This window comes from Ammospiza nelsoni, chromosome 18 (assembly GCF_027579445.1).
Source record: "Ammospiza nelsoni isolate bAmmNel1 chromosome 18, bAmmNel1.pri, whole genome shotgun sequence".
Lineage (NCBI taxonomy): Eukaryota > Metazoa > Chordata > Aves > Passeriformes > Passerellidae > Ammospiza > Ammospiza nelsoni.
Window position 1 is genome coordinate 11,897,485 of NC_080650.1, and position 106,654 is coordinate 12,004,138.

General features: G+C 51.3%; 8 protein-coding genes across 11 annotated transcripts; 4 read left to right on the top strand and 4 right to left on the bottom strand.

Moving 5' to 3' along the window:
- The first annotated feature begins 8,560 nt into the window (after positions 1 to 8,560).
- LOC132081348 (derlin-2-like) lies at positions 8,561 to 13,549 on the top strand. Of its 2 annotated transcripts, none has more exons than XM_059485001.1 (7): positions 8,561 to 8,688; positions 8,789 to 8,854; positions 9,474 to 9,568; positions 9,959 to 10,052; positions 11,688 to 11,883; positions 12,308 to 12,398; positions 12,946 to 13,549. In XM_059485001.1, the coding sequence occupies exons 1-7, from the start codon at positions 8,596 to 8,598 to the stop codon at positions 13,058 to 13,060; spliced, it is 750 nt and encodes a 249-aa protein (XP_059340984.1). In that variant the 5' UTR covers positions 8,561 to 8,595; the 3' UTR covers positions 13,061 to 13,549. The 2 variants fall into 2 exon arrangements, with proteins under 2 accessions (XP_059340984.1, XP_059340985.1); XM_059485002.1 differs by having other exon boundaries at positions 9,474 to 9,547.
- A 2,387-nt stretch (positions 13,550 to 15,936) lies between these two features.
- On the bottom strand, positions 15,937 to 26,927 carry SMARCB1 (SWI/SNF related, matrix associated, actin dependent regulator of chromatin, subfamily b, member 1). The gene is made up of 10 exons (XM_059485061.1): positions 26,746 to 26,927; positions 25,077 to 25,188; positions 24,428 to 24,457; positions 23,809 to 23,938; positions 23,112 to 23,249; positions 22,309 to 22,436; positions 21,658 to 21,824; positions 21,041 to 21,231; positions 17,216 to 17,347; positions 15,937 to 16,304 (listed from the first exon to the last, which is right to left on the bottom strand). Exons 1-10 carry the CDS (start codon positions 26,836 to 26,838, stop codon positions 16,265 to 16,267), a joined length of 1,161 nt encoding a protein of 386 aa, XP_059341044.1. The 5' UTR covers positions 26,839 to 26,927; the 3' UTR covers positions 15,937 to 16,264.
- A 351-nt stretch (positions 26,928 to 27,278) lies between these two features.
- Positions 27,279 to 46,385, bottom strand: MMP11 (matrix metallopeptidase 11). The gene is made up of 8 exons (XM_059485269.1): positions 46,155 to 46,385; positions 37,461 to 37,708; positions 35,593 to 35,736; positions 34,487 to 34,620; positions 31,576 to 31,823; positions 30,824 to 31,037; positions 29,258 to 29,515; positions 27,279 to 28,010 (listed from the first exon to the last, which is right to left on the bottom strand). Exons 1-8 carry the CDS (start codon positions 46,272 to 46,274, stop codon positions 27,877 to 27,879), a joined length of 1,500 nt encoding a protein of 499 aa, XP_059341252.1. The 5' UTR covers positions 46,275 to 46,385; the 3' UTR covers positions 27,279 to 27,876.
- A 13,869-nt stretch (positions 46,386 to 60,254) lies between these two features.
- On the top strand, positions 60,255 to 61,568 carry CHCHD10 (coiled-coil-helix-coiled-coil-helix domain containing 10). Its single transcript, XM_059485110.1, has 4 exons — positions 60,255 to 60,336; positions 60,420 to 60,603; positions 60,783 to 60,927; positions 61,309 to 61,568. Exons 1-4 carry the CDS (start codon positions 60,272 to 60,274, stop codon positions 61,326 to 61,328), a joined length of 414 nt encoding a protein of 137 aa, XP_059341093.1. The 5' UTR covers positions 60,255 to 60,271; the 3' UTR covers positions 61,329 to 61,568.
- A 1,292-nt stretch (positions 61,569 to 62,860) lies between these two features.
- C18H22orf15 (chromosome 18 C22orf15 homolog) lies at positions 62,861 to 67,496 on the bottom strand. Its single transcript, XM_059485446.1, has 8 exons — positions 67,370 to 67,496; positions 66,964 to 67,112; positions 66,016 to 66,194; positions 64,771 to 64,883; positions 64,541 to 64,627; positions 64,163 to 64,288; positions 63,832 to 63,906; positions 62,861 to 63,402 (listed from the first exon to the last, which is right to left on the bottom strand). Exons 1-8 carry the CDS (start codon positions 67,494 to 67,496, stop codon positions 63,248 to 63,250), a joined length of 1,011 nt encoding a protein of 336 aa, XP_059341429.1. The 3' UTR covers positions 62,861 to 63,247.
- A 379-nt stretch (positions 67,497 to 67,875) lies between these two features.
- On the top strand, positions 67,876 to 69,426 carry VPREB3 (V-set pre-B cell surrogate light chain 3). Its single transcript, XM_059485277.1, has 2 exons — positions 67,876 to 67,989; positions 68,460 to 69,426. The coding sequence occupies exons 1-2, from the start codon at positions 67,941 to 67,943 to the stop codon at positions 68,786 to 68,788; spliced, it is 378 nt and encodes a 125-aa protein (XP_059341260.1). The 5' UTR covers positions 67,876 to 67,940; the 3' UTR covers positions 68,789 to 69,426.
- Positions 69,427 to 70,203: 777 nt separating this feature from the next.
- SPRING1 (SREBF pathway regulator in golgi 1) lies at positions 70,204 to 76,283 on the bottom strand. Of its 2 annotated transcripts, XM_059485412.1 has the most exons (6): positions 76,078 to 76,170; positions 75,447 to 75,557; positions 75,145 to 75,301; positions 73,230 to 73,381; positions 72,598 to 72,711; positions 70,204 to 71,645 (listed from the first exon to the last, which is right to left on the bottom strand). In XM_059485412.1, the coding sequence occupies exons 3-6, from the start codon at positions 75,290 to 75,292 to the stop codon at positions 71,562 to 71,564; spliced, it is 498 nt and encodes a 165-aa protein (XP_059341395.1). In that variant the 5' UTR covers positions 75,293 to 75,301; positions 75,447 to 75,557; positions 76,078 to 76,170; the 3' UTR covers positions 70,204 to 71,561. The 2 variants fall into 2 exon arrangements, with proteins under 2 accessions (XP_059341395.1, XP_059341394.1); XM_059485411.1 differs by lacking the exon at positions 75,447 to 75,557 and having other exon boundaries at positions 76,078 to 76,283.
- Positions 76,284 to 78,805: 2,522 nt separating this feature from the next.
- On the top strand, positions 78,806 to 106,432 carry RNFT2 (ring finger protein, transmembrane 2). 2 transcript variants are annotated; one of them, XM_059485409.1, is made up of 10 exons: positions 78,806 to 78,888; positions 82,992 to 83,470; positions 84,436 to 84,512; positions 86,522 to 86,622; positions 88,584 to 88,737; positions 98,460 to 98,609; positions 100,884 to 100,949; positions 102,172 to 102,273; positions 103,455 to 103,458; positions 103,996 to 106,432. In XM_059485409.1, the coding sequence occupies exons 1-10, from the start codon at positions 78,806 to 78,808 to the stop codon at positions 104,127 to 104,129; spliced, it is 1,350 nt and encodes a 449-aa protein (XP_059341392.1). In that variant the 3' UTR covers positions 104,130 to 106,432. The 2 variants fall into 2 exon arrangements, with proteins under 2 accessions (XP_059341392.1, XP_059341393.1); XM_059485410.1 differs by lacking the exon at positions 103,455 to 103,458 and having other exon boundaries at positions 103,951 to 106,432.
- The last annotated feature ends 222 nt before the right edge of the window (positions 106,433 to 106,654 follow it).

Genomic DNA, 106,654 nt, shown 5'->3' on the forward strand with positions numbered 1-106,654 from the left:
CCAAGGCCTTTCCTGGTGCTCCTGGCTGTGTCCTGGTGGCAGATAGGCAGTGCAGGTGCTGCTGGAAAAGCTGTGCACAGAGGCACAGAAGGCCGTGCTCCTGCTCCTTCTCCTGTGCTCATTCTGTGTCCTGGTGGCAGAGAGGCAATGCAGGTGCTGCTGGAAAAGCTGTGCATGAAGGCACAGAAGGCTGTGCTCCTGCTCATGCTCCTGCTGCCTCCCCACAGCCTGGCACAGAGCAGACAGCCACGCCTGGAGCTCCTGTCAGCTACAGCAGACAGCAGTGAGAGCCTTGCTTCTTTCTATGGAACAGAAAGGCCCTCCCTGGCAGTGGGATGTGGCATTCACATTCTCTCAACATTATTCTGTCTCACAGGATTTTTCCTGGAGAAGCACAGAGAGAAGAAGAGAAAACAATTCTTATCTCTACTTGCTTCTCCTGTTGTTTTTGCACGTGTAGAATGTGTTAGGAAGATTGCTTATCTGATTTGTCAGTTGGATTCTGCTGAGGATTGTTTTGTTTCCTTGGCCAATCACTCAAAGCTGTGTCATGGCTGAGCCGAGACAGTCACAGGTTTTCTTTAGTGTTCCTTGTAGTATAGTATCTCTTTAATATTGTATAGTATAATGTAATATAGTATAGTTTAATAAAGCAATTGTTCAGCCTTCTGAATCAATAGAATCAGATACCAATCATTCCCAGACCTTGGGGGTGCTCTGCATTCAATAGTGGGAAATGGTGAATCCTTCTGAATCCTAGAGATGGAGATGGAGGCACATTGCACTGCCAGCAGTAACATTAAAGCTGCTGCTTCACAAAATATCTGGTCTTCAGGAGCAATCATCCTTCTAACATCATTTCATCCTGCAAAGTGAGATTTGTGAGGGCCCTGACAGGTTTCAGAGAGTTTGAAATCATTGAAATGTTTTTAAATTCCTCTTTGTCCCTATTCAGGTTTTACTGCACCTGAAAAGAAATATGAGCCTGTTCCACATCACAGAGTAGTCTCTGATGAATTTGTAGCCAGGGATGTGGTGCTGCATCAGCTGCAGCCACTAAGTGGCAGGAGAAGTACAAAATTTGCTGTGTTAGGCTCTGAATGCGGCATGCCAGCACTGTGCTGCCTGTGGTATGTAGCAGGGGTTGGATGGATGCTTCCAGCAGCTTCCCAAACAAAAACTGGGAAACAAACATGACTGCACCACTCAGCAGGCACTGATGGAGAGTTTAGGCAGCCTATATCAAGAACAATAATTCATTCAGAAAGGAAAGCTCTCATTCCCTCCTGATATCTGCTCTGAGCTTGTGCCAGCTGCCAGAGGTGAGGGAAGTGCTGTGGGTGGGCTGTGGGTGCTGGGGATGGTGGCACAGGCTGTCCCTCCCTGTTCCAGGGGGCATAAACTGGATGTTGCTGTGATAAGACCCATGTGCAGCTCCAGGAAGTTGTCCTCTATCTTTTCTAGCAACAGCTGCCTCGATGAGGAGTGAAGGAATAGATTTTTCTCATCTGCACAGCATCTGTATGACTCGTGCTTTGGTGCTGAGGGATGTTCACACTGCTTGTGTTTCTAACTGGCTTTTTGCTGCACTTTAAAACCCCCAGCTTTCCCAATGTTCCATCCTTGTTGTCAGAGCTTCAGAGTCACAGTTGTAGATGAGGAATCTCTGGGGTCAGGGTCTGTCACCAGGGTACAGCCACTGCTCTGCAGTTACTCAAACTCCTGGAAGCCTTCACATAAACGCGGCAGCTTTCCAGCAGTACTGGGGGACCCACCACCCTCTTCCTTCAAATCCTCTCTCACTGAACTCAAACCTGTCATAACCAGGGTGAAATATGATGCCATGTGCATGGGAGAGGAGCTGTGTGGAGGATGTGATGGCAGGGTCTGCCTGCAGTTATCTGGCTGCAGCAGTAAGTGCTAATCCTGCCATTAGGAAGGGCCATCAACACGTGCTCTTTGATCTGTCACGAACTGAGGGGTTCCAATGTTTTCGTGTGTTTTTACACCAGAATCATCTGGACCAACTTCAAGGGGAGAAAAGGGGCCTCATTTCCATCTGTGAGGCTTGGATCTACAGGATGAATTCTCCCTACAAATGCTACCCTGTAAATTGCAGAAGAGATCTGGAGTGGCTCCCTGGCTGGTGGCTGACTTTCCCAAGCTCTAGCCTGGCTATTTCTGCAATCCCTTCTCACTTTCCTGTAAGGACCATCACTGTAAGATACAAAATGCCTCTGTTTGCTTGTCCTGACTCTTGCAGAACTCACTCAGAATACAAAGACAAGTAATAAGATCTGCAAACAAGCAGCTTTCTCAAGAAACATGCAAAAAGTTTGCTGATTTCATGGTGTAAGCAATGTTTGTGTTTATTTAGTTGTTGAAATGGATTTTTCTTAGGAAATGAGTGCCCTGCTGTGACACCACTATTCTCAGTTCCAGCAGTTCACTAATGTTTTTTATAAAACCCCCACAATTTATGTAAGTTCAAGGCACTGTATAAGAACTTCAGGAAATGAGCTTCATCACAGACGTTTCTCAGGGCAGGGACTCAGTGCTGCCAGAGCTTCTGCTACCACACAGAGTCACTGGGACCCTTTCCAGAGCAGTGGGGATCCATGGGAGCTGAGTCCTTTGAGGACACGAGGGCTGAGGCAGCCAAGGGAACGTGCTGCTTTCTTTGCTAGCTGGGATTTTCAGATGTCAGAACAGCTGTATGTTCTGTGTGTTGGATCAGCAGTCTGCCTGTTCCTCCACCTGATAAGCACTAGGTCTTCTCTGGGAAAACTGAGAAAACACAAAATACTAGAAATAATGGAAATACCTTTTTTCTCCAGTCCATTGTGAGCTGTAGGTCATGCTGTGCCTGAACTATTTATTTTCCTTCCATCTCTGTATCAGACACTGATACAGGCAGGCAGTTGAAATTGAGCAACCTCAAGGCCAGAAGGAACAAAGTCCTTGCCTGAACAAAACCTCTGTTCCTGTGAGTCAGAGAAGAGCATTCAGACTCTACCAAAAGGCCCTCAAATGCTGCTGAATGTTCCCATCAGAAGAGAGGAAAATGTGTGCAGCAGTGTCACAGTGCCAGACTCATCCTGCTCTCTTATTTAACTGTCCCTTCAGACAGAGCTTTTCATCAGAGCTGTGCCCTGCCTCATTGAGACTGGGACACAGTCCTGCCTCTGGTGAAAACCCAAGCACAAATACCTTTTCTGACTCCTTGCACGGGTCTCCAGCAGCTGACAGCACACTCAGTTGTGCTGCTATTGTGAGCTGAGCACAGACCTCTTTTTATAAGACACAAGCATTATTTTTTTGATTTGTTGATTTGGCCACAGTGCTTATGCAATGATATTACAAAATAAAGGCCCCCGAAGGATATTCCCTACTGACAGCTGTGGGAGGTGACCTGTGGTGTAGGGGACAGATCACAAGGCAGAAGAATTTAACAAGAATTATTAAACACTGGAGAAAAATAACTGTGAAAAGAGACAGACATTTTCTTGTTTGAGGTCTTCAACTCATGATCAGAAGCTGTTTTGGAAGAGGTGCTTTATTTGGATATGTGATGAGGCTCTGCTCAAGGGGATTTAAACGAGATCTTTCTCATGCCAGACACAAAGCTGTATTTTTGAACTAAAAACCATAGGAAATAAAAATAATATTAACTGTGATTTACAGCAAACCCTGTGCAAACCACATGTCCTTGGAGGGCTGAACTATAAGTGCTATCTTTAGTTTCTTTCTAACAAACAAACAAACAAACTTAAAAATCCATCCAATTCTCTGTGATTCACTTTCTCCTGACTTTAGCCATCACACTCCAGAGTTAGCTGATTTGGAACAAGAAATCCTTTAATGAAGGAGGAAAAAATGATATATGGCTATTACACATGGAAAAGTAAACATTTCAAGTGCCTCAATAGTTTTGATTATACAGCTTATCTATGCACAGCGGGTTCATGGAGCTCTTGGCCCCTCTTGTCCCTGCCACCAAGGACTGAGTTTGGGGGCTGGAATTACCTCCCAGAAAGGTCCTGGCTGGTGTGCCCCACTTGTTCCTGGTGCCAGGGCATCAGGCATGTAGAGATCTCTACACCAAGACTACCAGGGGTCTCACGTCCTGCGGGCATCATGGGTGAGACCTTGAACACAACAGGTCTGAGACACTGACAGTGTTCACAGGGGTCTCAGGTTGAGGGAAGAGATGAGGATCTGACTCCATGTTTCAGAAGGCTTGATTTATTATTTTATGATATATATTACATTAAAACTATACTAAAAGAATAGAAGAAAGGGTTTCATTAGAAGGCTGGCTAAGAATAGAAAGGAAAAGAATGATAACAAAGGTTTGCGTCTCGGACTCTCTCTCCAAGCCAGCTGTGCTGTGATCGGCCATTAATTACAAACAAGAACACAAGACTAATCACAGATCTACCTGTTGCATTCCACAGCAGCAGATAATCATTGTTTACATTTTGTTCCTGAGGCCTCCCAGCTTCTCAGGCGGAAAAAATCTTAAGGAAAGGATGTTTCAGAAAAGATGTCTGCGACAACACACCATGGTCTCTTACCCTGGTAGGGAGAGTCTCTCACAGTGGGTGTGGGGGTGTCTCTATTCACATGAAGGAAAGATTTGGGACTGTGAGCAGGGGATGGGGCACTACCCAAGCAAGGGCTCGGGGTTATGTGGCCAGGGAGTGAATGCTGTCCCTGAGCACCCCACAGCCCAGCTGGAGGAGATGCCTGAGCGTCACCAGGCCATGACTCGTCACAGCAGGACACATTACAAAACACCATCAGATGAAGTTACAAACAAAATGCCAATGCCGTGGAAGAGCAGAGGGCACGGGCAGGGCTGCACACTCACAAGTGCGTGCCTGGGGCTGTTTTCCTGCCCCATCAGCTGCGGGCGGGGTGAGCGCCCTGCCAGGGGCGCCAGTGCTCGTTAGGGCCTGTGCTGACACGGCACAGCTCCTTTCATCCTGCTGACACGGCACAGCTCCTTTCATCCTGCGGGCCCGGCACTGCTGCGCTGGGCAAAATGGGAGCTGCTGCCTTTAAACAAAGCAGCTGTTTATCCTTGAAACAATTAGAGACGGCAGTCAGATCTTGAACTCGTTACTGAGCCCAAAACAATTATGATAAAAACAGGTTCCAGATGGGCTCAAAAGGAGTTGTTTTTGTCTTTACTGAATTAGAATGGATTCCATGTCTTCAAGTTTCTCTGGTATTTATGGACAGGAAACATGAATTACACACAATAATTTACTACAAACAAAAGAGATGACCGCTGCAACAGCCCATTTATCTTTGCTCATGTGCCTTCTTGAGGTTTATGTGCTGTTTAACTCATGGGGAGAGTTAATAGCATTTCTCTCTGTTTTCAAACTCTGCAGAAACTGAGATGGGAAGCTGTTGAATTTATGCTGCAGGTTACTGTCACTGGGCCTGCAGATGCACAATGGGTAAATATTGTCTGGCAAGGAGATACCATCATGTTCAGTTCCTCCTTTGAAGGACTTGTGCAAAGGTTTCAGCTGGGAGTCCTTCCTTAGGTTCTCTGGCTGCTCCAAGAGCATGCAGACAAAAACCCGTTTCAAAGCGTGTCCAAAATGGACTGAAGTCTGGGCATCACACATATTTGTGTGGAAACTTTGAATTTCTGGCATCTTGGGTTTTGAAGCTGATGCTGCACATTGACAGCAATATTGAGCTGATCCCAGAAGGAAGGGGAGCCCAGCAGATGGCAGGAAGCAATGGCACATCACTGTGCTACATCTGCTTGGAGTCCCCAGGCAGGGCAGGACAAGGCAGGAGGAAATCAGTGAAAAATCTCCTGAGCAGTGTTTTTCTGCCAGTCCCTCTTCCTTCTTGCAGCTGAGACAAAGACTTTGGCTTTGGGTTTTTTTTTTTTCAGTTTTTAGTTCGATTTCATGATTTTATAAAAGGCCATAAGTCAGCATCACTGTGAAGGGGGAGGTGTGTGTGAACCCAAATATGTGCCTGTGCTGATGGGAACTTGTGGAAGGCCATAACTCCAAAAACCCATAAAATGTGACACAGATTGTAATAAAGACTAAAGCTGCCCTGGGTGTACTGTAGTGCATGAAGTCAGCTTGGCTGAGCTCCCCAGGGACTGAGATCATGGGCAGAAAGCAGCCTGGGAACTCAGGGTGACACTGAGATTTGTTTGGCCTCTCCCAGTGGGAGCTGCTGAGCTTCCCCATGCATTTCATTTCCCTTCCCCCATAAACCTTAGAAAACAGGCCTTAAGTAGAAGCCTGGACAAGTGGAGTTCTCCAGTTTTGGCTAGAAAAGAAGGGAGGAGAAAAAAATTGAGAAACTGATTATTACTTTTTATTTAGATTTTATGCAATGTCTAATTTGCACATAGTCTTTCACAGAGAGTAAGTGGGATTGATTATTTGGATTCCCATCTCTGTGGAGCTAGTGAGGGCTCCTTGCAGCAGAGAGGCTCCCAGTATCCATCTCCCAGCCTTGGTTCAAATAAGGAAGGGGCAGGAATCATGGTGCTTGAATTCAGCTTCTGTCTGGTGTGCACAAGCAGCAAGAGCAGATAGGAAACCTCTAATTCTCCACCCAAAGGAACAGGATACTTATTCATTTATTTCATTTATTATCCATTTATTGACTCTCAGTTCTTCAACTCAGTTGCCCTTTCTGCTGGGTTGGGAGCTCTGTGGCATGCTGGAGGGCTGAGCTGCAGCAGTGCAGCATTTGGGCTGAAACAGCCCCATGAATAAGGGCAGCCCTTTGCAGAGCTCCTGGCCCAGTGAATTTCCCTGCAAGCTCAGCTCTTCTCAACAGCCAGAGCTCTCACATCCATCCCAGCTCCCACCAAAACCTGTGCCCACACAGCCAAAATTATTGACATTGCTGCAGTTTGGGGTGCAAGTTCCTCACTCAGCTCCATTCCCAGCAGCTCCTCCTTCTCCCCCAGCCCCATCAGAAGTGCTCTCAGCACTGCAGCACTCCAGGGCATTGAGGAGCCCATTCTCTGTTCTGACAGACCCCCCCTGTCTCTTGTCTTCTCTCCCCTCTCTCCCCCATTATGTTGCTTTAACCTCATGTCACATCATCTTCCATCTGGGTTTTGTATTTCATCAAAGGGCACTCAGGAAGGAGGTGGTGGAGGACACAAAGACTCCCTTCCCCCTCGGTAATTTCATTTCCCGTTAATGGAAGGTTTAAAGGGAAATCTCAGGGCTCAATAAGGCTCTGATGAGAGCTTAACCCTCTGCAGCACAAACCCAACACCAGGCCCGTTCCTCATCTGAATCCAGGGTTGCTGTAACATTAGACCTGAGTGCTGCACAGGGCAGACAGGTCTGGGAAGCACAATCAGAGGGAGAGTGAAGGATGCCGCGTTCCTGGAGATGTGTATCAGCTCTGGCTCTCAGGAGCGCTGTCTGTGTGGGACAGCGGGCAGAGACAGGATCTGCTTTCTCCTGAGGGCTGAGAACAGACTCTGCTCCTCCTGAGGGCCCAGCACAGGCTCTGCTCCCTCCTGAGGAGGGCCCAGCACAGACTCTGCTCCTCCTGAGGGCCCAGGCTCTGCTCCCTCCTGAGGAGGGCCCAGCACAGGCTCTGCTCCCTCCTGAGAGTCCAGCACAGGCTCTGCTCCCTCCTGAGAGTCCAGCACAGGCTCTGCTCCCTCCTGAGGAGGGCCCAGCACAGGCTCTGCTCCCTCCTGAGGGCCCAGGCTCTGCTCCCTCCTGAGGAGGGCCCAGCACAGGCTCTGCTCCTCCTGAGGGCCCAGGCTCTGCTCCCTCCTGAGGAGGGCCCAGCACAGGCTCTGCTCCCTCCTGAGGGCTGTGTGCAGCGCTGCTGCCGTTCCCCGGGTCCCCTCAGCATGCAGTGGCACCACACATCCACACATCCCTTGGTTTCTTCCAGCGGCCTTGACAGCCCGGTGGGAAGTGCCTCACTGCTCCATCAGGAGCATGCTCTTACTGCAGGAGAGGTTCCAGCAGGAATTACTGAAAACCCCAAGCCTTTCGTGCCTTAGTGAATACAAGACCCTTCTGATCAGCCAAGCAAGCGGCAACACAGCCGGGCTGAGGCAGCGGCACCGCCGCCCTTCTCCCAGCGGGGGAACACCGCGCTGAGAGCGCCCGGCTCTCGGGGACACTGCGGGGCCGCCGCTGAGCGCGCCGCGGCAGGAACCGCGTGGACCCTTCCCCAGCCGGGCAGGTCAGTGTCAGTGTCACTGTCCCAGGACCCGCGCACAGCCCCGCGCCCAGCGCGCAGCCTAAACCCGGATGCCCCGCCCCTCAGCCGCCCGCGCCCCGCCCGTGCCCCGCCCGCGCCCCGCCCGCGCCCCGCCCGTGCCCCGCCCGTGCCCCGCCCGCGCCCCGCCCGCGCCCCGCCCGCGCCCCGCCCGTGCCCCTCCTGCTCCCGGCGCTGCGGCGGCCGCGGGCCGGGGCCATGAGGCGCGCTCCCATTGGCTGACGCGCGCCGCCTGTCGCGCGTGGATTGGCCGGGCGCTCCCCGCGGGGGCGGGGCGTGCGGCGGCGCGGTGGGGGGGGCGTTAAAGGCGCCGCGTCGGGCGGGCGGAGCGGCGCGGCCATGGCGTACCAGGGCTTCGCGCAGGAGTACCTGGGCATGCCGGCCGTGACCCGCGCCTACACCACCGCCTGCGTGCTCACCACCGCCGCCGTGGTGAGCGGGGGCCGCGCCGGGGGGCGGGGGGCCGCGGGGCGGGGGCCGGGGCTGGCCGAGGGCAGCGGGTGATGGCAGCTGCTCTGCCTGTCTCCCACAGCAGCTGGAGTTCATCACCCCCTTCCAGCTGTACTTCAACCCCGACCTCATCTTCAGGAAATTCCAGGTGAGGCCTCGCTCGGGCTCCGGGGCCCGCTGTGGCTGTGGCTGTGCCCGCGGGGCCCGGGTGTCCCGCTCGCAGGGGGGCCGGGCGCTGCTGTGTCATCCCCGGGGGCTCCTGTCCCACTGCCCCAGCCTCCTCTGAGCGCTGCGGGCCGGGCCAGCCACACAGCGTCCCCTCCTGTCACGGGCACCTGCGTGGGGACAGCTCCTTCCAGCCCTTGCCTGCCACACAGCACCTTGGCTTTCCCTTGGCTCAAACCCCATCTCTTCCCCCTCTGTTACAGCGTGTGCTGTTGGGCTGGTTGGAGAGGGCTTTATTGTAGAGAGGCGTGAAAAGTGATTGATTTGGCTCTGGGTGCTGAATTGTGGTTGTTTGACCTCTCTAGAAAAGTAAAGAAATCTTCTTTTCCATGCCTGGAAAGGTGAGACACTGATGTACCAGGGTACCATGTGAGGAGGTCCCACTGGAGGGTGGAGCAGCTGTCTGGTGTCCTGGGGTAGTTCTGAGGGACAGGTGCATGTCTGAGCATTCATTCCCTATGGACAGTGTGATGGGCTGCTCTGTGTGGTGAGGAGAGACCTCTGTCCACCTCCTTTTCTCTCTCCTCTCTCTTCTCTTTCAGATATGGAGGCTGATCACCAACTTCCTCTTTTTTGGGCCCCTGGGATTCAGTTTCTTTTTCAACATGATATTTCTGTATCCTTTGGTCTCAGTGAAGTTCTCTGCTCCCATTTTGGCTTAGACGCAGCTCCCCCCATCCATCTTCCTCCCCAGCATGGCTTGCCTTGGCAGCACTCTGGGGCTGTGGGTTCTTCCCTTGGCTCTTTTGAATTGAAGCCCCTCCTGCCCCTCCATCTGTGCTTGCTGCAGGGCAAAGGGAAGCTGGCAGTGCTGCTGCTGTGGCTCTTGCTGGAGAGCAGTGCCCATTCCTGGGGTGAGCTCTGGCTGAAGCACAGCAGGTGCCTCTCTCTGTCAGTGGGGTGCAGTTTGCACTGTTCTGCTCTGGGCTGAGCTTGCAGCAGTTCCTGGGCAGTCCTGCCATGGGCACAGGGTGGCCAGCTGTTTTAATTTCCTATACTGCAACCCTCCCTTCTCTCCTGCCCTCAGGTACAGGTACTGCCGCATGCTGGAAGAAGGCTCCTTCCGAGGAAGGACGGCTGACTTTGTCTTCATGTTCCTCTTTGGAGGGTTTCTCATGACAGTATCCTTTTGGGCTGGATGAGGCTCCTTGGTGTCTCTGACATGCTGTGGATAGTGTAGGGCTTGTCTGCTGCCTCTGTGTCAGGTGTGCTGTGGTCTTGGTGCTTAATTAATTGTTTTACCAATGTAAGGTCCATCCCAATAGAGTAGGTGACAGTCTGTGACACATTGTGTAATTTGTTTTAATCAACTGGTGGGATGTCACTGGGGCCCAGTATGAAAAATCACACTTGATAATCATAACAAAATTACAAATACAAAAATTAGAATGATTTCTGCTAGATGAAATAACATCATTGCTATCAATTTTTACAGCAGCACAAGCAGTTCTCAGGCACACACAACCTTTACCAGTACATACGAGCAGAGTTTTCTGATCAGTGACTGGATGAATTTTGAAGTAGCAAATACTCTGTTCTGTGTGCAGACACACATCTTAGGCATTAATAGTATTGCTTTCACAAATACCTGCTGAGCAGCACAGCTGCTTCATGAATGCTCTTGGTGTCCCAGGGCAGAGGGCCTTATGCTCTGAGAGCTGGGAGAGCTCTGCTGAGCAGGTGCTGCAGGGGCACTTCTGGCTCTATGGCACAGCCTGTGCTCTCCATCTTTGCCACCCTTGGCTTGCCAGAGCCTCACCCAGTGTGCCTGGAGGAGAGGAAGCTGCCTGAGGTTGTGCTGGAGCCCCTGGCAGGGGCTGGGCTGCCTCATCCCTGAGGGACACGTGGCAGAGCTCAGCCTGAAAGGAGGCCACGTGTTCTGCTGCAAGGACTGTCCAGCTGTGCCAGGGCCACTGACTGAGCTCTGCTGAGTGCAGCATGGCTGGGACTGCATGAGGCTGGCTCAGGACAGGGGCAGGAATGTGGAGCCATGAGGACAAGGAGTGGGGTCCCACATACTCAGCACGTGTGAGCCCAGAGCTTGCAGCCTGCCAGTAAATGGAGGTACCATCACACAGTTCTTAAGTTCTTTTCACAACACAGTAATCTGATGGTGAAATTTATTTCCCTCCCAAGCATAAACCTTCTCTGAATATCTTCTGCTGTCTTATGCAGATGGCTCAGAGCACTGCTGTGCCCAGGGAGCTCTGCATGAAGCTCTGTGAGAATCCAGGTGGCTGCAGCAGCCACACGCTTGGCCAGATGTGGAGTCCAACTACAAGGGCAGAGAAAATTTTTGCCTGTCTCTGTGCTCTGAAGAAAAGGAATGTGAATTCCAAGAACAATCTCACTGCTGAACTACTTCTGTAGAAGGCACATACTGGATGTGAGCTAGCTGTTAAGATATGCCACTGTCCCAAGTGCTGTAGGAATGTGAAAGCCCTTCTTTGAATGTCATTTTGATGTTCATTTTGCAAAGGGGACTATAGAGCTCTCTGGTCTCTGGTGGTTGTAGACGTCAGCTTAAGGGGTGAGCAGTCTGCATGTGAGCTTGTTCTGGGGTGGCATTGAGGGAGATGTGTGTGGGGCAGTGGTGGTGAGTAAATCTCAGCCAGGAAAGGCTCGGTGACATGGGCAGTGTCTGGGAATGCTGGGATCAGCTGTCTCTGGTTTGGGTTTCCTGCCCCAAAGCGCACTGTGCTGCCTGGAGGTGTGCACAGGGTGGGGAGGTTTTTCCTTGACTCGGTAGTTCCCAGCTGTTTGGACTCTTTGCCAGCCTGTTTTTCCTGGGCCAGGCTTTCACCATCATGCTGGTGTACGTGTGGAGCCGCAGGAACCCCTACATCCGCATGAACTTCTTTGGCCTTCTGAACTTCCAAGCCCCCTTCCTGCCCTGGGTCCTGATGGGGTTCTCTCTGCTCCTGGGCAACTCCATCATCATTGATCTGCTGGGTGAGTCAGAGCTGGTGGGGGATGCCAACAAGGACACCTTGCAGCCTCAGTGGTCAGTCCTCGTTGGTGCTACTGGCACCTTCTCTTGGTTCCAGCTGAGCTGAGATGTTGGGTTTCCTAACTGAGCTGCCTGGGTTTCTGGAGGGCTGGGCTTTTGCTTGTGACCTGCTTTTTGCTGTGTGTGTCTGTGGTGGTAGAAGCTGGGTATGGTGAGCTCTGACACTGCTGTGTGTGGTCTCCTGGGTGTGCAATGCTGCCCTCAGGCTCATGGGCTCCCTGCCTGCTGATCACAGCAGCCTGCAGCATCCCTGGCTCTGGAGAGAGCTGGGTTTGGGCACAGCTGGGGGATTCTTAGCCCAGCAGCTCTGGTTTAGCTGGCAAAGGAGTTGCTGTTTTGCCTGACCTTGGTGGCATCTCTCCCCAGGCATTGCAGTGGGTCATATCTATTATTTCTTGGAAGATGTTTTCCCCAATCAGCCTGGAGGAAAGAAGCTGCTGTTAACCCCGAGCTTTCTGTAAGTAAAGTTGATTCTTTCTGGCCTTTACTGTGGGCTTTCCCAACCTGATCACTTCCAGAGCAAACTGTGACCCTAAGAGGCAACTGCCTGCTGCCAGCACCTCAGCTCCACAGGTATTGGAGTTAAATACCATCACACTGCAACACACAGGTCATGGATTGCTGCATTATTTGCACATTATATACACCTGTACAGGGCCTATGCTGCAGCAGCAGCTGCTACCTTCAGCTTGCTAGTAGAACTAGTCTGCTTACTGCTTGTGGAAATGCTGGATGCAGGCAGGACTTTTTCTGCTGTGTTTTCATAGTTTAAGAAAGCAGAATTTGTTCTGCTTTGTGCACTGACAATCAGCTCTGACCTGGTGATCAGGAAGGAGGCACTGCCATCACTGCGTGTTGAGCTGAGCAAAAGAATGGGTGGTGATGGTGGCTGTGGCTGACAGCCAAGCCCCACAGAGGGCCAGGGTGTTCCTAGGAGGGCTGGGGGTTTGGCAGCCTCAGCTGAGTCTCCTAACCTGCCTGCTGGATGGCATGTCCCTTGCCAGGAAGATGGTTTTTGACACACCTGAAGAGGATCCCAATTACAACCCTCTCCCTGAGGATCGCCCAGAACACCAGCCTAGAGACCAAGACCAGCACGAGCAGCAGCATCCACAGTAGCATGGGGGACTTCTTCATGTGGCCAGACTCCTCCCTGCTGGCTGGACTTTGGCTGTGGCCCAGAGATCCTTCTGGAAAAACAGAGTTGCCATTCCGATGTGTAGTGTGTTTGTGTGGGTAACCCATCCTCCCCTTGTACAAAGTGGAGCTTTGCACACAAGAACTCCTGAATGCTTACAGAGGTGTTCTAGGGCCAGGGCTGAAGCTGTGCTGGCTCCTCAGTTCCCTGGTGTGGAATAACTATCAAATGGGGTGTTAAACCAGTTCTTCCTTCTGCTCTCAATGACTTGCTGTGTGCCAGGTCACTCTTGCCCTCTGTACAAAGGTGCACCTGGCCCTCACTGCTGTGAGACCTCTTTGTGGGCTTTCAATGAAGTAGTTCTGCACCATGGTAGAATGCAGCTCAGCCTCTTTCTTTCCTTTATGTCCCCCACTCCTTTTCTGGTGGTTGTTTCCAAAGAGTCTTTACATTAAAGTCTTTATTTTTCAGTTGTGTGTCCATTTCTGCCAGGGGCAGAGGCAGCAATTCATCAGGAATTTGCTCATAACTGCCAGGTTTGGGATTTTCTTTTCTGGTGGCCAAGGCTGGAAGATGTCCTTTCCCTCTTCTCTCAGCAGGGCTGCAGAGCATGAGGAGTGTGGGGGATGTCTAATTGGATAAAGGGGTGCCTGGGAAAGGACAAAGGGACTGAGCTGGACACTTGATCCAGGCAGTGGCTGGAAGCAGCACTTGAACTGGCAATAAAAACTCTCTGCACCTGCAGTATAATTCCACTGTTGTTGAATTTTTTAGCTCTGAAACTTAAACATCTGAGTTTCAGGGGAAAATGAAAAAAGCTCATCCCTACCCTGACACCTGTATGAAATGGATCTGATCACTCTTGCTAGCACAGTACCCACTGTGCTTGTACCCAACCTCAAAGGAGTCTGCACACATGGTATCTCACAGCAGCTCACTCCTAACAGTGCTGCTGCTCAGAGCTGCAAACCAGCACCAAACCATGAAATGGGAGTAACCAGCATCTGATTGAGCACACTCACAAACCCCCATGCACACCAACTCCCCCTGCCCTGTAGTCTTCCAGTAAAACACTTTATCAAAAATCAGACCTGATTTGAACATGCTCTTGCTGCACTTATCCTTCCCTCTCTAAGAGGCTGAGAGGCCTGTACAGGTGGTGATTTGTTCTAAAGATACAGGGGCATTAAGGGTGATGATAACAGAGCTGGGGTTCCAGTTCTTAGAGGAGTTTGTCTTTGAAGTCTTCAGAGGTTCTGGTTTAAATTGCCTGAGATGGGGCTTTGAAATGTAACAGTTGGGCTATTCCTTTAGGTGGGGTACCAGACTAACCCAAGGAATTGTGATTGCAGAGCAAGAAAGCTGCTCCTGGCTGTTCCCCTGTAGTCCTAGTGCTACACAAAGAAAGCTGGCTGAAGTTCCCATCTTGCTGGCCTTGGTCCCTTGACTGTCCTGCTGTGTCCCTGCTGCTTCAAGGAACAATCTGTACAAACTCTCTGGCCTTGAGAAGCAGAGAGGTGCTGCAGTCCTTGTGTGCCTGCACCTCATTGTGAACTTGGGGATTAGTAATCACAAACTTCACAGCAATTAAAAAACTGCAGCACAGATTTGAACTGCTAATTTACAGCAGTTTCACACGTATTTTAGTCCAATTCCCTGAAGAGGCTGCTGGCAGAAGTCCCCAGTCATGTAACAAAGGAAGGCTCAAGTGTTCTCAAGAAGGCTCTGAGTTTTTATGTCCATGAGCCAAAACATGTTTTACATGGGAGGCTAAGAGCAGCAGCAATCCCAGCCAGGGTTTGTCTTCCTTGCTCAAATAACCTTTCAACCTCTCTAATATCAAGTCATGCATGGAGTACCACTCTGGCACAGGAGCCTAGGATAAGACTGAATTATATGATTACTAAATTGCAAGTTTTCAGTTTCTGCAGACTAACATCTGGAAAAAGTTCCCTCCCACCCAGGAATCAGAACTGTCTCTGCTATTACTCAAGTCTAAACATGATAAATTAAGACCAGAAAGTGTTTTTTGACTGTGCTAGCAGGGTGGGTGGATCAGCAAGGATCATAAAACCTGTGGCTTTATCATAAAGGCCTGAACATGACTGTCAGGCTGCCAGCAAAATCTGCCTTGCTTGCAAGACTCATCAGTTCTGGCAGTGAATGGTAGGAACTCTATCAAAGAGATGGGGTACCTCAACAGAAGATAGATTCTAATTAGTTTGTAAGCAAGCTTGGATTTTTCTTTAAATCTCACTTCAATGGATTTTGGTTTTAAACTCCCTAGAGAAAGACAGCTTGTTTCTTGGGTTGCAAAGTCCTGACACTGCAGTGCTAAGGGCATTCATGACACCCACTTTGCTTTGAGTGCTCTGTGCAGTGCAGCTGGCAATGTTTGTGCTGCAGAGGAGCTTCAGTCCCAGTGACTGGAGGCTTTACCTGCTGTACCTGTGCAGAGCCTGGGCTGTTTCCAGTCTTCCTTCACAAAAAACAGTGCTGACCACACATCAGGCTGACATCTGACAGAAATGACTCTCAAGTCTGTGATTTCAGTTAAACTATTTTACCTTGTTGAGTAAACCAGCTGCACACCTCCCCGAGGTCATTACAGACTGTGCCAAGTCTGGGAGCAGACCAATCCTTAGAGAATTGTTTGCTGCTGCTATTTCTAAATCTCCTCCTCACTTTCCCCTGCACCAAAAGGTTTTGGCTGTTGTACCTGTTGAAGTAAAGCACCCAGGAAAAATGAATGCATGTGAGTGTTCAGAATTAACACTAGGCCCTGTCACCCTCAGTTACCAGAACAGCACAAAACATGGTGACATTCACTGTCCATGCAAACTGACTGAACTCAGCCTACATTGTATGCATTCCTTTTATTTAAAAAGTTGTCCTAGGAGTGCACATTGCACCTATACAAAAGAATCTTTCCACTGTCCACACACAGGTATAGAAGGGCTCCAACACCAGCCACAGGTCCCAGCTGGGTCGCGCTGCTCGCTCAGCGCTCTGGGGACGTGGCACTGGGGTGGAGGGGGGCAGAAGTCAGCAGTACTGGGAACTCGTGGCAAGTGGAATGTGTGTCCCCTTCAGAGACAGAAAGACCCCTGCCAATTCTAGATCCATCTGGGGAGAGGAATAGGGCTAAAGTCTGTAGGAAGAGCACCAGTGTCACAACAGGAGGGTTACCAGGCTGGAGCAGTATTGGCCAAACGTCTCATGCGCCTGAGGGAGAGAGAGAGGTACAGTGAGTGCATGTTACAGACATGGCAGTCTGACCAAAACCAGTGCTTCTGGGGAGGCTGCACAGCTTTGTAGACAGGTTTATTCCCAGACAGAACTCCCCAGTCACCTGAGAGTGCCCCAGTGATAAGGCAAGGACACTATTTTCACTAACAGCTGCTAGGGCACTTTTCTCATTAACTTGGATTGAACCGACTGCTACTGTAAACTCTTCAGTCAGCCACAGCTGATACACAAAATGACTGTGCTACTGTTAATCAGCAGTTAAAAAAACATCCTGGGAAAGAGCTGAGCCAGTATATTTACTGTTTCCACAATGTATCTCTTGGAGAGATACAAGCCATTCCTTCATATCTGCCAGGAAGAATTTCATCAAGTAGGTGCAAGCTGTCAACTGCTTGTCAAACATCACTTTGCAGGTGGGCAGAGCTTCTCCTGGATTCACACGGTGCTCCCTGTGCTGGCAAACAGGTTGGCATCACTCAGGCTAGAGCTGGGAGCTTGCCCATTGCTACATCAAATTGAACTTTATGCTACATAAAAGGAAGCTTTGTGGCAGGATTCTCAGGAGCATGACAGTGCATGACATTCCAAGTATGTTTGACTCATGCCTTCCTATACAAACAACTTCCCTGGACAAGCAAAGAGCCCAAGGAAAAGAAAAAATGGGTTAAAAAAAAAGGAAACTTCCTGCAAGCAGGAGATGGTAGAGCAGACATTTCGGTGTTTGTGGAGGAAGGTGATGATGGCTGAATACCCTGAAGCTAAAGCTTCTGTTGTGAGCAAGGCTGACGTCCTGCCAGTTAGCTCTCAGTAGGGAAAGACAAACATCCCAGCTTGGAGCTTCTGTCCAAGGGACAGGCCAAGAGAAGTGTCCAAAGCAGTGGCAGTACCTTGTGTTCCTGTCCTGGTCTCTGATCTTCTTCTCCATCTCAGCGTCTGTGAGGGTTTCCAGGAGAGGGCACCACTGGTCAGCGTCCCCCGTGTTGCGAATCGCGATCTCCACGGTGGGCAGAGGGTTCTCACTGCAGGGCACAGGGCAGCAAAACAACACCCATCAGTGGGCACAGAGCCCAGGGACAAGCACAGGGACAACACAGCATCATTCAGCATTCCTTCTTTGCTCTGCTTAGTACAGTCTGGGTCCCTGAAGTTCACCACAGGCTCCTGGTTCCACCCTTGTGGAGCCTGGAGTTCCTGGGAAAGCAGCTACACCCATCTCCAGCCACTACTGCAGAGGGATTTGTGCTGGACCTGCAATTCTTTCCCACACTGGCTGGCAGGGATGTGACAACCCCAAGAGGCACAGCTCCTCCCAGTCCCTCAGTCCTGGGAGTGCTTCTCCCAGCACAGCCCAGGAGCTGGGACTGTTCCCAGGGCTCCCTGTCCAGCCTGGCTGTGCTGCAGCTCTCACTTCCTAGCTGTAATTTGCCTAGCACACCCCTGACAGCTGTTCCCTGGCAAAAATCTGCCTTTCCTGGGAGCCTGACTCTGGAAAGAGCAGTCTTTTAGGACCTGCTGTAGCTAACAAGCAAAACACCAGGCTGTGCCCCAAATCACAAGATCTGTTCCTCAGAGACTCCTCTGCCCTGACCAGCTGTATTATCACATGCACAAAATATTTACTGCCTCACTAGCTGCTTTTCAGTAAAAGTCAACAGGAATTGACCAAGAGTAGCTTCCCAAATATTGACAGTGGAGCCGGAAGCCCAACATAAATATAGAGGAGCCTTGGAATGTAAATGTTTGCTTTGAATTCTCCAAAGTGCCTCAGCCTGAGCTGCACAAGTGTGTTTGTGTGTGTGTGTGTGAGAGGAGCCCTGGGACAGGTGTGCACACACATCCTGCCCCCTCCCCAGGGACGTGCACCCCTACACAGGATTTCAGCCCTCTCACTCCCTCAGGAAAGAACTCAAATGCTAATCATCATGGGAACACACAACATCTGCATCAAAGCTAATAATCTAAAATAACAAGTCTTCAAAGTAATTCTACCATGAAAAAATAATCCAGGCCTTTTGCTATCTGATCCAGGGAGGAAGCTTTAATCAAATCTACTTCCAGTACTGCTGCCATCCACTAAACAACACTTAAACCCAGGAATTTCATCTTAGTCCTAGATTGCCACACATTCCAGGCAAAATTAGATATTAACTAGGGGTTTGTTAGTGATAGCATGATTTCTGCCTGACACTGAGCATTCACTGAATTCAACAGGGGATGGAAAGCTGGACTCATGCATAACCTAACTGCAAGGCAACTCAGATACCACATTTCTTTAGCAAAGAATCAGCGAGAAACTGAAAAATCCTTCCTCATCTCCCAGTCTCTACACTAAGACAGCTCCTCCTCCATTGTTTTCCCTGATGAGGAAGAAAATGCTGCTGCCAGGAATGGCTGAAAGGCACTGTCAGCTGCAGGGGTCCCAAAAGAGCAGGGAACTGCCTCTGCTCAGGCTCCTGGCCTCAGGCAGTGTCAGGGGCACACCAACAAAGCAGGGAGATGTCACTTTTGGAAAGGGGACTCCTCAGGCACAAGGGTTGGTGAGTGGGAGAACCTGTGCCATCACTCAGGTCCCAAAGGCAAACCTGGCTGTGAGGTGCTGTGTGCTGCCACCAGAAACACTCAGCACACAGGAGGGAACATCCCAGCCCACACTGGCCCTGAAAACCCCACAGGCAGCAGCAGCCACCTGTGTGCCTCCAGTCCTGCCCTGCCACTGCTCTGCAGGCTCTCCTTGTTTTGCACAGAGCAGCCCAGCTGAAAAAAGTGCCCTGGCTTTCATCAACTAAAAGACAGTTTCACCTCTCCCTCAGATGATTAAGAGACACATGACTTCTCAAAATCCCCAATCCCTTGAGATATTAAAGTTCTTTTGATACATCTAAAGCAGACCCTTTCCTTACATCAATGGAATGATTTTGGAGCAACCACCACTCCTGTGGTTTGGAAATTCAGGAACTAACCAACCACAGAACCCAAATATTATTAATCACTGTAAGGTTTCAAAAGTACTCCTTTGCTAGAAGAAAAAAGGGAAGAGGAGGACATGTTTGTACTATGACAAAAATAAACGAGGTTTCAATTAGGTGGTTTTTGCTCTCTGAATAGCTCATGTCTATGTACTTTGTTCTGGTGGGGTTCCTTTTTTAGCTTTTTGTTCTCCCTCTTGCAATACTGCCACAGTGTGAAAAAGGCCTGAAATCTGCCTGTTTGAGGAAGCACCCTTTGGTACCATGGCCCAACATATGTTTTTGGAGACAATAGTGAAGCTGGCATTAACATGGGCCTGGGCAGCACTAAAACATCCTTGCTGCAACTTCCAGTGACTGAGCAGAAGCAAAGGGAGAAATGAACCCCAATCCCAAGAGCCAACAATACACAGATGACTTTCTTGGATATCTGCAGTATATGGAGAAGCAGAGGCAGGAGGGACAGACACTTCACAATGCAGACAGTGCTGCAGCACAACATGTGTCAGGTTCTCATCTACCACCCTGCAAGGTCCCATCACTTCTCAGCATTGCCCACCCCACTGCTCTGTTGCTGGATGTAGTCCCAAGCCAAAACTGCAAGAACCAGTCCAAGGTTGTGGAGGGAAAGGTAGAAGGCACCTCCCACCTTCCAAGGGACATCAGCAGGATGGACACACATTGTAACAACTTAATTCAGAGTTTAATTCACATGTGCTAAAGGGTCCCTTTCTATTTTCTAATATGAATCACTCTGGGGATCACTTTAGAACCAGGCAGTTGCTGTGAAAGACTGGCGGGATAAAAACTGTACCCAGAGACCAGTGCAAGAACAACTAGGCCAGAGCAGATCAGGGTCTATTTGTCAATGAAGGCTGAGCAGACAGGAACCCTTTGGATGGAGCAGGAAGGAGCAGAGCTCATGGCAGCAGCCAGCTTCCCCACAGTCTCCAGCTCCTCTTTGCTTACTCCCACTCCAGCTACTCCCTGTCCTCTGCCTGAGGTAGGGCAGGGCTGGGCACGTTTCCCTGGGCTGCTTCTTCCTTGAATTGACCCCTACAAAACTGGTGTCAACAGCACCATTCCCTCCTCTGCAAACACAGCATCTGCTGAACTCTTAAACTTCCCTGACTGTCACCATGACCCGAGGTCACCAGACCTCAGAGTGTACATTAAAGGACTGTTAGAGCTGCAGACTCAGCACTGTGCTGTGGATAACATCAGTGCAGGAACTCACAGAACACTGCACAGCACAACTGGAAGCCATTTAGGAGAAAAATTAATGGCTGACTAATGAAACCTGACAATGCTGCATTCCAGCTGTGAGAAGGGCCTGTGATCAACCCACCTCTGACATCAGTCTGGGGAGAGAGGTACAGTTTTCATCAGCCCAAGTTCAAACAACCAAAGCTTGAAACAGTGGATGGCCCAGGTTAGGCAAAGCCAACAAAACAAAAAATGTGTCTGGGGTTCATCATGACCTTACCTTAGAAGAGGGACCATCCCTGTTAATTAATTCTGTCAACAGAAGCTGACATTTCATCAGTATTTAGTCCTGAAATGTATTAGACCCATCAGGAAAAGATACTTAGGCACAAGCACAAAAAATTGTTAAGACAGACAGAATGGGTGCAAGCCACAAGGACTAATTTCAAACAAAACCTTCCTAATCAGGTCAGCATTGATGCAGATGCCCATGAAGTACAAAGACCCCCAGAGCCAGACAAGGAGGTGGCAGCTCAGTACCTGAAGGCATAGGTCTTCTGGTGCCAGCTCAGCTGTCCCCGGATGCTGTAGGCAATGGTTGTGACAAACTCCCCACCCAGGCCGAGCTCTGAGCACAGCTTCAAGGCAAACTTCTCTGGTGAGTTCTCCTTCTCTGACATGTCCCACTCAAACTGGTCTACAAGGGAGATGTTTCCTACATGGATGTTCAGCTAGAGAGAAGGGAAGACACAGGTTATTTGTTTCCACTTTCACAAAGGTTTGTCCAAGGTGATTGAACTGACGAGGCAGAGGCTGAGAGAACAGAGCAGTAACTCCTAGTTCATCTGCAGAGTTCCTTAACTGAATTCTTAATTTCAGTAGCATGAAGACAACTCAGCATTGCTCACCAAGGTTCAGCTCTTCCAAAGGAAGATGGCAATGCTTTAACTAAACTATTTCACCACCTCAGAGGCTGGGCACACAGATGTTTAATCATCTATCACCTTTAGTTCTGTTCCCAATACAAAGGAAAAGGGGAATCTGGTTGGAGGACTGGAATTAAGAGCTCCTTTGTTCTTTTGTACTCTTAGTCCCCTGTTACATAACTGGAGAAACCCAAATGGTTCAGCTCTCATTCTGCTGCCTTCCTGTGTTACCTTAATAATGACTCGTTGGTCTGACTGGTCCTCCAGGATGCTGTCAGTGGGGTAGGACTCGATCTGCTGTCGGATGGCAGATGCAATAGCAGGGACAAAGGTCAGAGGATTCAAATCCAGGTCATCACAAAGAATCTCCGAGAACATTTCTGGGGTCATCAGCTTTTCTGTTACAGAACAAGAATGAACACTGTAAAGTTCCTTAAAAATTAATGTCTGCCACTTACAGAACACACAAAATCCCACAGGGCAAGGTGACAAAGGGAATCCCAAATGCATTACCTTTTGCTTTTAAAAGGGTGTTTTGTACCAGGCCTGTAAGGGCAGACACTGATACAGGGACTTCCAGCCTTCTTTACCTGCTCCATGGTAGTGGAGCCAAAGAAGCCACAGCCATTAACCTCAGCTAACTGAGCACTCTCAGACCACTGAGCTGCTGAACTGGCTCAGGAGAATCTGCCAGTTAAATTCTACGTGTGTCCAGGAATGGCTGCAACCCATGGAAGTGGCAAAGCATTTGCTAAGAGATGCAAGCACTGAATACAGTCCAGAGTGGGAGAGCTTTAAAGCTTTGTCTGTGTGGGGCAAGGGCATTTGGTGATGGACACAGCTTTACCTGTCCAGCCTCAGGAAGCTCTCCCTGCTACGTACCATTCATGTTCCACGTAAATGCATCTCGGAGTTTCTGCCCATCAATTTCCATATCCAGCCTGATTGGAACCAGAACCTCTGGCTGGGATGCATTCTCATGGATCACTGCTGGGTCATGGTCATCAAAGCTGAAGTGGAGAGCAGCAACACAGTATATGCAATGAGCACATGACACATCTGGCATCCATAGAGGGAAGGCAACATTTGTTGGAAGCAATCCCCACACTCCAACTCCCTGATCTGTACTCCTCAATGCAAGCTTACAGGGCTGTGGCAACTAATACTAGCTTATCACCTTTTATTACATCTATCATAACACACTCCTGCAAATAAAACAAGTTTTCTAGGATTAGTTTCATCTTGGTTGCCTTAAGTTTTATAATGGAAAAACCATTAGTCATGAGCTTCAGCAGCATTTTCCACTCAACAAACTAGATCAAAGTTACTGGTACATGTCAGTGAGAAGCAGCCTGTCCTTCACAAAGAGGGGCTGCAGGCTTCTCAAATGACAACTGCTCAGCAAATCAGCAGGAAGTAGAAGGAACTCATCAGGAAAAGAACTCATCAGGAACTCATCAGGAAAAGAACCATTTTCCTGACAAAAGGAAAGCCTCCACTCTGAGCCATGGATGGCTACTGTAACACAGAGCCTCAGGACACACAATTTAACTAAGATTAATGACCTGTAGGTCTTTTGTCAGCTGGGGATGAATCACAACATTACATGAACTCATCAGTACTACCCTGGCAGCATGTCATTTCGGTAGCTATTGCCACTTTCCAGAAGCAGGGAGCTGTCTTACCACAGAGGGAATGTTCTCTTCTTATCCCTGCCCATGCGGTTCCTGTTGATGGTTGTGGAGCACGGCACGGCGTCCAGGTGATGAGAGCTGTTGGGCAGGGTTGGCACCCACTGGTTGTTCCTCTTTGCCTTCTGTTCTCTGAAGGAGACTGGATGTTAACCTGCAGCCCCTCAGCACCACTGTCATTTTAAACTTTCAGTGCTATTACAAGTTCCTGCTATTTTTTTTTATTCTGGGACTATCAACATTACTGTTCCACCAGGAATGTTCCTCTTGGAAGGCCATCCTCCAGCTCACAAATATCCATCAGATATGAATCCAGGTGCACCTTTATAAATACTAGATTCATATTTGGATTTTCTGTCTATACTTTACAGAAGGACTGCTGAGAAATGCAAGGTCTCCAAAAGGCAGTATGTGCAGAGAGCATTCTGTAAAACATCTGTTACAGATGGAATGCAGTAATTGCAAAAGAAGTTGTATCAACAAACACTTAGATTTTTCTTCCTGTTTTATGTGGGCAGTAACCCAATCCTTACACTCTGGAGATCCCCATTTGCCCAGCACTGCAAATACTGAATGCAGAGTGCCAAACAAGCCCTGCACAACAGCCTGGGCTTATGGAACTCCTCATGCTGCCTGCCCCAGAGCTTCCAGGCAGCTCCATTCTGAGCCTGGCCTCACCAACACTGCTCACCTGAGGTAGGTAGGAGGTTCTGTGCTGATAGACACTGCCTTGTACTTCTCATCATTCCCATCCAAGATCTCTTCCACTTCAGAGGCCTTCAGCAGCGTCACGCTGGTGGCTAATGTTGTGTAGCCATGATCTATTACCAGGAAACATGGCAATAATTAACAGGGAAAGGGCTACAGAGCACTGTAGTACTGAAAGGCTACATAGTGACAAAGCCTCCCTGTCACTGCAGGAGGGACTAGCACAGAGATACAAGTGTCCTTTGGGCTTCATCTTCCTGTAGATATTTACAAGGTCCAGAAAAAAATCAAAACAATCAACTATTTCTGACTTAAAGGTCAGAAATAGTGATGCAAGGATTGATAGAAAAGCTGTTAAAGATTTTGGGAAGGGGGAGAGAGCTCAGGACAGCTCTTGCTGAATGACAGAGACCATCTGCACTGGAGAGTCCTGCTAATGTTCTGAGAGAGTTAGCCATGGGATTGGGAGGCACAATTAGGGCGACCACAGACAGAGATCAGAGGAAGAAGATTAGACATTAATATTACTGCAATAGCACCAAAGGTCACAGTGGACATCCTCCCTCTAGCACAGCTAAGAATAACACACAGATGAGACTTACATCTTCGGGGACTGTGAGACCGCTGGTTTTCTGTTGGGGGAAAAATGAAAGCAAGAGGTCAGCAGGATACTTGGAGGAAAGAGACATAAGCCCAGAGTAAACCATTATTTTTATTATGCTTTAGTCTACAGAACATACAAGAAGTCATATGGCTAAGAAATTTAACTGCTTGCTATTAGTCCCTCAACAAAAACAATGCCAATATTCTCCCCGTAGCAGTCACATCAGTAGCACCACACCACAAGTTCAGGCAGGCACAAACATCCAGTCCCTGCCAGAAGCAAAGTTAAGCAAAGATGCACATCTTCAATGGAGCATCCTTACAACACTCCTGCCTATTTGATGAGAGAGACAAAGACACCTCTCTTAGTCTACAAAAAATCTCTTCCAAAATATGGTAGTGATTTGGAGATATGGCTTTTGCTCTGTGATGAATGTAGCCAGGATGGATGTTTCCATTTCAGAACGTTTTTGATCAGGTGCTATTTATTGCCAGGCTGAGCCACCATTACAGGGTGCTCCATCACCGGGGCAATCTCAAGTGATTCACAGAGCCCTCAAGGTGCACAAGCCTCTGAATCACCAGAACAGTTTTTCAAGGCAAAAATTGTCAATAAACATTACTGGGAATGTCTTCTCATCTTCTCACCATGTGAAGAGGCCACAATTTTCTTCCTTTCCTCCACGGTGGCCAGGCGCCTCCAGAGCGAGGGGTACCTCTTGTACAGGGAGCCCCGGAACATGCGCAAGTAGTTCCCCACCTGCCAGGAGAGAAGTGCACATGTGGCCTTTATTCCATTTTGGAGAGTTTCAGCAGAAGCTGGAAGAAATTCAGCTCTTTTTAGTGATAAAAAGGACCTCTCAATTGGGTGTTTTTGTGCTGTGTTTGGCACCAAATAGCATTGCCGCGATTTTTCTGGCAATGCAGAAAACAAAATTTTTATCAGCACTTATTTCACTGGTGCTATCTCACTTCACTAGATCCAAAAAAACTCCTACCCACTGATAATAGGAAATTTAATAGGAAAACACTCCATTCATTTGTATGTATTTTTGAACAACCCACCTCTTCTTTACTTCAGTTTCCACATCAATGTGCAAGGCTCAGTTGGAATTAAACTAAACCAGATACCCAGCTCTCAAACACATTATTTTTATTTTGAACCTCCCCGCCATCTAGACATTATTTGACTACAGCAAATGCCCAGAGACTTGTATTTTGTTTTAAACCCTTTGAACATCAAAAACGTGATTGCTGCCAATAGTCCTCTTTCAGATTTACTTACCATCTGTAAAGCAGTTCTGTTCCTCCTGCCATAAGATCCTCACCTGTGCTGAAAGCTACAGCAGGCCTTGCTGACCAACACAACCATTTCTAGACTCTGAAATCAAATTTTTAGACTGCCAGGACACTGGAAGACTGCCACACAACAAGGTTTTTATTCCTTGTTTGAGAAGAGTTTTTTTGATCTTAGATTTAGCTATGTCTTTCACTCTACAATGCTCATCAACAGACAGAAATTAATGGTAGATAAAAAAGACAACTCTTTTCCTTCTCCATGTACCTGGTATGGCAATCTCACAGCTCACCTGACTGCAGGTACAGTTGGCTTTCAAACTCTACATTTCACATGAGAGAGCGAGGGATGTTCAGTCCCTGCTCAACCTACAGAGCTGGCAGTCAAACTTAGCCAATAATCCCTTTTGTGCATCAAGTTGGGGGCTAGAACATTTTTTCCCGTTTTCAGCTGTTTCCCTGGTGCTACAGGGCCAGTGTTTCTTGCTTGAATGAGGCTCTTTGTCAGGGAGGCTCAACCCCTCCCAGCACGGGCCAGCACAGTGCCAGCACAGACTCTGGGCTGCTCAGACTCTGCCCGGCGGTGTTTGCTGACCACACTGTGCACAAGGCAGAAGGAGCTGCCCTGCCTGCTTTGGGTGCTGTTCCTGAGCCCTAAGGCTCCCAAAGGTGTGCGATTCGTTGCCTCGCCGCGTGTGAAATACCCCGAACCCCTCAACAACTGTGCCCAGAAATTCTCCTCGCTGATGGGGACCGGGGCCTCAGGCTGCGATCGGGGAGGATCCGAGCGGGTCCCGGGGCCGCCCTCATGGCAGCACTGATCCCTCCCGTCCCCCAGCACGGCTGAGGCCCTCGGGCAGCGCCCACCGGGGCACAGGGGAGCCGCGGGACTGGAAGGCCGCTCCCTCCCGCCGGGGTTCTCCTCCGCCCCTCGCCCGCCCCTCGCGCGGCTCCCGCACCCCTCGGCCCGGCCCAGCCCCCGCATTCCCCGGCGCGGGCCCGGCTCCCGCCCGGGCCGCACCTCGGAGCCGATCATGTAGAACTCGCCGTCCTCCTCCAGCTGGAACTTGACGGGCTTCTGCCCGAACGTCTTGCTCAGCGCCATCATCATCATCGCGGCGGCGGGCGGGGGACGGCGGCGGCGCCCGGAGAGCGGAGCGCGGCCCGGCGGCAGCGGCGGCGGGCGGAGCGCGGCCTAGTGCGGGCCCGCTGCGCGCATGCGGCGGGCGGGGCGAAGGAGGCACGGCCGGCACGGCAGGATGTAGAAAAAAGGCGGATTTTATTGTGGCGGGGCGGAACATAAATACACACGGGACACGGCACATCCCAGCGCCGTGCCGCCAGCCGGGCTGGGCTGGGAGGTGGGAGGGGAGGGGACTGTTCGCAGCCCGGGGTGTTTGCCTGAGGCTGGGCGGGCACGGCGGGTGTGCGGTGCCGGGCCGGGCCGGGCCGGGAACGGCGGTTCGGGAGCGGTCAGTGCATCTGAGCATCCCGGGATGAGCGCGGGGCAGTGTCCAGCACTGGCACCCAGCACCGAGAAGGGAGCGAGGGAGGGGGCCCCTTGTCTATATACAGATCGGTACAAAATCCTAAGGCATGCTGGGGATACAACGGCAAGCCGGGCTAGGGCTGCGGCAGGGCCCTGGCAGCCAGCACGGCTGCCCCGCGGAGTGGCTCTGGCAGCAGCCGCACGTCGCTGTCCTCCTCCTCCTCTGCAGGGAGGGTCCGTGTCCTTCAAAGCCCCGGGCTCGGGGTCATTCCTCCTTGGCCAGCGTCTGCAGCAGCGAAGGGCTGCCGTAGTGAGTTGTGTAAACATAGGAAATGTCATGGATCAGTTCTACGGGGTGGGTTCAGATTAATTATGAGAGTGTGATCCCATTCCAGGCTGGCCTGGTGGCTTTTGGGATGCTATTGCTAGATGAGAGTGGCCTCCCTTGCCTGTAAAGAACATGGCAGCTGCTTTTACATTGATAGCAACTGAAGCTGGGGCTGCTGGAACTGGAGAGGAGCAAACTCTGTCACTTGTGACAGACACCTGTTGTGTCAGATGCTGAGCCTGGAAGGAAGCCAGGAATGGCAGAGGGAACCCTCTGTGTGGCTGCTGGAGGTAAAGGGAGATGACAGGGGAGCGTGGAGGACACAGGCATCCCCCTCATCTGAAGGAGTTGGAGGAGGGTGTGCAGCTGAAGAAGTCCTGGCTGATCTGGCGTGGGTAGCCCTCCAGCACTTTCACCTGGACCGGGTCAAACTTCCAATAGTCTCGGCCTCTCAGGAAATAGGCAAAACCTGTGGGTGAGAGAGGAAGGTTTAGAAGAGGCATCATTCACATGGCTCAGAGCTCTTTGCCAGCATTTTGTTCAGCTGACACTGCAACACATGCAGTACTGAAAGAGAGCTGGAAGAGGCAGGAGGTTTTACTTGAACCCAGGCTTGTGGCATTCACTTTTCTTTTACACTGTTTAGTTTAGACAAAAACTCTAGTTTTACTTTTTGGACAGTACACAGGATGGATTTTATTTTATTTTCCTGGTGGGTTTAAATATGCTGTATGCTTGTAGTGACCCAGCCCTGTGAGGGCAGGGGATTTTTAGGACAGGGAGGGACAGGCAACTTGTGAGGACCTGCTCAGAACATGTGTTCTGTGGGCAAGCTGCCCTGGAATTTAGGTTCTGGAAGCAGTGGGGAGTTGTTTCACTTCATCCTTAGAGAGGAAAGAGGCACTCACCACACTGTCATCCCAAGCACCCTGGCTGTCCCCAGTGTTTCTGTGACACTGCCCTGCTGCTTTCAGCATGGGGCACACTGGGGAGGACTGGTCTGTCACAGACATCTTTTATGAAAAATCCTTTCCTTAGGATTTTTCCTCCTGAGAAGCTGAGAAGCCTCAGGAACAAAATGTAAACAATGATTATCTGCTGCTGTGGAATGCAACAGGTGCATCTGTGTTGGTTCATGTGGTTGTTTCTAATTAATGGCCAATCACAGCCCAGCTTGCTCGGATAGAGTGTCCGAGCCACAAGCCTTTGTTATCATTCTTTCCTATTCTATTCTTAGCCAGCCTTCTGAGGAAATCCTTTCCTCTATTCTTTTAGTACAGTTTTAATGTAATATATATCATAAAATAATAATCAGCTTTCTGAACCATGGAGTCAGATCCTCATCTCTTCCCTCAACCTGAGACCCCTCTGAACATGGTCACACTGGGCAATACCAAAAGCAGCCTGTTCTTTGTTCAGCTCCCCTGTAGAAGTGTGGGCAGTGTTTCTGTTGTCTTCTCATCACTTCCCTTGCCAGGAGCAGTGAGAGGTGGGCAGGACTCAGTGACTCTTTCTTGCTCAGATATTTGACTTCTCTCTATCACACTTAAATATCAATTGCTGTAATTAATGGCAGTGAAACAACTTCTCAATTCTCTCCCCACTGAAGAGAACCGCCCCTCTACACTGTATGGGATGTGTTATGGCTGGGCAGTACCCACTACAGCCGCATGTGTGGCTCTGCAGAGCTGTGAGCAGAGCAGGCTGAGCACTGACCCAGCTCGTCCTGGAAGGCGGCGTCGATCTCGGCGGGCACGCCGCGCCAGTCGGCCATGGCCCGCGGGTAGACGTTGTCCACCTGGCGCCTCTGGGGGTTGAAGCGCCAGTAGTTGCCTCCACTGAAGATGTAGATCTTGTTCTTCTCAGCCCCCCACACCAGAGCTGCCTGCACTGGGGATGCAGGGAGGCCCAGCTCCACGATGGGGGTGGGACCAGATACCCGTCTCTCGCCATCGTAAATCCAGTATTGAGAATCTATTGAGGAGACAGAAAAGGGAAACAAGGGGTCAAAAACTGATAATTTGGCAGTGAACTGTGCAACTGGAGCTGGAGCCTTGGCACAGCTCCCACGGGAAGCTGTGCCTGAGAGGCAAAAACACCACCAGGTGTAATGGATGCTGCCACTGTTGTGTGTCCAAAATGCTGTCAATGCATTGGCATCCCACCTCAGTCCAGCCTGGTGGGTGTTGGTGGGGAACAGGAAGGTCCCTTTCAGCTGCATTTTTCTCTGTTTTCTCTATTTCTCTCTCATTTTCTCTATTTGTGGAAATTATAAAGGGCTTGGCTGGAGGGACCAGCCTCTGCCCTGCAATCTCAGCACCTGGAAATCATGTGGGCATGCACAGGCACAGAGAAGGCATGTGGCTGGAAAGCAGTGAGCTGCAGAAACCAGGAAGAATTTGCCAGGTTGATATAGAGACTGGAAGCAGAGTTCCAGATTAGATTAAAATGGGAATCTCTGTAATTAGCCTACGGCATGTAATACTTTCCCCTTATCTCATTTTAACTCACTGTAGGAGCCTGCCAATTTCAGCACTGCAAGCCCTTGTGTGCAGGTCAGGTGCTCAGAAATGTGAATGCAGGAGCTCTGCCTGCAGAGCCACTGGTGTGATTTTGGTACTCAGTCTCATGGAGTGCAGATGAGGTGTGCACACCCACAATGAGTTCCCAGGTCATTCTGCATCCCTACTATTGAACCTCCACTTGGGAAGAGCATTAAAGAAAATAGTAGCACTGAAACAGGGTTTGTTGCTGGCCTTGAACCCCAGAGGTGGCCAGGAGGTGGTTTCATTCCTAATTTCTGGCTGCTGGAGGTTGCCTGGTTCTGCACCCAGGCTCCCTGTAGGCTCATAAAGCCATGGGGTACTAGGGAAGTTCCACATGCAGGTCTCTGAGGAGCACAGAAAATGCTGTCCCCAGCCTGAGCAGGGCCCTGGGGACACAGGCACAACCAGGGCACTGCTGGGGCTCACTTCTGGCACAGTGCTTCCCATGACAGCTGGAGAGATGGAACAAATGTTTCCTTCCTTCTCCACTGCCAGGGCAGAGGCTCATTACAGATGTTTGTGTTCCAGGGAAGGAGAATAGGATATTGTGGCTGTGTTTAAAACAAAAGTGAACTCTTGTTCTCTCATAAAAAGTTTAAATAGTTAAGGAAAGAAATAACAAGGATTACTGAACTTCTGAGGATTTCCAGATTTATTGTCCCAGGAACCTGCTGAGTCCCGACTACCCCTAAGTAACTGAGATTCCTGAGCCATCTGATCACAGTCCAGCTCTTACCTTGGAAGAACCAGATGTTGCCCAGCGGGTCCTCGAAGGTGGCATCGACAGAGCTGGGGATGCCCTGCCAGTGGCGAGAGGCCAGGGCTGGGTACCCGTCCTGCAGCCTCCCCGCGCGGAGCCGCCACACGAAGCGCGAGCTGAAGAAGAACAGCTCCCCCCGGATGGTGGCTGCAGCGTCGAAGGTTGTGAGGCAGGCGTCGGGCTGCAGGGCCTGCCGAGGCACAGAGGGTCAGGGCTGCCCCCCAGAGCCCCCAGGTGTCCAGGCAGCCCCGTTTGGGTTGGGCACAGGCTGCCTGGAGATGCCCTCCCTACACATCCCAGTGCCAGCTGTAGGGCTGGGCTGGGCTCAGCAGTGCTGGTGTGTAGGGGGATAGAACATAAGTAAACAAAGGTAGTATAGAATGTTATCATACCCCCTAAAGAGTTGCAACTGGGCTAATTATTAAGGATTAGGAGCAGGCCTGATTTTAACAGTAGCCAATTTAACTGTAGCCAATAAGAAGAGTGTCATAAAAGAGTGGATTGGTTGACTGAGGGGAACTGGAGTCAGTTGGCTACTGTGAGGATGAGGAAGAGTCAGAGCCTAGAGGAGCTGCCTAAAAACAACATCAAGGAGGTATGAAACTCTAGCAATGTGGAACTCTTGCAGTGTAATGACAATAGGACTCTTGCACTGGTGGAAGAGGCAGACACCAACTCGAGCTGCTGCCAGGGTGCCAGGGAAGGGCACAGAGCTGCCCTGCACTCACCTCCACGTTGGTGATCTCGTTTGTTTCGAGGTCTGGCTGGGGCAGCTCTGCTGGCTGGGTTGGGGTTGGGTCAGGGTGCACTGAGGGTTTCCCATACAGGTACTGGATCCCTTGCTTGTCATCCTCGCTCAGGCTCAGCGGGTAGCGGAAGATGTAGAAAGGGGACATCAGGGACTTGGAGACAGCCGTGTGCTGCAGGCCCAGCACGTGGCCAAACTCATGGGCAGCCACTTGCAGGAGGTCAGTGCCTACAAAGGGAAAAGATGGAATACACTTTTGTCTACTTACATGCTTCGACCTCCTGGGCTTGTTCCTACCAGTTACCAGACACTGACATTCATTGTAGGAGTCCAAAAAGAGGAAAGAGAAATCTACCTCCGCCTGTGTTGTTCCCAGATATCTCCTGTGTAGCTCAAAAATATATTTGTGGGTTTTTCTTAAGGGGCATAATAAAGGAGTTCACTGGTTCAGAAGCACTGTGACTCAATTAATACACCTGGGTATTAACCTGGACATGTTGGTAATCTGCAATTCTGTTGTCAGAGGCTCTTGCCACCTCCTCAGCTACCAGGAAGATAAGGATTTTCCATGCACTTTTGGAAAGGAGAAATTTGCACAGAGAAGGAAGTCTACACCAGATGTGTAGGAGGTGATTTGTTCAGGTTGGTGTTTGTCCACCCAGCCTTGAGGCAGTTGTTGGCTAGAGCTGAAGTTCAGCAAGTCCCAGTTCGATCACACCCACTGTGGGAGATGCTGGTGTTGGTGAGAGAACTCTGGGATTAACTCTTGCCAAAGGCCTTTGTCACAGACAGCAGAGGGAGCTCATTTATTGCTGGTCTGGGGAATGTGTCAAGAAGGTGTCACTTAGAAATAAATCCACAAAATATTACCTAATGTCAAGGCCTGAGACTTAAACAGATTTATGGGAGACTGTGTTTTAGGAATACATGACCTTGGAGCATCTACAAAAGGAGAGGGGGGAAAGGGGATTTCAGTACACAAACTTGTATTGTTTGGCAGGTTTTGTTGAGCTTCCAAAGGGTCCTTTCTGAAGCTGGTAAACTTCACTATGTCCCAGCATATTCATCCACTTCCCTTCAGCCAGAAATCCTCTGAGCTGCAGCCCAGGTGATGAGAGCAGCAGGGATGTGGCTCAGCCAGCCTTGGTGCTCCAAGCAGGATTTCCAGATAAGATTAAAGCAGGATTTCCCTGCTGGCTCCAGGGGAGAATTCCCTGGTCACTTCTCAGCACCAGGAGCAGGGAGAACACAGTGGGGAGGAACCCCTGGGAAGGGTGGAAGGGAAGGTGAGCCCTGCCTTCCTCCACTGGCCAGCTTTACCTGGAAGCCATGAATCTGCACAGCGCTGACCTGATTAAATCAACATATCTAGGTCAGCTGAGAGAGTGGGATTTCCATGCCAGTGATTTATTACAAACTTTCAGACACTTCTGTTTAGCTTGGCAGGCTCCTCACTTGCTGCTTTCCAGTGTTGCCAGAGGAGCTGTGCTGTCAGATTCTGCAGGGGAGGTGCACAGCAGCACAGCTGAAGGAGCTCTGTCCATCCCTGTGTCCCTCATGGATGGTTCTCCACGTAGGGTTTGCTTCCTGCACAGCCCTGGAGTGACCCCAGAGCACACTCCTGCTCTCCCATCAGCAAAATGAGGCCAAGAATTTCCCTGTCTCACTGAGAGCTGAGTCAAGGGTTTATCCATGTTTATATCCTAAAGCTCTTTTCAGCATATGAAATGGCAATTAGCTCCAAAGAGCTTTTACAACAGTTGTTTATGGATGATATGGGAGGGGGGGAGAAGGGGGAATGTCATGGAATAGAGCAGGATTCTGATGGGATCTGGTGTCCACTTTTGGTTCCTGGTTTGCCCCCAACACTGTTTTATGGGAGAATGCAGGAAATTCTTCAACAACAGAGGGTGAGAACCAACAGAGCCCACCCCTGCCCCAGGAGCAGAAACCCCTCTGCAAAGAGCTCCTGTGCTTGTGATTCTTGTTTTGGGCCAGCAGGCACAGCAGTGCTGTGCCCCAGGCAATCAAACTGGCACTGACAGGGTAGTGGTACCCCATGGGCTTTGGGGGTGCCCACTGACATGGCCAGCATTTTGGGAATCCCCAGAGAGGCCTGGGGTTAACTTGGGCCTTGTGATTATTTCTTTGTCCATGTAGATGAGCTGGGAAGGAGGAGGAGGAGCTGACCTGGGTTAATTCTGGTGAGTCTTCCAGAAACTAATGCTCTGGGCACTGCTCCAGATGGTCCCAGGCAGTGCTGCAGTATCTCATGAGATACTGTGACACCAACCCTGAGTGCCCAAGCAGAGAGCTACCAGCTTGGATCTATTATTAGCAAAAAAATTTTTTAAAAAGAGTCTTGACTGGATGTGTTGTTGTTTATGGTCAGAGCATTCCCAGGCCACAGGGACAGAGCTGGAGCCTGGGTGGTTTCCCTTTATGGACTTGTTTGAGGGCAGATGGTGAACAATGCATGCAGGGCCTGGGACTGGGCTGTTCTTTGGAAGACAACAGTGTCACACAGAGCCTGAGCCTCAGTTTTCCTTCATCCTTTGATAGTTTCATTTCTAATGACTCCTGCCAATGCTGGGGGCAATTCCCCAGTGGCAGAGCACATGGCTGGGCAGAAGAGCCATCCCTTGCTGCCCCATACAAGAGGAATCCATGGGGAGCCAGGGTCCTGCTGCTGGACACCAGCTCTGCTGTGGCTGAAGGATAAAAAGCCCTGAATGCTAACAGCCATCTTCTAACTGCTGGGAGATGACAATGCTCACCACAAAAATACTTATTCCCTGTCAGTTTTACAGGGAATAGCACAGGGAATCATTCCCAAGTTCTCTGACAAGCATCCTGGAGCAGCCACAGCTCCCCCTGAAGCAGAGCCATACCCAGGTTGTTCCCAATGGTCCAGGTCTCGTCATAGTCAAAGTGCACGTCCCCTTCCCTGTGAGTTTTGGGGAAGAATGCGTGTGCCAGGATCCCTCCAGGCCCATCAAAAGGCAGGTTGTCTCCGTGCCAGTACCTGCAGGGAAGACACATTGCACCTCAGACAAAGGATATGGAGCTCCAGCAGCACACAGCCAAAGGTGGGAGGCACAGAGAGGGGAGAGCAGTTCTCATTCTCATCCTCAGTTCATCCCACTGGTCTAGATCAACTGCTCAGAGCCATTCCAATTGCCACAAGCCAAATTCTGCTTCAGAGCCCTGAGGAAGCAGCTTGATCACACCAAGCACTGAGGAAGCAGATCTCAGTCACACCAAGCTCTGGGGAGTTTGTATGTTTTCTCAGGGATGTTTCTCCCCCTCCCCTCTCCAGCTTCCAGCCCAGAACTGACTGTGAAGCCTAAAGAATGAGGGTGACTGCCTAAGCCAAGACTGAGTTGATATTTCTGGGTGGTGGGGGCTGCAGAGGGGCAGCTGGCAGCAAAACTGACAGCAAAACCCAGCCAAACTCTCAGGTCCTCACTCAGGCCAAGCCACTGATGAATAATGAAGGAAACCCATGAGAGATGTGGCCACTTGAGAGAGCTGAGGGAGACAAATACACAGCATGGAAATCACATCACTGCTTGGACAGTCTCCACTGCCCTCATTAGCTCTGTGCAAACATGCAGCTCAGGGAAGTCTTTGCCCCAGTGAGTTTTTTGCCAAAAGGGAATTTCAGGCCAGGAGCCAAGATTCCCTTAACCAAGAAACTATATTTGTCTTTGGGCAGACAGTTACATCCTTCAGTCAAGGGACAGGATGGAGGACCTGAAGATGGAAAATCAAAACAAATGCTTAAGAAAACAGCCTGTGGGCAGAGAAACATAAATGTACCAGGAAAATGAATGAGTGATCAGTAACGGTGCTGTGTGCAACAGCTGCACTCACACCGAGCAGCCCATGACACTAAAACAATCCCAGTGTCTGAAAGCAGAACCTCCATGTGAGTGCCTGAGCTGTGTGCTGGCAGGTCTCTGCCCTGGCAGGGTGTGCTGCCCTCTGTGCCCACCTCGTGAAGTCGATGACGATGTCAGCCCGTCCCTCCTGCACCTCGGTGAAGGTCAGCGGGGTCACATCACTCCACACTTTCAAAGCTTCCTCTATGGTCCTTCTCACCTTAGCTTTTACAAGTTGCCATGGGAACCTGATAATTCTGGAAGGAACAGACACTGGATGAGGAGAGCATCAGCTGCTGTCCCATGGACAGGGCTGTCACAAAGGCACAATTCTGCAATCAGCATCACCAGGGCCACCATGCCCAGCACCAGAACATCTCCAATCCATATATGCACTGCTCCAGCATCCTCTACCAAGCAACATGTGCAGCAGATAAATCCCATCAGTGTTGGAACCCTCCGGCTGGTGTGTCAGAAGTGAGCTCCCTGGAGAGTTTTGCAGATTGTGTCGTTCAGAAGTGCCACAGCACTCCCCAGGTCTATCCCCTGTAAGGCCACCACCACAAAGATTCCTGAGATTGGTGTGATGTGATTTCTTCTCCTTAACCTCTGCATTTTTTGCCACTGGAAACTTGGGTTCACTGAGGAGTTGCTCCCGCTTCCTCCAATAACAAGAGCAGACTGAAAGCTCTGCCACAGAGGGAAGTTTCCCTTCCATGAACAGTGTTGCTGTATGTAAATCTCTGCTGTGCTTCTTTCTTTAACACTACTGACCAAAAAGAAAAAAAAAGGAATGTTATCTGCAGCCTCCTGATGGTGTGAGGAGCTGTGTCCTGTATTGGATTCAGCGCAAGATGATTTACATGCTGTCAAGGTCCATATGACTGTGCTCACTTCTCCACTCACAGCCCTGAGGGCAGCTGCAGAGGCAGCACAACCCTCCCTGCAGTCTGCTGGGCAGATTCACAACTGAGAATGTGTGGGGTGATTTGGGCAAAACTTTACTCTGAAGTGGTGTTTATGGGACCATCAGAAACAGCTGAATAAAAAGATCTCTTTAAAATAAACTGTGAGGTGAGCCCCCTGTGGGGTGGCTGTGGGGGCAGAGGCACCGCAGGAGAGCGCTGGTGGTGGGGGCTAGGCTCAGAATAAGTGAGGGCAGTGACAGAGTGAGGGCAGTGACAGAGTGAGGGCAGTGACAGTGTGATGACAGTGACCCTGTGTGCCATGGGGTGCTGGTGTGGCACTGCCCGGGGCTGAGGCAATGGCTGTGTACAACAGGAGGGCAGCTGTGTTTGGGAGTGTGCTCAGGAGGGGATGAGGAGGTGTTGGGGACAAGCCTGAGTGGTTCAGAGTGGCTCTGCTGGCCCCTGTGCCTCTCATGGTCACATCACAGCTCTGGGGATACCAGACCGAGCATTTGGGCAGGGAGAAGTGAAGCAGCCTGGGGGCCACACCGGCCTGGGTGCCTTACCATCATGAGTGCCACACCAGCCTGAGTGCCACACCAGCCTGTCACAGACATCCTTTTATGAAAATACTTTCTTTGAGATTCTTTTCTTCCTGAGAAGCTGAGAAGCCTCAGGAACAAAATGTAAACAATGGTTATCTGCTGCTGTGAAATGCAACAGGTGCCTCTGTGATTGACCCATGTTGGTTGTTTCTAATTAATGGCCAATCACAGTCAGCTGGCTCGGACAGAGAGTCTGGGACACAAACCTTTGTTATTCATTCCTTCTTATTCTATTCTTAGATAGCCTTGTGATGAAATCCTTTCTTCTATTCTTTTAGTATAGTTTTAATGTAATATATATCATAAAATAATAAATCAAGCCTTTTCAAACATGGAGTCAGATCCTCGTCTCTTCCCTCATCCAAAGACCTCTGTGAACACCGTCACACCAGCCTGAGTGCCACACCAGCCTGAGTGCCACACCAGCCTTACTGTCACACCATCCTGGCGGCCACGGCAGCCCCTTACCGGTAGGTGAGGTTGGTTTTGTCCCAGCGGCCCCCGGAGAGCACGAAGCGCTTCTGGCGGTTGCGGGCGCGCTGGGCTGCGGGCGGCTCGGGGTCGGGCACGCCGCAGCGGGGCGGGTTCCAGCCGGCCCAGGGCCCCGCCACGGCCCCGGGGGAGCCCTTGGCAGGCACGCCCGTGCCCACGGCGTTCACCAGGGCGGCCAGCCAAGGAGCCTGCTCCTTCCAGGTGGGATGCTTTCGAGACACGTCCTGAAAGGCAAAAGCAAAAGCACGACTTCAGTGTCCGTGAAGATGCTTCCTCTTGCAGAGGGGTGGGCAGCTGCCCACAGCAGTCCTGAGCAGTGGGTTCCACTTCTGTTTCCCCACTGGCAGGGCACAGCCCTGCTCCCCACAAACGTGCCCTGCTCCCTGCTCTGAGGCTGCCTCACACCTGGAGGGCACTGTGCTGTGCCATGGCACCCATGAGCACTCAGCTATTTTTGGTCCATGTTTCCTTGGCAGCTGGCCTGCAGGAAATACTTTTGCAGGCTGTGGATGAGAACCAGACTCTTCAAGTATAAAACAAATCACCGGGGAATAAATTCTCCCCCTTTGCCCTACATCCTTTATTCCCTCCTGGCCCGGGGTGGAGGTGACATTAATGGGAGGAAGTCTCCAGTCCCCAGCACGCAGCTGTGCTCCTTGTTGTCACTTCCGTGGTGTCCCCTTGCTGCCCTGGCACCGTGGGCAGGTCTCAGCATGGCAGAGCAGGACACAGGGGTGTGGGTGACAGCACAGAGAGCAGCAGGGACTGTCCCTGCAGCCCCACCACTGCCTGAGGGAAGGACTGCACCGTATCCCCTCACCTCCCTGTGCCTGTGATTCTGCTTGGGATAGCATCTCCTGGGCTCTCCCACACTCAGTTGGAAAAGCAAGGTTTCTCTTGAAAACATTAATTAATGCTAATTAGCTGACTTCCACCAGTTTCCCATGTTGCCACCATGAAACACAACCCAGGTGTCACCTCCAAGATGCTGTAAGGCTTGTGGGGTGAGAGGGGCTTGGTCCACATCACTGTGCTGCAGAGGGCCAAACACAGATTTATTTTTTTTTTTGCCTGATTTTATGCAGCAAATGAAAGGATGAAAGGTGTTAGAGAAGGCAGGAGCTGAGATGCAGCAGTGCTGAACAGGCAGGCTCTGTCCCACAGGGCTCCAAGGGAGGACCTGGGCTTTGGGCAGCTCTTTCTTGCCCTGCAAAGAGCTGCCTCCTTCCAGGCCAGCTTTCCTGGCTGCCCTGCCAGCGACACGGGGGTCAGGATGGCACGGTGCCAGCGCTGCCACGATGCCTGTAATCCACATGCTGCCACCTCTGCTGCCACAATGGGCCCATTCATGCAGGCTGGAATGAAGTGTGAAGGCCTTGGCATGAATTCACCACTGAGCCAGGCACGGATGGACAGGGGAGCCAGGCAGGGCACTCTGGGTGTCCACACATCACTTTAGGCTTTTGGTGTGTCTGTCACAGCCTGCTGGCTGATCCTCCCCAGACAGACAGACAGACAGACAGACACCCTTGGTGGCTGAGCCATTGATACAACCCTGGTGTCCCAGTGCACTCTCACACCCCACAGGAACGGCACTAGCAAAGAGAGAAACCATCCTGAACAGCAGGATTGTCACACTCTGGACAGCAGGATTGTCACACTCTGGACAGCAGGATTGTCACACCCTGAATAGCAAGATTGTCACACCCTGGACAGCAGGATTGTTACACTCTGGACAGCAGGATTGTCACACCCTGGACAGCAGGATTTTCACACTCTGGACAGCAGGATTGTCACACTCTGGACAGCAGAATTGTCACACTCTGGACAGCAGGATTTTCACACCCTGGACAGCAGGATTGTCACACCCTGGACAGCAGGATTGTCACACCCTGGACAGCAAGAGCTGCCCAGGCCACCAGGCACACACTGAGCATCCATTCAGGGCCTGGGGAGGAGGAGCACGGGCTGGGCTGTCCCCAGGCTGCTCCTGCTGGACTGGAGCCCTGCCAGGCTGAGGTACCTGTCCTCTGAGAGGAGCTCTCTGAGAGCCCCTGGCACCCTGCCTGGGCTGGCAGCTCCTGCTGCAAGGGACAGCTGGCAGCAAGAGCTGACAAAGTTCATGTTCTGGCCAACATTTGCTGTCAGCCCCGATGACACCGAGGCACACAATGGCTCTGTGTCACCAGAGCTCAGCCTGCAGGGCTGCAGAGCCCCTTGCTCCTGGCTGCACCCACGGCCAGTTCCTGGCAGCTGAGGATTGGGTGAGGAATCCATCTGGCTTTCCAAGTGCAGGGCCTGGGAGCCCAGGGGAACCCCCAAGGAGTGCTCAGGTGGGTGGGTGGGCTGAGCTGACCCAGATGCCCCTTAACCCTGGTTTTTTGCCCTGGTGATGTTCTGCACATTTCTGCAGGAATCCTTTTCCCCCCCGGTAAGGCTAATTTCCTTACAGGCTGGGGCCACTGCCATGAGCTGGAGGTTTTCTCTCTCCTCTGGCCAGGAGAAGCTGCCTGTTTCCTTCTTGCCCTGAGCAATCCCATGTTCAGAGGCAGATTTTCTCTCCTCTTTGTTACCTCAAGGCACTGCTATGAATCCCAGCTTTCCAAACCCCACCTTGCAACAGCAGGACCCTCCCTGCTCCTCCTGCCCTTTGCAGGTCCTGGAAGGGGCACAATGGGCTCCTGTGGGTGGGACAGGAGGCAGGACCTGCCCTGGTGCCCTGAGTGTGCCCCTGGACAAACAGTGACTCTGTCCCTGTCGTCACTGCACCGACATTAGCACCATGGCAGGAAAGGGCTGGAAAATGCCACTGCAGGCAAGGGGAAATGTGACAGGCACAAACCACTTGCCAAACAATGCTCAGGGGACACCCAGGCTGGAGATCTTGGCCTCCTTGGCTGGACACACCTTGCTGCAGGCACTTCCCAGGGATTAGATACCGTGTCCAGCTTGCTTAAGGTTACATCCTTCCCAGGCAGCGCTGAGCCCTCCCTCTGGTGGGGAGATCTGCTTTGTCCCCTGAGCTGTGCTACCCCACCCTGGCTGATGGCTCAGGGCTCCCTCAGGTCCCTGCTGCTGCCCCGGCTGCTGCAGAGCTGGGAGGGCAAGGGGAGGAGGGCACTGGGTACCCATCAGGGCATCCCACCAGCAGAAGGGAGAGGATTCCTGAACACAAAAGCAAAGGGAAATCCCAGGGTTTGTCCCAGCAGAGCGCAAAACAGATCTGAGCCTCTGGCTGAGTGTGTGCAGCCCCTGGCAGTGCCCACCCTGCATAACCCACAGCTGGGCATGGGAGCAGCTGCTTTGCAGTCAAGGGAGAGGCCAGGGCTTTGCAATAGAGGCTGCTCAGTAAATGTGAACACAGCACAAGCACAGAGAGCGTTCCAGGCCTGAAACCAAAGGTTGAGGGCAGTGGGGACAGCAGAGGAGCAAAGCTGTACCAAAGAGGGCTGTGCTGCAGGCTGGGCACAGCTCCTCACCAAGAAAGTGCCTCTTCCTGCAGCCTGAAAGGCTGGGGGGGAGCAGCGGGGAAAGGACAGATCCCAGGGGACAGCAAAACCACAGGGGAGGTCCAGGCTGCCCACTCAGCTCCTCACAGCTTTATCAGCCTTCAAGTGCTGTGATACAGCAGCCATCACCTCTGGGTCTGCTGCAGCCAGATGAACAGCAGCCAAGCTTCCCAGGAAGTGTTCCAGCCATCCCAGGGAGCCAGGAGCATCTTTAACCTCCTGGTGCTGGGCAGCACTGACCCTGCAGAGCCCTGGGAGCAGCAGCAGCTGCAGCAGCACAGGGGCAGGGCAGCATCAGCCCAAACGAGCACAGGGCTGGGGCTGGTGCCTGGTGCTGACCAGCCCACGGCTCTCCTGAGCCTGGCTCCATCTCCCCTGCCTGCCTGAACTCAAACTTGTGTCCTCTTTGTGTACCTGGTCACCCAGGCTCCTGGCTGCTGCTGTGGCTTGGACATGAAAGGAGACCCCTCTGCCTGTCAGACAGGAGGGATTGGACAAGTTACAGCCTGAATCCTTCAGTCTTGGGTGCTTCCCCTCTCACTGCTTCCCCTTCACCTGGGGAATGAGCTCAAGGACTTTGTCTCCATTTCCCTGTCCCTTCTGCTCCTGCTTTTCCATTGCTTCTGTTTCTGCTTCCTCCTTTTGTCACTCAGAGCATTTCCAAGGCCCTGGTGTTTGCAGCATTATTCCCTCCTCCCTAGGACCCTGCACCTTGGAGCACTCCTGCTCTCATTTCAGCAGAAATGCTTCCTCTTGCAGTTCTCTCACCCCATTTTTGCCCACTGTGGGGTGGCCATGCCCCCCAAGGGCTCTGCACCCCTGAACAGCAATGTTCCAGCCTGAAATCTGCTTTGTTCTCCTGATGCAGAGACAGCTTTTTGTGCAGCCTGCCTCTCAGCCCAGCATGGATTTGCAGGGGTTGGATTTGAAAGTGCAGCTACAGCTGATGGTAAAACTGGAACCAGCTTCATTCTGGTCAGGTTGTGTTCCAGGAGCAGCCTGGGCTGGGAAGGGGCTGATGCTGCAGGTGGAATTTCACGGCAGAAATGTGATTGTGGTGTGGTCCAACCCTGAGCTAAATGCACTGTTAGTGGAAACAATGCCCAGGCAAAGCCACCAGATTTATTGATCCTGTCTGCCCAGCACAAGGTCTCCCAACCCCTCCATGAATTCTTTGCTCACACAAAATTCTTCACCCCAGGCCTGCTCCATGCTGGCTGCAGCCTGGTCCCACTGCAGACAGGCACAGCACAAAGGCTGGGCCCAAACAGGAGCTGCTGCAGTGCCTGGCTGTGCACACACTGCTGGATTTTCCTCTCCCCTCACTTCCACACCCTGGCACCATCCAGCACTGCCTCCCAGGGCCTGACACTTTGTTTCCGGATTACATGGTGGTAGTTGTTGTTGGCAATGAAAAAAGGAAAATGTTTATTTTCCCTAAGCAACGTGGAACATGAAACATTATGGACTGCAAATGTTTACGGCCACAGAGAGAATGAGAAGAAGCAGGCTTTGGTGTAACAAGAGAAAGCAAATGAATAAACACTGCAGGACTATTTTTATTATCAGGCATTTTAATTATGTGACAGTTTGTGAGACTATTCCATCAACAACACCACAACCAAGCTGCTGGTGTCACCCAAGCAACAGCTTGCCAGAAACAGGAGTACTTACAGAGCAAACAAGCCCCAGGATGCTGACAGAGCAAAAGGTTTCAAGAGCCCCTAATCTGATGACCTAGAATTCCCCTTGAAACGAAGAAACTGCTCTAGGATGTGGCACACTCCTGGCAGGGGAGGAAGGGGGCTGAGATGTTTTGTTCATTGTGCACTTACACCCAAGCTAAGAGGAGCCATGAGCTGCCAGCGCCTCTCTCCTGCCCAAATCCACCAAAGGGAGGAAGTCTGGTCACTGCCTGTCCTTGCTGGGACTCCTCTGTCTGCACCAGGATCTCAGTGAACATCTGAAAACATGTCTGTGGCCTTAGTGAACCCCTGAAGTGCTCTGCTTTTCATTTTGCTGGGCAGCTATGTGCAGACTCAGCTCTGCTCCCATTTGGCTGAGCCATCCCCAGTGCAGAAACACCCACAAACCCTTTATTTGCCTATCCATATATTTGAGATTAGTAGGAAAGAGCTACAAAAGTGGGGGAAAAGTGGGGGGAAAAGTGGGGGGAAAAGTGGGGGGAAAAGTGGGATGTCCAGCATCTCTGCAGGATAACTTTCCACTAAAAATCCTTTTCAAACAACTCCTATACAATGCATCCCTTCTTCTGCAGAGCCCCACAGGTCATGGTGCCAGGGCAGGATAAGTGTGGGGCAAGGAAATGCAACAAAACCTGGAGAGGGGGATCCTCCCCAGACTGCTCTTCTCCTTCCTCTTTCTCCTTCTCCCTCTCCCCTCCCAGCTGCATCCCAAGCCCTGCCACCCTGCAGGGTGTGTGTGTGTGTGTGTCTGTGTGTGCTGCCTGTGAAGCACAAACAAACAAACCCTCTGCAGAATAACCACTTACATGTGTCTCGAGCCTCTCCCAGAGCACAAGATAAACATGCCTAAAATTACCCCAGCCCCGGCTGCAGTTTTTAAATAGCCTAAACCAAGGAGTGCAAATCCAACCCTCCCTGCGGGAGCCGCCTGAGCCTGAGCGAGGCAGGCAGGGGCTGCGGGGCAGGCACTGAGGGGAACCTGCCGTGCTCAGGGGGCAGCTGCAGCACCCCCGAGGGGTTGTGTTGGTAGCTGGGAGGGTGCCCAGCACTTCTCCACAGAGAGAGACCTTCCCAGCGAAGGCAGGGCTTTGATTTCCCCGGGGAGCCGCCGGCAGGGCAGGAATTCGGTGTCTGCGCGTGCACGGCCCGGGGACTGCGGATCTTTTGTTCTCAAGTTTTACAGTGGACACCAGACCCAGCCTTTATTCTGCTCTCAGTTTTCTCTTGCTTGCTTCAGGCATTAATATGAAAGTGAAGGAGCTCTACAGGGTTTGCCTCAAAAGAACACAAGTCCTTCAGCAACTTGCCCTATAGCCGGGCTTTAAAGTGAATCTCAGCCCTGATTCCCTCCCCTCCCAGCTGCTGCTGTTGTGACTCGCTGTTGGAGCGCAAACAGCCACAAACAGCTGCGTGCAGCACAAACTCCTGCTGTCCTTGCCCACCCCCGTACTGGCACAGCCCGAGGAGCTCCTGTGCTCTGCCTCACTGGAGTGTGAATCTCTTTTCCCGGCTCAGCCCCTTGGCTCCTTTCTCATTCGTCACCTGACAGCAAAAGGTGCCCAGACAGGAAATGAGCGGCTGTCAGACATGAGGGAAACATCCCTTTGTGCAGCAGGCTGGAGCAGTCAGAGCAGGGAGCACGGGATGGGGTGGCACAGCTCCCTGTGAGAGAGGGCACAGGGTGGCCAGGCCTCTGTCAGCCTGGCAGTGCCACCTCAGCTGTCCTGCACACACGTGTTCCCCTGCTGCCACCTCCAGTGTGGAAAACTGGCTGCACCTCAGAGGCAGCAGAATAACCTTCAGAAGCTTTGACAGCAGATGAGGAACCCAAAAGAGCAGCTGTGTGGGGTGACAGAGCTGCAGTTTGAAAGGATGGGGGATCACCTGTCCATCTCCAACCCAAGCAATGCAGCCACCATCTCTGCAAAGGCTGGGTCAAACACATCAGTCTGAAAGTCAAGCTTCACGTGGCTGGTCCAACACACAGCACAAGGCATTCCTGAACAAAACAGACCTGCAGGAGCATCACCTGGAGCTACTCCAGCCAGGAGGGAAGGATTAGCACTCACAGAGCACAGCATGAGCTGAGGATGAGGAAGAAATCACCTCTCTGCTGGCACACTGCCACCTGCGGGGACCTTGTGGAGCGTGGCAGTGGATTTGATGAGCAGGAGCCTGAGCAGCCCTGGAGCCTGCACTAACTCCGTGCTCTTCAGCAGTTTGGGGCACAAACCAGCTCGAGGGGCACTGGCCAAGTCAGCTGAGCCCCTGCAGCAGCTGTGGGTGCTGGCACAAGGACATGAACATGGGCAGCTGGGCTGGGCTCCAGCTCAGAGAGTGAAACCCAGGCTGGCTCTCCCTTCCCCAGGACCTCACACAGGCCCTTGCTGGCAGCCAGACCAGGACCAGGGGCTGTGCAGGCTCCTCCAGGAGCAGCAGTTTCAGAGCTCACACAGGGCAGAGCTCAAGGCACCTGCCAGCCCACGGGAACCAGCAGCCTCCAGCTTTGTGCGAGTGGAGCTCTGCCCACCCAGCCCAGCCCAGCCCCTGCTGCTCTCGGACGGGCCTGAAGCCCTCAGAGCAGCGGCATTCCTGGAGTGCAGGGTGCCACCAGGGTGCCACCAGGAGCGCTCGGCCTCACCTTCCCCAGAGGCAGAGCGCGGTGACATTTCGTTCGGAGGAATGCGAGCACTTTGGGGGCCAAGGCTGCCCCGTGCCAAGTCCCAGCCCACAGCAGATTTAGCAGCCAAGTTAGAAAGCGCTCAGATGACAGAGCTGATAATAAAACCATCGACAGAACCTGAACTAATCCCCTTGGGCTGCTACCGGGCATTTGCTCTGTTATTATTTCATGGCACAGCAGCGAAGCGCATGTCTACAATAACGCGATTACACACGCACACATTCCCAGCACAAGGAGCTCTCTGTCCTCTCCCGTCCCCAAACCCCCCGCACGCCGCTGCTCCTCTCCGGTCCCAGGTGCAGGGATCGGGCAGGATCTGCAGGAAGAAGGAGCCCTGCTGCTCCTCTCCTGCCTGCCTTTCATTCATCCCTTCACTCTCGTCTCCCCGTAACTTGGGGAGCTGCCAGCGCAGCGCGCAGGGGGTGTCGGAGCAGCAGCGGGGGCTCTGCTGCCTCTGAAGCACAGGGGATGGATGCCGCGTCCTCTCCTAAGCTCTCCTTGTCCCGGTCCCCGTTTTCCCTCGGGAACACGGCTGTGGAAGCTCCCCAAGAAGGCAGGAGGAGCCTGGGAGGCACGGCCGGGGCAGGGGCAGCGTCCCGCGGCCGGTGATTCCCGTGCCGGCATCCCGAGCGCGGCTCGGGGATGGATGGATGGATGGAGCGGCGGGGGGAGGACGCAGCTCATCCCTTTCGGCGGAGGATCTGCCGGGGAGATCCCGCCCTGGGACAGCACCGGGGGACGCGGAGGGAGGCACCGGGCGGCCCCGACTCACCGGCTTGTGTCGGCGGGCGGGCGCGGCGGGCGCGCAGTGCAGCAGAGCGGCGGCCAGCAAGGCGGCGGCGGCGGGCAGCGGCGGGCGGGCCATGCCGGGCGGCGGAGCGGGCTCGGACATGGGGCACACGAGGCGGGAGGGGGGGTCCCGCTGAGCCTTTTATCCCCCCACCGTGGCCGCCTGCCCTCCTCCTCCTCGCGCCTCCTCCCGCTCCTGCCTTTTGTTCTCCCCGAGCCGCGGCTGCTCGGGCCGGGGGGACACGGCCCGGCCGCATCGCGGGAGGGGGGTCCGGTCCCGCCCGGGCCCGGCCGCTCCGCCCCGCCACCCCCCGGGGGCGGAACGGGGCGGGACCCCCTCCCACGCCTGCCCGGCACCGGCCCCCGGCTCCTGCCTGACTCGGGGTGCCTTCAAACGGGCCCCTCTAAAGGTGTCTCACTGTCCTGCCCGCCCTGGGGTGCCTTCAAACGGGCCCCTCTAAAGGTGTATCTCACCCTCCTGCCTGCCTTTGGGTGCCTTTAAACGGGCCCCTCTAAAGGTGTCTCACTGTCCTGCCCGCCTCGGTGTGCCTTCAAACGGGCCCCTCTAAAGGTGTCTCACTGTCCTGCCCGCCCTGGGGTGCCTTTACACGGGCCCCTCTAAAGGTGTATCTCACCCTCCTGCCCGCCTTTGGGTGCCTTTACACGGGCCCCTCTAAAGGTGTCTTTCACCTCTCCCGCCTAAGGGCACCAAGGACTAAACCCCATCCTCATAGTGCCCATCGAGAGCACTCCAATCCCCATGGGGAGTAGCTCACAGCCGTGTTTTAATGAGTTTGAACTCCTGCTTTGCCTGTGCAAAGTTCTGTTTTGCTCCTTTGCTCACTTTTTCACTCACCCTGTGCAAGAAGGCTTTCCCTAGCAGGGATGCTGAGGGAGGGGAAGGAAGGGAGCAGCTCCTCATTTTGAAGATCCCAAAGCTTTCTCCATCTGCTCAGCCACCTGGAGATGAAGGCAGCAAGGCACAGCTCTGGTTTCTTGGTTCTTGTTTCTATGGGAGAAGCCCTGGATTGTGTCAGCATCCTCTCAGCAGACTGAGTTTAGCTGAAAATTGTTTCAAGAAATGTATTGCAAATAAGAGAACTTTGATCTCCAGCTGCCTGGGCTGGTGTGCAGGGAGTGAGTAAGGCTTCCTGACATCCCAGGCTCTATTACTGCTTTATTTGTCTGTGATCAGTTGTTCATGTTTAGTTTTATGGGAACCGTACTGACGATGTAAATCCTGGGTACGGTGAGCAGATGTGAGAAGAAAGAGCCTGGCCTTGGCTGGCTGTGGAAGGTGCTGCAGTGTTCAACTCACAGGCTGTTAGCAAGATGTCCCTGCACTGCAGCACCGTGCTCAGAGCATCCCCTAGGCCTTGTTTGTGAAGGGGACAGGGGAGCAGGGAAAACCACGTTGCACTGTGGAATTTACCCTTCTGCTCTTAGTCTGGCTGTGCCCCAGGAATGCAGAGCAGACCCTTGTTTCTTGCCTTTCTCTGAGCCAGACAGCTGGGTCCCAGTGAAAAAAGCTTTCCTGCCTTTGTCTCCCTTTTCTTTAGTGTCTTTTCTTTTAGTGCTGGTGTCTCTGGGAGCTCAGAGCTTTCCAGGCCGTGGCAGTGGAGCCCTGGGGAAGCAGGGAGAGGCATGGGAGCAGCCTGTGAGGCAGCAACAGGCAGCTTGGCTCCTCTTAATGAAGGGAGGTTTTAAAGGGAGCGTTCTGAGAAACTTGGTCCTTGCAGAGATGGAACTGTGTGTGAGAACTGCTGCCTCCTGCCAAGGCACTCAGCACAAAAGAGAGTGCATGTTGTGTTTGGGATCACAGATATTTCCCAGCCAAGCCAGTAGAAGTTTAGCAGCAGGAAAACGGCTGCTGGGTGTCCTGGGGACTGCCACGCCCTGTGTGCAGCGTGCAGAATTCCTTCTTGTTGTGATCCTGAGCTGGGAGCTCTCTCAGCCACTGTCTGTCCTGGCCATGCAGCCCCATGGATGCACAGGGATGAGCACAGGGCTCCCACCCCAGCCCCAGAGCACAGACAGTCTGACATCCCTCAGTTTGACACCCCTCAGTCTGAAATCTCCACTTTGACATCTCCCACCCTGACATCTCACTCTCTGCTTGCTTTCCTGCAGCTCCTGCCAGGCTGGAGCCAAACTCGGGTGTGACCGTGCTCACAGGGATCTCAGGTTGAGGGAAGAGATGAGGATCTGACTCCATGTTTCAGAAGGCTGATTTATTATTTTATTATATATATTACATTAAAACTATACTAAAAGAATAGAAGAAAGGATTTCATCACAAGGCTGGCTAAGAATAGAATAGGAAAGAATGATAACAAAGGTTTGTGGCTCGGGCTCTGTGTCCAAGCCAGCTGACTGTGATTGGCCATTAATTAGAAACAACCAACATGGACCAATCCCAGCTGCACCTGTTGCATTCCACAGCAGCAGATAATCATTGTTTACATTTTGTTCCTGAGGCGTCTCAGCTTCTCAGGAGGAAAAATCCTAAGGAAAGGGTTTTCCATAAAAGATGTCTGCGACACTTGGGCTCCTTGGGGTGGCTGCAGGAGCTCAGTGGAATCTCTCATGGCTGAGAGGTCCCAATGGTCACTGATGTTGCTGGTTTAGCATCCCCACATGGAGCTCTTCTTGCTCAACATCGGTTCAGGGCTCTCCAGCCCCAGCAAGTGGCAGAGCAGGCAGGAGATTTCCAAGTCCTTCTGACCACAAGCATCAGCTCTGCTCCCACTCCTCTAAGGCTTCACAACAAGGAGAGCCTTGTGAGCACCTGGGCAGGCAAAGCAGCACGGTAATGTGAGTGTCAGCAGGAACCAGCAGCTGGGGATAACCTCACTCTGCGCCCAGCAGGTGTTGGGGAAAGGGGCTGTGCCAGGGGAAGAGAACAGCAGGTTTGATTCTTTGTGAGCAGCAGAGAGGTGGAATAACTCCCTCAGCCCTCTTGGGTGTGATACTGCTGTAAGGCACTTGGGACTGAGGGGAGGTGGGGAAGAGCTTCTGATGAGAGCCAAGGGGAAAGGGGAGGGAACTGAGAAACTGAATTTAAATGGATTAAGCCTGTCTGTCCAAAGTCCTTTGTTTCCTGTCACCTCCCTGGTGTGACTTTCACAGCTGCATTCTGTGTGCCTGGGGACCTGGCTTGAGGTCCCCTGCAAAGCCAGCATGGAGCTTTACACCCCCTGGGCATTGCCCTGAGCAGCTGGAAGAGGCTCCAGGAGCCAAAACCCTTTGATTTCTCTGATGTCTTTCCTGCTCTCTCTGCAGGAGATAACCTCATGAACTGATGTCTCCAGCATCACTGCTCAGTGGGCGACAAATGAGGACATGTCTCTGTTCAGGCAAGTCTCTGTTCTCCCCTCTTGCTTTTGGGATTCCCCTTTTCTCTGGCCCTGGCACCTTGTTTTTCTCCTGGGTGTTTGGACAGGTGGCTGTGGGCGCAAACAGGGCTGGGGGTCAGTGTAGTGAATGCCCATGTAAACGTGATTGATCAGGAGTGCTTTTTGAATTACCCAGTTCTCCTCTGCTGGCAGCCTGAGACATGGGCATGGGGAGTGGGCAAGAAAAGGTTGTGTAGTGGGAACTTGGCCTTTGGGCCTGGACTCACAAGTGGAAAGGTAAAGTAATATGTAAAATAAAATGTATGTTAGTCAGCAAAGTGCTTTGCTTCAAACCACTTTTGGGTTTCTTAAAAATCTTTCAAATGGAAATGCTGGAATTGTGCAGGCTGTCCTGGGTCCAAACAGTGAACCTTGAAAGCACCAAAGTTTTCCAGACTTCATCTTGACTAGGTCAGCCTCACTATGCATTTCCAGAAAGTCTTGCTTGATTCCCTACTAATTTTACATCTATTTTCTTTTGCCTTCCCCTTTCTTTGACCTTAATTCTGGGTTGAACCCAGCAGTGCAGAGCCAGAAGAGTTTGGGATCAGCTTGATGCAGTGCACTTATGAAACCAAGGGGCACATGTGGGGCAGGGCCATGACTTCACTGCTGCCCCCTGAGCTCAGAACAAGGGACACGGTGGCAGGAGCGTGCTGCTCCTCACCTTGAAGAGATGATGCACTGCACTCCTCAGGGCCCTAGGCCGGGAAAGGGTCCCTGGGGGAGCACTGAGACAGCCACAGCCTGTCCCCAGGGCAGCTCTCAGTGCAGGGACAGCTCACACTGCAGGGCAGCTCGCAGTGCAGCCCTGGACCCGGCCCTGGACCCAGCGCCAGCCCTGGGCTCATCCCCTGGACCCAGCCCAGCCCAGCCCAGCCCTGGTTTGGCCCCAGGAGCGGCTCGGTCGGTGCCTCAGTGCGGGCAGGGCCGGGCCGGGCCGGGCTCGGGAGCCGCTCAGCGCCCGCAGCGTTTGTGTCTGCTCATCCTGCCCCGTGCCAGGAGCCGAGCGCACACAAACACAGCCGGGCTCGCCTGGGAAGCGCTGCCTGCGAGATAAGCAGGGCGAGGAAAACACATCCATCTTCGTGTCTCTTGGCCTGAGACTCAGTTTCATCTGCTGGCATTTTCCTGGCGCGGGCTCAGGGCACACCGCAATTCACCTGGGGAGCCAGACGCCGGGGAGCCAGCAGCTCCCGTTCCTGGCGGCGGGAACCGCTGCTGCTCCGGCTGCTGCAGGGCCGTGGTGGCGAGGGGCTGGCACCGGGGTGGTGCGAGGGCACGGGGCTGGCCCGGGGCTGAGCCCCTGTGGGGCACACCAACAGCATGCCCAGTGTGGCTGCGGGTCACCAACAGCGAGCTCAGTGAGCCACGGGGCCACAGTGCCCGCCCAGAGCCCCCCGTGCCCGCCCGGGCACTGGCACCCGGCAGAGCCCGGCCAGGAGCTGGACACAGCACCAGAGGCTGGGACACAGAGCAGGGGACACAGCACGAGTGGCTGGGACACAGAGCCCCGGGCACAGCAAGGGTGGCTGGGCACAAAGCACTGGGCACAGCACAGGTGGCTGGGACACAGAGCACCACACAAAGCACGAGTGATGGGACACAGAGCAGGGCACACAGCATGGGTGATGGGACACAGAAGCAGGAGACACAGCACAAGTGGATGGGACAGAGCACCTGGCACAGCACAGGTGGCTGGGACACAGAGCAGGGGACACAGCATGGGTGATAGGACACACAGCACAGGGCACAGCACCAGTGGCTGGGACACAGGGCCAGGCAGAGCACAAATGGCTGGGCACAGGCACCGGGCATAGCACGGGTGATGGGACACAGAGCACAGGACACAGCACGAGTGGCTGGGACACAGAGCGCCACACAAAACACCGGTGGCTGGGCACACAGCCCCGGGCACAGCACCGGGCACAGCACCGGGCACAGCACCAGTGACTGGGCACACAGCCCCGGGCACAGCACCGGGCACAGCACCAGTGACTGGGCACACAGCACCGGGCACAGCACCGGGCACAGCACCAGTGACTGGGCGCACAGCACCGGGCACAGCACCGGGCACAGCACCAGTGACTGGGCACACAGCCCCGGGCACAGCACCGGGCACAGCACCAGTGACTGGGCACACAGCCCCGGGCACAGCACCGGGCACAGCACCAGTGACTGGGCACACAGCACCGGGCACAGCACCGGGCACAGCACCAGTGGCTGGGCACACAGCACCGGGCACACAGCACCGGGCACAGCACCGGGCACACAGCACCGGGCACACAGCACCGGGCACAGCACCAGTGGCTGGGCACACAGCACCGGGCACAGCACCGGGCACACAGCACCGGGCAGGGCCCGGCCGCAGCCCGCATCTCTCGGGCTCCCATCGGGAGCTGCCGGTGCCGTCGTGCAGCGCTCCCGAGCTGCGGCTCCCCGCGAATGGAAGGGCCCCGGTGGAACGCCCCCCCAGCCTTGGCTCCCTCTGATCCCCTCCGAAGCTGATCTGAGACTGGAATGTCTCCTGGGACGTGATTCCCTCTAGCCCGAGGGGAGCTGCGTTAATAAAACCCAGCGTGAGCCGCGGAGGCGATGGGGGAGGAGGCAGGCAGGCCTGGGGAGATGAGGCTCTCATGAACAAGTCGCAGGGCTGCCGGAATTGTCCCGTCCTGTCCTCTCTCCCTCTCCCTGTCCCTGGAGTCGAGCTGTGGAATTCAGGGTTGGGTCGAGGCTTTTCTTCGCGCACGTTCCTGCTCAGAGCAGCCAAACCCCTCGGCTCCCTCTCCCCCCTCCTCAGCTGCTGAACTCCCTTCCCTGGGGCAGCCCAGCTCCTCTCTCACAGCGCTGGGACCCTCCTGCTCCTCCTCATTGCTCTGGCACCGTGTCCTGGGCAGGCTCTGGGGGAGAGGGGTCTGTCCCAGGACGGGCAGGCTGGATTGGCAAGGCAGGGCAGCAGCAGCAGGGAGAGAGGGCTTCCCACACCTTGGCAGGGTGGAGGCTGCACTCATGGGATCCTTAGTGCTGGGTGAGCAAAATCAGCCAGACACAGAGTTCTGAATAAATAAACCCATGTGAAGGCAGTGGGGATGTGAGCCAGGGGGAATAAAAGACAGGAGAGCAAGAAAATTCGGCCCAGAGGAGATATCCATGAAGAGAGACCACAGAAATGTGGATCTGGGTGGTGTGAGTGCACTCCTGGCTCCTCTGGGATGCAGAGTGCCTCTCCAGCAGTAACTGCACAGCAATGATGCCATGTCCTGCCATTCCACCCTGCCCTGGATGCTCTGTGGGACACCACTGCTCTGCCACTGGCAAATGTCACTGGGATAAATTGTTCCCTAAGTTCCCAAAGTGTTTCCCTGCTTTCTCTCAGGCTGCAGTTGCTGAACTCTGAGACTGCGTTGTCACAAACTCCCTGTGGCAGCCTCAGATGCAGGGGAGCACCCAGAAACCCCTCTGGAGATCCATCTGGAAAGGGCACCAGAGAGCTTGCTCAAGGCTGGGAATGAACTCAGCACAGCACCCACAGTGCCCAGCCTTCCCAGAGAGCTCAGGGGATTGCTCAGATCACTGGTTTTTCAAAAGGTCAGGGGATGTTTGCAGTGATCCTGTGAAGGAGCCCATGGGTGGCTCTGGCAGAGATGCCAGCTGAAAGGAAAGCATTTTAGCATAAATCATGAGAAATCAGAGTGCACAACCAGGCTGCCCTGTGCACTTACAGGGTTATTGACTGTCCATGTGAAAAGGAGATACCACTGGCTTCTTTTACAGGAAGGAAAAGATGGGACCTGATATTTAGTTTTGAGACGTCTCTGTTGGAAGCTGATGGCTAGGGACCCTCAGTAGGACAGGGAGAGCAATGTGGTGACTAAACCTCATGAAACATTTTGGAGAGCTGGGACAAAAGGCCCCAAATCTGTGTCTGTGCAGTGTTGTGTAGAGGCTGCAGAACCCACAAGATCTCTTGGGGTGCCGTATGAGCTGCGCCTTTGCTTGAAGGGGCAGAGGTGGGGAGGCTCTCACTGCAGTGCTCTAGCTCAGAGCAGAAGCTGCTCAAGGGTTGGTGCTAAGAACTTCTGAAGGTTATGGGCATCCCTTCCTCACACACAGACCCATCCTTGAGCTTGTAGCTGATCCTGTGTTGTTTCACTACAGGGAAACTCCATCAGTACCACTGGGGCAGCTCCTGGAGATGTTTGCTGTCTGTCTGTCTGTCTGTCTGCAGAGAGAGGGGGAGCCAGGCTGGCCAGGGAGCAGCAGGAGCAGCAGGGAATGGCCTCTGGGCAGACATTTGGGTTTGGAGGAAACGCTGAGCCCTGGGCCTGGACACTGAAGGTGAGGCAGGGCAGAGAAAGCCTGAGCAGGTGTGAGACCCTCCAGGCTCACCCAGCACTGACATCTCTGTGAGCTCTCTGCTGCTTTGGGCTCCTGACGGACCCCAGCCACAGGAGAGGCAGCAAAGGCCACAGCCCCACTGCTCAGACATGCACCAAAATCCTGTGCTGGCTTCTCACCTCAGGACTCAGCCTTGCTGTCCTGCCCTCTGTACAGCAGGTGAATTCCTCCTCCTGATCTGAGGATACACCTGATGTGTTCTGGAATTTCTTGACTTCTCTGACTGAAGAATTCAGGAACACAAAGCCCCTCCTGCAGTCACAATGAATGGCATCAGCCTTCAGCTGGGATGAGAACACGACTCCAGGGGCACGAGCCCCGCTTCTGGATGAGAGAGCACAAAGGAAATGGAACTCCCAAGATGCAGTTGCCACAAGGAGATTTGGAATATTGTCTTTCTGCCATGTCTCTTTTCCCCACCAGGAGCTGAGGGCATCCACATTGGGTGCCTTCCTCACCAGGGTGGGTTCAAGTGGCTCGGGTGAAGGCAGGGGGGTTCCTGCACCTCCCAGGAGCCGAGGGCAGGGCTGAGAGAAACCTCTTGTGATGGGGAAAACCTCAGTGCAGCTCAGCTGTGCCTGGGGCTCAAACAGCAAACACTCCTGGCCTGAATGGATTCGGGTCCAGAAGATCCTTCAGCCCAAAAGTGGGCTAGCACGAACGAGTTAAAATCCTTCCCTCTGCCTGGTGAAACTTATTGAAAACTACATCGTTCATCTGTTGAAACTTCACAGCTGTTGAGATTGCCCTGGGGGCAAACCACATCCAAGAAATGGCATGTAGAGATCCCGGAGCACGGGGCCTGAAAGCTGAACCGGGCTCTGGGCGCTGCCTCCCTCCCCTCGCAGCCCCATCTGCAGCTCCTCAGTCACTCACCGCGGGCTGCTCCTCCTCCCATCGCTCCTCTCCCTCCTGCACCACCGGCACTTGGTGTCAGGGGTTGCATTTTGGCTAAAGAGCAGCGGAGCAAGGATGCAGACAGCAGGCTGGGGCGTGGGGAGTGGCACACAGCCCTGTGTGCCACCAGGGAACATCACCTGCCTGTGACACTGCTCCTTGTTATCCCTGGGGGAGCAGTGGAAATGAGCCATTTGCTCTTGAAAAATCTGTGAATTCTGTTTAATGGTAGCAACTTGCCTGGTTTTTTGGGGGGTTTATTTTGGTTTTGTTTTGGTTTTTTGGTTTTTTGTTTGTTTGGGGGTTTTTTGTTTGTTTGTTTTAAAATTCTTATTTGTTGGCTGCAACTCTACTTGCTAAAAACTGTATAGGATACAAAGTTCGTTCTTGCATATTTCCACCTGAGAATATTTCCACCTGAGTGCTCTGCTGTGTGAACTTGGGGACTGAAATCAGCCCCTTGGCACAAGCACATTAAGATGAGCTGGAGCTCACAGTGCTAAATAAAAGGAGGGCATGAGAAACCACTGCCTGCATACACCCAGTCACAAATGATTCACGGAGTAATTTTGAGTAGCAAACAACACATTGGTAAGAACTGGAGGGTTCTCTTCTGTCTTTTTTTGGGGGGGGGGGGGGTTGTCCACAAACAAAAATATTGGCGAACCCATCAGACGCTTTGTGCTGCTTTGAATAGCTTGCCCGGCTCCCCGAGCGATCACGCCGCGCAATTTGCTGTAACCCAAATAACTGCAGAGCCCAGCAGTGCCCAGATGTGCCCAGATGTGCCCCTGCACGCTCTCACGGGGCTCTCCAAGCGCTTCCCTGCAGCTCCAGAGGCTCCGGGGCAGCGCCAGGGACCGGCCGGGCTGTGCCCAGCGGGACCGGGGGACACCGGGGGTGACACCGGGGGGACACCGTGCCCCGAGCAGAGCCTGGGCACTGCCAGCCGGGGCAGACAGACGGGAGACGCCGCATTCCTCACCTGAGAAACAAGCCCGGGAGAGCCAAAGGCCCGGGGAATTCCTGGATCCCTTTGTACCACATTTCAGCTGTGACACAGCGAGGGTTTGAGCGAGGCAGACTCCAAACGGGGAGGTTGTTAAGTTCATTTTAGAGCAATGGAGAGAAAGCAGTTGAGAAAACACAGACTTGACTGTCAACCTGGTTTTTTAAGATTTTCTAAGCATTCTGATGTTGACATTCTTGTAGCGAACTTTCTCACACGCTTTCTGTAAATAACTCATTGCTTTGCATTCCTTTATGGAGGAGGAGAAAGCTGATGGACTGTTGGTTTGACCAGTGTCATTGCAGAGGTGGCACTGTCACCCTCCAATCCAGTCACTCTTGGAAAACTATAAATGTTAGAGTCAGAAAATAAACTTCCCTTTTCTTCACCTTGAGAGCAGCGGTGTGAGCTTGAGTTGTTTCATGTCCTATAGCAACACGTGCCTTTTACAAACCTTGCCTCACCTGCTCCTGCTGCTAAAAGGAAGGTGAACTGGGAGCCAGGGCACCAAGTTACTCAGAAATTACTGATTTTTGAGTAAATCCTTCCAGAAGTATTCAAGAATTAGTTATCATCTTTCAGATTTATATGTCCCTTAATCCAGAGGCAAAACCTTCAAGTGTAGGCAAGCCCCAACAGCTGAACTGTGCAAGGAGAGATCTAGGGCAGGGAAAAAGAAAAAGACAAAATGAAGTTGCTACATTGAATCAAAGGGCAAAATTAGGGCGAAAAATAGCGGAATTAGGAAGTTGGGCCGGTCAAACTGAAAATTGTTGAGAGGGTATTTGGATTTAAATGAGGCCCTCCTGCAGTGGGAGGACGGTCCCTTGAGAACTGGGGCAAAAACATGGGAAAATGGGGAAAATGGTGAAAAAACTGGAAAAATGGGAAAAAACAGTGAAAAAATGGGGAATAAATGGGGCAAATATGGGGGGAAATGGGGAAAATGGGGAAAAATGGGGGGAAAATGGGAAAAAATGGGGAAAACAATGGGGAAAAAATGGGGAAAAATGGGGGAAAAATCAGCAACTCGTTCTCCTTGAGAACTGCAAAAATGGGGCAAAAACGTGAAAAACTGTGGAAAATGGGGGAAAAATGATGAAAAATGGGGAAAAAAACAGTGAGGAAATGGGGAAAAAATGGGGGGAAATGTCCTGGAACAGGCGCTGGGCCACAGAGCAGGGCCAGCCCCCAATGATCCTTGACTCGTCCTCCTCAGGAACTGGGGCAAAAAACAGGGAAAATGGGGAAAATAACGGGAAAAAACGGGGGAAAATGGGAAAAAAGGAGAAAAATGGGAAAATATGGGGGGGAAATGGGGGGAAAGATCGGGAAATGATCGGTGACTTGTCCTCCTTGGGAACTGGGGCAAAAAACAGAGAAAATGGGGAAAATGGTGAAAAAATGGGGGAAAAATGAGGAAAAAATGGGGGAAGATTGGGAAATTATCAGGGACTCATCCTCCTTGAGAGCTGCAAAAATGGGGCAAAAACATGGAAAATGGGGAAAGGCAGGGAGACCTGACACCGCAACTGCTCCTGCAGGGCCTCTCCCGGTGGGGTGTGCGGGGCGGAGCTGTGTACACACCCAATTATCCCATTAGTAAAGCCGGAGTAGCTGCTCTCCTCAGCGCAGAGCCGGCCTCCCACCGCACAGAACAACTTTGTGTCTAATTAAGCAAATCCAAGCGTCCCAAGGAGGGGCGCGCTCAGCTGGGAGCCCGGGATCCTTCAGCAAGTTCTTGTGGGCGTGCTGAAATAATGAATGGTGATTTCTTACAGCTGGGGCCCTGGCACTCCCTGTGCCCCCGAGAGTCCGTGTTCTCCTCCCTCCAGCCCATGCTCCTCACAGCCAGGCCCTCCCTGAGCTCACCCATCCTCATCTCCCCTTCCTCTGTCCTGTCTCTCCCTCCTCTCTGCTCTCATGGCTCCTCAGGACAGGGACACGCTCTTCCCCTCAAGGAAAGGAGCCACACATGCCCAGGAGCTGGGAAAAGGGGAAAGTGCAGGTGCTGCTGAGGTGGGAACTCTCCAGCCCCATTCCAGCATTCCCAGCTGCTCGGCCCCTCTGTCGGTGGGAGAGTTGAGGCAGGGAAAGAAATGCCGGGTGTGAAATGCCGAGAGCAGCACTGCACAGCCCCCCGGGCACTGCAGGGGAAGGATTCGGGGGTGTTCCCCTCGCAGTGGGGTTTGTTTGGGAACCATCCTTGAGCCTTTCCTTCCCCCCGGAGCTGCAGCTCCCCCTGCCCGCCCGGCTCCCGCACCGAGGGGCGGCTTGCTTTTCCAAACGCTTTTCTCTTTCTCCTCGTGCTGGAAATTTGACTCTACACAAACACTTCCACGGCAGCTAATTGCCAGCCCTGCAGCGGCTGAGCTCTCTAATTCCTGCCAGTCAATGAACCAGCCCAAAGAGCTGCTTTTCACAACTTGCTGAGTACACGAACACAGCCCGAGAGACACGACACAGCTGGGATATTTCTTTTTCCTGGACAGCTTCTGGATCCTTCTCAATTTTGGGAATTTCTTTCTCTCCATTGGGCAAAGGAACGCCCAAAGATAGAGGTGGCAACCAGGCCCGTTCCAGGGAGACACTGAGGGGCCCTGCAGACAAGTGGGGGTGCCAGGGAAGAGATAATTGTCAGGAAATTGGTCTGGAGGTAAAGCTGGCGTCGTCCAGCCTGTCTCTTCGTGATTTGAGGTCTCATCATCATCTTTTCATGGATTCCTCCTGCCCAACAATGTCCACGCCTTGCACAGCGCTCCTTGATCTCCTGGTTTGTATCCAGAGGGCTGCTGCAAAAATTGTTCTGCTGGTCACTGGTTCAGACCACATCATTCCTGCCTTCCCTCCTCGCCGGCAGCTCCTTGCCCTGCCCCAATTGCGGAGCGCTCGCATTCCCTCACTCCGCCTCTCCTGCCGCCTTCATTGCCCGGTACGGGCCCCTTCACGCTCTCCGGGCCTGCCCCACAGCCGGCAGAGCAGCTCCGAGCTCCGCAAAGCCCTGCCCGGGGAGCGGTGCCGTGTCCCGCCCTGCAGCGCCGAACCGGGGCCCTGTCCCGGGGCCCTGTCCCGGGGCCGCTGGCCCTGCGCTCCCGGGGATCGTTCTGTTCCCGCAGGGGGCACAAGAGGGAACGGCCTCAAGCCGTGCCCTGGGAATGTTCGCCTTGGACAGCAGGGACAGATTTGTGCACTGAAGGGGGTGCCCAGCCCCGCACGGGGTCACCGGCTGGGGCTGCTCGGAAGCCGCGCGGTGCGGCACCGGGGACAGCGGGCACCGGGGACAGCGGGCACCGGGGACAGCGGGCACCGGGGACAGCGGGCAGCGGGGACAGCGGGCACCGGGGACAGCGGGCACCGGGGACAGCGGGCACTGGGGACAGCGGGCACCGGGGACAGCGGGCACTGGCGGCCTTGGCTGAGAGCCTGCACTCGGTGGTTGTTTCGGTGTTCGGGTGTCTCGGTGTTTCGGTGGTCGGTCCTGTGATTGATCCTGTATCAATTCCATTATTATCCTGTGGTCGGTTCCATTACTGATCCCGTGACCAGTTCCATGATTGATCCTGTGATTGATCCCGTTATCAGTTCTGTGATTGATGCCGTGATCGGTTCTATGATCGATCCCATGATTGATGTTGTGACCAGACCAGATCCGTTATTGAGTCCATGATCGATCCCGTGCCCGGTTCCATGATCAATCCCATGATCGGTTCCATTATTGACCCCGTGATCGATCCCGTGACCGGTTACAAGAGTGATCCTGTGACCGGTTCTATTATTGATCCTGTGATCAATGCCGTGACTGGTTCCATTACTGATCCCATGACCGATCCCGTCACCTGTTCCATTATTAATCCCGTGATCGATCTCGTGACCAGTTCTGTTACTGATCCCGTGATTGGTTCCATGATCAATCCCGTGATTGATCCCGTCACGGGTTCTATTATCGATACCATGATCGATCCCGTGATTTGTTCCATGATCGATCCCATGATCGATCCCGTCACCGGTTCTATTACTGATCCCGTGTCCGATTCCATGATCGAATCCCTGTTCGATCCCGTCACTGGTTCCATGATCAATCCCGTGCCCTGTTCCATTATCGATCCCGTGACCGGTTCTATTATTGACCCCATGATCGATCCCGTGATTGGTTCCATTACCGATCCCGTGTTCGATCCCGTTCCCGGTTCCCGGTCCCGCGCGGTTCTCGCGCGCCCTCTGCCGGGGGCGGGCGGGCGGTGCGCAGGCTCCCCAGCGCTTACTGCGCATGCGCCCTGCAGGCGCAGCGCCATCCCCAGCGGGGCGTGGCCTGGCTCCTGCCGCCGTGTGCGCGTGCGCGCTACGTCACGTGTGGGCGCGTGCCGTTTAAAGGCGGGCGCGGGGCGGGGCGCGCTCACAGCCATGGCCCGCGGCAGCAGGAGCGTGTCCCGGCCCGCCAAGGCCCCCGCGCACCCCGCGCCCGCCAGGTACCGCGGCACGGCCGGGCTCAGGCGGGCGCACCGCCGCTCGCCGCCCCGCGCCGCCGCTCATGACTCCCTTCTCTCCGCAGCCCGGCCCCAGCGGCCCCGATGCCCGCGGCGCAGCCGGCGCAGCCCGGGCTGATGGCGCAGATGGCGAGCACGGCGGCCGGCGTGGCCGTGGGTTCCGCCGTGGGACACGTCGTGGGCAGCGCCATCACCGGCGCCTTCAGCGGCGGCTCCTCCGAGCCCGCCAAGGCGGCGGCGCCCGCCCAGGTGCGAGCGGGGCCGGGCCGTGCCCTTGGGCCGCCCTTGGATGGGAGGGCGGCGGGAGAGGGGAGCGGGGCTGGGCGGGAGGGACGGACGGACCGGCAGCCGCCCCCGCTGGAGGGGACGGGAGCGCGCTGGAACCGGCGCCGCTGCCCCCGCCGGCCTGACCGGGCCCGTGGGCGCAGGAGCCGCCGGCCGTGCTGCAGCAGTCGCCGTACGGACCGTGCCACTATGAGATGAAGCAGTTCCTGGAGTGCGCCACCAACCAGCGGGACCTGACCCTGTGCGAGGGCTTCAACGAGGCGCTGAAGCAGTGCAAGTACAGCAACGGTGAGCGAGCCTGGGTCTGAGGGAGGGAGCTGTGACAGCACGGCGCCGCAGAGGGCGTGAGGGTGGCAGAAACCACCTGCTGGGGATATGGCGCCCTTTAGGGCTTTAGTAAGACGCACTTGTGTCTTTAGTCAGGAAGGCAGCTGGAAAGGGAAGGATAAACGATTTTCACCATGTCTCTCTGAGGGCTGGGAGGCTGTAGGTACCTTCTTAAAAGATCCACTCCTGCTGCCCTCCCTGGCTGACTTTCTAATTCCTGCCGTATTTGGTACAAGCTGCTGTCCTTAGTGAGGTTGTGGTCTGGTTACACTGGGTGAGAGAGCTTTAAATCCAGCTGGTGGAACATGTTCCTAATGCTGACCCTCTGCTTCCTCCCTGCAGGTGTTTCTTCTCTCCTGTGAAGAATTTGCCCCCTCGTAGGGAAGAGGATTGTGGTGTAGAGCCCTGCTTTCCCCAGGGAGTGCCAGGACAGACAGACAGGGAGTGAGCTGGAGGGAGCAGAGTGACCAGCCAGGAGTATTCTAGTGGTAATTCACTTCTGAACTAGTAGGGAAGGAAGAGAATGATTGGACCCAAGGGTCTTCAGTGTTCAGATAGCACTGTATTTATTACAGAGAAATAAAAGAATTTATTTGGACCTATCACCTGTGCATGTTCTTTATTTAATTCTCAAGCTAAAATCAACCTACCAAAGCATGAACATTGTCAGCCAAAGGACAAGGCACAAGTGTGAATTCCTGGAAACGGGGGGTGCAGCCTAGCAGGGACTGGGCCTGCATGACTTGGCACAAGGGGATCCAGACACTGGCTGCCCTCCAGGCCAAGGAGAGGCTGAATGAGCTATGCCAACACGTGTCCCATGGGATTTTCAGTGACAAATCACTTTCCTACAGATATCCTCTTCCTGAGTACCTGTCCTGCCCTCAGAGCTGAGAGTGTGACCTGTCTGGCTGTGGCACTGGGGTACAGTTGGCTGATGTGACTCTGAGGCTTTAGCAGGTTATGCAATGTTCTCAAGGTCGCTGGCAGCAGGTGAAGTTTGGAACTGTTTTGCTCTTGCAGTCACCTTGGCAGCACAGCCTCGTGATTGCTGCCCTGACTGGCTTCCAGCAGGACATCCTGTTCCTCATGTTGGTCTGACAGGGGATTCTGAGGTTTCAGCTGGAGTTTTAGTGGCACAGCGGTGAAGCCAGGACACTTTCAGGTGCTTAACTGATGCATTTTTCATGCCAGAATGAGTCTTTTAACCTTTGATCTGACTGTTGAATAAAGGGCAAGTTCTCAGCCCCTTGCTGGGGATGTGTGAGGAAATCTAAATCTGGGTGGTAAATGCTGTTAGCAGGTACTGGGGGCTGGTGTTGAAAATCCTGCCCCTTCTAAATATGAGAGTCTTAAATTCTTGGCAGAGACATCCTGAGCTGTGCCTGGCCTTAGCAGGGGTGTCTGGTGTTCTGCTTAGAGACAGCCAAGGGAAAAAGTAGATGGCAGAGATTAAAAGCAAGTGCTGCATGTGCTACACTGTCCTGTGAGAGGGAGGAACCACTCCAAAGCTGTTAAACTCCCTTTAAGAAATAAGTGTATTAGGCTGTTGGTGTCTTGCTCTGGGTGGAAAAGCAGCAGCAGCACCTGCAGCAGGGGTGTTCTGCCTTTCCCCATCTTGGCAAAGAGCTGCTCCTGCAGCTGTGCTGTCTCTGGAGCAGCTTTCCCTGGACACTGCAGGGCCACTCCAGGGTGCTGAGTGGGAAACAGCCCCAGCAGTGCTGGGAGTGCAGCTGGGTGGGGAGGAGGTGCAGGTTCTTGTCCCTGGGGCTGCAGGCCATGCCAGGGGGCAGGAGGGTGGAGCCTGTGCCTGGCTGTGATGCTGGGTGTGTCAGGGTGCAGCCTTGTCACTATAGGACACAAAAGAACTCAAGCTCACACCGCTGTTCTCAAGGTGAAGGAAAAGGGAAGTTTATTTTCTGACTCTAACATTTATAGTTTTCCAAGAGTGACTGGATTGGACGGTGACAGTGCCACCTCTCCAATCACACTGGACAAACCAACAGTCTTATCAACTCTCTCCTCCTCCATAAAGGAATACAAAGCAATGAGTTATTTACAGAAAATGTGAGAAAGTTTGCTACAAGAATGTCAACATCAGAAGGCTTAGAAAATCTTAAAAACCCAGGTTGACACAGCTTGGGGTGTGTGAATCTCTGGGGGGACAGGGGATCCCAGGGAGAGGGGCTCTGTACAGGTGACTCTGCTGTGCTGGAATAAGATCCTGGGCAGGGCTTGGGGCCCTGGTGGAGGCTGTGCTGACCAGTGATGGGTCTGTCCCTCATTTAGGGGTGCTCTTGTGCTCCAGGCTCCTCTTGCTCTGTGAGGTGCTCCTGTTCCTGGCTCGGGTGCTGGTGTGAGGCTGAGCCCTCTGCAAGGAGCCCTTCTTCCTCTGCTCTGTCCTCTGGGTCTTTGCTGAGAGCTGCTGCAGCCGATCTGTGGGGTGACCAAGCCCCTCCAGAGCTGTTTTCCTGCTGTGTTGGTCAGTTGCCCATTACGTGTTGAGCAAGGCCCTGCCAACCTGTCAGACTACATCCTGGAGAAACATTTGAGGGTTTCCCCATTTCTCCTGATGTCCTCCCCTCCCTGGTTATTCCAAGGAGGTGAGTCTCATTGTCAGGGGGACAAGCTGGGCAGGGCTCTGCCTGCTGTGGGGTGTCACTCCTAACTGGGAGGGGACCTGCACAGCAGCCCTGCTTGTCCCTCCCTTGGTGCCTGAATGCCCTCACTGCCCCCAGGAGCCCTGAGGGAACACAGGGATCAGAGGAGAGTCCCACAGGTGCTGTGTGAGGGCTGAGAGGGAACAGGAGTGATGCCTGCACCCCTAACTCCTCTGTGGAGGTGAGGTGGGTGCCTGGCTCTTACCTGGGAGCTCAGGATAGTGTTTCCCCAGGTCCTCAAGCAAGGATTCGTAGCAGATGGCTTCAGAGTTTTCTTCTCCTGGCAGCAGAGTGGGAGAAATGGATTAGTCTCTCTCCTAGCTGTAAACTGAAGGCATGTAACTGGGGCAGCTGGTTCTGCCCAGGAAAAGTTCCTTTTCCCCTGGAGCAGCCCTTGGACAAACAAAAGCTCAGCCCTAGCTGTTCATCTGAGCTGGCTTCTGCTTCCTCAGAGCTCCTGGGCCGTGTCCCAGTGGCTGCAGAGCAGAGCCCTCCCCAGAGCTGCCCCAGAGCAGGGCTGGCTGCACAGGACTCACGGACAGCTCTGACCAGGATGTAGCGCTGCCGTCCCTGCAGGTGTTTGCTGGCGTATTCAGATGCAGGATCCTCCACCTTGCTCAGGTTCATCAGGGTGCCCTTTTCATCCATCAGATCAATGCAGTCTGGAGAGAGAGATGGTGAAGGGAGCCCAGGCTGCCCCTGTGGGGCCAACGTGAGCCTGAGGGGTTTAGAGGCATTTTCCTTGGCAAGTTACACATAGAACAGAATCTGCTGAGATCTGGGGAGTGGGAGGTTTGCTGTCCCTTCCCCTGTGTTTTGGGATGTTCTGTGACTCCCATGTGACCCATTTGTTACCCTGTGCTGTTCCCCTATGGGCAAGTGGCAGTCTCTTGGTAACCACAGAGCACTCCTACCTTCAGGCCTGCACTGGCACTTCCACTTCAGGTGGCCTGTGAGGGTCTGGACACAGCAGAGCAGGTTCACCATCTCTTGGCAGTTGGCTGCAAACAGAGAATGAGACCTGAGATAGGAGCATGGTCACCCCAAACCCAGGGACCACATGGGCATGGCAGGTGGCTCCGAGGTGCCCACTGTGGCCAGCAGAGGCAGGACCCCCAGGTGGCACCAGCAGGGCTTTGGGCACCTGCATTACAGCCATTGGTGCTGTAGGGGGTGCTGAGAGTGCCCCAGGGCAAGGGGAGAAGATGAGCACTTTCATTTGGGGAGAATGGTTCTGATTGATGAAGTGTCTCTGTCCTTCAATTTGTTTCATCAAGCATGAGTCCGTGCCAGTGCCCTCCTACGAGCTGGTCCCAGTCACACGGGGAAGGAGCTGCAGATTGTGGCTGAGTCACCCAGGATATTTTGGCCACGAACTCTGACCGAGTTTGTCACAATTGAGAAATCCCCCAGGGCTGACACACGTCAGCACTCAGGGCTGGGGATCCAATTCAAATAGCAGAGGGAGCAAAGGCTTGAGACTGTGCGTGTGTGATGGCTCAGCCACGAGTGTCTGGGGCAAGGCCAAGGCTTTCAGCCAGCTGGGTAAGGTCAGCAGAGGGGCTGCTCGTTCCTTCCCACAAATGCCTGCTCTGTGACACTGAGAGCCAGGATTGCAGCCAGGGAACCCTTCCCACACAGCCCAGAACACAGGAGCTCTGCTGGCAGCTGCCACTGGTGCCCCTCGGCTCTTCTGGTTGTGTCTCGATAAGCAGGGCCCCCTCTGGTGCGTTCCCGGAACTGCCAGGCTGGGAACTCCTCCTGAGCTATCACAGACATCTTTTATGAAAAATCCTTTCCTTGGGATTTTTTCCTCCTGAGAAGCTGGGAGGCCTCAGGAACAAAATGTAAACAATGGTTATCTGCTGCTGTGAATGCAACAGGTGCATCTGGGATTGGTCTCACGTGGTTGTTTTTAATTAATGGCCAACCACAGTCAGCTGGCTTGGACAGACAGTCCAAGCCACAAGCTTTTGTTATCATTCTTTCTTTTTCTATTCTTAGCCAGCCTTCTGATGAGATCCTTTCTTCTATTCTTTTTAGTATAGTTTTAATATAATATATATCATAAAATAATAAATCAAGTCTTCTGAAACATGGAGTCAGATCCTCATCTCTTCCCTCATCCTCAGACCCCTGTGAACACTGTCACACTCACCCCCAGCCTCCCTCCCTGTGCTTAGCTCAGCTCTGCTGGCGTGCTTTCCCTCCATGATTTGGAGTAGGGGTAGTAGATAAATGAAAGCAGTGATGTGCAGGATGCTGCCGTGCCTGGCAGAGCTCTCCTGCCCGTCCCCTCAGCCCTGGGCACTGCTGAGCGCCGGGCGCTGTGTCCCTGCCCCTGGCGGGGGTGACAGGGTGGCCCAGGTGCCCGGCTGCCCCCACGTACCTCCGAATCTCACCGTGGCGAACATGGTGGAGCTGCCGGGTCCCTCCCTGCAGGCAGCGCTGGGAGCTGCGGCAGAGCCCAGGACAGACGGACTCCATCCCCGTGGATCCTGTTGTGGTTTCAGTAGCCAGATTGCCCAGCAACAGGGAATGAATGGCCCCTGCAGATTGCCGAGCCTCCTGCGGGGGGAGAGGGGAGGCAGAGCTAAACAGCAGCCTGTGGGAAGGCTGCCTGCTCCATGTGGTCCCAGGTGCTCGGAATTTCAGATTTTCTGTAGTCTCGTGGTGTTTCCTGTCCCCCCATTTGTCCTGCAGCTCATCTGGGCTGTGGTGGTGCCACATCTGCTCACCCTGCTCCTAGCTGAGGCCAGCACTGCTGCAAGGCCAGCCTGGCCTGCTGTGTGACATGGCTGATGCCACTGGAGAAATCCCCCTGAGGACCCTGCTCAAAACCTGCTCGGTGGCATGGGGTTTTGCAGCCCCGTGGTGGACATGGTCATGTGCTGCCTGCATCTTCTGTTTGGTGCCCAAATGTTGCTGTGCAAGTGTTCCTGCAGCCAGGGCCCTGTAGCATCATCCCCTTTTCCTCTGGAAAACATGGATGGAATCATGTCCCTGGGCTGCTCAGCAGATGGGGAGGCAGGAATGGAGGGAACCAGTAACAACACTGACGTGCTGCATTATCCAGTGCTCACTGCTCTGAGGACAAATTCCCTTTCTCTGGAATGCCCCTCTTTGCATGAGGAGGGGATTTCCCTCTGTCTTGCCAGGTTTCATTTCACAGTCAATCCAATCCATGGACTTGACCTGCTCAGAGCTTGGGACAAGGTGTGTGTGTGACACTGCTCCCCTAGGACCTGTGCAGGGAGACTTGTGTTCATCTTGGCACCACTTGGCAGAATGTGGGGAGTGCTGGTGGGCAGCAGCTGCACCTGCCGGGTGCTGATACCTGCCAGAGCTCATCAAACACAAACTGCTGATAAAATGCAGGGGCAAACTTGCAGATGTCTTTGTCTGGGGCCTCTGTGGGTGCTGCAGAGGGAGGGAGTGGCTGTCCCTGGGTGGCGATGAGGTGGCACAGGCAGGGGCTGAGCCCGCCTGGGGAGGGCACATGAGAGGTGCCCGCTGCCCTCACGGCTGCAGCCAGCCCGGGCTGGTGGCCATGTGACACAGTGGCCCCGTGGCAGGTGTCACAGGCGGGAGTGGCTTCACGCCCGCTGAGCTGGTGGCCGTTGCTGTGACAGTCTGCTGTCCTTCCGCAGCAGCTGTGCTGCAGCCACCCCTCCCTGGGGACACCAGCTCTCCCTGGGGACACCGCGCCTCCTGCCCGCTGGCCTCAGCAGCCACCCACCCACCCAGCAGGGCTGCCCACGCTGCTGCTCCTGAGGGGCCCTGGCCAAGAGGCAGCACCCCCAGCTTGCCCTGCTGCAAGTTCTGCTGAGACCCTGCCCTGTCATTCCTGCCACAGTGATGGAGCTGCATGAAGGCAGCAGCAGCTTTCCTCCTGTTGTTTCTGTGATGGGACAGCTCCCTTCTCCCTGGTGGCCCCCAGGCTGCTGCCCCACCAGGGCATCCCTGGCACAGTGTGGCTCCTGGCCTCCTGCATGCCTGGCAGCAGAGTGTGTGGGGCTGCAGGGAAACCTCTCTGCTCCTCCCATCAGCAAAGAGAGATGGTCAGCGATGCCCAGGCCATGGGGTGAGCTGCAGGTGTGCTGTGCAGCTGAAGGAAATGGCTTGAGGTGAAGGTGGGTGGCTCTCACCCCTCCCTGAAGCCCAGCTGCAGCAGAGCGAGCAGCCCCGGGGAGCAGAGTCCCTGAGCCCCCCGTGTCATTTACATACACCCCACCAGTGGCCACGGCACAGCACCCGGGCTTGTGCAGCACCCAGAGCTGCTCTGAAACAGCCTCCCTGCCTCTGCCTCCTGCCATGGCCCTGGGAGTCACAGCCCTGCTCCTGCTGGGGACGCTGGGCACAGGTAAGGGGGGGAGGCAGCTCTGCCTGGGGGCACTGCAGCATGGAGGGCAGGCTGGGCTCTCCAAGGGGGTTGGTTTGAGTAGGGGGCTTGTGATGCAGGGTGGTGGCTGGGGAATGTTTTGTGGAGCTAGTGATGGGCTGGTAGTGTCCCCCATCACATTTGGGGGCTGAGGGTGATGGGGGACACGGCTCAGCCCATCACTAACTGCCTCCCTGGTGTGTGCAGCTGCCAGGGCTCAGCCCGTGCTGAGCCAGCCCCACTCGGTGTTCATGGCTGGGCACAGGTGAGGGTGTGAGGCAGCTCTGCCTGGGGGCACTGCAGGTGGAGGGCAGGCTGGGCTCTCCAAGGAGGGTTGGTTTGAGTAGGGTGTTTGTGATGTGATGAGCAGGGTGGTGGCTGGGGAATGTTTTGTGGGCTGTGATGGAGGACACGGCTCAGCCCATCACTAACTGCCTCCCTGGTGTGTGCAGCTGCCAGGGCTCAGCCCGTGCTGAGCCAGCCCCACTCGGTGTTCGTGCAGCCCGGGCAGAGCGCTCGGCTCTCGTGCACGCTGAGCCCGCAGTACAACATCAGCCACTTCGGCATCTCCTGGTACCAGCAGCGCCCGGGGCACTCCCTCACGTACCTGCTCTACTACAACTCCGAGAGAGACAAGCACAAGCCTGCCAGGACTCCCGAGCGCTTCTCGGCCACCAAGGACCTGGCGAGCAACGCCTGCATCCTCACCATCGCTGCTGCCTGCCAGGACGACAGTGGCACCTACTACTGTGCCCTGTCACCCGCCCTCAGGTGGCTCTAGAGAGCGGCAGCCCTGGGAGGGATGGTTAAAATCCACCTCTGCATTGAGACATAAACTTGAAAGAATTTCGGGATTTTAGAGGAGCTGAGGTTTTAGTTAAAGTTAAGCCTTTAATATTAGAGTTTATCAAAGTAAATAGGTAGGCCTTGATGAAGTTAAGAGTTAGTAGTTTAATAATTGATTGCTTGTCAATATAATGTTTGGGTAGCTGGGTTTATAATGAAGAATATAGAAATTGATAAATAGCTTTTAAGAATATAAGACAATTGTGGCCTCATCTGTTCTGAAACCAATTGAAGACTGGAATGGGAGTTTTACCAATGGGTTCATTTGTCATATTTGCATTGAAAAGGTAGAAAGGTCAGAACGAGGAAGACTTCATTTACTTCCTCATTTTGGGACCTCTCCCCATGAAAGGGACCACCGACCCATTTCAAGGAACAAACTGTGCATGCTTAAAAGCTTTGTAACTAATTACCTTACAAAGCGGGGACTGGGATGTAACAAAGTTATGAATATGCCATTTGTATTTTGGGTATTCAATACTTGTACAGATAAAAGCACTCTGTAATCACCTGTAAATTGTGATGTGTATTTGGGAACTATCCCACAATAAACATATACTTTCTAACTTTAAACTGTTAGAGAGTCTTTGTCCGCCACAGTTGGATATTGGTACTAGATCGATATCCATATTTTTAATAAATCAGCATGCTTGAGCAGGCCCGGCAGTGCTGCAAGCTCCTCTGTCCCCAAGTGTCCCTCACGGGGCATCAGCCGGGCACGGCCGCAGAGCGGGAGGATGAGGGCTCGGCCTCGGCCTGGCTGTCCTGGGCTCTTCCAGCGCCTGGCACAAGACGGCCTCCACCTGCCTGGGGCTTCCGCAGAGTTTAATGAAGTTAATGAAGTTAATAAAGGCTAATCCTGAGCCGCGGCTCGTGTGGTGTGTGCCTGAGCCGTAAGGGGCTGCGGGCCTGGCGGGGTGTGTGGGTCGGGAGAAGCCCTCACCCACCCCTGGAGCAGCCCCTGGTGCCCCAGCACAGCTCCCGAGGGGACAGGGACACGCGTGGCCCCGCGGGGACGCTGTGGGGACGTTTTCTCGCAGAGGGATGAAGGATTTTCCCACAAAATTCCCACAAAATTCGCACATAATTGGGGAAAATGCCGGGATGGCCGCACTGCGCATGCTCAGCTCGGCGCGCCCCCGGCGGCGGGAGTTACGACCCAAGGGCGGTGTGGATGTCACGTGAGGGGCAGCCGGCGCTACTATTGGCTCAAGGGAAGGCAAATGCGGCGCGTCACTTCCGGGTTACCTCAGTGTGCATCAGGGCCCCGCGGCGGTCGGGTCGGGCCGGGCCGCTGCCCTGCGCTCAGCATGTGCGAAAAGCCGCGCTATGAAAAGTCCACAAAGGAGATAGAGGAGTCCTGCAACTTTATTCGAATAAAGGGAGACAGTCTACTACGCCATACCCCCGTGGGGTCTCTGTCGAGATTTCGGAGCACGCAGCCTCCTTTTATCCTAAACTCCCGGGCGCAGGTTGCTGTCTTCCTTTCCTCATTGCCTGAGGTACAGCGGCAGGAGCTGGGCACTGGGTTGTGTAAAGCAAGCAGGGGATAATGAATTCTTGTCTTCTTAACTGAGTCCTATTTATTATGTCTGTCAAAGATGAAGATCAGCTCGAATTTGGTGCAAGAGGTTCCAAGGGCTAAAAGGAAGCTGCTGTTTGCTGCCTGAGATGCGGATGTCAAACATTTCAGGATCTGGAGCAGGCTGGAAAGGCACAGGCAGCTCTGGGAAAGGTCCTGGGGAGAGCTCAGCTCCACCCTTTGGCCTCCTGCACAACCAGGAGTGAATTTGAAATACTGAAGCCTGAACAAGTTCAAGCAAACAAATCTTCCCAGCTCCCTGTCAGCAAGTGGGCAGCAGAGAGCTGCTCACAAAACTGGACTCCTCTTTGAGGAAACTGCTGCAGAGTAACAAGGAAAGTGTTTAGAGACAATAAACATCCCATCCTGGGCAGATCCCTGCTCTTCTCTTGTGCTATGGGACTGTGGCAGAACAACTCCATTGGAGTTCTGAATGGTTAAACTCACTAAGAGGAACATAAGGACTATAGTGACAAATCCCAATAAAATTCCTTTAGACTAAGGAGGAAAAAAGCCCCTACCAACTTTAGTCAGGATCTAAAATATCCCTTCTAGCTGACACAGCAGAGCAGGGACTGAAAGGCATCCACAACTAGCTATGCAAAGCATCCGTACTTTCAGCCAGTGACCCATATAAAATGAATAAATAATTCATAATTACATATGTAGTGTACACCATGCATGCCAAGAAGGGCTCCAGAGAGAGAAGCACAGTGGGCATACTTTGCCCTCTGAAAGGAAAAGTCCTCCAGTTACTTTTGTCACCCTGGAAAGTCTCTGAGACCCAACTAAACCTCCATTTACAGCTGCAAAGCCACATTAGATATTTTCCCCATGATGTTCTATAGCCTAGATTGACTCCATGATTCCTGAAATTCAGAGGAATTACTCAAAGAATGCACTGGCACAGCAGCACAGTGCCAGCACTCCAAAGCAGGTGCACAATAATTTGAAGAAAGCAGGATTCAGTCCCAAAAGTTCATTACTTCCTCTCTTCACCTCTGGGTTTGCCCCCACACACAAGGCAAGTTTTTTACACGGAGGCTTTGGTAAAGCAACAGCTGCTGTCTGGTCCTTCTGGATTCAAGGCTGCAGTTCCTTCCTCTGCTGCTCAGATGTGCAGCTCTCAGACAGGCAGCAGCTCTGGGGGATACTCCCCATAGCAGTGTTTGGCAATTGGGTCTCTGTAGGTGTTTTCATGCTGCACACTCTGCCAGGAAAGGAGGAGAAGCTTTAACAAAATACACACAGTGAAACAAGGCATCCCTTCACCGAGGGACAAATTGCACAGAGGTTATGCACAGGCAAAAAAAAATCCCAAATTATTCTAGACATCAGAGTGCCTTTGGATCAAAGAATTCTGCACTGCCAGCACACAAGAGCCAGCTGCTGCATTACAGCACTGCAATGTTGAACCAGAACCTCCTTTTCAAGAGAGTACCCAAGTAGGTGGGAAAAGATTTCATAAAAAAAACAACAACTTAGATCTGTTTAGGCAGTATCACCAAATGCTGTAAGCAAGCAAAGCCCAATAAAGTTGCACCTTGAAATGTCTGCATTTTTCTAGACAAAAGGTAGAGTTCAGATTTTATGATTTTATGTTTAAAAAATCCCAGTAACTTTGCAGACATTTGGAACTCTATCCTTTGTTTGCAGTCCATCCCTATTGCTACCTGAAATACTGAAGCTGCAGGACATACCCAACAGCACTTTCTGAAAGGGCCACTGCTTGCTTAGAGCAAAACTTCTAATAAAATCACATGGGTAACAGAGGTTCACCTTAATAATTAGCAGAGAAATTACAGCACAGTTTTGGAGTTACCATGCGGGTGATTGTCAGCACAGGGTGAGTCTCCAGCTGTACCATAAAATAAAGAGCATTCTGAGGCTACTGGGAACAGCTCTCATTGTCTTCATCCTCATGAGATCTTCCCCAGAACTCATCTGAGATCTCCACTGGTCACTGAACTCAGTCTCTTTTTGGTTAAGCTCTTATTTTCTACAGAGAATGTGCAACTCATCCTGCTCTATATAAAGTGCTTTCCCTTCAGGCTGTGACAGAGCTTCAGCTTTTATGAAAACACAAACACAACACACCTGTTCAATTCACAGCACTGAGCCCATTTCCCAAGGGCATTTCTGGACATGTGCTGGTGCCTCACCTGTGATGAAGTCCTGCACTTGGCCAGACACAGCTCAAAGTGATCCTCCACAGCCATGAAGAGGTTCTGGAACGCCATCGCCGCCCGGTTCAAGAACCGCTCCAGGAGGTGTTGCTGAAGTGGTCAGCAAAGAGAAGGCAAAAATCAGAAACACACTGCTCCAGCAAGGAGCAATCAAAGCCCACCCCAGCCTGCAAAGCTCAGGTATCAGAGGAACAGTAAGGAACTCCACTTAGGATTTCTAGCAAGCACTGAGAGCTAATGCCTCAGAACCACAGCAGCAGGACTAGAATCTAAGAGAAGCTCATAGAAAAAGGGGAAATTACAATTAAAAAACTAATACTGGCTGCAGTAACTCTTCTGCAATAATTTCTCTTCAGCAAATGCAATTCTCCTGAAGCTGAAACACTTTTCAATTCTTCCCAAAAGTGTTTCAATTCTTCCCAAAAGTGGGAAGGATGAATTTTGTTACAGCTTTATTTATAGCTTGCCATACACTCCTTGGAGGCTTTCCTCATCATTCCAAGAAAAGGATCTGTCTCTCTAATAAAGCTCCTCACAAAGAAGCTCCTTTAGCCACAGAGGGACCCCAGCAGCTGAGAACCCCTGGAAAGCAGGAGGGAATCCATCACCTTGCTGGGCTGCAGGCAGCAGGACACGCAGAACTCGTAGATGCTGCAGCAGCCGTTGGGCAGGCAGCTGTCACAGCTGTACAGCTTGGTGCTGGGCACGTGCACATTGCAGCAGCCATTCACCAGCAGGTCCTTCCTCTCACAGATGTAGCCTGGAAAACAGCAACAGGAGTGACAACTGGCAAGGCACACCCCTCTGTATGTCCTGTGGAAATCTGCAGTAAGGATCACATTCCCAAAGAGCAGGTTTGTTTGTTATTTAGTGGGTTGTGATCCCCCTCAGTCCTGTGCAGCCACTCTTTGAAATGGAGAGCAGTGGTTCAGACAGCCTGGTGTTATCTGCACAGCCATCACATCCTACTCTAATGTATGCTCTATATACACCAAGAGAATTTAAATGCACATTATTTAACTTCTGACTTTTTTTTGGGCACAGGTCCTTATTGTGAAAGGGGAAATGGGATTGGCATTGATTATATTGGAAAAAAAACATGATAAACGTTTTTGCGACAGGCCTGTGTCTGGATAATTGTCTTACAGTTCAGTAAGAAGAGACTTAGATTTAGCCATGCGGGACAGTGTAATATTCATTGCTGAGTGGAATCCTTAACAGTATAGAAATATGGTGTATATTACAGAATATACACCATATTAAATATATATAGAAATGGTACTAACACAGTGTTAAGACAGTGAGAGAGCTGTAATTTTTAGAGCTCTTATGAACTGGCACTAAGCCTAAGTCAGGCAGTGCCAAATGTAACATTGATGCAAATCACAAAAGATGTGGTGGGTTCTCTATAGCCTGATTTGTGGCCAAGAAAGAGCCAGGTCTAAGCAAGAATCACAATCCTTAAGAACAAGTTTGTTTGTTATTTAGTAGATTACAGCCTGGTTATATCTGCACAGCTATCACATCCTACTCTAATATGTGCTCTACATACACCACGAGTATTTAAATGCAGATTATTTCAGTTTTGACTTTTTTGGGGCACAGTTCCTTGTTGTGAAAGGGGAAATGGGATTGGCATTGATTATATTGGAAAAAAACCATGATAAACGTTTTTGCAACAGGTCTGTGTCTGGATAATTGTCTTACAGTTCAGTATGAAAAGACTTAGATTTAGCCATGCGGGACAGTGTAATATTCATTGCTGAGTGGAATCCTTAACAGTATAGAAATATGGTGTATATTACAGAATATACCATATTAAATATATATAGAAAACGGTGCTACCACAGTGTTAGACAGTGAGAGAGCTGTAATTTTTAGAGCTCTTATGAACTGTCACTAAGCCTAAGTCAGGCAGTGCCAAATTTAACACTGATGCAAATCACAAAAGATGTGGTGGGTTCTCTGCAGCCTTGGTTTGTGGCCAAGAAAGAGCCAGGTCTAAGCAACAAGCACAGTGTCTTTAACTTCTACTGCTTGGAACAAGTGGTTAATAACCTTGGGTTTACAAGGGTCAGACAAGCTCGTTAACTGTGACTGAGCACTAATTACACCACCAGCCCTGAGCTGCCTCCATGCAAGGCCAGGGTTTCCTCAGTTGCTCTCCCTAACCCCCCTGACAGCAGCAGAGGGAGACACAGAGAGCTCTGCAAGCAGCCACAGCAAACTGAGCAGCACTCAATGTCTGGGTTCTGTGCAAAGGTAACTGTAATTCTTTGAATTTTAGGTGGTCACAGTCACACTTACACAGCCCTGAGCCTGAGTGTGGTGGGCACACAACCACAGCAGCAGCACCTGCAGCCACAGTGAAATTCAGGCAGCCAGGAGAACAGGCCAAGGGCTGAGTGAAAATGCCTTAATAAAGAGCAGCTGTTCCATCAAAGTGTCATCAGTAGTCACAGAGGCAAAGCAGCATTCAGCACTGCCATATGCAGAATAAATTCAACTAAATATCAACTGTACCCAGTTCATCTGTAATGAGGAGCTTCCCCTGCACAGAGTTCCTGCACTGGTTGCTCAGCTGACTGCTGTTCCCCGAGCTGAACTTCACCTTCCACATGATGGGCTGCTCATGCTCCTGCACTTGGAGGAGAGTCCGATCTCTCACCATCCTCTCTTCCTGCAAGGAAAAACAGGAATGCAACCAAACATGCCAGCTCCTCCTGCCACTTCAATCCACGTGCCTCTCCCAGCATTAAAGATACCTAGTACTTGTAAACTCCCCAGCACAGGAAATTCCACCATCAATATTGCAAACAACTTACTACTTGTAGTATTTTACTTCATAGTTCAACAGGAAGATACACATTCCAGTAAAGTCAGGGTATTCCAGTTCACCATGGATCAGCTAACACAGCTGAACTTGGTCACTACAACTACAAAAGTAGTATATTTTATATTAAATATAATAGCTGAACATATTTTATATGTATATTTTATAGTAAAGTACATGTTATATTAAATATATTTTATACATATTTTGTATATATTAAATAATATGTACTATATTGATATAATATTAATATACGATAATATAATATGTATTAATACTTCATATATAAATATATTAAGTATATTTTATATTAAATATAATAGCTGAACAAATTTCTCTTTCATGAGCCCTTTGCCAGTGGAACCACCACTCCCAAGAGACTCAACAACACCCATCAAACCCAGTGGAGACTTTCCTTTCCCAGTTTCGGTTCAAACCGCTGTTGCTGCCAAACACAGAATCAGGCATTCCAATTTTAAACTCTTGCATCCATGAAATATTTATAACGCCATTCTTAGGGCAGCATCACCCAGGGTGCGGTGACAGCACCTGGAGAACGAGAGGCCCGTGCCATACGGGCAGTTCTAACCCAGCCGCGGCTGCGGGGCCCGGCCGGCACTGACCTGCTTGAAGGTGCTGCTGATGAAGTAGACGAGCGAGAGCCCGAACACGACGCCGAGCACCCAGCGCTTCCGGAGCAGCCTCCGCCAGAGCACGGCCCCGCAGGGCACCATGGCCGGGCTCGGGGCAGCGCGGGCCCGGGGCCGGCATCACCGGCGGGCGCAGCGAGCCCCGGGCGGCCCCAGCGCGGCCCCAGCGCGGCCCGAGCGCTTCCGCCGGCGGGCGGGGCGGCCGGGCGGAAACCGCGGCCGGGCGTGCGCGGGGCGGCACCGGCAGCACCGCCGGTACCACCAACCGGCACCGGCACCACCGCCACCGCCGGTACCACCACCGGCATTACCACCGGCACCAGCACCGGCACCGGCACCACCGCCTGTACCACCACCGGCATTACCACCCGCACCGGCAGCACCGCCGGTACCACCACCGGCATTACCACCCGCACCGGCAGCACCGCCGGTACCACCACCGGCATTACCACCCGCACCGGCAGCACCGCCGGTACCACCACCGGCATTACCACCCGCACCGGCACCGGGCCGGCCGAGCCTCGCCTCTGGGTACGCGGCACCGCGCCACAGATTCCAGCGGGAACCTCCTAACCGGAAAAAAGGCCTGGCTTATGTCTGTATGTGTGTGTACGTATAGAGTCGTATGGTTTTAATTTATATACATATATATATGTATCTCTGTGTGTATATATGTATATATCTATAGATGTATACCATGTATATATGTATGCACATATATAGATGTAGGTATAGGTATATAACCGTATTAATAGATATTTCTCCATATATACGTACATGTATACTGTTTATATATATAGATGTATATACGTATGTGTGTGTATAGAATCATATTAATAGATATGTCTGTATATAGATATATATACATGTATGCATACCTATATATGTATAGGGTGTGTATATAGAGATGTGTATTTGTATGTATATATATAGAACCGTATTAATAGGTATTTCTGTATATATATGTATGTATATCTATATATGTATACTATATGTAGATATGTATATATAGATGTATATATATGTATATGTATAGAACTGTATTAATAGATATGTCTGTATATATCTGTATATGCAGGTATGTATACCTATACATTTATGTTTATATATCTATATATGAATAGTATATTTATGTATATTTATATATCTTATCTAGATACTATATATATGTGTATCTATATGTATACAAACCTATATGTATATATATTTTTGTGTATGTATATGTATGTATATCTACATATGTATACTATGTATATGTGTGTATATATATAGAACTGTATTAAAAGATATGTCTGTATATATATGTATATATACACATATATGTATGTATAGGATTGTTAATAGATGGCTATGTAGGTATACATTAACTACATAGATCTATACGTATACATCTATGTAAATATGTATATATAGATGTGTATACACATACGTATATATGTATATACGCATGCATTTGTACATATGTGTATGAATAGATGGATATATAAAGTATATATTGTGATATGTGTGTGTTACATGTTCTGCAATACAAGTGCATGTATATATAAATACATTGATGTCTGTTTTTATTTCAGACACACACACACACACACACACACACACACACACACAGAGGTGTGTGTATGGACACACTGAAGGCAGAGCACAGCTCTGGGAGCACTCCCAGGGAGTGCCTGTGTGGGCAGCAGGGCTGCAGGTGCCAGTCCCCGAGGAAAACAGCTTTGCTGGGCCATGCATGAGGGCAGGGCTTCCAGCACTGAGAGTTCCTGCACCTCTCTGCCTTTCCCAGGGACATGTGGAGGTAAAACTCTTTGTGCTGTGCTGAAAATTGCTCTCTGTGTGTGCTTCCTTCAGGTGTCCCTGCGTGAGCACCGGCGCCAGGTGCTGACAGTCACTGGCTGGGAGGACCTGGGATGAGTTTGGAATCTGGACTGTCCTGAAGCACTCCATCTGTGAATGTCTGCACACTCCTGGGCTTCCATCTCTGCCAGTGGCACCTTTCACCTCTGCATAAAGCTGTTCTTCAGGTACTGTGCTTGGAGACAGCTGGCAAACCTTCCCAGAGCCACTGTGCCTTTACACATGGGCTGCACATCTATGTATATATTGACATGTGTTATGAATAATATTATAAGTTTTTATATTCAAGAGTATTTACATCTTAGTCTGTACATTTTATTAAGTAGCTATTTTACTCTGGGCCTATTGTCCAGACTTTGCAAATGGTATTTCTGTAGATTAAAATGAATGAGTTGCTTATTGTCATGAGCTAATAGTATTTTTTTTTCATTAGAAGTGTTTACACATTTTCTTTTTCTTCTTCCCTCTCAGTTTTGCTTTGCAGAGCAAGTTCCTGCACATAAACAAGACTGGATCTGGTTTCCCCAGAGGCTGTTGAGTCACGTGTCACCTCAAAAGCCACTGTTAGGTGTCCCCATGTTCCTTGCCAGGACATGCCATCCCTCCTGGTGACTGCTACTTTCTGAGCGACTCCTGCCCAGCCTGGACACCTGTGTGCCCCCCTTTGCCATCCAAAGCTGTCCCTTCAAGCGTGCTGAGAAACAAATGGGAGCTGGAGGTGCTCTGTCACAGAAACCAATGCTTGCTGCCAGCCATGTGCCCAGCTGAGCGGGTCCCAGTGCCCTCTGCCTCCAGGGCCTGTGCCAGTAGCCACTCTGGGATTTGCTGAGCCGCAGGGTTCATGTTGAGCGTGCTGTGTTTTAGGGTTTTGAGGAAAATGCAGAGGCGGCACAGCAGCAACACGGACAGCGTGCCTCCTGAAAGGTAAATGCTTCCCCTTCTTCTTCCCTCCAGGCTCCTCCCCAAGAGGAGGGTTCTGGTTTAACAGTAGGGCTGTCAGATTAAGCCTTTTTCTGACCCAGACACATTCTCCACATTTTTCCTCTGGCAAAAGCTGATAGGCCAAGAAACACAGTGTATTGTAATTAGGAAATAATTGGCTTCTGATTGTGATGGTGTGAATTATAGCACCTGTATTGTCCCACCCTTCTCATGAGACCGAGAAAATGGAATAAAAGTTTTTAAAACTCCTCTCAGTTGCCCCATCTCTGGGTCAGGAAAAGGCTTAATCCAACATAGGGGGTGTTTTAGAAGATGAAAACTCAAAATTGAGAAAGTCAAATTCCTGTGTGTGTGGTGTGGCCAAGCTCTCTGCTTGAGTCTGGGGATTCTAGAGACAAGTTTACTTTTTTCCTTGCTGTCACTCACTGATTGCTGCCAGCCACAGTGTTTCAGGGTGACCCAGGATGGCACAGCTGGCAGACAGCTGGCTGAGCATGGCCAGGATTGTGGAGCTCTGGAGGAAGGGATGGATTCATGGCACCTGAGCACTGTCAGTGTGCAAGGATGGACCTGTGTGAACAGGAGCCATTCACACTTCTCTTACTGAGGTGTTTAAAAAAAAATCTGCTGATCTGAAGCTCTCAACTACTCTGACTTAGTGTTTTATGAAGAATTTGGGTGACCCTTTGCATCTTCCCAGAGTCTGTATCTATCTACATGTATGTGAGTATTTAGAATACCCCTAATTTGTTTCTGTAATTATACCATCAGCAAGGGAGCCTTGCCACAGTTGTTGTTCTGATACTAAATATTCCCTGGTGCTTTCCCAGAGTTAGAGTAGGACTTTTTTATTTTTATTCCTAGAGAAGAAACTAATCTAATTACCGCAAGACAAAGATGGAACTAATATATTTAATTGCTCTGTTCGAGCTGAGATTAAAAGTGAAAGATCATTAGTAAATATTTTATTTTCTATAGTGGTTTTGCAATTAGAGTTGAAGCTTTATGTCATGGCCATTGCTAGCATGGTACCATTTCTAATTTCAGGGAGAAAGAAAGCCATCTTCAGGTTTTTTCTGCATGATGCTTCCGATGGTAGATACATAGTCAGGAACAGAGGCTGAAATTTTTCTAACTGTAGAAGGAAATGCTGTTGCCACTGGTCTTTGCTCCTGTTAACTTCAGCAGCCTCACAATTTCAACAAACAACCCTTGTTTGTTTATAAATATGTCACAGATGAATTCCTTCCTGCTGAAAGCACACTCCAATATTATTCCAAAGGATAGTTGTGTATTTGTAGCCCTGGGTTCCTCCCAGGCCGTTTGTTACATTCCCAGCCCCAAGCTGTGTGTACATCCCTGAGTTGCAATGTTAGGTGTGAATTTAAAGGCCTGGCTGATGAATATTTTGGACCAGAACAAGGTGTGCAATGTCTTGTTGACTTGATTCCCTGCAGGAGCCTGTGGAGATGCAGTGGGAATGGGGTGCAGCTATAAAAAAAGCCTTATTAGGAGTTTGCTTAGTGGGAAGGTTTGGCCGGAGAGGTTTGAGGGTGTCCCCAGAGGGAGGTGGAAGGCAGAGCTCTGTGCCCTAGGGAGGCTTTGGAACCCATGGGGGAGAGAGGGTTGAGGGCCCTGGGTGTGCTGTCTCAACTTGTAACCACTGTTCCTAAAGTTAGAGATCTCCCAGGGTTCAAACCAGGAGGGAGCAAAGCTCTGCACCATGCCCTGCTTATGAGCTTTGCCTCTTGCTGGGGTTTGTTTGTCGTTTACTCTGCTTTTGCAGGTTAGAGAAGTGTTTGTTGTCAGGTATTTACTGCCTGGTGATCATTCTATTTGTTACCTGCATTGTTCCCTCTCAACTCAACTTTCTTTGTATTGATTTCTAGTGAAGGAAAAAAAGCCTGTTGTCTTTTGATGTCAGGATAAAGGTATTTAGACTTTCTTTTTGGAATCTGGCTGTATTCCAACATGCTTAGGAAAGAATCAATACCAGAACTAGTTCTGCACAGTAATTTGGGCACATCCATGCCCAATTCACCAAAAATATAAAAATAAAGAATTTATCTGGATTCATGAGCACATCCTTCATTTTTGTGTCAGGTCAGGGACACACAAAGCAGCTCTCCACACTTCTTTTCCCCTGGTGACTGTGTCTCTTCTGGTGCTGTTAATCAGTGGGCAGGTAGTGATTGTCCCAAAATACAGAGGATTTAAGGATAGGTCATTGCTTTGAGTTAGCCTGGTTAGTTTGTTTGTTTATAGTATGACTGGACTTGGTGGTGCTGTGTCAGTTTCCATGAAGTTTTGTATGTTTTTCTTTAAGTACCCAAACCATTATAGAAGATGCTGGATTTGGTACTGGATGTATTATTTCTTTGTTTTTCCAAAAGCAAGCAGGGTGTTTGGGAGCTTCATTCCTTGGTGAGGGAGCTGATGTGTTCTGGTCAGGTCTGGAGAGGCTCTCTGATCTGGTTACTGACCTCCAGTTTTGCAGCTGTGACTTCTCTACATAAAATACAGGGAAAAGCATCTGGATGCCTTGGTGTTCTGAGTGGGAATCCTTAAAATCAGAGAGTTTGGGGAAAGCTGCAAAAGGCAGGCCTCAGAGACAGCAGAACAGTGATTAGAGCTAAGCAGTAGCCATAAGGCTTGTCAGCAGAAAAGTTATACGAGATGAAGAAAGTAAGGACAAATAGAGCAATGATCTGTGTATTAATGCTTGGCTAGAATAACTCCCTAAGCTTCAGAAAAAGTATATCTAGTGAGATATTAGGAAGTTCTAAGCTTAATAATGGAGCTCTGTGCATTGTGTTTTAAGGCTTACAAGCAGGTATTGTATTTGAAATAAGCAAGCATTGTTTAACCAAAGGTACCTGTGCTTATAGTGGTTGGGTAGAACTACTGTCAATGTGCTTTTGCTTTGTGTGATTGGTCAAAACACTTTTAAAGTGAGTTGTAACATTGAGTTCTTTGGCTACTGCCAAGAACATGAGCTGCTGGCATCTTCCCATTGTTATCACCTTGTAATGAGACTGATGCTGGAGAATAAACAATTCAAGACATTCCCCAGCAGTCCCATCCCATTCAGGATTTTGTGCATAAACCCCCAACCAACAATAGAGGGTGTGAGAAATCACTGCACTGAGGGCTGGCCTAAACCAGCACCCAGTTCTGTACCCCATTTTGGCTGAATCCTGGGGTCTGTACCCCTGTTTTGACAGAATCCCTGGGGTATGCACCCCATTTTGGGTGAATCCCTGGGGTCTATGCCCTTGTTTTGTCTGAATCCTGGAGTCTGCGCCCCGTTTTGGCTGAATCTCCAGGGTGTGTGCCCCCGTTTTGTCTGTGCCCCTGTTTTGGATCAATGCTTGGGGACTGTGCCCCTGTTTTGGATCAATCCTTGGGGACTGTGCCCCCGTTTTGACTGAATCCCTGGGGTCTGTACCCCATTTTGGCTCAATCCCTGGGGACTGTACCCTGTTTTGACTGAATCCCTGGGGTATGCACCCCATTCTGGGTGAATCCCTGGGGTCTATGCCCTTGTTTTGTCTGAATCCTGGAGTCTGCACCCCATTTTGGCTGAATCTCCAGGGTGTGTGCGCCCGTTTTGTCTGTGCCCCTGTTTTGACTGAGTCCCTGAGGTCTGTACCCCATGTTGGCTGAATCCCTGGGGCCTGTACCCCATTTTGGGTGAATCCCTGGGGCCTGTACCCCATTTTGGGTTAATCCTTGGGTCTGTGTCCCCATTGTGGCTGTGCCCCCATTTTGACTGAATCCCTGGGTCTGTGCCCCCGTTTTGTCTGTGCCCCTGTTTTGACCGAGTCCCTGAGGTCTGTACCCCATGTTGGCTGAATCCCTGGGTCTGTACCCATGTTTTCACTGAATCCCTGGGGTCCGTACCCCATTTTGACTGAATCCCTGGTGTCTCTACCCCCTGTTTTGTCTGAATCCTGGGGTCTGTGCCCCCGTTTTGTCTGTCCTCCTGTTTTGGCTGAATCCCTGGTGTCTGTACCCCCATTTTGGCTGAATCGTGGGGTCTGTACCCCCATTTTGACTGCATCCCGTGTCTGTGCCCTTTGCAGGAGCCGGAGCCAGACGCTGAGCTCTGAGGCCAGCGTGGACGAGAGCGGAGTGTTCGAGAGCCTCAAGGCCGAGGCCGCCTCCCCTCAGCAGCTCTTCTCGGGGCTGGCCGGCCTGCCCGCCGCCTCCATCGCCGCCGCGCCCTTCCCGGCCGGTCTAGTGCTGGGCTCGGCGGCCGGAGGGGGAGAAGTCTTCATCCAGATGCCGGCCCCGAGGGATGAGGGTGCCGGCCGGGCTGAGGGGGCTCCGTTCCACCACCGGGCCCCGGCGCATCCCTTCCAGCACGGGCACCACCGCGGCTCCTCGCTGCTGCACATGGCGGGCGGCGAGCGGCACGGGCACGGCGAGGAGGGCTCCGAGGAACAGGCCGGGACGCCGGCCCCGGCTCTCTCCGAGCTCAAAGCTGTCGTTGGGTGGCTGCAGAAGGGGCTTCCCTTCATCTTGATCCTCCTGGCTAAAGTCTGTTTCCAGCACAAGCTTGGTGAGTATTCGTCAAAGCTTTTTGAGCTGTCGTTAGAGGGTGATTGGGGGGATTTTTCAGGCTGTGATATCTGATGCATGTCACAGATATCTTTTATGAAAAATCATTTTTTTTTAGGATTTTTTTCCTCCTGAGAATCTGAGAGGCCTCAGGAACAAAATGTAGACAATGATTATCTGCTGCTGTGGAATGCAACAGGTGCATCTGGGATTGGTCTCATGTGGTTGTTCCTAATTAATGGCCAATCACAGTCAGCTGGCTCAAACTCTTTGTCTGAGCCCCAAGTTTTTGTTATCTTTTTTTTTTATTTATTTTGAGCTAGCCTTCTGATAAAATATTTTTTTCTATTCTTTTAGTGTAGTTTTAATATAATATATATCATAAAATAATAAATCAAGCCTTCTGAAACGTGGAGTCAGATCCTCGTCTCTTCCCTCATCCTCATACCCTTGTGAACACAGTCACAGATGCATCCATCCTTTTTGAGCTGTGATTGTAGAAAGGTTGGGAGGCTTTATCAGGTTCTGATATCTGATGCATCCATCCTTTTTGAGCTGTGATTATAGAAAGGTTGGGAGGTTTTATCAGGCTCTGATGTCTGATAGATTTATCCACGTGGCAGTGTCCAGGTGGAGTCTAGCATGAAAGGAACATACTCAAATGCATGGGATAATGCATGTGATAAATTCCCCCTACCTTCAGTCCAAGCTGTGTTCATCTGGGTCAGATCTGTTTCCTGTCCTAACCAGGGCTGTTCCTTTCCCTGATTCCTCCCTGACATTCCTCAGGATGTTACCAAGGCTCCTCTCTCTAGGAGAGATGGGCAGACCTTACCCTGATGACAGCAAAGCTTTCTGTGTGGCACAGAAGGGTTCAGAGACTCCTGTCTTGCAGGGAGGGTGCTGGGTGTGAAATCCAGTCCAACAGCATGAGCAGTTTGTGTCTGACAGAGCCTTTCCCTGCAGGAATTGCTGTGTGCATTGGCATGGCCAGCACCTTTGCCTACGCCAACTCCACGCTCCGAGAGCAGGTGGCTCTGAAGGTGAGTCTGGCATTTTACTTTTTTCTGTGTGGGAATTTTTGGAGGAGTTTTCAATGAGTTAGAGACAGGGCCTCTGAGGTTTTTAGATGATGCCATTTATTTTCTTATTTTCTGCATAGATAGGAAGGCTGAGTTCAGCTCACATCTTTACAGGATGTGAGAAGGTCAGAAGGTGGTTCAGAGGGTCACAAGACCCCTGGTTACAGGACCTTTTAATGATTTATTGACTAATAAAACACTGCTAACAAGGATATTTATGTTTTTGACTCAATCCTTATGGACTTCCATCTTATGGACCCACGCTACCGTGTAAGCTTTCTTAGCTGATCATGTTATGACACACAGACTTACAGTGCTACATTCTAAACTCCTTGTTTACCTTTGTAACTACTTTTATTTTTTCTATAATTTAAACTATAAAACTCCAAACTTTCCTCCACTTAATGTGTCTCTGCTTCAAACTATAAATCCACATTCTCATTCTAGCACCTAAATTTGAAAGCCTTTTCCAAGGTCTCAGAACAAATCCTGTCTTTAATTCTAAGGTTTGGCTTACAGGCCCAAAGTTCTGAGAACTCCCTGCAATTTGGATTCCAACACTCCTGTTCCCAGCAAACATCATTTTTCATGCACAAAATAGCATCTGTGTTGAACCTTTGATTGCAGTGTAGGGCTGAATGCATTTATTTGTGCACAGATCTGTCTTCTCCTTCCTGCCTCTCCCAAAGTCTCTGTCCTGCTTTTTTGTGAAATGTGGTGTAATAAAACAAAAAGGACAAGTCAGTGATGTTGTAATCCTCATCTCCCTCTGCCTGGCTGTGCCTGTTCCAGCACTTCTCTGCACCTTGGTTTTCCCATCATGTACAGCAGAGATGTTGAAACCTATTTGACTTATTAATGATGAGGTTTTGCTAATTAGCATTTAGATAATGCTTTGAGATGTTCAGCTGAAAGATTTCATAGATGTGTTGCTTGCTAGTAGCTTTATAATGCTCTGGGCATTAATGTGTTTAGAATGTAAAGAAACCAGCAGATCTTTTCAAGGTTTTCTGATCTGTGTCAGGAGAAAATTCAACAGCACTAAAAGCACAAGGCTAGAATTGCTTTTTTGTCCACACAAGTGCATGCCTGTATGTGCCAGGAGCAGTGGAATCAGTGAGTGAGCAGAGCAGTGGCACAGCCCAGTAACAGATTGCTGCTGCCTTGCTCTCTGCACCTCTGCCCTTCCAGCACTGTGCCCCTTGATCTGCCTGCCTTAAATCTCAGCACAGCAGGCCTGGCTGCTGGACAGCTACAGAGACCTCTTTTCTTAATAAATCAGCTCACATGAAAGATGGTGGGTGTTTTCCTCTCAGGAATAAAATTTACTCCCCAAAGTTACCAAGGGCCAAGACCCAGGACAGTGTCTTTTGCCATCCAGCTTGTGTGTAACTTTCCATATATGTTGAAATGCAAAATTTCCACTTCTTTTGACCTTTAATTATTTGTTCAATCACAAATGAATGTTCCAGAAGCACCATGCTTTAGGATAGCACCCAGATGTGCTGCATGTGGTGGTGGGGTGTATTTGATTTAGCTGAGCCTTCCACTGAGTGGCTTTGGGTCTTTTTATAAAACACCCCTATAAAACACCATGAATTGTCACTCCAGCCAGGTGACAGCTCAGAATTTAGGACAATACATGGAATGGACTTTTTTTAATCTGCATTTTAAATCTCAGGAGATTTTAGGTGTCCCAAGAAAGATCCCATCTTTGAAGATGCATTCTGCAAGTAATTCTGTCATTTTCACCAGCTTATTTCAATTAATTTCCATTGAAAAGGTTGCAGGAGTGAGAAGCATTTCTGCTTGTGTTTATAGATATCTTTACCTTGCAAACTACTTCTTAGTCCTGTGTAAATAACTAATTACTGAGCACTTTGTTACATATTCGTTGGATTTTTCAGCAAGGCTCAGCTCAAGTCTTGAGATTTTGAGCTGCAATAACTCTGCTGCTTTTCCTTGCTCAGGAGAAGAGATCAGTGCTGGTTGTCTTCTGGATCCTGGCCTTCCTCACTGGGAACACCCTGTACTTGCTGTACACATTCAGCTCCCAGCAGCTGTACAACAGGTGAGCAAAACCTGCATTGTGCAGGGTGGGAGCAGGGGATCATTGCCAGGGGGGAAAAGAGGGAATCCCGCTTGTCCCCCACACTGTGGGAGGAACTGTGTGCCCCTAAAGCATCTGCTGTGTTTGTTACATCTTTGTAATACCCTCCAGAGCAGGAAAAGGAGGTGTGTGTCACCCTACCATGCTCCTGTCAGTAAAGGACATGAGCAGTGTGTGAATGTGATGGTGTCAAAGCAGGGTGAATCCTTTCCAAAAATGCCCTCTGAATTCCCATTGTGACCACTGCAGCTGAACATCAAGGGCAGTTGAGGAACTGACCCACTGATTTTCCTCTTCAGTCCATCCAGATTGGAGTGCAGCACAGGAGATGAAATAGTTTTACCCCAGTGTTCTCAGGACTCTTGGATCTGAGATAATTGCAATAGCCTTGCCTTTCAAATCCTGAATTAGTTAGTTCTCAAATACAGCAAGGTTTCTGCTCATAGATTTGAATCACAACTTAATATAAATCAGACAGGAATAATCACAGGTAGGAGGCAGAAAAAGGGGGAGAGCTGCAAAGGTTTGAATGTGGGGCTGAAGGGGAGAGGCCAAGCCATGGGATTGTCTGGAGGGAGTGGGAGAGGAGGGAGAGGAGTGGCAGAAAGGTCTGGAAGTGAAATGTTTGCACACAGGGTGTCTCTAAGAGGATGGCCAAGGTTAAAAGCATGAATGGGACTAGTTCAAAATAAAGGCTAAATCATGTAAAATATAGGGATTTTAGCAATTTGGGGCCATCCTACAGACAGTTTAGAGTGTGGTTTATTACCGTTGGCCAGGCTGGACCACAGCTCCAGGGAGAGCCCTGTTCCTGTGAGTGCTGCAGTGCTGTCATGCTCAGGCTGCTGCATCTCTTGCTTGCCAGACCTGGGACTATTCACAAGCCAGCCTTGTCAAATTAGAAATGTCTGCTTCGGTTCTGTTTCTTTCTCTCATTTTTCATTTCCTGATTTTTTTTTTCTTGTTTCTAGTGCATGAATAGTAGTAAAGTTTCTGATTCTGTTTCTGTTTTTAGGGTGTAATTTTACCTGTTGTGCTGTGCCAGTGTTGTGAGTATTTTAATTTCATGTTCAGGCTTTTTGTTTTGGGCTGGTTACTTTACTTTGCTTTTTTTTTTTTTAATTTTGTTTGGTTTTTTTTTTCCTATTAAAACTTTCTACCATGAGGCTTTAGCAGGTAAAACCCTGAAGGTGAATCCTGTTTTTTCAACCTGACTAGAGTCTAGTTCTCATTATTGCTCAGGCCAGTAGCTCCTGCCCGTTGCTGGGTGAAATTCTGCTGTCCCAGACTCCACTTTTTCAAACAGCAAATGTTCAGCCCAGTAAATGGCATTATGTAAGGGGCATTAATTTTTGGATCTTTGGTTCAGGTAAGAGTATTAACAGCTCTTGCTGTGCTTCAGGCAGTGGCACTGTCAGAGAGGACACAAAGTTCTCCCCTTTCTGCTGTGGCTGGTGCAGGGTTTCCTGTGTCACCCCTTTGTTAGATGTGCCCACTGGGTTTGGGGACTGTGCCCCTGTGGCAGAGCAGCCTGAGGGGCTGAGGGGCTGCTTCCTTGCCCAGGGAAGCAGGGCTGTTCTGAGCAGGACTGCCAGGACAAGCTGTGACACTCAGATCCCTCACTCTGCACTGAGGGCACTGTCAGCACCCCAGGTTATGGACACTGCTGGATTCCAAACAGACTTTTTGAGTGCCTGGGTCCTGTTTTGTGACACTGGGCAAGCCTGCTGACCCCTGTAGGAGATGGCAAGAGCAAAGTCAGGAGGCCCAGAGGAAGCCCAGACCTGATTTGTGTTTTTCTTGCCCTTGAGGACTTCCCTGAAGTTCAAGGCCCTTTCTGGGCTCTCTCCAGCCAGCAGTGTCTACAAGGAGCTTGAGCAAGCTTCTCCTCAGTGGTGTTTGAGCCTTGGTGTCTCTTTCAGCCTAATATTCCTGAAACCCAACCTGGACAGGCTGGACTTCTTTGACCTGATGTGGATTGTGGGCATTGCAGACTTTGTGCTGAAGTACCTCACCATTGCCCTGAAATGCCTCGTGGTGGCCCTGCCCAAGATCATCCTCGCTGTCAAGTCCAAGGTAGGAGACTCTTCTTGAGGCACAAACTTTTAGTTTTGATAATCTCATCCCTTCACCACATGTTTGCAGCATGGAATCAGAGAATCAGGGAATGGTTTGGATGGGAAGGGACCTTAAATCCCACCCAGTTCCATGGCAGGGACACCTCCCACTGTCCCAGGCTGCTCCAAGCCCCATCCAGCCTGGCCTGGGACACCTCCAGGGATCCAGGGGCAGCCACAGCTGCTCTGGGCACACTGTGCCAGTGCCAAATATGGATGGAAGAATAAAAACATTAAAATCTGTTGCTAAAACTTTGGGATTGAGGGGTGTTTTTCGAGCCATCACACACCTGAGCAAGGGTTTGGTGCTACCAGCAGTGATTAAAGCCCGGGGAGGTGAAGTGAGCAGTGCTTGAGGAGGAATCAGTGCTAGCAGCCAGATAATTGCTTTTCTCATTGACTTTAAGTCTTGTTTTCTGAGTAATCTCTGTAAATTCATATTTCTGAAGCAGGAACCTCCTCATTTCCTGGGAAGAAATTGCAAATATTTGTCTCTTTGGCTTTCTACTTGGGTCAAAGAAATAACTGGGTTTAACTAAAGCCACAAAAGGCAGCACCAGTTCTTACCATGGGAGAAAAAAAAAATTAAATGCTTCACATATTTAAATGCTTATGAAACCACATGTAGACTAAGCCTAACTTGTAAAAGTTTCTCTCTCTCATTCCAAACACCTTTTGATATGTTTTTATTTTGCATCTCTCTCATTCTGCCTCTCCCTGCACTCACTGGAGGGACACAGTGTCCTGACACAGTGTCCCCATTCTGGGGGCAGATGTGGCAATGTGTGTTATTTGCATTCAGTAAAGAACCCCCTGGCAGCTGTGAGGATGGAAGGCACCTGCAGGTGCCAGGTACCAGCAGGAATTGCTGAAAGTCTCAGGCAGGGCACTTCAGGGGGTATCCAAACTGGGAATAGTTTTACTCAGAAATGACAGGGGTGGCAGGGGAGTTGAGCAGTTTGTTCCTGCACAGCAGGGCTATCTGAGATGGTTATTAATTTAATTCTGGCAATTGTCCAGCTTTTTTTTTTTTTACCCTCCTTCTATTATTATTATTATATTTTGGGAGATTAATGTGCTGGGTCAGAGCATAATCCAGGCTGGGGAGGGAGGGAGAAGTGATGTGAATAGTCCTCCCAAGATAAATGGCAGTGTTGGAAAAGGTTCACAGCCTTTGCTTGCTTGTCTGAGAGCCATCCCAAGTACTCATTAATCCTTGTCTGGAGAGAAGAAAGAGAAGGGGTCTTTATTTGCAGCTCCAGTGAGAGGCTGGTAGGATCACATCTGTCAAGGGCCTGTAATGACTCAGAGCACAGATGCTTCATTTTTAATACCTTTTTTCTGAAGAGCAATGTGTCTCACTTTTTTTAAGCCTCTTTTTGTCTGAGGATGTTGGGGATGGTCTCACTGTCCCCTGGCACTGCTGGCACCCAGCACCAGAGCTGGGTTTGGTTTGGGGGTTCTCTCCCCCACTCTGCAGCCTTTAAGCCAGCCAAGGATGAGATGGAACAAATTGAGGAAGATCAAACTGGGGTGGGAGGGCTCCAGGAGAACCACAGGACACCATGGAAATGGTAATTGGTGATCACATAGCTGACCCCCCTCACAGGTGAGGATTTAAATGGAACCTTTTCCTCATTTTGAACACTTCTGGTGCAATTTATGCACATTAACTTTGACCAAAATTTTTATCAAGTTTTTTCTCTGAATACTTGCCAGATACAAAGTTATTCTCTTCCTCCCAATGTCCTCCAAGCAGGATTTCTGCCTGAAGCCCAGCTTGGAGTTTATGAACTTCTGGGTAGCTGTCACTTAATGGTAACAGGCTGCTGGAGAAATATGAATTTAACTCAGTAGAGCTCCATTTTTTCAAGATGGGTATTGCTATATAGTGAGAAGTTTTAATGCCAATTTAACCACTGAGAACAGCAGCCTCATGCTCCCCTGGTACAGAGCCTGAGGTGGAGGTTGCTGCACTCTCAGGGAGTTCAGCACCCAGGGATTTAATCCTCAGCTGCTGGCAGTCAGCAGGAGATCCTTAAACTTGCCCTTGTATGGGATGTGGGGAACTTTAATCATCCTGCACTCAGCCTCTGAGCTGGCTTTTCAGATTTTCCTCATTTTGGAAGTTCAGAGGCACTTGCAAAGCTAGTCTGGCTTTTCCTGCTGCTCCTTGGGATCCTGCTCTTCTCTGCATACTGTGTGGTTTTTGCTTTTATTTATCACTCTCTGTATCTCCCCTCACTCTTGTCTGTAGACTGAACTCCAACAATTTTTTGAATTTTTTCTCAGAGATTGTTCATTCCAGATCTCTTTATTCTCTTCTGGACTGTCTTCATTCCCTCCTTATTTTCCAGATCATTTCTCCAGTCTGTCAAGACAAATTTGGAATATAATCCTTCTTTCCAATTGTGCTTACACTTTAGTGTCAGCTGTACATTACTTTGTTCCATCAGGATCATCAATGACAACAGCACCAAACTCTGCTTTCATCAGTTGGATGCATCTTTTCATTTTGAAAGAAAAGACATGAAAAATCTGGATTAGAACACTCAGTTCCCCCATCCAAAGTACCTGGGTCATGTTTTCCTAGTGTGGCCCATCACAGGAATGACAATTTTTGTTGGAAACTTCTCTGATTTGTGGCATCAGTTTATGCTTTAACTGAGAGAAAGTGAACTCAAATTGAGGGGCAGAAAAAGTTTGTCTTTGCACAGTGGGTGCTGGAAGTGTGAAGCATGAGAGCTGCTTTATTATGAAGGTACAACCAACCAGAGTTGCCCAAGCCTGAGTAACTCAGAAATTCAGAGCAACTCCTCCAAAGAATGAGGGAAGATTGAAATTCTGACAAAACCAACCTGGAAAACAGAGGCACCAGGGGAGGCTGTGGGACTCCAGTCTGGAATGGAGGGAAAGAAGAGCTTGTGGATTGGAGAGAAAAGCAGGAAAAGGGATGTCACCCCAGCATCAGACTGATCCCAGAGCTCTGGGGAGTTTCCAGAGGATCCCACCTGTGCTGGAGGTGTCCCCTCCCTGCCCCCAGGCTGTGACAGGGACCCTGAGCTGGGTACAGGTTTCAGGAACAGCTGAGCTCATCATTCCTTTGGAAGGGAGGGCTTGGCTTGAAGGCTCTCCATTAAAAAAGGCAAATAAGATCATTTGGTTCAATATAAAATGAATTAAAGTAAATTAAACTGCAGGAGCCATGTGGCCTGCAGGGGCTTCCATTGTTGTGCACACATCAAGGGCAGCTTTTCATTTGCACTGCTAAGGAATGACAGCTTGAGGGGGGTGGAATTCAAAATCAGGAAATAAATAATAAAAGGACACACTTGCCAAAGATTTCACTTAGGAAATCCCAAGGTGCCTGCAAGCCTCCCATCCCCTCCTCATGTTGTTGTCAGCAATCTGAGCTGGAGAAGTGAGTGAAACATGGGGGAGGGAGAAAGAAAATCAAACCAAATGTAAGGGACTGTAAGTAACTGTTAGCCCAAGTTCTTGCATCTGTGTGTCCCTACAAAGATACCGTGGACATTTTATACATCAGAAAGGCCCTAAATAAGGATTTTCTCTGCATGGTCAGTGCAGAGCCAAGTTACAGGGGACTGCATTTCCAGGAGAGTGAAAATGCAGAAGGAGAACACTAAAATTGCCCCCTCACTGCAGCTTTGAACATACTTGCTTGGTGTTTTTTTCCAGTTTTGATTGTTTTATTAGTGCTTTTTATTTTTAAAGTACCATCTCATCAAGTCTGGTCAGAGAAAACTTGGCTTGGATTTGGCAGCAATTGCAAATTCTGCACTTGGACAAAAAACCTTTGTCAGGTGCACATCCTATTTCCTGCCATAGATGGGTACAGCTCTGCCAGGGAACCTGGCACATTAATTTCCATATTCCTTCTGAAACTGCACCTTTCTTTTGTCCTAAGGGGAAAAAAGGCTCTTGGAGCATTTGAGTCCTCTAAAAAATACAGAATCAATAGAAACTCACTGGGAGCTCGCTCATAGATGATGCTGAATAAAAAATACCCAGGCAAAGATGTTCCTGGTCCTTGTCTGTGCAATATGGAATTTATTGTGGCTGAGGAGGTGTTCCCAGGCAGGTGACAGCCCAACCTCTCATCCCCTCTCCTCTCTGCCCTTGGTCCTCTTTGGGGGAGCTCACTCCCAACAGATTGACTCTTCATGGAGCAGCTGAGCTTGGTTCCTCTTGAGCCATCCAGGATGTTCTGCAGGGACATTTCCCTGCTGCAGCTGGGACTGATGTGCTGTCCCAGAGTCAGGAGTGTGGGATTCAATATTTACAAAATTAAAAACTAACTGAAGCACAAGAGCAGGTACTGAGGAGTGGGGACTCCTCTGTCCCCCTCCCTAACTTGCTTTGCAAGTCACTGCTACTGAACTTTCTAAAAATCATTGCTTTTCAGTGCTTTCCCAGTTTAACTTTCCAGTTTAAGACACAAAAGATGTGGTTTTCAGAAGCATTGTGCACTGACTAAAATTCTCAATTTCCCCTCTAGCCCACCTTGACATTACTCCTCATTAGTCCTGCATGGATTTTCACCAGCATCCTCCATGTCACAATGCTGTTTGCTGTGTAAATCTGGGAATTTTCTCTGTTTTACTGCTCCTACCCAGCACTTGATCTGTTGGCACCATGACCTGGAATCTCAGCAGAGCCTGCTCTCCTCTGATCCAAATTGTCAGCAGGACTCCAAAGCTTTTTCAAGCATGTTTCAGAATATGCCCTAATGCTGCTGCTGGCAGCAGAGCAAGTGAGACTTGGAGCTTCCCTCGAGTGCTAATCACACCTTGCAGTTGCCTCATTGCAACTTCTCTCACTCCTGCTGCCTGCCCCACTCTGATTGCACCGTGTCAGTCCTTGCTGTGCCTCTGTTCCTTGTGGGAGGCACAGCCTTATGGCCAAGGAGCTGCACAAGAGCCCTGGGGGAGTTTGCATTCCCTCTGCTGCTGCAGCCTGCCCCCTGTGCTGTGTCCAGCTTGGGATTCAGTTTTTAATTCCACTGTTCCATCTTATTTTTCTGTGAGACTTCTCCCCTCCATCACCACGCCCCAAGGATGAAGGTGAGGGATTGGAGGAAGCTGTTGCAGCAACTGGAAAGTTCACAGGAAACAAAGAGAAGAATATTCTACAAGTTCAAGCTGAGTTGCTACACTGGAGAATTAAATGCTGTCCTTTACTTTGCCAAGTAATTCCTGTGTGAGTCTGGAGAAGTCAGGTAGAGCTGCAAACTGAAGTCAGGGGTTCAGCTTTTAATGGTAATGTGATCTAGAAAATGAAGTGCTTTATAAAAAATCTAATCCCAGCACCTCAGCTTGGACACCAAAACAACCTTGCCTTGACTTTTGTGTGTCTCAGGTTCTCATTTAGAAAATACAGAGAAAAGCTGTCCCTGAGGTCAGGCAGCAGCATGAAAATAAAGGGGTTTTAAAAGTGTTTTCTGTAGTGCTGCTGTTGTAAAGGGACTGAAGAAATTCCAGGAATGTGCTCCTCTGGGCAGAGCTCAAATGGCAGGAAGGGATCCAATGCTGATCTGCCATCAGGTAGTGAGGATGTAACAAAATACCCAGAAATTCCATGCAAAAACAGCCAGTGCTGAAACTCTGCATGTACAGGAGGGAAAGTGCAGTTGTGTGAAAATGCTGAATTCCCCTCTTTCAAAGGAAATGCTTGGTTTAGAGCATAGAAATTGTATTTCTGTGTGGTGAAGGAGGTTCAGAAAAATGGGAGGATTATACCCCAGTCATTGACTTGTGTTTTTAACTGAGCACTGAAAAAAAAAAAAGGAATCAGAATTTCACCATGTGGTATCTGAGGCTCATCAGCAGAGCTGCTAAAATTAGATCCCAGCACAGCCCTTCCCCACGTGTGCTAATGAAGTGTTTGATAGCAGCAGCAGCAGCAGCTCCCTCAGAGGGAGCAGGGCCAGCAGTGCCCTCCTCACTTCTTGGGCAGGCTGAATTAACCCTTGATGGGAGCAGAGCCTTCCTGCTCATCCTACCCCCATCCTCATCAGCAGCCATAATTCCAGGTCATATTTAATCTCTACAGTTCAGCTCCCACACTCCAGTCCTGCACAGTGCTGGCTTACAGGCCCACCAAAAAGATTCTGCTGATCTCAGAGAGCTCTTCAACCTCTCTACAGTGCATTCCAGAGAAAATTCCCATATTTACACAGGTTTTTCTGACATAGAAAGACTCACCTGACAGAAACAGACCTTGCTTGATTTCAAGCTGTAGTACCAAATCAGATGCACAGGAGAAATAATTGTGTTTGTGCTTCATATAACGCACAGTTCTCATCTTGAAGGGAAAAAAAAAAAAAAAGCTGATGTATTTTAGCAGAATTTTTCAGACAAAATTCAGCTGAGACAAAGATTTGACTTTGAAAAGTGTAACCTAGATAGCCAAGAGCTGAGCAGTGGCAGACAGGTGTGTTGAGTGTGCTCCCACTGATGGGTGCTGTCTGCAGTAAATTCCTGCTATCAGAAATCTGAATTTCACTGCTGAAACTGTAGGGAACAATCCTCATTTTCCAAGCTTCTGGCTCAGAAGGAGGGCCTCACTAATTGTAGAATCATTTCTGATTTTCTGGCACTTTTCCTAGTTTAAAGAAAGGGCTGGAGGTGTGCACTGAGATGCCTGAAGTTTTTAGTTTTTTTGGTTCTCTTTAAGTGATTCTCAGCTGCCCTACTGGAATCACTCTAGACCTACCAACATGTATTTATGGTCAGGTGGGTGCTGCTAAGGGGCTGCAGGGAGGGATGCATCCCTTAAAACATCACTCTTGGGAGGCTGTCACCAAGTTTCTAGCTGCTAAAAAAATCCTGCTACCCTGCAGTTAGCACTGGAAACTGGAGATAAGGGAGTTCTGGCAGCTCTGGGGAGGGTGCAGGAGTTGTGGTTGGATGCTGAAGTTGTGGTTGGATGCTGAAGTTTGTCACTCGATGCCACTGCCACCTCCAGAGGCTGGCTGTGCCCGGGGCTGTGCCCAGCTGTGCTCACAGATGTGCACTCAGGGGTTTTGGTGCTCAGAGTTCCAGCAGGATGAAGGATGCAGCAGGATGCAGCAGCTCTGGCTGATGCAATGGGACAGCAAGCAGTGACCTGTCCCAGCCAGCAGCAGGGATGGATGGAGGGTGGGAGGGATGAGAGCAGAAAGCAAAATTCGCTGCCTTTACCTTGCTGGGAGCTGTCATCAGAGCCCTGTGGAGGGCCACGGTGACAGCGTTGTCATTTTTGCCCCAGCAACGCCCAAAATAAACCGTGATGGCATCGCGGCGGGGCTGGGAGAGGCCGCGGTGTTGATTGCATAAACCGGGGCGGTGCCGAGCCCGGAGTGCTGCGGGGGCTGTGCCGGGAGGGGAGGGGAGGGGAGGGGAGGGGAGGGGATGGGGATGGGGATGGGGATGGGGATGGGGATGGGGATGGGGAGGGGATGGGGATGGGGATGGGGATGGGGATGGGATGGGGATGGGATGGGGATGGGGATGGGGAGGGGATGGGGATGGGGATGGGGATGGGGATGGGGATGGGATGGGGATGAGGGGATGGAGGGGGGATGAGGAGGGGAGAGGTGATGGTGATGGGATGGGGAAGGGATGGGGTGAGGATCGGGATGAGGTGGGGATGGAAGGGGGTTAGGATGGGGTAGGATGGAATGGGGATGAAGATGGGATGGAGGGGGAATGGGGATGGAGTGGGGATGGGGATGGTGATGGAGATGGGACTGGAGGAAGGATGGGGATGAAGATGAGATGGGATGGGATGGGATGGGATGGGATGGGATGGGATGGGATGGGATGAAGATGGGATGGGATAGGATGGGATGGGATGGGATGGGGTGGGGTGGGATGGGATGGGATGAGATGAGGATAGAAGGGGGATGGGGAGGGGATGGAAAGGGAATGAGAATGGGGATTGGGATGGGATGGAAGGGAAATAGGGATGGGGAAGGGGAAGGGATAGGGATGAGGATGGGGATAGAGATAGAATGGAGATGGAGGGAGGATGGGGATAGGATGGGGATGGGGCTGGAGGGGGCATGAGGATGGGATGGAGTAGGAATGGGGAGGGGAGAGGGGATGGGATGGGATGGGGTGGGATGGAATGGGGATGGGGTAGGGGAAGGGATGGGAATGGGGATAGAGATAGAATGGGGATGGGGATGGGATGGGGAGGGGAATTAGGATGGGAATGGGGGTGGGATGGGGATGGAGAGGGATGAGGAGGGCAGAGGGGATGGGGTGGGGGTGGGGGTGAGGTGGGGGTAGAAGAGGGATGAGGATGGGATGGGGTGGGGATGGGGATAGAGGTAGGATGGCGCTGGAGGGGGGGTGGAGATAGGATTCGGATGAGGATGGGATGGGGAGGGCAGGGAAGAGGAATGGGATGGGGATGGGATGGGGAGGGCAGGGAAGAGGAATGGGATGGGGATGGGATGGGGAGAGCAGGGAAGCAGCCGGGCCCGACAGCAGCCAGCAGCCGCTGGTGTGACCTCAGTGGCGTCCCGGGGGACATGAGCTCATGAGCAGAGCTGTGGGGAGGAGGGTTGGATTGTCGAGCAGCAGGATGGCCTGCGAGTGATCTCATCCAGCCCCCGGGGAAGGGCGCTGGCTGCTGCCAGCCCGGCTGCAGGACTCCATCCCCACCTCAGCAATTAGTGATTGGCCTGCGATGACATCACTGATGACAGAGCTAACTGGGACAGCACAGCAACATTCCAGGGGAATTTCCCCTTCTCCAGGAGCTTAGCAGATAAAAGGATTTTGACGGGACAAACCCACATCTTTCAGTCCAGATAATGTCTGCATTAAGCATCCTTCTGGGCTTGTTTGCCACCAGCTGTCCCTGTAAACAGAACGGGACAAAACAAGCTGGGGGTGGCCCTAAATTAGACACTTATTCAGGCTTTGGTGAAGGGTGACAAAGGATGCTGCCCATTCTTTGAGTCTTTTTTGAGACAGAAGCATTTCAAGCAGCACATTGCCCCTCCCCACCTTTCCTTCCTTGAGCTCTTCAGGAAGGTTTGGTCCCTTTGAGTTTTAAATGCCCTGAGGGTTTAATTTCCATTTTTTTTATCTATGCACTGCCCAAGAGCCAACACCCGCCTGAGGGGGAGGGAAAGGATGCTGGCAAACATAATTAATTTGATTCTTAAACCTAAAAAGTTGTCAGGAAGTCTGGGGTCACTTTACATTTAATCCCTGTACTTTCAGAAGGGTGTAAGGTCAGAGATAAACTTGCTTTCCTTTTCTCACTAATAATACTATCTACAGTTTACATCATATTAATCCCATATTAACCTTTGTTTTTCTGCAGCATTGTCCAGACACACAATTTATTGCCTGCTCTAAAGTTTATAATTCCAAAATACTGCAGAGCAGATTTCATTGATTTCAAATTTCAGTAGAAAACCAAGTGAATATTTTAGTGATTTGTTTTGCTGGTGTTCAGCTGAGCCCTGTGGAGGAATGAAGGGATGTTTTTCCTGTCTGGGCACAGAGCTGAGGGGCTGCAGGGAAAGCTGCATCTCATGAGCGTGGTCTCTGCACCATTTAACAGTGCAGTGATCACTGAACACCAACCCTGCACAAATTAAATGTTCTTCTTTTGACTTCCTGATAATGATCCTGTCTCACTTGCCTGGTTGTCTTGCAGGGAAAGTTTTATCTGATCATTGAGGAGCTGAGCCAGCTGTTCCGCTCGCTGGTGCCCATCCAGCTGTGGTACAAATACATCATGGGGGATGATCCCTCCAGCAGCTACTTCCTGGGTGGCATCCTCATCATCATGTACAGCCTCTGCAAGGTGAGCAGCACCTCCTGAACCTTCCCTGGCAGCAGGGCCAGGGCAGCAGCACAGCTGAAGGGACAAATGCTCCTTTTGCTTGTGGCTGTGCCTGCTTCAGCTGCCCGGCATGTGGGCACTGCTGGGCTGGGGGAGGATCTGAGCCTGCTCCCAGGGTTGCATCAGACTCATGAAGTCATTGCTGCTCTGCTCATCCCTCTCTGCAGAGGCTGCAGGAGGAGGGGAGCTGGTCCTGGGGGAGCTGCACGCCTCCAGGTGTCACACAAACCAGGCTGCACACACTCCTGGCTGTCTCTGAGCTTTCCTCTGCCACTCACAGCTCTGAGAGCAGCAGGGAGGGAAAGCAGCAGCTTCATTTTGGGGAGTTGGTGTGCAGGTCAGGGCCAGCCCTGTGCACACCAAGCCTTTGCCTGGGAGGGGAAGGGAAGGGAAGGGAAGGGAAGGGAAGGGAAGGGAAGGGAAGGGAAGGGAAGGGAAGGGAAGGGAAGGGAAGGGAAGGGAAGGGAAGGGAAGGAAGGGAAGGGAAGGGAAGGGAAGGGAAGGGAAGGGAAGGGAAGGGAAGGGAAGGGAAGGGAAGGGAAGGGAAGGGAAAGCTCCTCTGCCAGTGCAGGGCACAGAGCCCTGGCTGTGCCCATCCCATTTCCAGTCCCCAGGGCTGCAGGTCCAGCTCCTTGCCTGAGACACTGAGAATATCCCCAGAGGAGTCCACATTAGCAAAGCCACAAACCACATTAGAAGAACCACAGCAGCCAATTTGGCACTGAGAGCTCCTGTGCTCCTGGCAGAATCCCAGGTTGGGCTGGGGCTGTGTCCCCTTCCCTGCACAAAGGGCAGGAGCACTTCCAGAGGCTGCTTGGAGCTGCTGGGAGCTGGGCTGGTGCCTCTGTCTGCCCTGTGGAGCCAGGAGCCTCTGCCTTTGGTGGAGAAATCCCAGGTGTTCACACACCCAGGTTGGATTTTTTGCCTGTCCTGAGCAGCAGCACTCCCTGTGTGTGACCCAGCTGTGAGGTGATGGCTAGAACAACAAAAAATGGGTGAGAAATGGGTGTTTGCCCTCTGAAACAGGCAGCTTTTGGGTGTGCAGGGAGCTCCAGAGGGGAAGAAAGGAGGAATATGGGCTGGGAGAGAGTAGACATCAGAGCAAAGGCACTGGAGTTGTGCTGTCAGCAAAGCAGGCAGGAAAAGCTGGGAATTGCACTGGGAGAGAAAGGGCTGAGCCCACCCTCAGCAGGAGAGGGGATGTTGAGTGAGGCAGGGGCAGCCCCAGTGGAAGCACTACTGGAAGGAGCCCTGAGCCCTGTGGGTGCTGCCTGGAATCGTTCTTGGTGCTGCTTTGCTTCCCCTTGCCCTGCAGGATGAGCTCACTGGCATTCCCTGCAGTGAGCCCACTCCATCAGCTCCTGCCTGTGCCTGTGCCCTGCTGCTCCAGCCCTGTGCCCCACAGCTGCAGGTGACCCAGGTGACAGCTCCTGCTGGGCCACCAGCCCCAGCTGCTCCTTGCACTGCCACCTGCTCACATCTGCTTTAGTTCAGAGGGCTTTCCCTGTGCTCTGCCTGCAGGCAGGGAGGAGAAACATGGGCTGGGTTAAGTTTTCAGGCTTCTTCCTTCTTCCTCCTTTTTCCCCTTTTCCTTTTTCCCTTTTCCCCTTTCCCTTCTCCCCTTTTCCCTTTCCCCCTTTCCTTTTTCCCCCTTTCCTTTTTCCCCTTTCCTTTTCCCCCTTTTTCCTTTCCTTTCCTTTCCTTTCCTTTCTTTCCTTTCCTTTCCTTTCCTTTCCTTTCCTTTCCTTTCCTTTCCTTTCCTTTCCTTTCCTTCTTTCCTTTCCTTTCCTTTCCTTTCCTTTCCTTTCCTTTCCTTTCCTTTCCTTTCCTTTCCTTTCCTTTCCTTTCCTTTCCTTTCCTTTCCTTTCCTTTCCTTTCCTTTCCTTTCCTTTCCTTTCCTTTCCTTTCCTTTCCTTTCCTTTCCTTTCCTTTCCTTTCCTCCTTAATGGGATGGACAATTGTCCCCAACCCAGCCTGGTGCCACCCCCTCTGTGTCCTCTAAAGTCCCCACTTTGCACTCAGCTGCTCCCAAAGCTTTTCTGGCCACCCTTCCCCACTGTCAATTCCCATTTATTACATATTTCATGATCACCATGGAATCTTTTTTGGCACCATTGTTACTTTTTCCCCTCTTGAGTATCCATTTGGAGAATGTTTGCTGAGTTTCTGGACTCTAACACACACACACAGAGGGATTTTGTGAAAATTATCTAAAATGAGATGTGTTTTTTGCAGTCTTTTGACATCTGTGGCCGTGTGGGAAGTGTCAGGAAGGCACTGAAGGTCCTTTGCACCCCCCAGGTAAGGATTCAGTGTGGAGGAGCAGTCCCAGAGGTGGAACCTTGTTCCTGCTGAATGATAAAACTGAAAATTGCTCAGGATCACAGAATAAAACAATGTTAGCCCATGGCTGGGCAAGCTGGGGGCTCCTGTCAGGGATGTCAGGGACCTTTTCTGACATCTATGTGGATTAATCCAACTGCAAGGAGCTGCAAAACTTTGTAGTGCAGAGTGTGGGAAGGACTTTGAGGATTTTGTGGTGCCTGAAGTGCAGTGGCACTCAAAGAGACCCAGGAATTATCCCAGGCACTGCATTCCACAGGGCTGATATTTAGATCTGCTGCAGTCACTTCCATTTTAAAAGGGTAAAATCAAAGGCTGTAGAGGAAAAGAACCTCATCAAAGTTTGTTAGGACTTATCTTGCTTATTCCCTGGGCTTGGGCTGGTCATTTTCCCTCAGCAGGTTTCTGTTTGCCCTAAATCTCTTACAGTGGAACAGCAACATTTCCCTTCCCTGTATCTGAAGGGGAAGTGGGCAGCCTGTGGGTGCTGCTGCTGTTTCTCTTTCTTCCATTGTCTCCTGCTTGTTAATAATAATAATAACAATCCCTCCTTCCATCTAAACACCCCTGCAAATGATGCTGAATTAATCCTCTCAGCTCCCTGTTGAGCTCATTAAATTCCATTATCCTTGCTGCACAAGTGGAGGCCCTAAAAGATGGAGTCAGCTGCAGGGGAAAGGCAGACAGGGAGCAGAGATCCCCCCTTCCCCACCCTGCTGTCCCTGTGGGGAATCTGGGGGTGAAAAGCAACTTTTGTGCACATTTACCCTTGCAGTCCTTTCACCTGGGGTTTGTTTTCCCCCTTTGTGCACATTTACCCTCAAATCCTTTAACCTGGGGTTTGTTTTCCCCATTTTGTGCACATTTACCCCTCCAATCCTTTGACCTGGGGTTTGTTTTCCCCATTTTGTGCACATTTACCCTCAAATCCTTTCACCTGGGGTTTGTTTTTCCCCCCTTTGTGCACATTTAACTTCCCAATCCTTTAACCTGGGGTTTGTTTTTACCCCTTTGTGCGCATTTACCCTTGCAATCCTTTGACCTGGGGTTTGTTTTACCCCCTTTGTGCACATTTACCCCTCCAATCCTTTGACCTGGGGTTTGTTTTACCCCCTTTGTGCACATTTACCCTCCCAATCCTTTAACCTGGGGTTTGTTTTTTCCCCCCTGTCCCTGGCAGACCTATGGGGTCCGTGCCACGAGCCAGCAGTGCAGTGAGGCAGGAGACATCTGTGCCATCTGCCAGGCAGAGTTCAGGGAACCTCTGATCCTTCTGTGCCAGGTAAGGCCCCAAACTCCCCTGCTGCCATTCCCTCAGTGAGCTCCTGCAGTGGGGAGAGGCACAGCCAGCCTGGGAACTCCTGCATGCTCCTGATCCAGCTCCTGGTGGCTGTTGTATTACTGCATTTTTATTTTATTTTTATTTTTTCCCTACTAAAGAACTGTTATTCCTACTCCCATATCTTTGCCTGAGAGCCCCTAAATTTCCAAGATTATAACAATTCAGAGGGAGGGGCTTTCCATTTTCCATTCCAGGGGAGGAAATTGCCCTGGGTAACCACTGGTGGGGTGGGCACAGCCTTGTGGGGCAGTGCAGACCCTGGGGCTGCAGTGAGCAGAGCTTTACCTGCCCCTTGAGAAGGCTGGGTAGATTAAAACTCCCTTTTGATAACAGGGTTATCAAATTAAAGCCATCCTGTGCACCAAAGGTGCCTCTCAGCCTTGCTGTGAACATCTGTGCAGATGTTTCCAAGCTGGAAGCCCCTGAGGAGCTGCTTTTGGACCTGCTTGGCAGGGCTGAGATTTGAGGAGTGACATTTCTGCTGAGTCCTCATGTGTGGAGGAGTTCCCAGCTCCTCACAGCTCCTCGTGCTCCCTCCTTGCCCTTTTCCTGCTCTCCCAGTCTGGGATTGGATGGGGAGAACCCAGGGAGGGTCAGTGCAGAAATCAGAGATGGAGATAAGGGATGAAAACTGAAAAGGGGAAACTGGGACTGCAGAATAAAGCAGATGCAAGGAGCAGGGGAAAGAAAGAGGTCATGGGAGCTCAGTAAGGACTTAGATAACTTAGGGAGCTGAGGAGGGAAATATGGTAGAGGAAAACCCTCTCAGCCCAGGTGCTGTAGGCCTTTGGAATGTTTGTTTCTAGTGCTGTTGTTAGTAACCAGAGCTTTGGCAAACTGGGGTTTGTTTTCCAAACCCTGTGAGTGCCACCTGTACCTGCTGCCTCCCTGCTGGTGGTGTGTCTTGGCTTGAACAGACAGGTGTCTGCTAAGGAAGGCAGGAGAATGCAAACCCCCTCCTCTAAATTATTATAATGTTGAAATTAAGGGGCTCTCAGGCAAAGATATGGGAGTAGGAATAACAGTTCTATATTAGGGAAGAAAATAAAAATGAAATAAAAATGCAGTAATACAAAACAACATTGACAGAGTCAGAGCAGTCCCTGCCCCCTGTGTGTCAGGGTGGTGTCCCAGCCCCATGCCATGGGGGCTCAGCCCTCCTGCAGTGCCAGCTGTGGCTCTGCTGCAGCAGGGATCCTGCACAAGGGGGGAGTTTTCCTCTGCAGCTCCAGGGCTGCTGCAGATGGGCCTGGGCTCCCTCTGGCCATGCAGGGCAGCAGAAAGCTGCTCCTCTGGCAATGCAGGGGGCAAAGGCTGCTGTGCTGTGCCAGGCTCAGATTGGATCCAGGTAGGAATGCTTGGCTCCTCCCCTGGGCACAGCATCTCCCCATGGGATGCTGGGACTGGATCAGCCCTGCAGGGACACTCAGTGGCCATGGACAGCAGAGATCTCCTGGAGGGAGGGTTGGTGTGGGAGAGATGAAGGTAAAACTGCCCCATGAACAGCAGAGACCTGCCCCAGCTCTGACAGATGGGGACAGAACACACAGCCCCATTTCCAATGTGAGAGCTGGTGACAGTCCCTGTGGCAGTCTGTGACAGCCCCTGTGTCCCCAGCACGTGTTCTGTGAGGAGTGCCTGTGCCTGTGGTTCGACCGGGAGAAGACGTGTCCCCTGTGCCGCTCGGTGACCGTGGAGACGCTGCGCTGCTGGAAGGATGGCACCACCTCTGCCCACCTGCAGGTGTACTGACAGACAGACAGCAGGGCACCTCTGCCCACCTGCAGGTGTACTGACAGGGCAGCCCTGCCCACCTGCAGGTCTACTGACAGCAGGGCAGCTCAGCAGGCACAGAGCAGGACAGTCCCAGGATCCCTGCTCAGTTCTGTCATTCCTTCTTCCAGCCAACAGAACAATTGTGACTGGCCACAAACTGTACCCTGGAAGGAAGGAGAGGTGTGGGTTATGTTGTGGCAAACTCCAGGGTGTTCCTGGAGCTTACAGGGTTATAAAATATTTGGGATGTTTCCTGTTTTCCTTTCAGTATGGACAAACACAGTGGCCAGGGCGGGGGAGCTGTGAGTGCTGAACAAAGCTGTGCTCTGGCTCAGGAGCTCCACATCCCCTGGCCCTGCATTCCCTGAATCCATCACTTTACAGAATTACACAGCATCTCTCTCTGAGAACTCTTCCCAAGAACTCATGTCCACATCTGCAGTTGCAGAAATGTCATTTCCCAGTTGATGTCACAAATGTCACGTGCTGTCACCTTAGGAGAATCACAGGGAACTTGGGAAGGACCCTGCCAGTGGAGCTGGAAATGACACCTCCTTTCCCTGGAAATGTTCTTCCTCTTTCATTTTCATGTTGAAACTTTCTGATTTCCCAGTCTCTGGGGAGAGCAGAGGGAGGTTGAAGTTGAGTTGGGTTTGTCTGGATGGAAATGCAGCACCTGTCTAAGAGCGTCTCACAAACTCAGTGTCCCTGCCCTGTGCTCCTCCAGCAGGGCAAACCAGAGCCTTGAGCTTCAGCAGGAGCTCCTGAGGGAGGAGATCCCTGGCAGGAATTAACAGGAATTACCCAATCCCTGTGGCTGAGCTCTCTGCTGAGCTTCTCCAGCAGCACAAGCCCTCAGAGGGAGGAGCTGCTGTTTGTTCTGGAGCTTTCCCTGTCCCCAAACCACCCTGAGGAGCAGCAGCATCCCCAGCTCATTGCCATGGAAATGGCTGAAGGTGACAGCCCCACCTGAGCATCAGCAGGAGGAGGCTCCTGAGGGAAGGAGGTTCTGGCTGTGCTGCTGGAGACTCCACGGGGAGGAATTAAAGCCAACAGGAGCTGATGGGAGCAGGAGTGAAGCTCCACATTTCTGTGGAAATAAGCTCAGAGTGGCTGAGGAGTGTTGAAAGCTGGGCAGAGTCCAAACCTGGCTTGGGAGCTCCAGGGAAGCAGAGCAGGAAAAGCTTTAATTTCCAAACCAAAGTGATGTCAAATTCTTGTCTAATGGACCCTGTGAAAGTGGAGAACTGAGCCAAGGAATCCCTTTGCTCCCTGCAATGGGAATAGCTCCCTGTCTTTGGGATGGGAGAGCTCAGAATGGCAGGGAGCAATTTTTCATTGGGCATAACAAATGTGGTGTGTGATAGTCTGGAATATTGACCAGGAAAAGGGAAATCAGGGATTCCATGGGCAGGGAGGTTCTCAAAGGCCTCAGTGTCACTGCAGTGCTAGGGAACCCAAGGCTTGGTGTTTCTGCTTTCAAACTGTTTGAAAAGCTGCTTCTCATTCTGAATTTTTTTCCCTAAATGCTCCTGGAAAATGTGTTTGGAGGAGTGTAGGAAAAGCTCAGTAGGAAAGTGTGGGATACACTGCTTCAAAATTCAGTTTTTATTGGTGGCAAGGCAGGAAATCAAAGGCAAAGTGTGGGTTTGCATTCTTAAATTTTGGGTTTGTTTTTTTTTTGGGAGGATGGTCCTACCTTCTCCTAGAACATGACAAAAAGCATCCAGGGGAAACTTCAGTTCCAATGATTGTTGATTTCCATGGGAAAACAGGGAAGACTGCAGAAGGAAATTCCCCAGAGAGAGGAAATAAAACTCAGAGCCTTTTTTTTTTTTTTTTTTTGCCATTGAACAGTTATTTTTCTTTTTTTTTTTTTTTTAATAAATTCCTTATAAATATGTACAAAGAGTCTCAGCATATGAAATTCCTTTTACAAAAGAGAGAAGCCCCATCCAGCCAGGACCAGGAGCCTCCTGGAGCTCCAGGAACTCCGAGCACAGGCCCTGCCCTTGCTTTGGTGAGGGGAAACCTGCACAGTGACCCTGCTGGATTTCATCCCAATGGTTCTGGATCAGCAAAATGCCAGGAATTGGGCATTCCCTGCCTGGCATTCCCCGGGCAGTGCCCCTGGCAGAGACTGGGGAATTCCCAGTGGCCTCAGGATTAAGGAGGATGGGAGGGTTTTGGGATAAACTGGTGGATGACTGGAAAAGGGATGCTGTAAAAACCCAGGGAATAAAATCCCACTGCAGCTGGGTTTGCTCTGCTTGCTGCCACCTGTAACTGCTGATGGAGTAACTAATAAAGGTGTAATTAATAATGGTGTAACTAATTAATGGCTATTTAATCCTCAGATGCTTTCAGTGAATATTTATCAAGCTCCAAAGTCTCTTCCTGTAAATATTAAAAACCTTGGGAAATTCAAGCACTTCAGTAATTCCCTCGGAGTGGACACTGAAGTCACATCAAAATTCACTCCTGTACTCAAATAAATATTAGAAAAAAATAAATAAATTGTATTTTGTGGTGTAAAAACCCAGGG

Coding starts and splice junctions, on each gene's coding strand:
- C18H22orf15 (XM_059485446.1), bottom strand. CDS start 67,496: ATGCAGCTCCATCACTGTGGCAGGAATGACAGGGCAGGGTCTCAGCAG. Junction 64,884..66,015: donor CGCCACGGTGAGATTCGGAG/GTACGTGGGGGC, acceptor AACAAATTGAAG/GACAGAGACACTTCATCAAT. Junction 63,403..63,831: donor ACACTATCCTGAGCTCCCAG/GTAAGAGCCAGG, acceptor GTCACCCCACAG/ATCGGCTGCAGCAGCTCTCA.
- SPRING1 (XM_059485411.1), bottom strand. CDS start 76,188: ATGGTGCCCTGCGGGGCCGTGCTCTGGCGGAGGCTGCTCCGGAAGCGC. Junction 75,302..76,077: donor TCAGCAGCACCTTCAAGCAG/GTCAGTGCCGGC, acceptor TTTTCCTTGCAG/GAAGAGAGGATGGTGAGAGA. Junction 72,712..73,229: donor GCTGCCTGCAGCCCAGCAAG/GTGATGGATTCC, acceptor TGACCACTTCAG/CAACACCTCCTGGAGCGGTT.
- SMARCB1 (XM_059485061.1), bottom strand. CDS start 26,838: ATGATGATGATGGCGCTGAGCAAGACGTTCGGGCAGAAGCCCGTCAAG. Junction 24,458..25,076: donor AATTGTGGCCTCTTCACATG/GTGAGAAGATGA, acceptor TTCCCCCAACAG/AAAACCAGCGGTCTCACAGT. Junction 21,232..21,657: donor ACCAACGAGTCATTATTAAG/GTAACACAGGAA, acceptor CCTTCTCTCTAG/CTGAACATCCATGTAGGAAA.
- LOC132081348 (XM_059485001.1), top strand. CDS start 8,596: ATGGCGTACCAGGGCTTCGCGCAGGAGTACCTGGGCATGCCGGCCGTG. Junction 9,569..9,958: donor TATCCTTTGGTCTCAGTGAA/GTTCTCTGCTCC, acceptor TCCTGCCCTCAG/GTACAGGTACTGCCGCATGC. Junction 12,399..12,945: donor CTGTTAACCCCGAGCTTTCT/GTAAGTAAAGTT, acceptor GTCCCTTGCCAG/GAAGATGGTTTTTGACACAC.
- VPREB3 (XM_059485277.1), top strand. CDS start 67,941: ATGGCCCTGGGAGTCACAGCCCTGCTCCTGCTGGGGACGCTGGGCACA. Junction 67,990..68,459: donor GCTGGGGACGCTGGGCACAG/GTAAGGGGGGGA, acceptor TGGTGTGTGCAG/CTGCCAGGGCTCAGCCCGTG.
- MMP11 (XM_059485269.1), bottom strand. CDS start 46,274: ATGTCCGAGCCCGCTCCGCCGCCCGGCATGGCCCGCCCGCCGCTGCCC. Junction 31,038..31,575: donor ACGAGATCACCAACGTGGAG/GTGAGTGCAGGG, acceptor GTGCCTCGGCAG/GCCCTGCAGCCCGACGCCTG. Junction 29,516..30,823: donor CAACATCTGGTTCTTCCAAG/GTAAGAGCTGGA, acceptor TCTCCTCAATAG/ATTCTCAATACTGGATTTAC.
- CHCHD10 (XM_059485110.1), top strand. CDS start 60,272: ATGGCCCGCGGCAGCAGGAGCGTGTCCCGGCCCGCCAAGGCCCCCGCG. Junction 60,337..60,419: donor GCGCACCCCGCGCCCGCCAG/GTACCGCGGCAC, acceptor TTCTCTCCGCAG/CCCGGCCCCAGCGGCCCCGA. Junction 60,604..60,782: donor AGGCGGCGGCGCCCGCCCAG/GTGCGAGCGGGG, acceptor CCGTGGGCGCAG/GAGCCGCCGGCCGTGCTGCA.
- RNFT2 (XM_059485409.1), top strand. CDS start 78,806: ATGTTGAGCGTGCTGTGTTTTAGGGTTTTGAGGAAAATGCAGAGGCGG. Junction 78,889..82,991: donor GACAGCGTGCCTCCTGAAAG/GTAAATGCTTCC, acceptor TGCCCTTTGCAG/GAGCCGGAGCCAGACGCTGA. Junction 98,610..100,883: donor TCATGTACAGCCTCTGCAAG/GTGAGCAGCACC, acceptor TGTTTTTTGCAG/TCTTTTGACATCTGTGGCCG.